General features: G+C 53.0%; 5 protein-coding genes and 1 long non-coding RNA gene across 26 annotated transcripts; 3 read left to right on the top strand and 3 right to left on the bottom strand.

Annotated features, from left to right (window-relative positions):
• Positions 1–17,546: 17,546 nt before the first annotated feature.
• Positions 17,547–56,030, bottom strand: DRAXIN (dorsal inhibitory axon guidance protein). The gene is made up of 9 exons (XM_058444471.1): positions 55,749–56,030; positions 54,570–54,661; positions 50,131–50,319; positions 30,583–31,043; positions 27,856–28,046; positions 25,369–25,483; positions 24,850–24,939; positions 22,344–22,433; positions 17,547–17,978 (listed from the first exon to the last, which is right to left on the bottom strand). The coding sequence occupies exons 3-9, from the start codon at positions 50,187–50,189 to the stop codon at positions 17,866–17,868; spliced, it is 1,119 nt and encodes a 372-aa protein (XP_058300454.1). The 5' UTR covers positions 50,190–50,319; positions 54,570–54,661; positions 55,749–56,030; the 3' UTR covers positions 17,547–17,865.
• Positions 45,656–62,598, top strand: MAD2L2 (mitotic arrest deficient 2 like 2). Of its 3 annotated transcripts, none has more exons than XM_032758934.2 (9): positions 45,656–45,803; positions 56,473–56,524; positions 56,613–56,731; positions 59,487–59,558; positions 60,153–60,253; positions 60,943–61,037; positions 61,352–61,425; positions 61,906–61,998; positions 62,263–62,598. In XM_032758934.2, exons 2-9 carry the CDS (start codon positions 56,485–56,487, stop codon positions 62,302–62,304), a joined length of 636 nt encoding a protein of 211 aa, XP_032614825.1. In that variant the 5' UTR covers positions 45,656–45,803; positions 56,473–56,484; the 3' UTR covers positions 62,305–62,598. The 3 variants fall into 3 exon arrangements, with proteins under 3 accessions (XP_032614825.1, XP_058300453.1, XP_032614824.1); XM_058444470.1 differs by lacking the exon at positions 45,656–45,803 and adding an exon at positions 55,827–55,850 and having other exon boundaries at positions 62,263–62,592; XM_032758933.2 differs by lacking the exon at positions 45,656–45,803 and adding an exon at positions 55,900–56,045.
• A 451-nt stretch (positions 62,599–63,049) lies between these two features.
• FBXO6 (F-box protein 6) lies at positions 63,050–73,790 on the bottom strand. 8 transcript variants are annotated; one of them, XM_058444468.1, is made up of 7 exons: positions 73,462–73,492; positions 70,681–70,774; positions 69,039–69,327; positions 65,889–66,015; positions 65,260–65,355; positions 63,673–63,808; positions 63,050–63,466 (listed from the first exon to the last, which is right to left on the bottom strand). In XM_058444468.1, the coding sequence occupies exons 3-7, from the start codon at positions 69,322–69,324 to the stop codon at positions 63,230–63,232; spliced, it is 882 nt and encodes a 293-aa protein (XP_058300451.1). In that variant the 5' UTR covers positions 69,325–69,327; positions 70,681–70,774; positions 73,462–73,492; the 3' UTR covers positions 63,050–63,229. The 8 variants fall into 8 exon arrangements, with proteins under 8 accessions (XP_058300451.1, XP_058300448.1, XP_058300452.1 ...); XM_058444465.1 differs by lacking the exons at positions 70,681–70,774; positions 73,462–73,492 and adding exons at positions 70,265–70,366; positions 73,150–73,281; XM_058444469.1 differs by lacking the exon at positions 73,462–73,492 and adding an exon at positions 73,150–73,268.
• LOC131384280 (uncharacterized) lies at positions 73,262–74,251 on the top strand. The gene is made up of 3 exons (XR_009214961.1): positions 73,262–73,405; positions 73,893–73,925; positions 74,063–74,251. It is a non-coding gene; the product is annotated as an uncharacterized LOC131384280 (long non-coding RNA).
• Positions 74,252–74,563: 312 nt separating this feature from the next.
• On the bottom strand, positions 74,564–83,376 carry FBXO44 (F-box protein 44). Of its 10 annotated transcripts, none has more exons than XM_032758923.2 (7): positions 82,907–82,991; positions 82,166–82,537; positions 81,763–82,057; positions 79,484–79,610; positions 79,249–79,344; positions 79,006–79,141; positions 74,564–76,726 (listed from the first exon to the last, which is right to left on the bottom strand). In XM_032758923.2, exons 3-7 carry the CDS (start codon positions 82,025–82,027, stop codon positions 76,583–76,585), a joined length of 768 nt encoding a protein of 255 aa, XP_032614814.1. In that variant the 5' UTR covers positions 82,028–82,057; positions 82,166–82,537; positions 82,907–82,991; the 3' UTR covers positions 74,564–76,582. The 10 variants fall into 10 exon arrangements, with proteins under 10 accessions (XP_032614814.1, XP_032614815.1, XP_032614808.1 ...); XM_032758919.2 differs by lacking the exon at positions 82,907–82,991 and adding an exon at positions 83,278–83,346 and having other exon boundaries at positions 74,926–76,726; positions 79,513–79,610; XM_032758918.2 differs by having other exon boundaries at positions 74,926–76,726; positions 79,513–79,610.
• A 39-nt stretch (positions 83,377–83,415) lies between these two features.
• FBXO2 (F-box protein 2) lies at positions 83,416–122,115 on the top strand. Of its 3 annotated transcripts, XR_009214960.1 has the most exons (7): positions 83,416–83,543; positions 87,074–87,439; positions 87,809–87,938; positions 88,009–88,104; positions 88,653–88,791; positions 111,344–111,467; positions 120,972–122,115. XR_009214960.1 is itself a non-coding variant. In XM_058444464.1 (6 exons), the coding sequence occupies exons 1-6, from the start codon at positions 83,522–83,524 to the stop codon at positions 111,347–111,349; spliced, it is 759 nt and encodes a 252-aa protein (XP_058300447.1). In that variant the 5' UTR covers positions 83,416–83,521; the 3' UTR covers positions 111,350–111,486. The 3 variants fall into 3 exon arrangements, 2 of the variants coding, with proteins under 2 accessions (XP_058300447.1, XP_032614807.1); XM_058444464.1 differs by lacking the exon at positions 120,972–122,115 and having other exon boundaries at positions 111,344–111,486; XM_032758916.2 differs by lacking the exons at positions 111,344–111,467; positions 120,972–122,115 and adding an exon at positions 89,040–89,482.
• Positions 122,116–135,424: the final 13,309 nt, after the last annotated feature.

Raw genomic sequence — 135,424 nt, 5'->3', positions numbered from 1 at the left:
CCTGAACTCAGGAGTTCGAGACCAGCCTGGCCAACATGGTGAAACCCCGTCTCTACTAAAATACGAAAATTAGCAGGGCGTGGTGGTGCGCACCTGTAGTCCCAGCTACTCAGGAGGCTGAGGCACGAGAATTGCTTGAACCAGGGAGGCTGCTGTGAGCCGAGATCACGCCACTGCACTCCAGCCTGGACGACAGAGTGAGACCTTGTCTGGGAAAAACAAACAAACAAAAACAACACCTGAGGAGCCAAATTGGTGGGAGCCCACTTTAATCAGCGTACCAAAAGTTTTAGAAAACTCTAGCTGAAAAACCATAAGAAATTCCTCCCCCAATTGTGCATGAGGAAAGAAATGGCTGTCTCCTGCCTCGCCTGGCACCTCTCTTAAAGATTGTTGACCACCACATCCCCCCCACCTCAACAAGAACATTAATCCGCTCTACCTCCAGGTCCCTTCCTAACATCAACTTTCCTTTAGAGAACACCAGCTTTTGTTTAGTGTCACCTAGGTATGGAAACCTTCAGGGTACACCTGAGCACTTGGTCTTGTTCCTAGGATGGGGGAAACCAGGTGGGAACCTACAAAACTGCCTGGGTGAGTCCTTAGATAATATCAAGACCCATAGTCTCTCCAGATGCAAAGAAAGCGTTTCTCTGGATGGATGAGGAGAGTTTTGCAGGGCTGCAGGGCCCATAGGCCTAACTTAATGCCCTATTAGGAGGCACAGATCCCCCCAGTCTAGGGATAAATTAGAGAACAGCCAAATGGCTACATCCAGTTTGATTTAGGACTGGTTGCTATTATTATTATTAGTCCATTATTGGTAATTAATTATTGTTATTAGTAAAGTACTTAGAAGAAAGTAATTTCTCAGTAAGCAGTCAAGATTAGAATATTATGTTATTATTATTGTCAGGCCTCTGAGCCCAAGCCAAGCCATCGCATCCCCTATGACTTGCACTTTTACATCCAGATGGCCTGAAGTAACTGAAGATCCACAAAAGAAGTAAAAATAGCCTTAACTGATGACATTCCACCATTGTGATTTGTTTCTGCCCCACCCTAACTGATCAATGTACTTTGTAATCTCCCCCACCCTTAAGAAGGTACTTTGTAATCTCCCCGACCCTTGAGAAGGTTCTTTGTAATTCTCCCCACCCTTGACAATGTACTTTGTGAGATCCACTCCTGCCCTCAAAACATTGCTCAACCTACAAAAACTAATGATAATCCACCACCCTTTGCTGACTCTCTTTTCGGACTCAGCCCGCCTGCACCCAGGTGAAATAAACAGCCATGTTGCTCACACAAAGCCTGTTTGGTGGTCTCTTTACACGGATGCGCATGAAAAGTATCTTTTTTTTTGAGTTGGAGTCTGGCTCTGTCACCCAGGCTGGAGTGCAGTGGCGCGATCTCAGCTCACTGCAACCTCGGTCTCCCGTGTTCAAGCAATTCTCCTGCCTCAGCCTCCTGAGTAGCTGAGATTACAGGCGGGTGCCAACATGCCTGGCTGATTTTTGTATTTTTAGTAGCGATGGGGTTTTGCCATGTTGGCCAGGCTGGTCTCAAACTCCTGACCTCAGGTGATCTGCCCGCCTCGGCCTGCCAAAGTGCTGGGATTTCAGGCGTGAGCCATGGTGCGTGGCCTGATCAATTTCCTTCTAAAAAATATTTCCCATACACTCCAGATTCTAGAGGGATTTAATCCAAGCCTTTAGGTATATAATAAAGTTGTGATCACTTTGTGAGGAGAAAATGAAAAACAGGCTGGGCACGGTGGCTCACGCCTGTAATCCTAACACTTTGGGAGGCTGAGGCCGGTGGATCACTTGAGGTCAGGAGTTCGAGATCATTTTGGCCAACATGATGAAACCCCGTCTCTACTAAAAATACAAAAATTAGCCGGGCATGGGGGTGTGCACCTGTCATCCCAGCTACTTGGGAGGCTGAGGCAGGAGAATTGCTTGAACCTGGGAGGTGGAGGTTGGAGTGAGCCGAGATCCTGACACTGCACTCTAGCCTGGGCAACAGAGTGAGATTCCATGTCCAAAAAAAAAAAAGCAAAACAACTCCTAGGATTAGAGCTGACATTTACTAAGTACTGTAGGGGCGGAAGGGTGTGATACCTTTCCTCACCCATCATAAAGGTCACAGCCCACACTCCTGTAAAAAAAGACTGCTTAGCCAGGCGCAGTGGCTCATGCCTGTAATCCCAGCACTTTGGGAGGCCGAGGTGGGCGGATGATGAGGTCAGGAGATCGAGACCATCCTGGCTAACACGGTGAAACCCCATCTCCACTAAAAATACAAAAAATTAGCCGGGCGTGGTGGCGGGCACCTGTAGTCCCAGCTACTCGGGAGGCTGAGGCAGGAGAATGGCATGAACCTGGGAGGTGGAGGTTGCAGTGAGCCAAGATCATGCCACTGCACTCCAGCCTGGGCGACAGAGCGAGACTCTGTCTCAAAAAAAAAAAAAAAAAAAGACTGCTTCACAAGAGAAAAGCGTACCAAGTTTAGTTAAGCAAAGCTTTATGTGACATGGGAGGCTTCAGAGATGAAGACTCAAAGGCCCTGGGAAATCTGTCTGTTTTTGTGCTTAGTTTCAAGGAAGAATGAACAGCCAGCCCTGTAGCAATGCAATTGGATAAAAAGAAAATGAACAAGTCTTGTCCAGATTCTTCTTGGGCTCTCCATGCAGCAGTCCTTCCTCCTGGGTATGGGGTAGATCCCCTCTGTAATGAGGTCTTCAAAGAGAAAAGGGAGAGAGCCATCTTTCTAGGTTTTATGGCTACTTTGGAGACACGAGTTCTAGTTTCTGTGACCCACCTTGGAGAAGGAGGATTTTTTTTTTTTTCTTGAGACAAGGTCTTGCTCTGTTACCCACGCTGGAGTGCAATGGTGTGATCATGGCTCACTGCAGCCTCAACCTCCTGGGCTCAGGTGATCCTCCCACTTCAGCCTCCTGAATAGCTGGGATTAGAGGCACCTACCACCATGACTGGCTAATTTTTGTATTAGGGCTTGCCATGTTGCCCAGGCTGGTCTCAAACTCCTGGGCTCAAGCGATCCACCTGCCTCGGCCTCCCAAAGTACTGGGATTACAGACTTGAGCCACCTCGCCCCCTGTCAAAGGAGGAGTTCTTGTTCTGTGACTGCCTCAGGGGAGAAGGAGGGGCTGGAGACAGGAGGTCAGGAGGGGGTCACAGAGACCTTGCTTTTGAGGCCTCCAGTCTTCTGTAGTTCATAGTACTTAGCATGCCAAAGCACCAGATATTGGGGTCACATTTTCTGAGCCCCAACAGTAGTTGTCTTGTGGCAGTGTGAAAGGGCTTCATAGTGGGCCGGGCATGGTGGCTCACACCTATAATCCCAGCACTTTGGGAGGCCAAGGCAGGTGGAACACCTGAGGTCAGGAGTTTGAGACCAGCCTTGCCAACATGGTGAAACCCTGTCTCCATTAAAAATACAAAAATTAGCTGGGATTATACATGCCTATAATCCTAGCTACTCGGGAGGCTGAGGCATGAGAATCGCTTGAACCCAGGAGGTAGAGATTGCAGTGAGCCGAGATCGCGCCACTGCACTCTAGCTGAGAGACGGAGCGAGACCCTGTCTCAAAAAAAAAAAAAAAAAAGAAAGTTCTTCATAGTAAATGCTCACAACAACACTGTGGCACGCGCTGTTCTTATTCCCGTTTACACTAAGGCAACTGAAATCAACAGAAGTTAAGCAGCTTGCCACAGGCACAGCACTAATTGCTGCTGGAACTGGGATGGGACCCAGGAAGCCTGGCTCCAGGACCCTGACATGTAACCACACAGCAGAAAAATCCAGCCAGGGCTGAAATGAGAAGGATAGAGTGAAGCAAGGAGGGGAAGACAAGGATCGGAAGGCAGCACAAGGCTGGGCCTGTGGAATGAATGTCCCTGTGGCTCAGACACTGACACTGTATTCATCTCGACCAGCTGGGGCCAGAGGCAGAGGGAGGAGGGCACGAGAAGACCCAGCTGGCTGGGCGGGCTTGGCAGGCTGGTGGGGTGGGGGGGATGAGGGGAAGTGGAAAGCACGGAGAAATAAAAGAAAGTGAAACTGTCCGTATCGTCAAAGGAACCGGAGTTCCTGCAACGACCTATTCTTGCCTATGGAAGGACATAATAGACCCCCACGTGGCATTCCACAAGGCTTGGGGTCATGTATTGAGTGAGTACAGACACTCCCCAACTTACAATGGTCTGACATGATTTTTCTACTTTCCAACCGTGTGAAAGCGATCTGTGTTCAGTAGAAACCATATTTCCAGTCCCCAGTATAACCGTTCTGTTTTTCACTTGCAGTATAGTGTTCAATAAATTCCATAGGGTTTTCAGCACTTTATTATGAAATAGGCTTGTTTTTCATGATTTTGCACAACTGTAGGCTAATGTAAGTGTTCTGAGCATGTTTAAAGTAGGCTAGACTAAGCTATGATGTTCAGTAGGTTAGGTGTATTAAATGCATTTTATTTTCTTTTTTTGAGACAGGGTCCTGCTCTGTCACCCAGACTGGAGTACAGTGGTGCAACCTTGGCTCGCTGCAGCCTCCAACTCCTGGGCTCAAGTGATCCTCCCATCTCAGCCTCCCAAGTAGCTGGTATTACAGGCTCACACCACCATGCCCAGCTAATTTCGCTTTTTAAATTTTTTTTTCTTGAGATGAAGTCTCACACTGTTGCCCGGGCTAGTGTGCAGTGGGGCAATCTCGGCTCGCTGCAGCCTCCACCTCCCGGGTTCAAGCAATTCTCCTGCCTCAGCCTCCCAAGTAGCTGGGACTACAGCCGCGTGCCAACACACCCGGCTAATTTTTGTATTTTTAGTAGAGACGGGGTTTTACCATGTTGGCCAGGCTGGTCTCGAACTACTGACCTCGTCATCCGCCCTCCTCGGCCTCCCAAAGTGCTGGGATTACAGGCATAAGCCACCGTGCCCGGCCTAATTTTGCTTTTTTAGAAAGTTTTTCATGGAGATGAGTTCTCACTATGTTGCCCAGGCTGGTCTCAAACATCTGGGCTCAAGCAATACCCCCTCCTCCTCGGCCTCCTAAGGTGCTGGGATTACAGGCATGAGCTACCTCACCTGACCTAAGTGCATTTTGGATTTATGATATTTTCAATTTAGGATGGGTTTATGAGGATGCAACCCCACTGTAAGTTGAGGAGTACCTGTACACTTTTGGAATTCAAGTTTAAATTTTTCATGTCCCTTTGCCAACCTATCTGTCTCAGTCAAGTTTGATATTTGTACCTTCAATAAAGAAACTGACATGTAGGATAGATTCATTCATTCATTCATTCATCCATTCAGCAAATAGTTATTGAACACCTACCTGGGCAAATACCTAGAAGCGAAAAAGCCACACACACCTGCTAGAAAGCAGAGCCCTCAGGCCCGGTGTAGTGGCTCATGCCTATAATCCCAGCACTTTGGGAGGCTGAGGCGGGTGGATCACCTGAGGTCAGGATTTCGAGACTAGCTTGGCCAACATGGTGAAACCCCGTCTCTACTGATAGTACAAAAATCAGCCAGCCGTGGTGGCACACACCTGTAATCCCAGCTACTCCAGAGGCTGAGGCAGGAGTATTGCTTGAACCCGGGAGACGGAGGTTGCAGTGAACCAAGATCGTACCATTGCACTCCAGCTTGGGCAACAAGAGTGAAACTCCATCTCAAAAAATAAATAAATAAAATAAAAAATAAAAATAAGAGAGCAGAGCCCTCTACAAGAAGCACATCAGAGAAAGCCCCTTTAGTGGCACAGGAATTGTCAATGGGATTCTGTCTAGAGCTCCTTCCTGTGATATTTCCGTTCAGCTCGTCACAAACACACTGGCTGTGTGTTTCTGGCCTGAGGTCTGGCAGGACTGGGGAAGGCCTGTGTGTTTTGCTGGGCAGTGTTGTTCTTTGTGTCTGTGGACGTGTTCTCTTGTGCACTGAGGGCCAGCTACCATGAGCAGCAAGGCAGGAGAAAAACCGAGGCAGGGGAAGGGGAAGGAAGCCAGTGGAACACTGTAGGATTGGAGTCGGGTGTCTTGGTGGCCCTGCTGACCTCCCAGACCTCATCTCCTGCCCTTCTGCCCGCTTTCTGGTTGATGCCAAGATTCTCAAAGCATCAAACACCATTATGACTTGTTAGCACCATGGGCCATGTCCACACCCCATTTGCTGACAGCCAGGAGGGAAGCATCCTGGCGGGATGTGGGCACGGAGGGAGGCAGCGTGGTGGGTTCTTTTATTTCCTTCTTCCTGTGTTTTCCAGAGGAGCCTGGACACTGCTGGGAGGTGTGAGAGCCCCCACTTCCCGCTTCAGTGGAGACATTTCTTTCTGTGACTACTTAAAACTAATGAGGGCTGACTCTGAACAATTTGTCCCGATGGCACAGAATTCAATCTTACAGCGGCATCCCTTGCTGACACTTATGGACCCCAGCCAGCCTCCGTAAATACTCCTCCTTGAGCTTTAAAACACAGGAAATCATGCCTAATGTTCCGACTGCTCTGCCATCTCATCAGGGTCCTATGAAAATTACTGCCGGTTAAGAATGATCCCCGCCAGGCCTTCCCAAACATGTGGCAATAGTGCCCTGTCCCTCCAGAGACCTTGTGCTCAGAGAACCCATCAGAATGCCCTATGGAACCCTTGGCGATTGTGGAAAAGGCAGAAAAGGAAATTGCCTGTGCCCTGTTGGAGTCCAGGAAGCTGTGGTTGTGTTAGAAACCACCCAGAACGCAAGCGGAAGTAAGAGGCTATTGCCCAAGAGGAAGGAGAGGGCACTTCAGCTACTCTCGAATTCTCTGACCTAGGGTATTTCCTTCAACCCCTGCTGCATACAGCAGCAATCCTCTTATTTTATTGTGTGTGTGTGTGTGCCCGCACATGTGTGGGTGCGTGTGTGTGTGTGCATGTGTGTAGGTGTGCATGCGCATGTGTGTGGGTGTGCGGGTGTGCGGGCGCACGTGTGTGCGTGTGCGGGTGTGTGTGTGCGTGTGCACGTACGTGTGTGTGTGTGTGTGCGCGCATGTGCATGCTCACGTGCTTTCCTCAACTCTGAGCATCTTGTTCAGAGCTCAACTCCAGCCCCTGGCCCAGGCCCTGCACGGAGCGAGCCTCAATGTGTGCTGCTTGCCTCCCACCTCCCGTGGCCTCTCCTGGTTGTGTCATAACTTCAGGCTGCTTCCTCCTCCTCTCTTCGTTCTCCCATCTTTCCACGTGAATGCTGCTGGAATTCCAAGGGAGGCATTGGAGGGCTCTGGTTGCATCTGAGTGATGGCTCAGATACACACACGAGGCCTGTTGTGGCCGCTGAGCCCGACGGCCTGAGACGCCTATCTGCCGTGGGGTTTATCTTTGGTGTTTGCTTTCACTGCTTTCAGCCTTCACGGGCGGTGGCTTTCACGTCTGACTCTGCTGCAGGCTCTTCGAGGTCTCATCTTCCTCGCAGGGGGCCAGTGGCCACGGGGAGAGAGAAGAGAAGAACGAGGAAGTGGGTGGGGGAGGGGGAGGGTGCTTCCTCTGGCTCTCTGGAAGGAATCCAGCCCTCTTCCTCCCTGGGGGGGCCAGCCTGAAGGTGAATCCAACTTCGGTCCTGGCGGCCCCCTGCCTGACAGCAGCCTCGGTGGGTCCTAAGTGAGTGGCGCAGTGCCTGTGAGGTGGGAGTAGGGGTGAGATCAGTGATCACCTCCTAGTAGGTGCTCAGTAAACTTGAGGTATTTGAGAGGCAACACGGGATCATGGACATGATCAGGTTTTGGAGTCAGGCAGACCTGGGGGAGGGGGCCTCTCCAGCACCACTTTGGGCAAGTGGCCTTAATTCCTTTGTGCTTCCATTTTCATGCTTGGCAAAAGAGGGTCTAACAATTCCCAGTTACACAAGAGGAGGGGTGCCTCACGCCGTCAATGGAGGCCAGGGCTGTGTCTGGAGGAAGGTGTTCCCTCTGTACACAGGTATTCTGCTCTGTGCCAGGCGCTGGCACAGGTCAAGGTCGGGATGCACAGCGCCAATTCAGGACCACAGCATGTAGCGCTGTCCAATGTGCCCTTGCCGCACTGCCTAATCGCCAGCAGGGACAGAGCCCAGGCTCCTGACTGCGGTTCCCCAGTGCAAACGTGTGAGTTTCAGGATATGCCATTGCGTGTTGGGGGAGGTGTGATGAAGGGACGGGGCAGCTCTGTTTAGTCATTTGCTGACCCAGTCAGGCATCCATTCATATTCCTCCTCATCCGATCCTTCCCCACCCCATCCCACCCCAAATTGCAATTTCATGTCCTGACACTGGGTAGACACTGGTCTGGGCCCACCGCAGCATGTGTGTCCATGTTCATGACCAGGGTTGGCCACTGCTACACTGAGGCTCAAGCTGCCAAACAGAGTGAGGAAGCCCAGAGCTTCTTGACCCGCCATTGTCAACTGTGCCGCACGTCCAGTCACAGGGATCCGAGCTGGGGAGCTGAGCTCCAGAAACCTCCATGATGGTCAATTTCGTGTGTCAGCTTGGGCAAGTTCTAGTACCCAAGGTTACAGTCAAAAAAGAATGTAGGTGTGTGTGAGGGCATCTGCAGTCAGTTGGCATGAAGGAAAGGAGGGTACCCCTGAGAATGTGGTGGGCCTCATCCTATCAGTTGAAGGTCTTAAGAACAAAAACTGAGGTCTTGGGAGAAGAAATTCAGCCTCAAGACTGCAGCATTAACTCCTGCCTGAGTTTCTGGCCTGCCTGCCTGTCCTACTAATTACAGACTTGCCAGCCCCTACAATCATGGAAGCCAATTCCATAAAATAAATCTCTTTATATACAGTCATGCATTGCTTAACAGCAGGAATACATTCTGAGAAATGTGTCATTAGACAGTTTCATTGATGGGCAAACATCATAGCGTTACACACTGCAAACATCATAGTGTGTACTCACACAAACCTAGATGGTGAAGTCTCCCACACACCTAGGTTCTCTGAGATGGCCTGTTGCTTCTGGGCCACAAACTTGCACAGTATGTTACTGTACTGAATACTGCAGACAACTGTGACGCAATGATGAGTATTTGTGTATCTAAACATATCTAGACATAGAAAAGGTACAGTAAAAGTATGGTATTAGAATCTTATGAAGGCTGGGTATGGTGGCTCACGTCTGTAATCCCAGCACTTTGGGAGACTGAGGAGAGGATCACTGAGGCCAGGAGTTTGCGACCAGCCTGGGCAACATAGGGAGACCCCGTTTTTATAAAAAATACAATAATTAACCAGGCTAATTACTGTATTTATAATACAATAATTATTATTGTATTAATAACACAAAACTTCGGAGGCTGAGGCAGGAGGATCATTTGAGCCCAGGAGTTTGAGGCTGCAACGAACCATGATTGTGCCACTAGACATTGTGTCATGGTTGTGCACAACCTAGACATAAAGCCAGATTCTGTCTCAAAAACAAAACGAAACAATCTTATGAGACCACTGTTGTATGTGTGGTCTGTCATTGACTGAAATGTTTATATGGCACATGACTGTGTGTATACACACACACACACACAAACACACACATATATATGAGATATATAAATACATAGATATTTTAAGATATATAAATATAAATATCCAATTGTTTCTGTTTCTCTGGAGAAACTTGACTGGTCCTCCCCAGTGCAGCCACCTGCCCTCCACCAAGGGCTGCACCCAGGCTGCTGGCACTGAGAGCTGACATCCTGTGGCCTTGGGCTTGACTGGCCCTAACCCCTTATCTCAGCACTGTTCTGACCTTTATCAGTAGAAATGGGTTCCAGTGGACATCCCAGGACAGAGGGGTTTGGCTTTTAGATGGCCAGCATGCCTTTCTGTAACCTTGGACCCAGGGGTCAGTAGTACAGACTGGGGTCAGCAAGCTACAGCTCCTGGACCAAATCCGGCCCGCTGCCCTTTTGTGTAAATAAAGTTTTGTTGGAACGCTGCTGTGCTCACTCATTTGCATGCATCTGTTTCTGTGTGATCCATGGCTGCTTTCATACCACGATGGCAGAGTTGAGTAGTGGGCAGAGAGTGTATGACTTGCAAAGCCTCTTGGAGGGGGACAGGCCTTCTGGGCTTAGCTCCTCAGAACCATGCCCCGTGGGAGCTCCTCCAGCCACCTGGGGCTGTGTGGGGAGGACTGTGAGTTCTCAGCAGATTTGGTGCAGCAGCTCTCAGACTTGAGTTTCAGTTGTGCAGATTCTCAAGCCCATGCCTGGAATTCTGAGTCAGAGGCCCAGGTGGGACTCAGAAACCTGGGCTTGCTGTCCACAGGATTCTGATGCTGGGAGTCCGAGGACCCATGTTTTAGGAAACCCTGGATTTGGGAAGCCTGGTTTTCCCTGTCCTGGCTAGGCAGAGACATCTCTGAAGGTATGGACACCAGGCTCTCAGGGCGCCCCACCTCTGTGGTCACCACGGCCCCCAGGGGTGTCTGGGCCCCACCTTGGCTTTAGGATCAAGGTCACGGGGAGACATAACAGCCTGCCCGAAGAAGCCCTGGTCAGCAGAGCTGGGCAGCATTGGCTGGAACTGCCACCACGATAAGAGATGTCCTTCCTGGTGCCAAGCCAGGCCACCCCCTCACCAGTTCACCCCCTCTCCCAGGATGGCAACTGTCCCTGCCCCAGCCCTGGCTTCCGTTGAGCTGCCTTGTCCTTTCTTATCTTGCAGGAGTCCCGCATCTGCTCTTCTCTGCACTCAGCCACCTTGGCTCTGAAGGAAGCTGCTGGGGATCAGCCTGCTGCAACCCCCCTCAGAATCTCTTTGGGACCTCAGCTGCCCCAACCCTAAAATGGGTAGGGAGATAAAAATCTGGGACTCCAGCCAGGTGCGGTGGCTCACACCTATAATCCCAGCACTTTGGGAGGCCGAGGTGGGTGGATCACTTGAGGCCAGGAGTTTGAGACCAGCCTGGCCAACATGGTGAAATCCCATCTCTACTAAAAATACAAAAAGCAGCCTGGCGTGGTGGCACACGTTTGTAATCCCAGCTACTCGCGAGGCTGAGGCACGAGAATTGCTTGAACCTCGGGGGCAGAGGTTGCAGTGAGCCGAGACCGTGCCACTGCACTCCAGCGTGGGTGACAGAGCAAGACTCTGTCTAAAAAAAAAAAAATCTGAGACTCGCAGTCAAGAGGTCTGGCTGAGGGATTATGATGAGGACCAGGCGAGGGCAGGAGCCCTGTCTGCCTTGTTTGCTGCTAAGCTCAGGGCAAATGCTCAATCCAGTGTTGAGAAGTCACAGGTGGAACACCAGGCTTAGGATCCCCTCCAAATGCCTCTGTAGAGCTCACTACCAGCACAGACAGACCATCTCCTGGAGGAACAAATACAGACACCAGGTGGGCTTTTTAACCATCGTCTCTTTATTTACAGCTCGAGAGCACATGCAACATGACATCATGAAACTACAAGGGCGTGGCACTTCCCCCTCCCCCTGCCGCTCCCCAACTTTAAAGAGGAACTACAGCACCCTAGGAAATTGCCTAAGAGTCAGAAAACCCTACACTGAGGGTCCCAGGCTGAGGTGCTCCATTCATTTCCTCCAAAAATAAAGACCAGTTGCAGCCCAGGAGGCTGGGCCTCAGAGCCTGGGAGTTTGTCATTGCTGGTAATTAGCTAGGCAAAACGGGTCTCGGATTTGCCAACTCACACCTGAATACAAATACCCCGAATTATCCGAATGTCCCTGACCACCCCACATTTCTGTTTTCCCTGTCGTATCTTAGACGTGTGATTCTCAAATTTGATCGTGCCCAAGAATGACCTGGAGAACTTGTGAAAAACCAAATGGCTGGGCCCCACCCCCAGAGATTCTGGCTCAGTAAGCGTGGGGTGGTGGGGCCCAAGATTCTGCATTTCTTTTTGTTTTTTGTCTTTTTTTGAGATAGAGTCTTGCTCTATTGCCCAAGCTGGAGTGCAGTGGTGCAGTCATGGCTCACTGCAGCCTCGACCTCTTGGGCTCAAGCGATCCTCCCACCTCAGCCTGGAGAATAGCTGAGACTATAGGTGTGCACCACCATGCCCAGCTAATTTTGTTACTTTTTGCAGAGACGCGGTTTCCCTATGTTGCCCAGGCTAAGATTCTGCGTTTCTACCAAGCTCCCAGGTGCTGTTACTGGCCCGTGACCGTAATCTGAGTGTCTAAGGTCTAGAAAGCCTCTTGCACCCAGAAGTGACCTGGCCATGGATCCTGTATCAGACCGCTTGTTCTGACTTAGAATTCAGAAAATTCTGCACTCCCTGCAATATAAACCCCTGGTTTTGCAAGCCGCCCTTCCCAGGAAAGGCGACCTTCCCTGCCGACCTCCTCCCCAGGAAACACACACGGTCACCATTGCCTGTCAGAGTGAAGACTATCACAGAGGTGACGGGACTCAGTCCAACCCCATGAAACCCCCGGTGAGGAGGCACAGTGGTTTGCTCCTCTGGCCTCTCCACTGTCTGTCCTAGCACCATTTTCCTGGCTGTTCTGTTGTTTTATAAACCTGTTCCTTGCAGGTTTCAAGTATGCTGTCTCTCCAGCTGCAGAGTGAACCCCACCGCAGGGGCCGTGTGCCCACCACCTCAATGTTAGGTTTTGTTGGGTGGGTTGAATGTGGCTTGAAATAAGGACCCACCTCCAGCGGCTCAGTGGTAGAAGGGGTTGTGGCTTTAGGATTTACTTTGTGGCTTGGTCACTCCTCAAGGGGCTGTGAAGCTGTCGTTTTCCCACAAGCCTTGGCCCTCATGTCATTGCATGCTCAGCCTATTCCCAGCAGGCATGGAAACCACTCTTGGTGTCTCCAGATAAACCACGGGAAGGCAGCCCTGTGGGAACAGCAGGTATTCCTGGGATCCGCGGTGAGACTCCAGCTGGAGGAGTGCAGGAGGGCTCAGGCCACGGGCCCAGCAGCTACTGGTTGCCACCTGGCCTCCTGCTCAGCTCCCCCACTCCACCCAGGATGTCTTTTTAGACTGCAGCACCCATTTTATTGCAAAGCCACTTACTCCTCCGGCCCTGCCTCGGTGCCTGGAATCTGCACATGCTGCCAAGGGCTGAGGCCAGAACAGTTTTCCAAACCTCTTTGACCACGGGAACTGTACCCTGACCCTTTTAATGGAGCATCTCATGGTCGCAGTGTTCTATGGAACACACTTTGGGGAAGGAGCTTGAATAGTGACTTAGAAATGATCTCAGAGTATGTGATGGGTCATTGTCAAAGAACTGACATCTCCTATAATTCTCCTAGAATAACGAATTAGCTAACACTGGAGGTTTAGTAGGTGCTAGGCACTGTTCTAAACACCTTATAAGAATTCTGCATTCACAGGCCAGGCACGCTGGCTCACGCCTGTAATCCCAGCACTTTGGGAGGCTGAGACAAGTGGATCACCTGAGGTCAGGAGTTTGAGACCAGCCTGGCCAACATGGTGAAACCCTATCTCTACTAAAAATACAGACAGTAACCGGGCGTGGTGGTGCTTGCCTGTAATCCCAGGTACTCAAGAGGCTGAGGCAGGAGAATCACTTGTACCCAGGAGGCAGAGGTCGCAGTGAGCCGAGATCGTGCCACTGCACTCCAGCCTGGGCAACACGAGTGAAACTCTGTCTCAAAAGAGAAAAAAAAAAAAAAAAAAAAAAAGAAAGAATTATGCATTCACTACTCACAACAGCCCTATGAAGGGAGAGTTATTATCCCCATTTTACAGATGAAAAAATCAAGGCACAGAGACCTTAAGAAACTTTCCTAAGGTTGACAAGGCGGTGAGTGGTGGAATAGGTGGATTTAACACCAGCCGCACTGCTACAGATGGAAGGGGAGAGCAGAGACTCTCAGCCCCAGCTGCACCTGGAGTTACCTGGGGGAATATCTATGAAGCCCAGACCAAACAAAACAGAAGCCTTGTGGGTGGGCCCCAGGCCTGTGAATGTTCCCCGATTATTGCAACGTGCAGCCAAGGTTGACAGTGAGCAGGCTTGAACAGGGGTTGGCAAACTGTGGCCCTTGGGCCAAATCTGCCCCACTGCCTGTTTTTGTGCAGTTAGCAAGCTAAAGAGCAGTTTTTGCACTTTTAAATGGTTTTAGAAAATTAAACTAGTAGGCCGGGCGCGGTGGCTCACGCCTGTAATCCCAGCACTTTGGGAGGCCGAGGCGGGCGGATCACGAGGTCAGGAGATCGAGACCATCCTGGCTAACACGGTGAAACCCCGTCTCTACTAAAAATACAAAAATTAGCCGGGCGTGGTGGCGGGCGCCTGTAGTCCCAGCTACTCGGAGAGGCTGAGGCAGGAGAATGGCGGGAACCCGGGAGGCGGAGCTTGCAGTGAGCCGAGATTGCGCCACCGCACTCCAGCCTGGGTGACAGAGCAAGACTCCGTCTCAAAAAAAAAAAAAAAAGAAAATTAAACTAGTAATATTTTGTGGCCAGGTGCGGTGGCTAACACCTGTAACCCCAGCATTTTGGGAGGCTGAGGCGGGAGGATCACCTGAGGTCAGAAGTTCGAGACCAGCCTGGCCAACATGGTAAAACCTTATCTCTACTAAAAATACAAAAATTAACCAGGTGTGGTGGCGCATGCCTGTAATCATAGCTACTTGGGAGGCTGAGGCAGGAGAACTGCTTGAACCCAGGACGCAGAGGTTGCAGTGAGCCGAGACTGAGCCACTGCATTCCAGCCTGGGCAGCAGAGCAAAACTCCATCTCCAAAAAAAAAAAAAGAGAGAGAATAATATTTTGTGACATGTGAAAAGTATATGGAATTCACATGCGTGTCCATAAATAGTTTTCCTGGAGCATAGCCATGAATTCATTTACACACTGTCTGTGGCTGCTTCGAGCTATGGCAGAGCTGAGTAGCTGGTGGAGATCGGATGGCTTGCAAAGCCTAAAATATTTATTTGGCCCCTCACAGTAAAAGTTTGCTAAACCCTGGATTAGAGGAAATTGGCTTCTGTATGAGCAAAATAAATTTAAGATAGACCTAAGGAAGAACTTCCTGGCAGAAAGGTTGGTTAGACACTTGAGAGGGCTTTGGGATTCCCAGCTCTGGAGTTAAGAGGTTCCATCCACCCATCCCTCTTTGGAAATGTCAAATAGAGATAGCTAGGGCAAAGAGATGGGCCTTGAATTTCCAACCATGGAACTACCCTGGCAACCAGTGGCAGTTCTATGGGCCTTTTAGCTTTGTCCTGACCCTCTGTGTTCTCCATGGCTGATGTCCTAGGACCATCTAACAGCTGTCCCCCAGCCATAGTAATGCTAGGCTTTCTTCCTGCGGTACTCCTTAGGGTTCTAGCCCCATAGAGCCAGCACAGTCCCAAGTCACCACTTAATGTGAGGCACACAGAGCATGTGGGTTGTCTGGTCTCAAGTACGAAGCTGCTGGCAGATCTGCCGTTTTAAATTTTTAAGTGTTTTATATTTTTGGAGTCTCACTCTGTCACCCAGGCTGGAGTGCAATGGCGTGATCTCAGCTCACCGTAACTTCCGCCTCCTGGGTTCCAGTAATTCTCCTGCCTGAGCCTCCTGAGTAGCTGGGATTACAGGCACCTGCCACCATGCCTGGCTAATTTTTGTATTTTTAGTAGAGATGGGGTTTCACCATGTTGGTCAGGCTGGTCTCGAACTCCTTACTTCAAGTGATCTGCCTACCTTGGCCTCCCAGAGTGCTGGGATGTCAGGCATGAGCCCTCGTGCCCAGCCTTAATTTTTGTATTTTTGGTAGAGACAGGGTTTTGCCATGTTGGCCAGGTTGGTCTCGAGCTCCTGACCTGAAGTGGCCCGCCCACCTCGGCCTCCCAAAGTGCTGGGATTACAGGCATGAGCCATTGCGTCTAGCCATATCTGCCTTTCAGCTAGCCTGCTTTGATCTCCCAGTTCCCCTGCCCCCCCACTCCCTCCCCACAAGGTTCCCATGCCCATCAAACTTGGATAGGGAGAGAACAAGCATATTTAGTTTCTTCTAGATCTGCCTGCTTTCCTTGGTGCCTGACCCCTGACCCCGACTGATTTTTCCAATGCAGTAAACATCTCTGGCATCTTATGGGCGTGATCCAGGCCAGTGAGGAATTTGGCCAGGAAAGTCTTTTGTCATTCGCAACCTGGTTCGCCCTGGAACAGAGGGTTGGCCAGGAGTGAGATGCCAAGTGGGGGGATTTAAATAGTTCTCCTGAAGTGACCCCTGAAGCCAGCTCTGCTGGGACAGATGTTCTGGGTGGGCATTGTGAGTTGGCCTGTTAGGGGCAGTTAGCTTCAGATAGCACCTCAATTTCAGGCGAGCCTCAACTTCCCAGTGGGCTCTGCTGCAAAAATGTGGGGTGGGGTCCAGGGATGGTTTTGTGGTCCTGGAAATCACTAAACAGTATGCAAAGTGGGTAAACATGGGCAATATGTGTGGGGTTTTTTTGGATTCCATGCTTGCATCAGAACCCCTGGGGTGGAAGCTCTCCAGAAAACTGTAAAGTGCCTGTCCAGGACTGGGTGAGCAGGACCACAGGGACATAAAGGCCAACATGATTCTTTTCCCCAAACACTTCTTATCCCAGGATATCAGCTACCAGACCACAGGGATCAACCTGCCCAACTTATTCCTGCAAGCAAGTATGTGCTTAAGTTGTATTTTGTTTTGTTTTTAAATATAATACACCTTTGTCCAGGGAAGGCGGAGAACAGTCAAGTTATTGCAGCCACAGAGGAAGGGAATACCAGGGTGCGAGCCTCTCTTGCCAAAAGCCTTGGGGAATCTGGAAGAAATTCTTGGCTGTGGAGCAGCAAGAATGTGAGCCTTGGAGCTGGACAGCCTTGGCCCAGGTTCATGTCCTTGCTCTGCCATGTACTTCCCAGGACTTCTCAGTGGGTCCCTGGGCCAGCAGCCTCGTGTTCCCTGGGAGCTTGTTAGAGCACAGAGCCCACTGAGTCAGATGTGCTTTTTTCTTTTTTTTTTTTTTCTGAGATGGAGTTTCACTCTTGTCCCCCAGGCTGGAGTGCAGTGGCATGATCTCTGCTCACTGTAACCTCTGACTCCCAAGTTCAAGCGATTCTGGTGCCTCAGCCTCTGAGTAGCTGGGATTACAGGTGTGTACCACCACGCCTGGCCTAATTTTTGTATTTTTAATAGAGACGGGGTTTCCCCACGTTGGCCAGGCTGGTCTCGAACTCCTGACCTCAGGTGAGCCACCCGCCTTGGCCTCCCAAAATGTTGGGATTACAAGCGTGAGCCGCTGAGCCCGACCAGATGCACATTTTTAACTGGACCTCCAGGTGACTCTTAGCATGTTCAGGTTTGAGGAGCATTGACCTGGGACCCTGGGCAAGTCAAGTCAAATAACTCCAGTGTGCCACACGGTCCTCAACCTTTCGCATGGTGATAATGCCTATTTGAAAAGGTCGTTGTGATAATTCAATGAGATAATGTATTCCAGCACTTAGCACAGTGCCTGGTACATAGGAGATGTTCCATATTCATCTCCTGCTGGTGGACCTTCTTTCGGGAAGTTTAAATTTCTTTTCCACTCTCAAAAACGCCTCTTGGTTTTGAACTTGAAGCTGTTGCAGTGCTGGAGTCGGACAGTAGAGGGCACTCTCGGCATTGCCATCGCGGAGAGCAAGACACGCGGGATGGAAGCTGCGTGGGTCCGGACTTCGGGTGTGCAGGTGCTGCGGGCCGGCTCCTGGGCACCCACCCAGCTCATTCGCCGAGCGGCTCTCCTCCTGGGGTTGAGTGTCCTGGGCCTGAGTCTGCAGCCTCAGCCATCTGTTCCCCGACTTGATTTCCCACTTCTAGTTATAAACAAATCGCCCGGCTTGTGCAAACCTCCCGGGCTCAGTCCCCAGTCCCGCCGGGGACACTAGACGTTGATGAAGGATCCCTGGTCGCCGTTGGCCGTCTCGGGCTCCACACAGCGCCCTTTCCTCCGTGTAACCCTGCGGTTCCGGTGGAATTTGGCATAGCAGCGCAGCCCTGGGCGAGTGGAGGCAAGGGGGTCAGAGGTGCGAAGGCCCGTGCCCTCCCCTTCCTTCCCCTGCACACTCGGGGTCAGCCAGCTCTCTCCTGCCTTCTTTATTCTGCCCTGCAACCCAGCCTCCTCACGGCAGCCCCAATGAGCTTAAAACACACGAATCCGGGAGAGGGGAGGAATGAACACAGAAGGAGCACTGAGAAGACTCAGGGCGGTGAAAATATTCTGTGTGACACGTAATGGTGGGACAGGGCATGTATTTGTCAAAATCCACAGAATGCACCGCAGAGTGAAGTATAACTTACACTATGACTTCAATTCGTAATAATAATACATCACTATTGGTTCGTCAAGCAACAAATGTACCACGGGAGGCCGGGCACGGTGGCTCAGGCCTATAATCCCAGCGCTTTGGAAGGCCAAGGTGGGTGGATCACTTGAGGTCAGGAGTTCAAGACCAGCCTGGCCAACGTGGTGAAACCCCGTCTCTACTTAAAAAAAAATACAAAAACTACCCGGGCGTGGTGGTGGGTGACCGTAATCCCCACTACTTGGGAGGCTGAGGCAGGAGAATCACGTGAACCCCGGAGGCGGAGCTTGCAGTGAGCCAAGATCATGCCACTGCACTCCAGCTGGGGCGACAGAGCCAGATTCCCTCTCAGAAAACAAACAAACAAATCTACCACATGATTGCAAGATGTTATTAATAGGAGAAACTGCATGCAGGGGCAAAGGAGGTATATGAGAAACACATTCTGTGCAATTTTTCTAGAAAACTGCTCTAAAAATAAAGTCCACAGGGTACGGTGGCTCACACCCGTAATCCCAGCACTTTGGGAGGCTGAAGTGGGAGGATCGCTTGAGCCCAGTAGTTCCAGACCAGCCTAAGCAACATAGGGAGACCCTATCTCTACAAAAAATGTAAAAATTAGCCAGGCATTGTGGCATACACCTGTAGTCCCAACTACAGGAGGGGCTAACATGGGAGGATCCCTTGAGCCCAGGAGTTCCAGGCTGCAGTGAGCCTTGATTGCGCCACTGTACTTCAGCCTGGGTAACAGAGTGAGACTCTGCCTCAAAAAAATTAAAAAATAAAATACACAGATAGATTCAATTAAAAAGTCTATAATCTTGAAAATTAGAAAGGAAAAAGGTTATTAATTTTTTTAAGTGGCTCAAATTCTGCCTTTCCCTGTGAAACACCCTATGGCTCTCCATTGCTTTTTTTGTTTTTTTTTTTGAAATGGAGTTTTGCTCTTGTTGCCCAGGCTGGAGTGCAGTGGCACGATCTTGGCTCATGCAACCTCCGCCTCCTGGGTTCAAGTGATTCTCCTGCCTCAGCCTCCCGAGTAGCTGGGATTACAGGCACGCGCCACCACACCCAGCTAATTTGTTTTTTTTTTTTTTTTTTTTAGCAGAGATGGTGTTTCACCATGTTGGCCAGGCTGGTCTTGAACTCCTGGCCTCAAGTGATCTGCTCATCTCGGCCTCCCAAAGTGACGGGATCACAGGCATGAGCCGCTGCACCGGGCCTCCATTTCTTTTTCTTTTCTTTTTTTTTTTTTTTTTTTGAGACAGGTTCTTGCTCTGTCACCTGGACTGGAGTGCAGTGGCAAGATCTCGACTCACTGCAATCTCTGCCTCCTGGGCTCAAGTGATCCTCCCCGCTTCAGCCTCCCAAGTAGCTGGTACTATGGGTGTGCACCACCACACCCGGCTAATTTTTTTTTTTTTTTTTGTATTTTTGGTAGAGACAGTGTCTCTCTACCTTGCCAAGGCTGGCCTCCAACTCCTGGGCTCAAGGATCCACCTGCCTTGACCTCCCAAAATGCTGGGATTACAGGCATGAACCACCCCGCCTGGCCTCCAATGCCCACTTCTGTCTACCCTTTCTAAAACAACTGTAGGACTCATTATCATATTATTATCTTTATAGCCCTTATTACTTACTTTTTTTTTTTTCTTTTTGAGACAGAGTCTCACTCAGTCACCCAGGCTGGAGTGCAATGGCACGATCTCGGCTCACTGCAATCTCCGCCTCCCGGGTTCAAGTGACTCTCATGCCTCAGCCTCCCAAGTAGCTGGAATTACAGGCAAGTACCACCATGCCCATCTAATTTTTGTATTTTTAGTAGAGACAGGGTTTCACCATGTAGGCCAGGCTGGTCTCACTCCTGACCTCAAGTGATCCTCCTGCCTCGGCCTCCCAAAGTGCTAGGATTACAGGCATGAGCCACCATGCTCGGCCATAGCCCTTATTATTTTCTAGACATACTGTCTATGTATTTGATTGTTGTCTGCTCACATCACTAGAATGTAATTCACGGGCACAGAACTTGCTGGTTCTTTTCACTACTGAACCCCCCAGTGTCCAGAGCAATGTCTGATACACAGTAGGCGCTCCCTAAATATTTAACTGATTAGATGAGTGGATAATCAGAAGTACATAGCTTTATTGCTGAGGCGGGAGGATCCCTTGAGCCCAGTAGTTAAAGCTACAGTGAGCCGGGATTGCGCCACTGCACTCCAGCCTGGGTGACAGAGCGAAACCCTGTCTCGAAAAAATAATTAAATTAAATTTAAAAGTCTACAATTTTAAAGATTGGGAAGAAAAAGATTTATTATTATCATTTTTAAGACAGGGTCTCGCTCCATCATCCAGGCTGGAGTGCAGTGGCACGATCACAGTAGATAATCTGTGAGGCTAATGTGAGGAAAACAGGGCATGTATCTCAGGTTCATAGAGGGGCTGAGTCCCAATTCCCCCATCCAGGAGATGTGAATGCTGATTTGATATTGGATGGAACTGATTAATTATCGTTCATGTTTGGCATTTTGTTTTTATTTATTTCTTTATTTATTTTATTTTATTTATTTATTTTTTTTGAGACAGAGTCTCGCTCTGTCGCCCAGGCTGGAGTGCAGTGGCGCAATCTCGGCTCACTGCAAGCTCCGCCTCCCGGGTTCATGCCATTCTCCTGCCTCAGCCTCTCCGAGTAGCTGGGACTACAGGCACCCGCCACCACGCCCGGCTAATCTTTTTTGTATTTTTAGTAGAGACGGGGTTTCACCGTGGTCTCGATCTCCTGACCTCATGATCCGTCCCCCTCGGCCTCCCAAAGTTCTGGGATTACAAGCGTGAGCCACCGCACCTGGCCTGGCATTTTGTTTTTAAAAGAGTACTTGTCTTTCAGAGGTACACACTAAAATATCCACAGATGAAATACCTGTACGCTCCCAGGAGTTGCTTAGAAATCACGTCAGAATAAGGAAAGCGTGTGAGAGATGACAGACACAGAGTGGCCGTGAGTTGGTATTTACTGAAGCAGAGTGATGAGAAATGGGCGCTCATTAGACTATTCTAACTACTTTAGTATATATTTGAAACTTTGAAGAATACAAAATTGAAACTGGCTGGGTGTGGTGGCTCATGCCTGTAATCCCAGAACTTTGGGAGGCCAAGGTGGATCGCTTGAGGTCGGGAGTTTGAGACCAGCCTAGGGAACATGGCAAAACTCTGCCTCTACCAGAAATACAAAAGTTAGCTGGGCTGGTGGCATGCACCTGTAGTCAGAGCTACCTGCGGGGCTGGGATGGGAAGATCACCTAAGCCTGGGAAGCAGAGGTTGCAGTGAGCCAAAATTGCACCGCTGCACTCCAGCCTGGGTGACAGAGTAAAACCCTGTCTCAAAACAAAACAAGAACCTGAAACTATTCCCCCCACTTTCCTGGCTGTGTAAGTTTGGGCATCATTAAGCTTTCTGTGCCCCAGTTTGCTTATTCATACAGTGGGGATCATAGCCCCTTTCTAGGGGTGGTCATGGGGATTTCAGTAGAAAAGTGCTCAGCACAGAGCCCAGCACACCTAGGCAAGGTGGGGGCACGGAGGAGTTAAAGAGGCAGCTGGTCCAGTGCATCCTTCCCTGGGACATGCTGGGAAACCCACCCCCACCCCATTATCACACTTCAATGCCTCCGCTGGGATAGAATTCTGGTGTGAAAGCGGCAGCCTTCTGAGGCTGGATCTAATTTAAAGAGATGTGATCCTGTCTCCTCCCTTCTACCTCCTCCAGATAGTGGGAGATTGCGCCAGCTTGTATTTCAAAAGTTGAGAAAAGCAAATCTGAGAAATGATGCCAAGAATCAGGACTAAATGAGTTCACAGATTGGGAAGGCACTGATAAAGCTGTTCTTGCTCACGTCTGTGGCTCCCGAGGGATTCTCCCACCTACTCCCCCGCCGCAGGCCCTGATCCACCCTCTGCCGGGAAAGCTTGTCCCCCACTCAGTGCAGAACCAGCTTCAAGAAAGGGAGGCTTTGTGGTTCTCAGAGCATGGGGAGCCCCCCGCAAAGGAGTCTGGACCCACCTTCCACACACATGCAGTCATCGAAGCATTTGTTGTTGAGGCCTCGGTTGTGGGGTGTGCAGAGATGCTCCCGCAGGTCGCAGCAAGTCCCTGCCAACACAGAGAGCACACGCAGTCAACCAAGCTGAGCCACCCCTCCCTGCAGCCCTGCACTCGGTCCCACTGGACAAGAGATCCATCATCTCTGTGGCAGGCCGTGCCCTGGCGGGGTGGGCCATCTGGTGTGCAAGGCTCCTGGGTGGAACCACAGAGGGATGTCAGGGCCGAGGCCCCCAAGGGTCGGCGGCAGAGACCCCAGCTGCCTCAGATAGCAACTGATTGATCATGGGAAGAGCGAAGGGTGTGTGAGGTCTCCTCCTAGACAGAGCCAGTAGAACAGCTGGGGGCTGCCAGGTGTGGAGTCAGCTCAGAGCTGGGAGGGGCCTCAGGATCCCCAACACTGATGTCCTCTTTTGACAGATGGGGAAACTGAAGCCCTGGGCACCTGCCATGGAGCCGACTCCCAGAGCGACTGTCCAGTCGGCCCAAACGCGGGCCTTTTCTTTGCGCCCAGGGTGAAAACAATGGTTTGGGAATGAAGCAGCCTGTCAGGGAGCTGGCGGTTTGCCTTATACAATGCTAATTGCTGGTTTGGTTGCTTTTTTTGTAGAATATTCTGGTCACTGATCTAACCATCGTGGTGCTGTGGAGGTGTGCCACTTGGATCTCTCCTGGGGAAAGCGCTTGCTGGCGGCCTCCAGCTGGTACAGCTTCAGGGCCACCTTGGCCCATGGCAGGCTGTTCCCAGCAGCCCCTGCCAATGACAGGCATGGGGGTTCTGGGGCCCAGCCATTTCTGCTCAGCGTGGGCCTCGTCTAACAGGCCACCTCTGCACCGGAGCGCCCATCTGGTGCATGATGTCCGAAGCTTCCTCCATGCAATCCGGCTTCCTCCCCCTTTCATCATTCACAAGTGTTTCCCACCCCTAGCCCACCCCAGAATAAATCTGTTGCACTTTTTGTTTTGTTTTGTTGAGACAGGGTCTTGCTCTGTCACCCAAGCTGGAGTACAGTGGTGCGATCATATCTCCTCGCTGCAGCCTTGACCCCCGAGGCTCAAGTGATCCTCCTGCCTTAGCCTCCTGAATAGCTGGAACCACGGGCACACACCACCAAGCCTGGCTGGTTAATTTTTTATTTTTGTATTTTTTTTTTATTTTGAGACAGAGTCTCACTCTGTCAGAGTGCAGTGGTGAGATTTCGGGTCACTGCAACCTCCGCCTCCCAGGTTCAAGCAATTCTTTGCCTCAGCCTCCTGAGTAGCCGGGATTACAGGCAGCTGCCACCACGCCCGGCTAATTTTTGTATTTTTAGTAGAGACAGGGTTTCACTTTCTTGGCCAGGCTGATCTTGAACTCCTAACCTTGTGATCCATCCGCCTCGGCCTCCCAAAGGGCTGGGATTACAGGCGTGAGCCACTGCACCCAGCCAAGCCTGGTTATTTTTTTAAATTATTACTATTTTTGGAGATGGGGTCTTCCCGTGTTGCCCAGGCTGGTCCTGAACTCCTGGGCTCACGGGATCCTCTCGCCTCCGCCTCCCGTAGTGCTGGGATTACAGGCGTGAGCCACTGGGCCTGGCCTCACACTTCTAACTTACCTCAGTATCTGCTTCCTGGAAGGCCCAACAGACCCCCAAGGGCCCCCAGGGTTTAGGACATTAGTTACAATATCCGGCTTCTTGTTTTTAGACTGTCTCCATGGGGACGGCTGCTGAACAGTGAGGATGTCACCAAAAGCATTCCAGAATGCCCGGCAGTATTTGATGGGACAAGGACAGCATTAAGCCCTGCCTAGTGTCAGAAGGAAGAGGGCAAGAGAGGATCATCCCGATTCAAGGCAGCTTGGGGCTGTGGTGAAGAGGCTTTGCAGCCAGGCCAGGTTGGAGCCACTTCTTAACTGTGTGACCTTGGGCAAGACAGCCTCTCTGGGGCTCAATCACCTGGCTTGAAAACTGTGCTGTTGTGAGTAACATATTTTAATGTATATATATTTTTTGAGATGGAGTTTCCCTCTTGTCACCCAGGCTGGAGTGCAGTGGCGTGATCCCAGCTCACTGCAACCTCTGCCTCGCAGGTTCAAGCGATTGATTCTCCTGCCTCATCCTCCCAAGTAGCTGGGATTACAGGCATGTGCCACCATGCCTGGATAATTTTTATATTTTTAGTAGCGATGGGGTTTCTCCATGTTGGCCAGGATGGTCTCAAACTCCTGACCTCAGGTGGTCCACCTGCCTCCGCCTCCCGTAGTGCTGGGATTACAGGTGTGAGCCACCGTGCCTGGCCGTGAATAATGTATTAAATGAATGGATGTTTGACAGCAACTCTCAGGAAAGTGGCAGCTGTTATTATTTATCATCCATGAAGGGTCAAGGATTCTCATGTCCTGCACACGTGGGAACCCCCACTCCCACCCAGGTTCCCTCCCAGCACCCAGCCTGGCGCCTTGAATGTGGGTGCTGGCTGGTACCTGGCAGGCAGTCTTGGTGATGGTCGCATGGTTCCCCTTCGGCTGGTGATGTTTCGTTACCATCACTGGAGAGTTTACCGCGGTGTTTCTCTGGGGATAAGAAGATCTGTCGTCAGAAGCTGGGGCCCAGCAGAGCAGAGGTTAAGCACAGGGACTCAGGCGTTGGAGTGCCCATACCACCACCCTACAGCGTGGCTTGGACAAGGCACTGTACCCCTCTGTCTCTGCCTCAGTTTTCTCTTCTCCAAAATGGGATCAACAGTACTACGGACCTCACAGGTATTTTCCCTCAGGGTCACATGAGTGGAAACATGGAAGCGTGTGGCACGTGATAAGCATTTGACAGCATTCTCCATTCCAAGTGGTGTTTCCGGGTTAGGCTCCATGCTCCGCCTCTCCCCACATCCCACCTTTGGACATCTGAAGATCAGACAGGGCTCACTGGGGCCCCCACGTCAACAGATGGTGCAGGAGGGCAGGGCGCCCAGGCATGGAAGGTGGTGGGGTAGGTGGGCATACCTTTCTTCTTTGCAGAGGGCCAACCATCAGGTTTTAAGTCTTCATAATCGGTCCAGTCAAACAAGGCCATGTCCAGGGTGGGCATCACCTCCCCATCAGACCTGGGCTGTGCCTGCTGGAGACAGTGGAGAAGGGGGATGTTGGAACCTTCAAATCCATGGAAGCAGGAGTGTGGAGTCCCAAGGCCAGAGGGAAAAAAAGAGGCTTCTCAGAGGCCACCTCATCCTCTGCTGGGCAGCCTGGAGTCTCAGCCTGAGGACATAAAGATGGCTGCCGGAGGCTCCTGTTCCAGTGGCCACTAGGTAATTTCCTTCCTGTGCAGCCATTACTCAAGAAGGACCATGCAGACACACACAGGTGAGTTACCCACCAGGCCCTCTGAGGAGGGGCAGAGACCACCCGCAGGCTGGGAAGGCAATCTTGCTCGCCCGGGGTCTTTAAGCCCACGAGGAGGGAGTTGGAAGTAGCCTAGCCACTCAGTGGACTTTCCCATCCCTTCCTCTCTCTGCAGAGGTTACCAGCTCTCCACGGCACCACTGAGGCCACACCAGAACTCAGTCCCACTCACAGCCCGGGCCAGTGGCCCCAGGAATGCAGAGGGCTAGAGGTCCTCAGCAATAGCTGGATCTACGCACGGGCCTGTGCACGCACTAGGGCATGGGCAGGAACTGCACCTTCTAGGCTGGGCTGCAGGGGACCTTGGATGATGAGACGGATAACCATGTATTCCTGGGAAACGGTCCGCAGCTTTCATCACAATCTCAAGGGGGTGCAAGACCCCAAAAAAGGATAAGAAAGATCTGCTGCTAAAAAAGCTTTATTTCTTTAGTATTTTTGTGGAGATGGGGGTTCACCATGTTGGCCAGGCTGGTCTCGAACTCCTGACCTCAAGTGATCCACCCGCCTCAGTCTCCCAAAGTGCTGGGATTACAGGCGTGAGCCACCCACTGCACCTGGCCTATTTCTTTTTTATACATATATATTATTGATCCTTTTAAATAATTTTAGTTTGAAAACCTTTTTTTTTTTTGAGATGGAGTCTCGCTCTGTCGCCCAGGCTGGAGTGCAGTGGTGTGATCGTGGATCGTGGCTCACTGCAAGCTCTGCCTCCCGGGTTCAAGCAATTCTCTGCCTCAGCCTCCCAAGTAGCTGGAACTACAGGTGCCTGCCACTATGCCCAGCTAATTTTTTATATTTTTTTTAATTTTTAGTAGGGATGGGGTTTCACCGTGTTAGCCAGGATGGTCTCGATCTCCTGACCTCGTGATCTGCCCGCCTTGGCCTCCCAAAGTGCTGGGATTACAGGCATGAGCCACCGTGCCTGGCCTGAAAACCTTTAAAAACCACAGAAGAGGTGCAAGAGTGATGCGGTCAGCTCCTATATACCCCTCTTCTAGAATCACCAGTGGGTAGTGTTTTTGCCACATTTGCTCGCTTACTTTCTCTCCACATTTTTTTCCTTGAGACAGGGTCTCACTCTGTCTCCCAGGCTGGAGTGCAGTGGTGCAATCATGGCTCACTGCAGCCCTGACCTCCTGGGTTCAAGGGATCCTCCCACCTCAGCCTCCTGAGTAGCTGGGACCACAGGCATATGACCTCATGTCTGTCTAATTTTTAAAAAAAGTTTTGTAGACACAGGGTCTCACTATGTTGCCCAGGATAATCTCAAACTCCTGGGCTCAAGTGACCCTTGTACCTTGGCCTTCTAAAGTGTTGGAATGACAGGCGTGAGCCAATGCCCACCCCACATATCTTTTATTTATTTTTTTTTTGAGACAAAGTCTCACATTGTCGCCCGGGCTGGTGTGCAGTGGGGCAATCTTGGCTCGCTACAGCCTCCGCCTCCCAGGTTCAAGCGATTTTCCTGCCTCAGCCTCTCGAGTATCTGGGACTACAGGCGTGCGCCAGCACGCTCAGCTAATTTTTGTATTTTTAGTAGAGATGGGGTTTCACTATGTTGGCCAGGCTGGTCTCGAACTCCTGACCTCGTGATCTGCCCACCTCCGCCTCCCTAAGTGCTGGGATTACAGGCGTGAGCCACTGCGCCCAGCCCACATATCTTTTTTAAAGATCTGATGCAGATGGGTCCAAGTATTAGCTAATGCTTATTAATTCTGGGTCTTGACGACATAGTTTTAAAAATCACCATTATTATCCTTCATGCTCCTCTGTACACAGAAAGCTCCTCCCCAGGCCTTGCTGCTCTCCATGCAGACACCAGCGTGCTGAGCTGCCGCTTGCCTCCTTGGCTGTGCCCAGAGTGGGCCCCTGGGAGCACCCTGCCCTGGACAGTGGCAGCCCCTTGTCAGGATGGAGCACCCACCAGGGCTGGAGCTAGACTGGATGGGCAGCAGGAGCTCTGGTTTCAATCTAAGCTCTGTGGTCTCCTGCCCCCGTGCCTCAGTCTCCCTACATGTATTAAGAGGGCTTTCCATGACATGGGCTCAAGGACCCTTCCAGATCCGAGGCTGTTTGGGGACCCCTTACCTGGGGCCGCAGGGAGGTGACAGGCAGGATCAGGGACTCTTCTGTGGCAGGTGCTGCCTCAAAGGTGGTGAGGAAGAACATGGTGGGGGCCAGGCTGGTGGAGGATTCCTCCATGGCTGCATCCAGCACCTGGGCTTCGGAAAGCTCCGCCTTCTTCATCAGGGAGCTGGGACCTCGGACCAAGGCTCGGCCTGAGACACAGAGTGGGGAGCACAGGGGCTATATCTGCTTGCCACCCACATTTTATGCTGCAGGAGGCAGCAGGGACCGTGTGACAAGCCCTTGGTTCAGCCCCTATTCCTGCTTCCTACCCTTCTTGGGAGGTAGTGGGAGGGGAACTCGGAGGAAAATGCCTTGGAAGAACTTGCCTTGTCACTGGGGAGACAGTCCAAGGATTCTACCTGTAAAGCAACATTCCAGCAAGTCCAAGTCCAGGTTGGCTGGGCGCAGCCAGATATGTAAGTGTAACAAATAGGAACTAGTAGGATTAACCATGGAAGGCTTCCTGGAGGAGGTGAAGTTTGAGTAGGGAGAAATGTCATGAGGCTGAGAATCATTGCAGTGGCCTTTGAGGAAGCTGGGAGGTGGGAATCACTGCTTATCACACACAAATGAGTGCATCCTGTGTGGTGACAATTAGTCCTCACCCCATTAATGGGGCACCTACTGTGTGCTGGGTCCCAGATGAGATGCGTCACAAGCATTATTTCATCTAACTACTGCAAGAACTCTGGGAAGTGGGTGCTCCTTCAGTCTCATCTACAGGGAAGGAAACTGAAGCACAGAGAGGTTAGGTGACTCGCCCAAGGATGCACAGCTCATGAGTAGCAGGGCCTGGATTCAGCTCCGGCAGGGCTGGAGTGCAGGGGCTCAATCTTGGCTCACTGCAACCTCTGCCTCCAGGGTTCAAGTGATTCTCCCACCTCAGCCTCCTGAGTAACTGGGATTACAGGCATGCACCACCACACTTGGCTAATTTTTGTATTTTTGGTAGAGATGGGGTTTCTCCATGTTGCCCAGGTTGGTCTCGAACTCCTGATCTCAAGTGATCTGACTGCCTAGCCTTCCAAAGTGCTGGGATTACAGGTGTGAGCCACCACACCCAGCCTGGCCTGAGGTTTCACAGCCAGTCATTAGCAGAGCAGGGCCTAGCCCGCAAACCTTCTCCGTTCCCCACCTCCTCCTCACCATATCAACTCTCCCAGGAGGCCTGGCTGCAGCCCTGGAGCTGGGGGAGCGGGAGCCCAGCAGGACGGGTCCACACCCCATGCGTGCCCTCTAGCTGTCCTCAAAGGTGCCAGCATCCTCCCCTGAAAGCTGACACAGGTGACCCCGGGAGTGGGAGGCTGAAAGTCAAAGCCGGGGGACCCTGACTGGCCTCTGCCCACGTAGGGGGTTCTCAGGCCTCTCAGGGAAGCCAGCCTCAGCTGTTTGCACGAGAAGGGGCGTTGAGGCTCCATTGCCTTCCTGCCAAAGAACCCCGCTGTCACCACTGCGTTTGTGGCACTCGGCATGTCCCTAGAGGCAGTTGGGTCACATGGAGAGCTTAGAAGCCAAGTTCCCTGGCTTAGGGCCAGGCAGGGCTGGGAGGAGCCACCTGACTGGAGCTGAGGGGACATGTCTGCACCGAGACTGAATGGGCACGGGGAGAGGGAAGCCTGGGACAGCAGGGGGCTAGCTAGCTCCCAGGGGATGTGGGGGAAACATTAAGGAAGGTGTGAAGGGCTAGGGGAACACGGAGGCAAACAGGGCAGAGGCAGGAGCGGTAGGCAAGCGATGCCTCTCCTGGAGTCACCTGTGTCCAGGTTGGTGGACACTGATTTGGCCTCAGCAGGGGGCTGAGATTAACCAGAACAATGACTGCTCGTGGCCCTGCCAGCTGAGCTCCAAGCGCCCCACTAACCAAGTCTCTGCAACGACACTGAGGGTAGATGGGATGGGACCAGTCTCCTTGCTTTACAGAGGGGAAAACCGAGGCACAGAAAGAGAACTTGCCCAGGGCCACACCCGAGTGGTGGAGGCAGGACCCGATCTCAGGCAGACCTGGCTTCGGAGTCTAGGCTCTTAGCCCCTACCCGATGCATCAGAGTCGAGTAAGAAATGTGCTTGGAGGGCCCTGTACTGTTCCATTTCTACTCAGAACTTAAAGTAGGAGAAATTTAGGTCGGATACAAGATAGAACTTCCTGATTCAGGAGGATGATCTGTTGATAAGACAGATTATTATTATTATTTTTGAGACAGAGTCTCGCTCTGTCGCCCAGGCTGGAGTGCGGTGGCGCGATCTCAGCTCACTGCAAGCTCCACCTCCTGGGTTCACGCCATTCTCCCGCCTCAGCCTCCCAAGTAGCTGGAACTACAGGCGCCCACCACCGCGCTCGGCTAATTTTTTGTATTTTTAGTAGAGACGGGGTTTCACTGTGGTCTCAATCTCCTGATCTCGTGATCTGCCCGCCTCGGCCTCCCAAAGTGCTGGGATTACAAGCGTGAGCCACCGTACCCGGCCGCGATAAGACAGATTCTATTGCAACACATCCCTCTCCTCTTCCCATGCCCCAACCCCAGGCCTCTCCCAGCCTCCTCCCCTTACCAGGTCCCTCTGGCTTCAGTGAGACCTCTCCTCTCCTCTGGACCTCATGCCCCTGACCCTTCCCTGCATCCTCTCCTGCTCCCCTCAGTCCATGGCAGGAATCACCCCCATCCCCACCCCTCGCAGCCCTCCAGCTACCTCGGTGCAGCCTCAACCTGTCCCTGCGTCTCTTGTGCTCCCTGCTGCGTTTCCTGGTCCTCTCCCAACCTGAAGGTCGGTTCTCCTTCTCGGGGTAGGGCAATGCCAGCCCCAGGAGCAGGTCCTTGTCCTGAAGCAGGCCTGCAGGACTCTGCTCAGGCAGCAGCCCTTCAGCCTCTGGCAGCCTGGAGGCCTGCCTGGTGGCGGTGACCACAGCCCCATCCTGGGCCTGGCTGGGCAGGCCTGGGCCCCATTCCTTCTTGCCCAGGCCCCGCCGGCGGTGGTGGCTGGCCTGAGGCGTCCACAGCGCTGGGCCTGGGAGGTCGATGTGATTCTCAGGGAGGTTCCGGGCAGGGGTCCCAGGTGCAAGGGCACCTGCTAGGCTCAGCTCCAGGGGCAGCAGGAGGACGAGGAACAGCATGGGGGCGGTGTGGATGGCAGGCCCAGCCATTGGCTCCTCCCTGCAAGAAAAGCAACGCCATGAATGCACAGCCCCAGGCCTCTCTCTGCTGCCTCTCACTCAAATGATTAAAGCCCAGTTTTTCTCAACAGCCATAGAGGGGGATTTTGCTCCCGGTGACATTTGGCAATGCCTGAAGACATATTTTAGTTGTCAAAACTGGGGAGTGCTACTGGCAGGTAGAGGTTGGAGCCCGGGGGTGCTGCTAAACGCCCGACAATGCACAGGACAGGCCCCCAAACCAAGAATCATCCGGCCCAGAAAAACAGCAGTGCCGAGGCTGAGAACCCCCAGCTTAAATCATTTCAGCAGCATCCAAGTTCCAGATTAGTCCAGAATTCCTTTCTCTGCACAAACCTCTGCCCCTTACCAAGTCCCCTAGAAGGGAACTGAGTCCCTCAGAGCTCAGAAATATGCCTCTGGCCCCTGAGACTTGACTCAGAGCCTAATTCCATACAAATGGAATAATAGCGTTTGAGCGCACGCTGTAGGCAGGACCCACGTTAAGTGCTTTGTGTGAATTCATGTCACTTCGCCCTTTCAACAGCTCTCTGAAATGGCTCCTGTTATTTTCCCCATTTTTCTGAAGTGGCAATTAAGGCTCAGACAGGTTAAGTCACACCTACTAAGTGGCACTGTGTCATTCCTGTCCCTCACCCCTGAACCCCATGTGGCTGCCCCAGGATGGCCCAGCTCTGCCTTTTTCTTCTCCTCTCACAATGAGCTCTGAGGCTCCAGAATGTTCTGACACTGTCCCTTCCCCTGGCGGAGGGGCTGTGGGAACAGCTTTGCAGACTTGGCTCTGACCCCTGCAGGGTAGACTGAGCCAACCCGCCCTAGCCTCAGGACAGCCCCCTCAGGGGACCCAGTGCCCTCCCTCCACACTGGAGGGAGAAGCTGCAGCTCAGGGGATGGTGGGGGCGTCTGTCCGACTCTGGAAACCTCCTGCTCCCGTGCACCACCCACAGCTGCTCCTCCACACAACCCCCTCCATTGCACCAACCTCACTGTATCCTGGAGCTGGGCACTAGGTTAGCCAGGCTAATTGAATTTTTATGGCCTCCAGAGTATTCCACTAGGCTGGCAAGGGTGCTTACGCCACCATTTCTTTGTGATTTGTGGCCATATAATTGCCCAGGGCTGAGAAAAGGTTGGCGGGCCTGTGATGTTTCCCTGCTTCCCGGCGCCTCTCCCTGCGGCCCCCATGCTGGCTGGCCCACCCCAGTGTCACCTTAGCCGACCCCGAGCGAGGGTGGTAGGGCAGGGAAACTGCTGTGCCCTCGAAGCCCTGACCACCCACTCGGGGAGGGGAGTGGGGAAACACCTTCTCCAGCCTCGCAGGGTCTGCGGTGGATTCACCCAGTTCTGCCTCCATCCCAGCCTGGCATGTCCTGGCCCCCTGGGATCCTGGGCCCTGGCCTCCACTGCCCACTGCTCGGCTCTTCCTAGAACTGTGGGTGGAGACAAGGAGGTGGCCATCACTTTCCATCTTGTCCCCTCTCCCGGGGATCCGGCTGAAGATTCTAGGTGAGCCTTGGTGACGTGCGTGGGACGCTGGGACAGGCTTGTTGTGACAACCCTGTCTCCCGTCACACCTGCATCCATTCCTAAGGCCACAGACCCTGCATCACAGTCCCTGCTACTGTCCTGGTCACCTCACCAGCAACGGAAGGCTCTGTCCCACTGGCCTTGCCTCCAGCCCTTCCCTAACAAGTGCTCTTGAGGCCAGAGCTCAGCAAGTGGGACCTGTGTCCCTGGTTCCTGAGGCGGCCCAGGGGGAGGAGGGGCCCATTTTAAAGGCCTGTCACTCAAGCATTGTTAGGCGCAGAGGGAACCTCAATCCTGCTTCGGGGCCAGTGGATCGGGGCTGCTCTCTGGGCTGGCGTTTAGCCTGACCACTGCCAGACTTCGCCCCCTGCTCTCCTTGTGACTGGAAAGGCCAAGCGCATATGGGATCTCGTCCATGTCTGAGACCCAGCCCTGCCTTTCTGTCCTGCAGGGACATGACAGCCTGGGAGAAGCCCAAAGAGCATCCCAGGGACAGGGAAGCTTTGGGACGTTGGCCAACGAAAGGAATCCCTGCCTCCTCCTTGTCCTGGGGGTTGAGGGGAATGAGGTAGAAAACCCAGACATTGCAGGCAAGAGAGCAGAGGAGGCTTGGCAGAGAGGTGGGCAGCTTCTCAGCTAGCCTGCTGTCCCCGGGGACACACAAGGCTGTCAGTAAACCTCAGAGCCAGCCTCTCAGCCTGGTGACCAGCCTAGGTGCTGGTCTTGGAGGACAGCTCCTCCCCTGCACAGCCAGGAGATGAACTCCCACTCCTGCCCCACTCCAACACCCCCAAGCAGCGTGGTCCCACCCAGACTGCCACCTTCCCAAGCTCCGTTGCCAAGACCCTACTTGGCTGTGAGTCCATTCACGGTACCCATCCTGCTTCAGGGCCAGTGGAACCCCAGTCTGAATGCCATCTTTGTTCCCTCCCACCCTTCAAGCACCACATATCACCCACGCAGCCAGCCTGGGACAGAGGAAGTGGGATTTCAGTGCACAGTGCCAGAGCACCCATGGGGGTGCACCCAAGGGGGCTCCATCCTCTCCCCAGACCCAGCATATACTGGTGGTATGGCTACTCGGGTTGTGACCCTTATCTGCTCAAAACTGTCTATTGCTCCCTATTGCCTTCCCACGTAACCACAGACTCCTTACTTTGGCACTGAAGACCTTGTGTAATGTGGCCCCAACTAAGCTTTGCAGCTCCAACTTCTACTTTCTCCCCTTCACAGGCAACAGAGACTGCTCCCTGGGCCCCAAACACACCCCCGCTTTCTGGCTCTCCATTCTCACTTCACCTGTCCCCTCTGCCTGGAACCTCTCCCCTCCTCCCTCATCTCTCTCCGTCCATGTCCTGCCCATCCTTTGGGACTCAACCCAAATGTCCCTTCCTCCAGGAAGCCTTGTTCAGTTCCCTGACTCCATGTGCTCTCCGCTTGGTGCTCCCACATGCCTTTGTCCTGCTCTTGAAGACCTCGTGTGTCATTTTGTGCTGGGATCGTCAGGTTTTTTAAAGCCCCTGGCTAGACTGGAAGCTCATAAAGGACTCTGCCCAGTCTCCCTTCTGCTCTGCGACACCTCCAGGGCCCTGCACATAATAGGCGCCAGTAGCCATGGATCAGAACAGAAGTGGATTGAGCACAATCCAATTTATGTATCAGGCTGGGCACAGTTGCTCATGCCTGTAATCCCAGCACTTTGGAGGCCGAGGTGGGCGGATCACCTGAGGTCAGGAGTTCGAGGCCAGCCTGGCCAACATGGTGAAACCCCGCCTCTACTAAAAATACAAAAATTAGACGTGCATGATGGCATGCGCCTGTAATCCCAGCTACTCAGGAGGCTGAGGCAGGAGAATTGCTTGAAACCTGGAGGCGGAAGTTGCAGTGAGCCAAGATTGTGCCTCTGCACTCCAACCTGGGCGACAGAGAGAGACTCAAAAGAAAAAAAAAAAATTCATGCCTTGGCAGAAGATCATAAATAAATCCCCAGGATGTGTGAGTGTGTGTGTGTGTGTGTGAGCATCTGGCATGTATGTGTGAGCATGATGTGTGTGTGGAGCATGTGTGAGCATGTGTGTGTGTACTATGATCATGTGAATATGTATGGGTGTGTAGGTGTGTATGTGTGTTGTGAGTGTGTGGGAGTGTTAGCATGTGTGTGTGAACATGTGTGAGAATGTGTGTGTGTGGAGCATGTGTGAGCATATGTGTGTATACTATGATCATGTGTGAGCATGAATATGTGTGGGTGTGTAGGTGTGTGTGTTGTGAGTGTGTAGGAGTGTTAGCATGTGTGTGAACATGTGTGAGTGTGTGTTGTGATCATGTGTAAGCGTGAATGTGTGGGTGTGTAGGTGTGTGTGTTGTGAGTGTATGTGTGGGAGTGTTAGCATGTGTGTGTGTGCTGTGAGCATGTGAGTGTGAATATGTGTGGGTGTGTATGTGCATGTGTGTGAGTGTGTGAGCATGTGAGTGTGTGTGTTGTCAGCATGTGTGAGCGTGAACGTGTGGGCATGTACGTATGTGTGAGTGTGAGCATGTGTGTGAGCTCGTGTGTGTGTGACAGCATGTGTGTTGTGAGCATGGATGTGGAGTGTGTGCAAGAGTGTGTGTCAGCTGGAGGGGCTGGGGGAAGACTGCACGGGCCCCTCTCTCCAACCCCAAGGATTTGTACGCAGCTCTTGGCACAGCCCAGCAACCGAGATGCCAGCCTGGCAGGGAGCCCCCGAGGAAATGTGGACTGCTACAGAAGTCGTGCCAAGGATCCACAGCGACCAAGGGCTCCAATCCATTTCTGTCACTCTGAAAGCCAGTTGGAGGCTGTGTCACAAAGCACCAGGCAACCAGGCGGAAGGAGGAGGCAGCCCCCCTCCGCCACCCCGCAGCCCGGGGCGGTTCTGCCCGGGCCCGGGTTGCTCACAAAGCCTGCGCTTCTGGCCCTCGGTCTGCTCCTCCCAGCCGGGCACAGTCAGCAGGCCGGAGTAGCCCTGGACCAGAGTTGCTGAGGGATGGCAGGAACATCCACAACCCAGAGCCGGCCCCTTTCACAACTGAGGTCTGATAGCGAATCATTAAAAACAAAACAAATTAAAACAAAAGCAATCGTAATTGTAGAAGCTGCTGTCCCCGAGCAGCTGTGAAGCCCAGGCCTTTCCGCGTTTCTTTCTTTCATGCACATCTCATTTTTCCTCTTAACTGCACTGTCCATCAAGGAGACTTTCCCATCCATGGTTTTAAAATGATGAAACCGAGACTCTGGGGGTGAGGGGGTTGTAAGCCACAAATCCAAGATGGCACAACTGGTAAGTGGCAAAGCCCATCTCAAGGCCGGGGTTCTCCTGGCACCCGGCACACACAGGACATGGTTCTTGTCCCCATTGCCCGTGGGGCCACCTGCCTCCCCCACGCAGCCGCTCATCCTCGAGGTAAGAAGCATCTTCGTCCTTGAGTGTAGTCAGGGCCCAGGAGCCACCAGCAGCTGAGAAACAGACACTAACCAGGGAGGGGAAGGGGCTTATCTCAAGCCCCCATCCTGTCCCCCATCCTAGGGGAGAGTTGGAGAGCTGTCAGCACTGTTGTATGCAAACGAAGGCAACAAATCGAGCCTGGAGTCAGCTTTGATTCCTGAGCCCCTCCCCGACAACAGCCTCGCATTTGGGGGCCAGGAGACTCGGGGGATCCTGCCCCGCCTGCCTGAGGGACAACTGTGGAGTTCGGCCACCAGGCTTCTCGGGACAGCTGTCGGACCAGCATTCCTGCGGCGCTGATCGGCCTTCCTGTTGCAGAGTGGGTTGGGGGGAGCAAGTCATGGCTGGCCAAGGCGGGTCCCATGGGAATCCTGGGTCAGGGATATCAGTGATGCTCAGATGGTGCAGAAGGATTATGGTGTGAAGCAGGCAACCCCCCACTGGGAGAACCTGAGCCCATCAGCCTCCCTCCCTTACCCGGAATCTACTCCTCATGTGCCAAAGCGACAAATTCGTGCGACTGTATTTGGCAGGAATGTTTCAGGGGTTCTGTAAGCATCTGATTCTAGCTTCACTTTAAAAATATATTTTTAAAATTATTTTGAAAACTGTAGTAAAAATAACAGACACTCTCGAATACATTCTCTACCCAATTTGAACATGGGCACGGCCCCATCATAACTTGGGCTTCTGGTTCACTGAAGAGTATTCCAGGGATATAAGGTGAGCAGTTTCAAAGACTCGCTGCCATTTGCAGCTACTTAATTGCATGCTCCAGGATTTTCTGAACATGAACAATCAAAGCCAGTCAGAAGCGCAGCCTCATATCCATGAGTGTAACAGATATCCATTACATTATTTTATATCATGGAGAACAACTTCTTTTTTTTCTCATTGGTTTACTTTATTTATATTTATTTATTTATTTTGAAACAGAGTCTCACTCTGTCACCCAGGCTGGAGTGCAGTGGCACAATCTCAGCTCACTGCAACCTCCGTCTCCCGGGTTCAAGCAATTCTCCTGCCTCAGTCTCCTGAGGGATTACAGGCACTGCCACCACGCCCAACTAATTTTTGTGTTTTTAGTAGAGATAGGATTTCACCACGTTGGCCAGGCTGGTCTTGAACTCCTGACCTCGTGATCCACCCGCCTTGGCCTCCCAAAGTGCTGGGATTACAGGTGTGAGCCACCACACCTGGATTTACTTTATTTATTTATTTACTTATTGAGAGTGAGTCTTGCTGTGTCACCTGGGCTGGAGTGCAGTGGCGCCATCTCGGCTCACTTCAATCTCCATCTTCTAGGTTCAAACGATTCTCCTGCCTCAGCCTCCCGAGTAGCTGGGATTACAGGCACGCACCACCAGGCCCAGCTAATTCTTGTATTTTTAGTAGAGATGGGGTTTCACTATGTTGGCCAGGCTGGTCTCGAACTCCTGACCTCAGATGATCCACCCACCTTGACCTCCCAAAGTGCTGGGATTACAGGTGTGAGCACCATGCCTGGCTTGAGCCACTGCGCCCGGCGGTTTACTTTAAAATAAGTAAATATTAGTTCTGACTACTTGGGAGGCTGAGGCAGGAGGATCCCTTGAGCCCAGGAGTTTGAATTCAGTCTGGACAACATAGTAAGTCCCCGTCTCTAAAAAAAAAATTTTTTTAACAAAAATTAAAATAAGTAATTATTATAAACTGGGGCAAAGCAGTGGTCGCACAGAATCTAGGTGGGAGAGGCCAAAGAGAGTTAGTCTGATTGCAAGTAGGGCTTAAAGTTTTGTTGTGTCTGCATAAAATAGAGACATTTTTGATTTGGGGAAAGGAATTCTTGGTGGTGGTGGGGTGCTACACTGCTTATAAAACACCGTTTTGTTGATTTTATGTATTGGGATTATGGGTTGAATTTCATTTGGGAAAAGATTTGCACTACTCAAAACATTTCTTTCTGGCAGGGAGTAGGGGAGGAAGACCACTGGGCCATTGGATTAGGTGGTCTCAAAGGCCCTGTCTGCCAAGGGAGCCTGAGAATTTATGATCCATGACGACAAGACTCCTCCATCTGTCTGTCTGTTCAACTGCCAGACCCCTATGGGGAGGGGTGACAGACAATATCCAGTAGGGTGTGGACTGAGCCTCCAGGAGCTAGGGACAAAATATTCTTCCCTTCTGGATACTCCCAACCTAGGAGCTCTGTGGGGAGGAATTGTATCCCCAGATTCAGGAGATTTTGTTGAATGCAGGAATCACCTCAGGTTTTATGTCTCTGTAGTTCCAGGAAGATTTTAAGATTGCTTTTTTGTTTGTAGACAGAGTCTTGCTCTGCCCTACAGGCTGGAGTACAGTTGTACCATCATAGCTCACTGTAGCCTCAACCTCTCTGGCTCCAGCGATCTTCCTGCCTCAGCCTCCTAAGTAGCTGGGACGACAGCCACAAACCATCATGCCAGGCTAATTTTTTCTTATTTTTAGTTGAGATGAGGTCTCTCCCTATGTTGCCCAGGTTGATCTCGAACTTCTGGCCTCAAGTGATCCTCCCATCTTGGCCTCCCAAAGTTGTGGCATTACAGGCGTGAGCCCCGGGCCCAGCAATGGCTTTAATTTGAGATTGATCTGCCCAACTTTTCCCTCTGGCTACTCCTCATCACTCACATGGACACTTCCTGAAATGTCAGGAATTGGAGATGGGCAGTGCAGTCCCCAAGCCTCATCTGCTCTTAGCAGAGTGTGGCCACTCTGCAGTCAGCCCCAGCTCCAATTAGGGCATCCTGGAGTCTCTGGCCCCCTAGGAGCAGAATTCTGCCTTCTTTAGGTGGAGCTGACACCCCCAGGGCTGGAAAGTGGGTAATTTTCTTGTTCAGTCAAAACAGTCATATCCTACATGAGAGTCAGGGATCAACTGTGTGGATTCTAAATTCATTCCTGGGCTGGGCTCTTCCCAAGGTCATTTGGGACAAGAGTGTTCTAACCCCCCTCCTGATCCCTCCCAACATCTCCTCCCTTCATGAGTCTATTCCCTTGTCTGTGAAATGGTACTATTAGGCTGCCGTGAGATTTGACTACTTAGGTGGTCAGTGCTTCTGTGTGGTTTGTGTGTGGGTGGATGGTGGTGGTATTCTGGGTATGGATAGAGCCCGGCAGTGCAGGTGGAGTAGAGGACGGGGCGGGTGAGACTCACAGCAGCTGCCATGCTGGGAGTTCACTGGCATACTGGTGCCTTGATCACCCTGGGCTAGTCCCTACCCATCTCCCTGCCTTCCTGTGGCTCTCTATCCCCCAAAGTGCCACCTGGCCAATAGGAAGGGGCCTCTCAGCAACCCCTAGGCCTCAGAGCAGCCAGAGCCCCATCTACCCCTCCACAGGTCTTTCTCAGGCACAGAGCTCTGCCTCTTGCTCTGCTGGGGACTGCTGCCTCCTTGCAATGGAGATTGCAGGGGAGAGTGAAACCTGGTGGTCAGCCACTAGCTGAGCTGAGCCCCTCTGTGTGCAGAACCAGGATGCCAGACAAGGACACCTGCTCCAGTCTGAAGGGAGAGACCTGGCTTCTGCTCCTGGAAACCACCAGTCTGAGGGGGGACACATAGTCCTGGCTCATTGGGATAGGAGAGAGCCAGGTCATGCCTTAGAGGACTCTATGACAATTAGGGGACCCAGCCCATGCCCGCAGAGTGTTTTCAATCTAAGCCAGAAGCAGCCCCTGCCCTGGGGAAGCCTCGCATCTAGCAGGGGAGATATAGTTGCTGTCCTCAGGAATTTGACAATCTGATAGGAGAGGCACAGCTCTTGCCCTTGGCACAGCTCCCAGAACATGGAGCTGCTGATCTGCCAGCAAAGACACAGTCCTTGCCTCCAGGTGTCCCCACTGACAAGGGAGACACAGTCCTGGTGAGAGGCCACAGGTCTAATGAGAGGTGGAGGCCCAGACATCACTACTACCAATTCCAGCTCACAGATATCACCCCAAACGCTCTAAGCTGACCCATGGGAGGGCCCTCACTGAGCAAAGCAGAAGGAGCTAGACAACCTGGGCAAGTTTCTTAACCTCTCTGGGCCCCAGTTTCCTCTCTTGTAAAATGTTAGCTGTCATGAGGATTGGGGAGTAAAAGTTGTTTTTTTTTTTTTTTAAATTATTGAGACGGAATATCGTTCTGTTGCCCAGGCTGGAGTGCAATGGCATGATCTCGGCTCACTGCAACCTCTGCCTCCCGGGCTCAAGTGACTCTTGTGCCTCAGCCTCCCAAGCAGCTGGGATTACAGGCATGCACCACCATGCCTGGCTATTTTGACTTGTTTTGTTTTTGTTTTTTGAGATGGAGTCTCGCTCTGTCGCCAGGCTGGAATGCAGTGGCGCTATCTCGGCTCACTGAAACCTCTGCCTCCTGGGTTCAAGCGATTCTCCTGCCTCAGCCTCCCGAGTAGCTGGGACTACAGGTGCACACCACCATACCCAGCTAATTTTTGTATTTTTAGTAGAGACGGAGTTTCACCATGTTGACTAGGATGTTCTCGATCTCTTGACCTTGTGACCCGCTCGCCTTGGCCTCCCAAAGTGTTTTTTGTTTTTGTTTTTTTTGAGACGGAGTTTTGCTCTTGTTGCCCAGGCTGGAGTGCGATGGCGTGATCTCAGCTAACTGCAACCTCCGCCTCCCAGGTTCAAGCGATGCTCCTGCCTCAGCCTTCCGAGAAGTAACTGGGATTACAGGCTCCGGCCACCATGCCTGGCTAATTTTTGTATTTTTAGTAGAGATGGGGTTTCACCATCTTGGCCAGGCTGGTCTTGAACTCCTGACCTCATGATCCGCCCGCCTCTGTCTCCCAAAGCGCTGGGATTACAGGCGTGAGCCACCGCACCCAGCTGGAGAGTAAAGGTTTATAAAGTAAATGGGACACAGAGAGGGTGAAATAAACTGTAGTTGTTACTATGGGAAGGGGAGACAGAAGGAGTAAGGTGGCGGGAGTGGGTGTGGTGGGGGCAGGGGAGTTTCCTGGAAGCATTTGTGCATCTGTGCCTGGGTGTGCAAAGGGGCAGGCGCAGGTGGCTGCGTCCTCTGTCCTCGGTGGGGTGATCGATGGCAGGGCAGGACTGTCCTAGGCCAGCCTGGAAGGGACTATTGTCTTGGCAAATGAGGTTTGGCTTCCCCGCAGGGGCGGCTCCATCTGCTTTTATTGTTTCCGACAGGAGCCTTGGGATTTTCAACCCACCCCAGGCCTCACACCTTAAAAAACCTGTATAGGGGCTTTGGGGGAGTCCGTCAGAGGCCCTACCCATCCAAAGGCCTCCAGCTTTCTGCTTCCCTCACCCAGTATTCCCTGCTCACCTCCAGAACTCGAGTTCTACCTCCTGCTAGATTATAGGTACCTGTGGCCCCTCTTCCTCCTCTCCTAGGCAATTTGTGGGTGGGGGGGAAGCAAGCCTCAACCTCCATATTCCTCAAACTTCATTATCTTGGTACCTAGACCATTTAGCTCTGCATGTTTGTTTGGGTATCATCTACTGTTCTAGGCCCAGAGCTTTATAGGCATTATTTAACCTGACCCTTTGAAGTATATATATATATATATATTTTTTTTGAGACAGAGTCTCACTCTGTTGCCCAGGCTGGAGTGCAGTGGTGGAATCTTGGCTCACTGCAGCCTCTGCTCGCTGCAACCTGTGCCTCCTGGGTTCAAGCGATTCTCCTACCTCAGCCTCCCAAGTAGCTGGGATTATAGGCGTGCATCACACTTCCCAGCTAATTTTTGTATTTTTTTTTTTTTTTTAGTAGAGATGGGGGTTTCACCATGTTGGCCAGGCTAGTCTCGAACCCCTGGCCTCAAGTGAGCTAACTGCCTCGGCCTCCCAAAGTGCTGGGATTATAGGCATGAGCCACTGCACCTGGCCTGAAGTGGATAATATTTTTCAGATGGTAATAGCAACAATGGCTGTGCAGGAACATTAAGACAATGACCCAAGGGACTTGCCCAAGGTTGCCTAGTAGAGCAAGTGATAGAGCTGGGATTCGAACCCACAGCTGTCTGACTCCTCAGACTCATCATCCCTGCCCCATCATATTCCTGGCTGAGACTGCTCCTCATGCTGCCATTCAGTAACCAACACCGGTGCAGCTGCTGTGAGTCCCAGGGAAGGTGGCATGAGCTGGGGCCTGACCCAGAGCCTGGTACACCTGAAAACCATTAAGTCCTGCAATGAGCTCCTTCCAGTTGCTCTGGGTTCTAGCAGGAGCCTCATCCCTCATAACCACCCCTTCAACCCCATCCCATCAAGGGAAGTCTTGGTGTTGGGGTATGGGGGGGTCATGGTGTTGGGGCATGGGGCGTTGCCAAGCTGGAACCTGGGGTGGCAGAGCCTCTACTGGCAAAGATTCAGCCATCCTCCCACAGCCTACTTCTTGGGGGCCATTGGCCACAGCGACTCACACCCGAGAGGGAAGGCTGGAGTAGGGCAAGCAGAGAGGGCCAGCGGAGCAAGAGAGAGGCAGCTCCAACCCACTGGGCCAGAACAGGGGTGCTCTTATGACCTGCACCCCAGGAACATGCCCATGTCTGTGAGGGAAGTTCGGGGAGGCCGGGATGCAAGTCCCCGCTCCATCACATTCCTGGCTGACACACGTGAAGGAACTCCCTCCGGGTCCCATAGCTGCTCAGTGATCAGCTGGGCTTCAAACCCAATCTGCACGGCTGGGGTGAGCCACTTCCTTCTCTGGTCTGTTTCTACCCCTATAATCAGGCACAGCGACCACCCTCATTTTCCAGAGTGATGCAGGGCCTCAGTATCACAGGGGTTTCTGGGCAGCTTGCTCCCCCTCCAACCTCCCCAGCCAGAGGGCCAGCTCCGCCCTGGCCCCGCCAGCAGGACCCAACAGAACTCAGCAAGACACTGGGGCTTGCAGTTTTCAGCTCATTCCTGTGCCTTTGACCAGGAATCACATTCAATATAACAGGTGTGCACAGAGGCCCTACTGCATGCCAGGCACTGGGACCACAAGCAGAAGACCCAGCCCCCACCCAGGGAGGAGCAGACCCCTCCCAGATAGGGATTATGCTGTGCAGTTCACAAGAGACAGGGAGGCAAGGGAGTGCCGAGGTGCTTCCCACAGGAGAGGGCATCAGACCTCCTTGGTCAGCAAAGACGGAGGGCTGAGATCAAACACAGGGCAGGGCAGAAAGAGCCCTAGCAAAAGCCTGGAGGAGGGCAGGCTGTGGAGATGGTCAGCTCTCCATCGTGGCTGCAACCTGGGACACAGAGGGGACAACAACGCTGGGAGGCAGGCAGGACAGGGCTAGGCTGGGCTGAGGTCTCTAGTTAACTGAGTGGCCACAGGGAGCCACTGAGGACTATGGATTGGGGAGGGTAATGAATTGAATAGTGGGGAGGAAGGCAGCGGAGGGGGCAGAGAGGGGCTGAGCAAGGTTCCCGAGCCTCTGAGCTGGCTTTGCTGCAGAAGGCAGAGGGTAGAGATGGTATGAAGAGCCGGGTTCACCAAAGTAGGGCCTGTCTGCCAGGTAGGATTTCGAGCAGGAGCCTGGATGGGGGATGTCGCGGGGATATCCAGCCGTTCTTGCCTCTAAAGAGAAAGGTTCCAGTTGCCAGCCCTGGCTGTGGCTGAAACAAGAACTCAGCCAGGGGAGACTGGAACCTGCCAGCTGGGAGGTTTCCCTCTTCTGAAGTTGCCCTCATTAAGACACTCAGGCCACGTCACTGCCAGACTCCTGGAGTGGTGTGTCATCTGTTATGACAACCTAGACAGCGGTCGGGGGCTTGGGCAAGCACACAGCAGGTCCAGGAGCCAGCAAGACAATCCCCTCAGAGGAAAGGAAGTGACCTGTGAGCTGGTGCCGCTATAAAAGACATCAAGCCAAGACCGAGGTTCAGAATTGGAGGTGAGTCACTGGACGCCTTCTGATGGGTGACCAGCTGTTGGCAACACCAGCACAGCCACACTGATCTCATTTTGAAAAAAAGTGACCCATTGGCCTTGACTGTTTTAGCTGATTTTAGGACAAGCAAAGAGGAGGAGAGAGAAAGAGTGCTTGCAGGGGTGTGGACGCCTGTATGGGCACGAGGAGGTGAAGGTGACAGGAAGTGCGATGGGGGAAGAGGCTGTGGTGGGGGGTTACTCAGAAGTGTCTCTAAGCCTTGACTTTGAGATCCATTTCTGTGGAGCCCCCTGTCCCCACCCCATCCCAGGTCTGTAGACTCCCCTCCCCTCCCCTCCCTTCCTCCACAGGGTGTGTGAACCAGCACCAAGCGGCACCCCACAATTTCCACACACATCCCTATAGGTAGGGACTAGCACCATCCCTGTTTTGTGACAGGAACACTGAGGCTCAGAGAGGTGCGTTCCTTTGTCCAAGATCACTCCCAGAGCCCCAGTGTGCCCGACCCCAGATGCATGGTACTGAACTGGTTCCAGACACCGGTGTGCCACTGCGCTGGGAGGTGGGCAGCGTGGAGGGAGCATATAGGCAGGGTAGACCACCGGGCAGAGAGGATGGCCCAGGGAGCACCCAGCTGAGGAAAGCAAGACTTGGCGGGAAACCCCAGCTCTCTCTCATCTCATACCCCGGCCCCGAAGGCGGCTGAGACCCTTGGCGAGCGGACGGAGAAAAGCCAAAAGCCGGCGGTGGGGAGCAGGAGGGACAGAGCGGGAGACCACAGGCGGGAGACCACAGGCGAAAGACCAGCGCCGTCGGGGGAGGCAGGCTGAGTACCGTCCTGGGCACAGATGGGACGGCACGGGGCCACCGGCGGTGCTGGTTCCGGGCGCACTCAGCGACCCCGGCCACACACCCCAACCTCCTGGGCGGCCTCGAAAGGGGCGGGAGGGCACGCCCGCCAGCTCTGCCCGGGGCTCAGGGCGTCTTCCAAGGCTTCTTCCAACGGTGGCGGGCTGGGGCCCCCCGCCTGAGAGACCACCCGGAGGCTCAGAGACAGAGAGACAAAGGGAGACTGGGTCCAGGAGAGAGAAGGCTAGTGCCGAGGAGAGTAGGCGCGAGCCGGGATCCCAGAGGGCGGCGAGGGCGCGCGAGGCCGAGTGTCAGAGCGTGGAAAAGTGGGCGTCCAGCGGCAGGTGGACGGATGGGGAGCCCGGGAGCAGTCAGGGGCCGTGGGGAGACGCGGCGAGGAGAGGAGGCGGCGGAAGGACTGGCGGATAGACGGGTCCGAGGGCTGGGAGGGAGGCAGCATCTTCACTTCCAGCCTCGGGACCCCGCGCACCCCGCCCCTGGGCGCGCCAGGTAGCCCACCTTTGTCCGGGCTCGCAGCCAGGTACGGCGGGAGGGGCGGAGCCAGGGGCGGGCCGAGGCCGTGCCTTACCTGTCCGGCCGGCGGGGAGGGGGCGGAGGGGCTCGGGGCCGAGAGCCCGCGGGAGCCGAGCGCAGCCGAGGGCGAGCCGCGGAACTGGGACGACGTGGAGAGGTGCGCGGGCAGCCGGAGGATGTTCCCAGGCTGAGCGGGACTGGAAGGAAGGGGGAGTGGGCGGGCAGGAGGGAAGGGGGCGGGAGCGCGGGGAGGGGACAGAGGAGGGGCGGCGGGTGGCGGGCTCGACTGCCCCCAGCCAAGGGGCAGCCCCGGGGCCGGGCGCGCTCCCGGCCAGCGCGCCCTCGCCAGCTGCACTTCGAGTTCTGGGCCAGCTCCCCAGAGGCCTAGGCGCCGCCGCCGCGAGGGCGCGGGGCAGACAAAGGAGGCAGACAAAGGCGGGCGCAGCCCAGCAGCCGTGCGGGCACCGGGCGAGGCAGGCCCACTCCTCCTGGTGCGTAAGAGCCGCCTCGCCGCGGCCCAGGGCGCGTGGGACGGGAGGGGCTCCGGCAGCGGTGGCGCATCTGGAGCGGCCCCGCGGAGGGCGGGCGACAAAGGGCCGCGGCGGGGGGTCCTCGGTGAACCCCAACAATGGAGCGAGGCTGCGCGCTCAGCTGCGGCGGCGTCTGGCCGGGCAGGGGCCCGGGGCCGCAAAAGGATTATTCCGCCTAGACTGTCAAAAGGGACGGAAGAAATGCCCAGGGCGGGGGAGGCGGGACGGGGAACGGCGGGGCCTTTGTAGCCGCAGAAAGTGCGCAGAGTGGGCGGGCGGGGTTCTCCGAGAGGTCGCTCCTGGATGTGGGGGTACAAAGGGTCTTCAAAGTGCTACCAGCTCACCTGGGGCGCTGACGGCGCACCTGTGCCCTCTTTCCCGGTAGGGAAGGGAGAAAGACAACCGCCCCAATACACACACACACACACACACACACACACACACACACACACACACACGCGGCGCGGCTCTCGCCACGCCCCGTCCAAAGCCGGCCTGAAGCTTCTCAGTCCGGCCCAACCCGGACAAAGCCAGCGCTGGGGCCGGCTCATCCATCACCGCGCGGGGCGCCGTGTCCTGACGACCCTGGGAGTCCGGGAATGCTGGGTTATGGGTCCCGTGGCTCCCATAACTCACGACGGGGTCGGTGGGGCCACGGACGCTGCAAAGATCAAAGAGCGATGGGGCCGGACTCCCATTTGTGGGAAGCAGCGCTTCCACCTGGCGCCCTGAGCTCGCCAGGTGGCTTCCATTTCGACTGTTTTCTTTCTCCAGCGTATGGCAAATTATGAATGAATCTGAGGTTTTAGAACACAGTTCTGCCGTCAGGCTAAATGTCTGTGTTCCTTTTCTGATGCCGTCCCCTATGACCTCGGGCAAGTCGCCTGACCTCTGAGCTCATGATTATACCTAAATCTCAGTGTTCCAGGCTTGAATGCAGTGCCCTGTGTAAGGAGATAACGTTTCTAAGGTCTGGCCCATAGGAAATGCTCCTGAAAAATTAGCTGCCATTGTTACTGTGATATTATTAGCTTGGTGGGCACCAGGATAGACTGATGAGAACACTGGACTGTTTATTCACCGAAAGGTTTGAGTCATCCATCCCATAAATACCTATTGAACACCTACTATGTGCCGGCACTGGAGGTACAGTAGTAAACAACATGGACAAGAATCCCTGCCCCCATGGAGCTCAGATTCTAGTGAAGGAGACAGAAGATAAGTGAACAAATAAATATAAATGATGTCAGGTGGTGATTAGTGCTATGAAGAAAAGTAAAGCACATTACAGACAAAGCATGAAGGGACAAGGTGTTGTTTTACATAAAGTTGTTAGGAAAGGCCTCTTGGCTGGGGCAGTCCTTTCTGCAAAGAAAAGGAGGTAATGAGCCACGTGGTTGTGGGCAGAAGACTTGCAAGCAGAAGAGCCAGTGCAAAGGTCCTGGAGCAGGAGTGTGCTTGGTGTGTTTGGGGGAGAAGAGTCAGGCTGGAACAGAGCGAGGTGACATCAGACAGGGAGCTGGGGTAGGACCATGTTGTTACAGGAAAGGGGTCTCGACCCAGACCTCAGGAGAGGGTTCCTGGATCTCGCACAAGAAATAATTCAGGGCGAGTCCATAGAGTAGAAAGTTTATTGAGACAGTAGAGGAATAAAAAGAATGACTACTCCATAGACAGCACAGCACCAAGGGCTGCTGGTTGCCCATTTTTATGGTTATTTCTTGATGATATGCTAAACAAAGGTGGATTATTCATGCTTCCCCTGCCCCCCCCCCCCCCCCTTTTTTTTTTTTGAGACAGAGTCTCACTTTGTTGCCCAGGCTGGTATAGTGGTGCAATCTTGGCTCAGTGCAACCTCTGCCTCCCAGGTTCAAGCGATTCTCATGCCTCAGCCTCCCAGTTAGCTGAGGTTACAGGCACACACCACCATGCCCAGCTAATTTTTTGTATTTTTAGTAGAGACAGGGTTTCGCCATGTTGCCCAGGCTGGTCTTGAACTCCTGACCTCAGGCAATCTGCCTGCCTCGGCCTCCCAAAGTGCTAGGGTTACAGGAGTGAGCCGCTGTGCCTGGCCTTTGCTTCCCCTTTTTAGACCATATAGGGTAACATCCTGATATTGCCATAGCATTTGCAAACTGTCATGGCACTGGTGGGAGTGGAGCAGTGAGGACGACCAGAGGTTGCTCTCATGGCCATCTTGGTTTTGGTGGGTTTTGACAGCCTTCCTTCCTGCAAACTGTTTTATCAGCAAGGTCTTTATGACCTGTATCTTGTGCTGATCTCCTGTCTCATGCTGTGACTTAGAATGCCTTAGCCATCTGGGAATATGGCCCAGTAAGTCTCAACCTCATTTTACCCAGCCCCTACTCAAGATGGGGTTGCTCTGGTTCAGACACCTCTAACAATGTGAGCCTGCAAAGGCCACGGGGAGGACTTGGGCTGTTTAGAGGGACCGTGAGCAGAGCAGAGACATGATCTGACTTAGGTTTTTAGCAGGTTTGCTAATTCCTTTTTCTTTTCCTTTTTTTTTTTTTTTTTTTTTGAGATGGAGTCTTGCTCTGTTGTCTAGGCTGGAGTGCAGTGGTGTGATTGTGGCTCACTGCAACCTCTGCCTCCCGGGTTCAAGTGATTCGCCTGCCTCAGTTTCCCAAGTAGCAGTAACAACAGGTGCATGCCACCACGCCTGGCTAATTGTTTGTATTTTTAGTAGAGACAGGGTTTCCCCATGTTAGCCAGGATGATCTCGATTTCCTGACCTTAGGTGATTCGCCAGCCTTGGCCTCCCAAAGTGCTGGGATTACACCACGTTTGCTGATTCCTAAGGTTGGGAGTAGTTTGCAGTGGGACAAGGGTGAAAGCAAGAGACCAGCTAAGGACTGTGGCAGAGAAGAGATGATGATCACCTGGGCCTGGGAGAGGGGGCAGTGTGCAGCGGGCATGATTTGCGTCGCCAAGGATAGAGCTGTGGCCCAGCATTCATGAGCCAGGAGAAAAACCTTGGAGTCTCTGGTTCAAATGTTGCTGCTGTGGCTGTGCCCTGGCTGGGTGATCTTCCGATGTCCTTGGAGCTGGAGTTACACAATATGAAAAGGTGGATGTTAGGAGAGGCCTGGACTCCTATCCCATCCAGGTTATGATGACTTTAGGGCCTCAGTTTCCTTGTCTGTAAAATGAGGTACTTGAGGCACCAAAGTAGGCTCCAATATTCATCAGCTGATGACTGGATAAGCAGATGTGGTCTATCCATACACGGGAGTATTTTGGTTCTACGAAGGAATGAAGTATCAATATATGATTCGACCTGGATGAATCTTGAAAACATTATGCTAAGTGGAACAAGCCAGACATAAAAGACCATATTTTGTACAATTACATTTATATGAAATGTTCCGTATTGGCAAGTCCAGGTCAGGCGCAGTGGCTCATGCCTGTAATTCTAGCACTTTGAGAGGGTGAGGCAGGAGGACCTCTTGAAGCCAGGAGTTGGAGACCAGCCTGGCAACATAGTGAGACCCCTTCTCTACAGAAAATTTTAAAAATTAGTCTGGGCGTGGTGGCTCATGCCTGTCATCCCAACACTTTGGGAGGCCAAGGTGGGTGGGTCACCTGAGGTCAGGAGTTCGAGACCAGTCTGGCCAATATGGCAAAACCTCATCTCTACTAAAAATTTAAAAATTAGCCAAGCATGATGGAGGGCGCCTGTAGTCCCAGCTACTCAGGAGGCTCAGGCAGGAGAATTGCTTGAACCGGGGAGGCGAAGATTTCATTGAGCTAAGATTGCACCACTGCACTCCAGCCTGGGTGGCAGAGAGAGACTCCGTCAAAAAATAAATAAATAAAATAAAAATTAGCTGGGTGTGATGGTGCACACCTGCAGCCCCAGCTATTGGAGAGGCTGAGGTGGGAGGATCGCTTGAGCCCAGGAGGTTGAGACTTCAGTGAGCTGCGATTGCATCACTGCACTCCAGCCTAGGTGACAGAGTGAGACCCTGTCTCCAAAAAATAAAATAAAAAAATTGGACAGTCCATAGAACAGAAAGTAGATGAGTGGTTTCGGAATTGATGTACCTGGCAGCACACTTTGGGCATGAACAACCCTTCTCAAGACATCAGGAGTGATGAAAATGTTCCGAATTAGAGAGTAGCAATGTACAACATTGGGACTATACTAAAAACCACTGAATTGCACCCAGTGAAAAGGTGAACTTTATGGTTTGTGAATTATATCTCCACAGAGAAGTTTTTGTTTTTTTTAAAGTGGCAGTTGAGCTGGATCAAAAGTTCTTACCTTGTGGCCCAGGATGGCTTCAGAATATATCTGGACACTCCTGATGTTGTGTAAGACATTTAGTGTCTCTGGGTCGGGTGTAGTGGCTGAAGCCTGTAATCCCAACACTTTGGCAGGCGGAGGCGGGCACATCACTTGGGGTCAGGAGTTCGAGGCCAGCCTGGCCAACATGGCGAAACCCCATCTGTACTAAAAGTACAAAAAATTTAGCTAGGCGTGGTGGCGCATGCCTGTAGTCCCAGCTACTCGGGAGGCCGAGGCAGGAGAATCGCTTGAACCAAGGAGGTGGAGGTTGCAGTGAGCCGAGATCATGCCAATGCACTCCAGCCTGGGCGACAAGAGTGAGACTCTATCTCAAAAAAAAAAAAAAAGAAAAAGACATTTTGTGTCTCTGGGTAGAAGCCCAAAGTTTAAGAACATATGACTAGGCTAGGCGCGGTGGCTCATGCCAGTAATCCCAGAGCTTTGGGAGGCTGAGGCAGGAATTCTGGAGGCCAAGTGTTGAAGACCAGCCTGGGTAACACAGCGAGACCCTGTCTCTATGAAAAAAGAGCAGATGATCAGTAAGGTCCCCCGACCACTGAGGGGTCAGCAACACTGGGAATCAGTAGAACCCCACAGAGGGAATGGTGGGTGAGGGCTTTGCTCTGGCTGAAGTGTTGGAATCCATCTCAGGTCAGCAGTGAACCCCGGGATCTGGGACAGCTGTCCAGGTCAGGCCTCACACCAGAAGGCAGATGAGAGCGGAGAGGAGCTGTCAGCAGGAAGTCCTTGTCTTTAGGCATCTTGTTCCATGATGATGCGTGTCGTCCCTAGGGCACCTTGGGAGTTGCCTGCTGCCTTGGGAAATAGAAATGGAGCTATAGGGATGCCGCTAAGGATGATTTGGATGGGGTTTTGAAAAGTGTGACAGCTTGTCCAGAGTGTTTGTTCTGGGGGCTTAAATAGTGTATATAGACCTTAATATCATTGTCATGACAGTCATTAATTGAGCATTTATGTGCCAGGCCTTGTGCACTTTGTTTATTTTTTGAGACAGGGTCTCACTTTATCACCCAGGTTGGAGTGCAGTGGCACAAACATGGCCCACTGCAGCCTTGATTTCCTGGGCTCAAGTGATCCTCCCACCTCAGCCCCCTAAGTAGCTGGGACTACAGGTGCACGCCACCATGCTCAGCTAATTTTTATATTTTTTGTAGAGTTTTTGCCACATTGCCCAGGCTGGTCTCGAACTCCTGAGCTCAAGTGGTCTGTCCACCTTGGCCTTCCAAAAAGCTGAGATTATAGGCGTGAGCCACCATGCCTGGCATTGTGCGCTTTATATTCTTTATAAACATGAACATGGACATAAACATTTGCTCTTTGCTCAATCCTATGAAATTGGAACTACCATTGTGCCATTTTACGGATGAGCAAACTGAGATTCAGAGAAAGAAGGGCCTCACACCTGGTTAATGGGCAGTGTTTGGGAGAGTAGCAGCAGGTTGGACACATGAGCAGGCCCAGTGGGTGCTGGGGACACCACTGGGAACATGCCACAGCCCTTGCTTTTGTTTTTGAAAATAGCTTTTCTCTGCATAGCGTCACCCATAGCCCAGGCACTGAAGTCGATGTGTTTTGCTCCTCATCCAGACTCAGTTGGGATTCAAGTCAGGCAAATGGTAATGAGCCACTGTCCACCATCATTTCATTCCTCTGTCATTCATTCTTTCATTCACTCATTTGACACACGTTCTCTGAGAACCTGAATTCGGGCTGGGCATGGTGGCTCAAGCCTGTAATCTCAGCATTTTGGGAGGCTGAGGCAGGAGGATCACTTGAGCCCAGGAGTTCGAGACCAGCCTAGGCAACATGGTGAGACCCTGCCTCTGCAAAAAAATTGAAAAATCAGCCAGGTATGGTGGTGCACACCTGTAATCCTAGCTACTCAGGAGGCTGAGGTAGGAGGATCCCTTGAGCCCAGGAGTTTCAGGCTGTAGTGAGCTATGATTGCTCCACTGCACTCTAGCCTGGGTGACAAGGAGAGACCCTGTCTATGGAAAAAAAAAAAGAGAGAGGGAATCTGAATTTGGCCGGGCACTGTACTGAAATAATGAATGAGGCTGGGTCCCTGCCCAGGAGCATTGCAATTGGATGGGCCCCTGAGCAACAGGATATCAGGAGATTGTCACTAGGCTATGTGTGGCTCACTCTGTATGTCCCTCATACCCCATGTGATTGGTGTCCTGGGAGCCTTAAGCAGGGTGGGAGAGATGATTCATTCTGCCATCAGCCTGGTGGGGATGGAAGGGGGTCTTGGAATCATCTTAGGAGTCTGGAAATCTCACTGCTTGGTTCACTCACTGTGTGTTTGTTCCATAAACCCCAGCAGTCCTCCTCTACCGGTGCAGGTCTTCCTCTTTGCTGGGCTGGTGCTCACAGCTCACCTTCTCAGTTTCCATTTCAATGTCTCTTGGGAGTGATTTTCCCTCCGTCCCCATCACAGATCCTCAGGGACCTGCTCTAGTTGGCAAATAAGTTCTTGCTCCCCCTAAACACCCATCCTTCCTTCCCAGCCGTCCTCCTACATATTGTCATTATGGTGAAAAATATGCAAATAACTTTGAACAATAGTCTCCCAGCAGACGGATGTTCAAAAATGTAATAAATTAACCCCATAATGTAATCTGGATCCCGCGACCATCCATCATGCTGATGCGATTAAGATATGCAAAACCAGATGCTGAAGAGTGCATGGATGGAGTGTTGGCAGAGCTCTCCGGATGGGCCCATGCTAATTCGGCCCCCTGCCCTCGCCCCCGCCCCCATGGAACCTGAGGCCATCAAAGGTTTAGGGAACATCTGTCTGACCTGTTCATTTCACTAATGAGACTGAAGCCTTTTGGGGGTTTGGGGTCAGATCGGTTTGAATCCCTCCCCATCTGCTTCCTAACCCACCTTCCTTCTGTTTGTGATTGGATCTGAACCCAAGGCCCCAAACCCAGACTTTTTTTTTTTTTTTTTGAGATGAAGTTTTCGCTCTTGTTGCCCAGGCTGGAGTGCAATGGTGCGATCTCAGCTCACCACAACCTCCGCCTCCCAGGTTCAAGCGATTGTCCTACCTCAGCCTCCGAGTAGCTGGGATTACAGGCATGCGCCCCCACGCCTGGCTAATTTTGTATTTTTAGTAGAGATGGGGTTTCTCCATGTTGGTCAGGTTGATCTCCAACTCCTGACCTCAGGTGATCCACCAGCCTCAGCCTCCCAAAGTGCTGGGATTACAGGTGTGAGCCACCCACCGCGCCCAGCTGACATTTTTTTTTTAATTGCAATAATTTTTGGTTACATGGGTAAGTTGTTTAGTGGTGACTGCTGAGATTTTGGTGCACCCGTCACCTGAGCAGTGTACACTGTACCCAGTATGTAGTCTTTTGTCCCTCACCTTCTCACCCTTCCCCCAGAGTCCCCAAAGTCCAATATATCATTCCTATGCCTTTGCATCGTCATAGGTTAACTCCCACTTACAAGTGAGAACATCCGATATTTGCAAACCCAGATGTTTTTATCCACAGGTTTCTAGTTGACAGGGTGGGTACTCCAGTGTCAAAAGCTGTTGGGACCTCAGTTTCCCCAAGGAAAAATGAGGGTTGAGTTTATGTCCTCCAAGATTTTTCTGACGTTCTTAGCTCTGTGTCAGGAGTTCTATGGGTGGCTTGTATTGTGTCTTCTCAGGGCAGAGGGCTGGGGCTGGGAGCCCATGGAGGGAGGGCTTGACTTGAGCCCCAATGCCCCTCACACTGTGTCCTGAAGGCCATCCCATAGGAGTCACTTGGCTCTCAGTTTCCCCACCCCAGGCCCCAGTCCGAAGGGCTCCTTTGCAAGGAGTTGCCCCCTATGACTGCCACTGCCTGTCACCAATGCAAAAGCGGCTTAAGCAGCCTCTAGAGAGGGAAAGGAAAGACCCTTGCTTTTCCCAAGTTCTGCAATGAGTCAGTCTCAAGGAGCCACGGGACTCTGTCTATAAGCCAGTGAGCTGCTTGGCCAGCTCTGTGTGGAAATGGCATGATGTGGGCAGGATCCCCACGTCCTGAGAAGGGTTGCTGTGCTCAGAATGTGCTGCCAAGTGCACCAGTTCCTAAAACAAAATCATCCATCCCTTTGGATGGATGATTTTACATCACAATTTTACAAAATGCATCGCATTTTTACAAAATGCAGATATTCTCTCTCTGGGAACAGTCCAAACCTCTGTGGTGATTCCCACACTTTGCTGGGCATCCGGGCCCCTGGGGAGCTTGTTAAAGGGCCAGTGCCCTGCTGTGCACCCCACCTTGATCGGGTTGCTCTGGGCAGCAGGGCAGTTGTGATTAATGGGCTCCTGGGGGATTCTGATGCAGATTTCCTAGGACTGCATTTGAAGAAATGTTTTGCTGACATTCCTAGCTTAATGGGTTACTTACAGGTTACTTTTTCTCTCCCCATTAGAAGTCTAGAAATGCAGGTTTGAAGGCATCAGGGGGCGGGGGGAGGGATCCAGGTCTTCTATAATGAGCTGTAAACGATAAACGAGTCTGGCTAGATCTGTGTCCAAACAGATGGATGAGACTAACAAGCTCTTACGTCCCTGGAGGTCACAGACAAAGTCCTCTTGGCTTCTGGTCCTGACTTGTTGCCCACTAACTCCGTAGCTGCTTCTCAGATCTTAGTTTTCTCACTTGTAAAATAAGGGGGCTGTAAATAAGTGGAAGCCCTGGTGTCAGAAGAGGCATCAGAGCTGGGTTTGTATTCCCACTGTGTGATTTTGGCGAATTAGAGAACGTTTCTGGGCCTGTTTAACCATCTGTAAAGTGGGGCTATAAAATGGAGACTTAGCTGCTAGGGTTAATGAGGGAATTAACGGAATCAGTGTTTGACACATAAGAAGTGCTCGATGTTAGTCATTATTTTTTATTATTTTAATAATATCATCTCTGAGGGCCCTTTCAGGACTTCCAGACCGAGTCCACGCCCCTGGGGGACTTCGGAGCAGTAAAATGTAGTGGCAAGAGGCACCTCGGCCATCGGCCACCCCACCAGCTGGGAGACGCGGGCAGGTTATTCACCCTTCTGCACCTCGTTTGACTTATCTGTATAAAGGGAACAGTCACAGTAACTGCCTCATGGAGTTACTCCGAGGACTTAGATAATCCACGGACACACTTAGCCCAGTGCCCAGCACTCGGCTGGAGCTCCATAAAGGTCAGCTATTGTTATGAAGCGTAGGGCGGGGAGGGTTCATCCTCTTGGGCGGTCGGGCCGGGCTGCATTTACGTACCCGGTGGGGGCGGAGCAGGGGCGACGCCGGTGCACGCCCTCTTTTTTTTATTTTTAAAATTTCACCCGGGACTTGACAACCAGTACAACCCTGTCCTCCCCTGTTCCCGCCCCCGAGCCAGAGGATTCGCTTTTGGGTGGGCAGCTGCAGGGATGTGACTCGGGCTAGCTCAGATGTGGCTGCCGTTAGTCCCCAGCCGCGCCCTCCCCTGGCCCTCCCCAGCCCTCTTCCGGCGCCTGCTAAAGCGAGAGAAATGCCCTCGGGGGAAGATATGTAGCGATCCAATGGAACGTGGAGATCAACGTTGTGTTTTCTTCGCGCTCACCCAAAGTTGAAGGGAGGTGGCGGCGCGGGTCTCAGCCCCTCGCCGACGCCGAGGCTCGGCCCTTGCCTCCCCGGAGCCCGGCCCCCGCAGCGGAACCGCCCTGTGCGAGGCCGGATTTGGGCGGTGCGGGAATGGGCGTGGCCTGGGCGGGGCGGGCGCTAGGACCCGCCGGAGCGCCGTGAACGTCACCGAGCGGCGCCGAGGCCCCGGGTTGAGCGGGAGGCGCGATCGGTCCGGTCGGTGGCTCCCCGCGGCGGGGCCGGGCCCGATCTCCGGCGGGAACCGAGCCCAGAGGCGGTACTGGGGGAGGGGAGAGGGGGCGGGATTCCCGCTGGGAGGGATCCGGCTGAGCAGGGGGCGGAGTCTTATTCCAACCCAGCTTCGCTTTCCGCATGTCCCGCTCTGCGCTCCCGGCCCTGCGCATCCAGCTGTTTCCCTCTGCGTCCGCGGCCCTGCCCTTTTCCGGGGCACAGCTGTGGTCTTTACACCTCCCCCCGAGACAGCAGGGCGAGGGGGCGCGGGCGGTCAGTGGATAGAGGCTGATGCCCCCAAGCACAGACGCCAGCGTGGGGGTGGAGGTTCTTCCCAGCTGCCCTGAGCCTGTGCTAAGCGGGAGGTCCTGCCCGAGTTCCCGCAGACTGGGGAGGGAAGAGACGGTGGAAGCGAGCGGGTTCTGGGCTTCTGGGTCTCTGAAACTATCCTCTGCCCTTGCCCCAACACTCAGGTAGCGGGAAGGATGACCACGCTCACACGACAAGACCTCAACTTTGGCCAAGGTAGGGAGGCTGGACCTGCGGGCCCGGGGGCGGGGGCGTCTGGGCCGGCGGGCTTCCTCGAGCGCCACCGGCTTTTGCCCCCCTGCAGTGGTGGCCGATGTGCTCTGCGAGTTCCTGGAGGTGGCTGTGCATCTCATCCTCTATGTGCGCGAGGTCTACCCCGTGGGCATCTTCCAGAAACGCAAGAAGTACAACGTGCCGGTCCAGGTGAGGCATGTCCCAGAACCACAGAGTGGGTACAGGGTGGACTTTTAAAAACTCTTTGGTAGGGCGCGGTGGCTCACGCCTGTAATCCTAGCACTTTGGGAGGCCGAGGCGGGCGGATCACCTGAGGTCAGGAGTTCGAGACCAGCCTGACAACATGGTGAAACCCCGTCTCTACTAAAAATACAAAAATTAGCCGGGCATCGTGGCCAATGCCTGCAATCCAGCTACTCAGGAGGCTGAGGCAGGAGAATCTCTTGAATCCGGGAGGCGGAGATTGCAGTGAGCCGAGATCCTGCCACTGCACTCCAGCCTGGGTGACAAGAGCGAAACTCCGTCTCAAAAAAAAAAAAAAACCTCTTCCACTTCAGGCCAAGCCACTTCATTCCGCAGGGCCCTGCCCTTGCCTTCCGGTTCCAAAGTGATGTTGCCTACCCACCCCTCAGAAGGGAGTTCCCCTTGCCAGAAATTAGGGACCAAGCCTGATAAGAGTTATCCTGGGGGTCTCCGGGCGTGGTGGCTCACACCTGTAATCCGAGCACTTTGGTAGGCTGAGGCGGCCGAATTACTAGGTCAGGAGTTCAAGAAACCAGCCTGACCAGCATGGTGAAATCCTGTCTCTACTAAAAATACAAACATTAGCCGAGTGTGGTGGTACGCACCTGTAATCCCAGTTACTCAGGAGGCCGAGGCAGGAGAATCGCTTGAACCCGGGAGGCGGAGGTTGCAATGAGCCCAGATTGTGCCACTGCACTCCAGCCTGGGTGACAGAGCGAGACTACGTCTCAAAAAAAAAAAAAAAAAAAAAAGAGTTACCCTGGGGACGTGGTGGCACTTTGAAGGAGCTCCTGAAGCTGGTGAACCTTGGTGTGAGGAGGGTATTTCCTAAAACCTCCAACCCTTCTCCCTACCATTTATCATAAACTCAATGGGTTAAGGCTAAAAGGCAGACAAAGCAGTGTGCATCGCACTGTAGCTCCAGTCCCTAGGAGTGCCTGTCTCTGGAAGGCACTCAGGAAACACGAGAATAAGTGGTAGAAGCTTAAAGGACATCCAGGTGGTCCCCGCTTCAAGTCTCCATACCACCATTGTTTTCTCACTTCCAGTATGGTATTCAAGACATTACATGAGGTAGTCAGCACTTTATTTTTTTATTTTATATTTTATTTTTTGAGACTGAGTCTCGCTCTGTCGCCCTGGCTGGAGTGCAGTGGCGTGATCTTGGCTCACTGCAACCTCCACCTCCCGGGGTTCAAGTGATTCTCCTGCCTCAGCCTCCCGAGTAGCTGGGATTACAGGCGTTTGCCACCACATCTGGCTAATTTTTGTATTTTTAGTAGAGACAAGGTTTCACCGTGTTGGCCAGGCTGGTCTGGAACTCCTGACCTCCAGTGATCCGCCTGCCTTGGCCTCCCAAAGTGCTGGGATTACAGGTGTGAGCACTTTATTATGAAATAGGTTTTGTGTTGGATAATGTTGCCCAACTGTGGGCTAATGTAAGTGTTTTGAGTGTGTTTAGGTAGGCCTGGCTAAGCTATGATGTTCTGTATGTTACGTGTATTAATTGCATTTTCCACTGGCGATATTTGATGGGTTTATCCAAACACAAACCCATAGTAAGTTGAAGGTCGCCTTTAGAGGGAAAAGGAAAAAAAACAATTGACATTTACTCACTTTTTCTTTATGATGAAGTGATTGAAGCTCAGAGAAGTTAAGGAATTTGCCTGAGGCCACACAGTTCCTTAGTTCTTAACTTTTGAAATCTGATTACATTTTCCTGGATCCTTTTTCTGGAAAAATGCGCAAGTGCACAAAGATACAACTTTAGGGACTTCTCAGACTCTGGAGGAGTCCATGGACCCCACATTAAGAACCCCTAATAGTATATTAAATGCTCATATTGGGATTGAGTTCTTATCTTTTTTTTTCGTTTGAGATGGAGTCTCGCTTCATTGCCCAGGCTGGAGTGCAGTGGCTTGATCTCAGCTCACTGCAACCTCCGTTTCCCAGGTTCAAGTGATTCTCCTGCCTCAGCCTCCCAAGTAGCTGGGATTACAGGTGCCACCTCACCTGGCCAATTTTTGTATTTTTAGTAGAGACGGGGTTTTGCCATTTTGGCCAGGCTGGTCTCAAACTCTTGACCTCAAGTGAACCACCCACCTCATCCTCTCAAAGTGCCGGGATTAGAGGAGTGAGCCACTGCGCCCAGCCTGAGTTCTTATCTTCTAACTTCTTTCTCTGTGGATAAATTCACAGTTCTTAGCCTCTTCTTTTTCTTGAGACCGGAGTTTCGCTCTGTTGCCCATGCTGGAGTGCGGTGGCGTGATCTCGGCTCACTGCAACCTCTACCTCCTGGGTTCAAGCGATTCTCCTGCCTCAGCCTCCCAAGTAGCTGGGACTAAGGTGCCCGCCACCATGCCGGGCTAATTTTTGTATTTTTAGTAGAGATGGGGTTTCACCATATTGGCCAGGCTGGTCTCAAGGGGTTTTGCCATATCGGCCAGGCTGGTCTGGAACACCTGACCTTGTGATCCACCCGCTTCGGCCTCCCTCCCAAAGTGCTGAGATTACAGGCGTGAGCCACTGTGCCCGGCCAGTTCTTAGCCTCTTGAGGGAAAGTGGGGTCTCCTGGGTAGGGAGCCCTGGCGAGCTGCTGGGCCTCTGACCGAAGGCAGACGCGGCCTTGGGCTCCTGGTCGTGTTGGGTGGTTTCCCTATCTGTGCTTTGGGCCTCACCAGCTACATGGTATTGTGTGCAGATGTCCTGCCACCCGGAGCTGAATCAGTATATCCAGGACACGCTGCACTGCGTCAAGCCACTCCTGGAGAAGGTGAGGGTGCACTGGGCTCCCCAGCCACCTCACCCCATGCTCACCCCTGTCCCTCTATGCTCACAGTCCAACTCTGGGATGGGGTGATGGCTAGGACTCTTTGGGGTCTTCATGGCTCCAATACCCAGAAGCCTGTTGCCTGCACTCTGGAGACCATTCCAACCCAGGGGTAGGCCCCAAGGCGTGTGGGCCACGTTCAGGGTGCTTTGGGCCTGGGACCCTGGGTTGGAGCTGGCTCTGAGTAGGGGCTGCCCTGGAGGGTTCGGGGTTCTTTTCACATCCATCCCCTGTTCTCCACGCTAAACGTTCTGTCTGAGCTGAGCCCCTCAGGGTTTCTTCCCCATCTAGTCCTGATCTCAGACTTCCTGGGACCTTCCCTATGGGGCCTGGGCATTCTCTCAGCCTACACCACTCATGCTGGAGGGTGCCAGCTTCTCAAACCCGCTATCTGGCCTCTTGGGGACCCCCAGCCTAGCAGCTGAGCAGGGCTGTGAGTGGGCCGTTTCCCCTCCCTCCTTGGGCAAGGGGGTGGAGGCGGGTGGTGGAGTCGGGGTGGGGTGCCTGGCTCTGCAGTGGGGGTTCCTCTCTTTGCAGAATGATGTGGAGAAAGTGGTGGTGGTGATTTTGGATAAAGAGCACCGTCCAGTGGAGAAATTCGTCTTTGAGATCACCCAGCCTCCACTGCTGTCCATCAGGTGGGCTGCCCCTGCCCCTCGCCCACTAGCTGGCATCAAGTCTGTCTCTGGCAACACACCCACCCCTTTAAGGTGGCCCTTGAATACCTTGGTAAAGGCCTGGGAGGAGAAAGGGCAAGATGCGTGAGCCTGACGAGGGGACAGCCTGTGAGCAGCTGAGATGGGTCCAGAGAGATGACATGAGCTACCCAGGGTCACCTGGGTGGGGGCAGAGCCCAGGACACAGAACCAGTTTTCTGACTCCCCAGGCAAGTGTCCAGTCAACTCGAAGTTGACCTCGGGCACATGTGTTGGTCAGCTGCATGCTTCCAATGGTGAGGTCAGGGCACTGGAATCTGGCACCAACCTGTCCCCATGGGCTGTGTGGCCTTAGGCAAGCCCTTTCCCCTCCTGGCTTGGTGTCCTGGTTCTTGGGCCTGGCTGCACATTAAAACCACCTAGGGAGGCCTCCTCAGGCCACCCCTACCTCCCCTGTGCCCCGCTCCCCCGCCAAATTCTGACTTTGTCTGGGGTGGGGCTGGGCATTTCTTTTAAACTCCCTTGCTGGTTTGCATTGTGTGGACCAGACAGGGAGCTGGGTCCTAGGCATGCAGCACTCTCACAGGCACTGGAGGGGATTCTTCCAGGCTTGATGCCTGTGGTGGAGGGGAGGGCGCCAGTGTGACGGGAAGACCTCCTCTCACTCCCAGCTCAGACTCCCTGTTGTCTCATGTGGAGCAACTGCTCCGGGCCTTCATCCTGAAGATCAGCGTGTGCGATGCCGTCCTGGACCACAACCCCCCAGGTGTGTCCACTCTCCACCCTCTCTTCCCTTGGCGTTTCCATGGTTATCTCGGGTTGGTCTGTGTTCCCAGGTCCATGTTTGGCTGTTCTGAGACTCATCTCTTCCTAACCCTGAGAGTCCACCTCCTTTGGGAAGCTTCCCTGATTGATTCTACCTGGCTTCCATCTCCCTATTGACTGGGGCTTTTCTTAGCATTTGCTTTGCCATCTGCTCTGGGGGTGCTGCCGAGCCAGCAAGGGAAGTGGGAAGAGGCTGGGCCCAGTCACTGGCACCAGGGCGGCAGGGGAGCCTCCACCAACCTCTTGCCTCTCCAGGCTGTACCTTCACAGTCCTGGTGCACACGAGAGAAGCCGCCACTCGCAACATGGAGAAGATCCAGGTCATCAAGGTGAGATGAGACGGGTCTGGGTCTGGGCGCAGGCTCTAGAAACATGATGTCGCAGTTCCAGGCAGGCAGGGGCATTGCCTGTGGTCAGCCACCCATTACATTGGTGTGGCAGCGCCTGGCACCCAGCAGCTCCTCAGGCCTGGCCACTGCTCCATCTGGGCACTTGGGGCAGTGAGGAGCCCAGGTGGAGCCACCTACTGGGGCCCCTGGCTCATCCTGGCTCTTCTGAAGTGGGGGCTCTCCAGGGAGGGGTCCTAGCCCACCAGGTTCGGCGTTGGTGCCTGGGGCTTGTTCGTCACTTGGGTTCTATGGACTTGGCCTCTGTGGGGGATGGGGGGTCCTGGGTTCTGCATCACCAAAAGCTTCCTAGTGATTCTGAGGCTCAGGTTGGAGGCCCCTGGTCTGGAGTGGGAGGGACAGCAAAGTGAGGGCAGGCCAGGGCCCAGCCCCGTCACCCCCCGACCTTTGTATCCTCCCTAGGATTTCCCCTGGATCCTGGCAGATGAGCAGGATGTCCACATGCATGACCCTCGGCTGATACCACTAAAAACCATGACGTCGGACATTTTAAAGGTGAGCTTCGTGGGGACTTGGGAAGCTTTATTTAGGGGCTGCTTACGAAGTGAGGCCCGGCGCTGAGGTCTTACTAGAGGGCTTGCGGGAGAGAACGAGGGAATGCCTGGTGGAAGGCTCCTCCCATCTCTACTCTTCTCCACCTCGGCTATGGCCATGAGGCCCCACCCTTGGTGGAGATCTGCCCATCAGGGGCTTCTGTGTCCTCCAGCAGGGATGCCCTGGCTGTCTTGCTGACTGTGGCTGTTTGCTTGTGTCCATCAGATGCAGCTTTACGTGGAAGAGCGCGCTCATAAAGGCAGCTGAGGGGGCACCTGCCACCCCACTGATGCCCGAACTGTCAGACTTTGGGGGATCCCCGCCTAGGCAGTGCTGCATGGCTGCCCTGATTCCAAGTGCTCTTATTGCCTCTGTGTGTGGATCGCCCGCCCCAGCCCGGGGCCGCTCAGGTCTGCTTGGAGGATGCCTCCCCCAGGAGGGCAGTGAAGGATGCCGCAACCTCGACTTCTCAGCCTCCTGGGGTTCCGCCGGCCAACACTGTCTGTCTCAAATACTGTGCTGTGAGTTGTTTCAATAAAGGGGCCCCAAGGGCTGGGCTGAGCTGAGCCGTCATTAATTGGAGTGGGAGGGACAGGTTTGGCCAGGGTAACGTGGGGGAGGGGCTGCTTCTCCACCAAAATGCCAGGGACCCCCTCTCCCCACTCCTAAAACCAACCCCAGGCTGGTTTTACTGAAAGCATTTATTATTTATTTATTTATTATTATTATTATTATTTTATGAGACAGAGTCTTACTCTGTTGCCCAGGCTGGAGTGCAGTGGCGTGATCTTGGCTCACTGCAAGCTCCGCCTCCCGGGTTCACGCCATTCTCCTGCCTCAGCCTCCCGAATAGCTGGGACTACAGGCGCCCGCCACCATGCCTGGCTAATTTTTTGTATTTTAAGTAGAGACGGGGTTTCACCGTGTTGGCCAGGATGGTCTCTGTCTCCTGACCTCATGATCCACCTGCCTCGGTCTCCCAAAGTGCTGGGATTACAGGCGTGAGCCACCGTGCCTGGCCTGAAAACATTTATTACAACAAAACGTCAGAGCTATGTGACAGTAAGTTTCCGCAAGCTGGTAGGGTTGAACCGGGGCAGGAGTCACTGGTACAGGGACTTCACTGCCCACCCCATGCTCAGCTCCTGCCTGGAGGAACCTCTGGCTGACCCGGACACAGGATGGACAGCTGTCAGAAAATCTGGAGAACAGCTCGGTAGGGCGATTGGGCAGCCTCCTCCTGTCCATGCTTCTGCCCAGGCTGAGCCTCGGAGGAGGCCTGGTTCCTGGTCATCTTGGGGCTGACGACGATGCTGCTGTTGGTGACTCGGGGCCCATACCAGCCTGCCCAGTACTGGGTGTCCCTGCCCCCATGCTGGAAGAGGATGTAGCGGACACCCCGGGGGTAGTCTGAGAAGGTGTAGGAGACCTGTCGGGAGGAAGGGAGAGGAAGTGACCACCGGGATGGGGGAGGGGAAGGCAGGAGCCAGGTCCTCTAAGAGAGCTGCCCAGGCTGGAAGGCAACAGCTCCAGGCCAGAGAGCAGGGGCACCCTGGGCCCTGAGGCTGTCCTTTGCTTCCTGCCATCCTGGCCCTGGGAGGAGTGGGTAGAGACAGCAAGTGGGTGAGGCCTCACCTCTGTCCACGTGGCATTGTTCCACTGTTGGATGGTCACAGGTGGGGGCTCGAAGGAGGCCAACACGAAGTAGTCAGCCGAGGCCAGCTGCACCTTGAGTTGGTAGGTGCAGCCACAGTCGGCTCTGGCAGCAAACCTGGTGGAGGGGTTGAGAGCCCTGTGTCCAAGCCACTGAGGGCTGGCCCCAGGGGTGGGGGCAGGTGGGACCTACACATTGGAGCTCGGAGCTTCATTTCCCATCAGCTGACACTGCTCTGCCTGCAAGGCCCAGCTGGCTTCAGCACTCCCTATGCCCCACTGTGGCCCGGAGGTAAGCTGTCTGTCCACGCTGGCCTCCGTTACCCCATCTGAGAAAAGGGACCCTTTTGGGCATCCTACTAAATATGTGACCTCAAAAATCAAAAGACCCCTCCAGAGAGGCCTGGTCTGTCCAAGCCATGTCACCCGTACTTACAATGGACCAGGCTGTGGATTCAGTGGGAGAGTCAAGGGGGTGGCCTGTGTAATGGGGCTGGCACAGAGCTCACCCTCTGCTCAGCCCAGCCACCTCTCCCCACTGCAGCTCGGCATACCCCTCCATCCTCGCCCCTTTATCCTCAGACTGGCAGCCCTGGGGCCTGCCTAGAACTGGGGTCCTGCTTCTGCCACCGGCTAAGCCAGAGCCTGGCACAGTTCTGTGCACAGAGTAGGAGCTCCAAAAAGAGTCATGGGATGAATAGGGAAAGGGGCAGGGGAGGCAGGTAGGTCAGGGGACTGGTCCACCAGCTGGGACTTGAGGCACATTCTGGGGAGCAGAGTTGGGGGCTTGCGTACCTGGGTGTGCTCTGCATGGCCCCCACTCACCCAGGCCTTTGCAGCCCCTGTGAGCCCAGTGAGGTGGTTTGGGGACCTAGGGTATCCCTTGGCCGCTGCAGGACAGGCATTGGCTGGGGCTGACTCTGGCTCCTCCTCCAGTGCAGGAGGGAGTTCCCACCCAGTCCAGAGAGGGCTGAGGTCCTCTGTTGCCCCAGTGCCTGTCAGTGTCGGCTGGGCACAGTGGCTCACACCTATAATCCCAGCACTTTGGGAGGCCGAGGTGGGTGGATCACTTGAGGTCAGGAGTTTGAAACCAGCCTGACCAGCATGGTGAAACGCCATCTGTATTTAAAATATAAAAAAAATAGCCGGGTGTGGCGGTGGGCACCTGTAATCCCAGCTACTCAGGATGCTGAGGCAGGAGAATCGCTTGAACGCGGGAGGTGGAGGTTGCAGTGAGCCAAGATCATGCCACTGCACTCCAGCCTGGGTGAGAGCGAGACTCTCTCTCAAAAAAAAAAAAAAAAGTGACTGTCCATGACAACACACCTGGGGGCCTCAGCCTCCTCATCTGCACACTGGGGTTACTGTGTCCTGCTGACTACATCACAGGGTGGTGGGGAGGCCAGGAGGTGCCGCAGGGTCTGGGTGCAGAGCAGGGGCAGAGGCCGGGGCTACCTGGCTCTAGGACATTGCTGTGCAGAGCGGGCACTTGCTATGGGTCGTTTCACTCGGCAGCGCAGTAAGAGGAGCATGTAGAGTGTAGGGACACAGGCCATGGACCCTACTCACCAGTCCTTAACCACGATGTCCGGCCGGAATGTGTCTAGTAGCTCCTCCCAGTAGCCCTCGGCTACAAGGTTCACCAGCTGGGACTTGAGGCACATTCTGGGGAGCAGAGTTGGGGGCTTGCGTACCTGGGTGTGCTCTGCATGGCCCCCACTCACATAGGCCTTGGCAGCCCCTGTGAGCCCAGGGAGGTGGTTTGGGGACCTAGGGTATCCCTTGGCCGCTGCAGGACAGGCAGTGGCTGGGGCTGACTCTGGCTCCTCCTCCAGTGCAGGAGGGAGTTTGACCCACTTGTGCCTGGGCGGCATTTGATCCCAGTCCAAAGGCCCATTGTTCCAGGGCACTCTTGTAAACTCAAGTTCCTAGCTTCGGGACGGATGCCTGTAGATAGCTCTGGCTTATCTTAACCGCCCAATGGACTCCTGGCCTGCTTCAGTGATCCCCACCCCCACTGTCCATGAACACAGCACTGAGTGATTCCAGGAAGCAGTGACTCTGGGCAAGTTTTGGGGCCACCTCCCCCGAGCCTCGCAGAGAGGACTTCCCTTAGGAAGACTTTGCCTGAGACTTGGCAAAGGTGTCCTGACCCTCTGTCCCCTCCACGTAAGCCTGGTAGGTTCAGTTTGCCTTACTCGTAGGATGTGACAAAATACTTCTTGACTTTGGGGTCAGGAAAATCTGTCCCGTGGGCTCCAGGGAGGCTCTCCACCTTCCAGCGGTCCCCACCATTGAAATCGATTTGCCACGCAAACATATCCTCTAGGAAGAACAGAAGCCGAGGTGAGACCCCCTGTGTAAATCCAAAGTCCAGCCCTCCCCACCTCGTCCCGGGAGGGCGGGAGGGAGGGTGGTTGGTGTTAGTGACCCTCTTGGGAGGCAGGACTTGCTCATGCTCAGGTCTGTGGGACTGTGGACACCAAAGGGTTAACCAGCTTGTTTCTTCTCAAGGGCATTGTGTGGCCAAGGTACCCCACCAGCCCAAATGTACCCCAACTGCACCTTGGAGCACCCCTACAAAGCACCCCTCCAACACATTCCCACCTGTCCTCACCATATCAGCTCTGATCTGACTCTGTCCCTCCCACTCAGTCCCAAACTGGCCTCACTCCCAACACGCAGCTGGAGAAAAGAAGGCGTGTTACCGGAAATTCTAAACCAACCCCTTCCTCACTTCCATGTTGCAGTGGAACTCTGGGAAATACCCAAGTATCAGTTCTCAAAAAATTACATTACGAGAGGCCTGTGAGAGTACTGTCCTCAAAGACTAATGTGAGGCCGGGCACGGTGGCTCGCGCCTGTAATCCCAGCACTTTGGGAGGCTGAGGCAGGTGGATTGCTTGAACCCAGGAGTTCAAGACCAGCCTAGGGAACACAGCGACACCCCCCCTTTTTTTTAAGTAAAATAATTTTTTAAAAAAGGCTAACGTGTTCATCCCAACACAGACTGCTTACTTGACCCAGATGGCACCCTAGATGTCCAGGAGGGAGAGGCCCTTGGTTAACTACATAACCCAGGTTGGAGGCCCTAGAGGATGGGTTTGTGGGTTTGTTGGTGGGTCATGGGAACCAAGGTTCCACCACAGGGCTCAGGTGGCCTCTGCCCAGGGCAAGAGTGCTAAGTAGAGGAACAGGTACCCTTTGGGCTGAGCGCTGTGGTAACATGGGTGGACCTCCATTAGGTGGGCCTGGTGGGTTCAGGGGGGCGATCACCCTCTTCACACTGAACTTAGAGGACCTTAGAAAACAATGGCGCTTCTCTACTGGCGCTGCCCAGGCAATCACCAGGGCACTTTTTTTTTTTTTTGAGGTGGAGTCTTGCTCTGTCGCCCAGGCTGGAGTGCAGTGGCGCAGTCTCGGCTCACTGCAAGCCCCGCCTCCCAGGTTCACGCCATTCTCCTGCCTCAGCCTCCCAAGTAGCTGGGACTACAGGCGCCTGCCACCACGCCCGGCTAATTTTTTTACATTTTTAGTAGAGACGGGGTTTCACCGTGTTGGCCAGGATGGTCTTGATCTCCTGACCTCGTCATCTGCCCGCCTCAGCCTCCCAAAGTGCTGGGATTACAGGCGTGAGCCACCGTGCCCGGCCAATCTCCCAGGATCCTAATGAGGATGAAGAGAGTACAGAGATAGCAAGGGGATTTTAAGTACACACACCAGGTCTCAAAATCAGTTGCTGCTAGAGCCCCAACAAGTAGTATGGTGTGTCCGGGGTGGATGGTGGTTCATGCCTATAATCCCAGCACTTTGAATGGCTGAGGCGGACGGATCATTTGTGCTCAGGAGATCAAGACCAGTCTGGGCAACATGGTGAGACCCTGTCTCTAATTTAAAAAAAAAAAAATATATATATATATATATAAACACACACACACACACACACACACACGTATATATATGTATATATATGTGTGTGTATATATATATGTGTGTATATATATGTATATATATATGTGTGTGTATATATATGTGTGTATATATATGTATATATATATGTGTATATATATATAGGAGATGGAGGTTGCAGTGAGCCAAGATTGTGCCATTGCACTCCAGCTTGGGGAACAGAGTGAGACCCTGTCTCTGAAAAAATAATTTAAAAATAAAACAAATAGGCCAGGTGCGGTGGCTCATGCCTGTAATCCCAGCACTTTGGGAGGCCCAGGCAGGCAGATCACCTGAGGTCAGGAGTTCGAGACCAGCCTGGCCAACATGGCAAAACCTCATCTCTACTAAAAATACAAAAATTAGCTGGGCATGGTGGTAGGCGCCTGTAATCCCAACTACGTGTCTCTGTGTGTGTGTGTGTGTGTGTGTCTGTATGAAGCATGGTGCCTGGTACATAGCAGGTACCAAATGAAGGAAGGGAAAAGGGAAAAAACCCTGGGAAATACAAGAGAATGTAGCAGGCTAGGTGGGGACCTTCAACTATGATCACAGGCCCCTCTGGATCCTCATTTTGTTTGTCTGTATAATGGGGCTAACAGGAGGATGGATAAGTACATTTGTAAAGACCTCCCACGAATGCCTGGCACAGAGGGGGCCCTTGGTCAACATGAGGCAGCTTGGGCTGAGTTCTGGGGGACAGGCGGGTCTGCAGTGTTCTTGTGCGTTCAATGAGCGTTTCTTGGGCACCTGCTATGTGAAAGTGTCACTGTGGATGCTATAGCGTGGCAAACAAGGTCCATTTGGCCCCTGGAACTTGAAGTTTGTGGCAGAAAAAAAATAAGGAAATTCTGAAAAAAAAATTTTTTTTTTTTTTTGAGACTAAAAGTTTCACTCTTGTCACCCAGGCTGGAGTGCAATGGAGCCATCTCGGCTCACTGCAATCTCTGCCTCCCAGGTTCAAGTGATTCTCCTGCCTCAGCCTCCCAAGTAGCTGGGAATTGTAGGTGTGGGCCAGCATGCCCAACTTTGTGTGTTTTTAGTAGAGACAGGGCTTTGCCATTTGGACCAGGCTGGTCTCCCAACTCCTGACCTCAGGTAATCTGCCCATCTCGGCCTCCCAAAGTGCTGGGATTACAGGCGTGAGCCACCGCGCCTTGTGAAAAATGTTACAGTGCATGAAGTGGGGTGCTATGCTAGAGGTGGAGAGTGCTGTTTTTAGATTGGGAGCACAGGGCAGGTCTCTGAACTGAGACCTGAAGAATGAGAAGCAATCAAGGGAGTGAGGTGGGAGTTTAGGGTTAGAGAACATTCCAGGTAGTGTGGGAATTGCAAGTGCCAAGGCCCAAGGATGGGAAGGAATGAGCCCAGTGGCAGCTTCCACCCTGCCCCCATGCCACCTTCAGCACACGGGTTGCGCAGGAGGTTCCTATGCAGGCTCCGTAGGAAGTAGAAGATTTTCCAATCGGCCACAGGCTGGTCCCAGTCCTCGGTGATGAAGCCCTCTCGCAGGCACTTGCGCTTCCAGAGGGTCATGAGGTCGATGAGGTCCCGCCAGAGGCTGCAGACCAGGCGGCAGTTCAGCAGCAGCTGGCGGGCGGGCACGTGCGTGAACAGCTCCAGCAGGATGTTCTCGGGCAGCTCGTTAATGCTGTCCAGGGCTGCCTTGGGGTGGGGAGCATCCATGGCCTGTGGGGGCAACAGTGGTTATGAGCCTGACCAGGGAGGTGGGCCCTCAGGTCCCCAGGGAACCAGGCCAGGGACTCCTCTCCAACCCTGCATTAGCCAGGTGTGGTGGCACACGCCTGGAGTCCCAGGTACTTGAGAGGCTAAGGCAGAGGATCCCTTGAGCCTGGGAGTTCAAGGCTACAGTGACCTATGATCGCGCCACGCACCCCTGCCCTGGCAACCAAGCAAGACTCCAGCTTAAAAAAAAAAAAAAAAAAAAAACCCACAAAAGAGCATTTCTGAGGCTGAGGGTCCTTCCAGTAAACAGTAGCCCCTCACTGGAAAGAGTAGTCATGGGACACACATTCAGAAGAGTGCAATACAAATAGTAAAGTCTTTAGAGACACATTTTTTAAAAGGCCCCTCCCCAATTTAAAAAAAATTGCTTAATTTTAAAGCCAGTGGGTTGGGTGGACTGTAAGATTTTGTGGAGGACACACTTGGTCTGCAAAGTTCTGTGATGGTTTTGGTGACTGTTATTTTAATGCTCTGGATTCACTGTTAGAATATAATTTTTTTTTTTTTTGAGAGTCTTGCTCTGTTACCCAGGCTGGAGTGCAGTGGTGCAATCTCAGCCCACTGCAACCTCCGCCTCCTGGGTTCAAGTGATTCTCCTGCCTCAGCCTTCTGAGTAGCTGGGACTATAGGCGCATGCCACCACGCCCAGCTAATTTTTTGTATTTTTAGTAGAGATAGGGTTTCACCATGTTAATCAGGATGGTCTCAATCTCCTGGCCCCGTGACCCACCCGCCTAGGCCTCCCAAAGTGCTGGGATTACAGGCATGAGCCACCACACCCGGCCAGAATATAAAATCAGTTTTACATCCCAGACTTATTAATGTTCATTTAGTGGTGGGCTAGCGCTGAGAAACCACCCTCCTATCTCCAGAAACTCACTTTGGCCTGGAAGTCATATGTGATAAAACAACCCCATGGGAAGCCCCCACAGCACCCGGCTGGGCTGCCTTTGGTGTCAGGCCAGAATCCACTTGGAGATTGCTGGAAAACAAAAATCAGATGGAGGGTGGCTGAGAAGACTGCCTGGGTTTGAATCCTGGTCTGCAGTGACTAGTTGGGAAGCTGTGAAAAGGAGGGGGTAACTGTCCCGACCCTGGAAGGGCCAGGAGGACCAAGTGAAGCACAGAGCTTCAGTCAGCATTGCTGTCAGCACAAACCTGCTCTCAACACTGTCCTTCCTGTACCTCTGCACTGCACACAGGTTCTGGAAAACTTCAAGCAGTGCCACAGCCCTGGCCTGAATCTGTTACCTGGGGGCACCTGGTTAGTCCTCTAAGGGGATCCCAGGTACTTGCCCCAGGTAGGTGAGGGTTGGCCGGCAGCCAGGGCTCTGCACTGTCACTCAGGTGGGCCTCATCTGCTTACACATGAGGAGAGAATGTTCTCCACCTACAAGCAGGGAAACAGAACCTTGCTGGCCTCTTTTATTTTTTCTTACTTCCCACCCCGAGACAGTTTCGCTCTTGTTGCCCAGGCTGGAGTGCAATGGCATGATCTCGGCTCACTGCAGTCTCCGCCTCCTGGGTTCAAGCAATTCTCCAGCCTCAGCCTCCCAAGTAACTGTGATTACAGGCGCCTGCCATCACACCCAGCTAATTTTTGTATTTTTAGTAGAGATGGGGTTTCACCATGTTGGCCAGGCTGGTTTTGAACTCCTGACCTCAGGTGATCCACCCGCCTTGGCCTCCCAAGGTGCTGGGATTACAGGCGTGAGCCACTGCATCCAGCCTTTTGCTATGGCCTCTTCTGATTTTCCATAGAGGCTTGGCCAAAGCAGCAGTTCATAGTCTTCTGAAAGCTCCCATCTCAGAAAACAGGAGGGTGGGTGCATGCTGGCTCCTGCCCAGGGAGGAACACTTTACATGGCAGAGAAAACAGGTGAGGTACTTGTGCCTCATGAAAAATGCTTTGCAGGCCAGGCGGGGTGCCTCAAGCCTGTAACCCCAGCCCTTTGGGAGGCTGAGGTGGGCGGATCACGAGGTCAGAAGTTCAAGACCAGCCTGGTCAACACAGTGAAACCCCGTCTCTACTAAAAATACAAAAAAATTAGCCGGGTGTGGTGGTGTGCACCTGTAATCCCAGCTACTCAGGAAGCTGAGGCAGAATGGTGTGAACCTGGGAGGCGGAGGTTGCGGTGAGCCGAGATTGCGCCATTGCACTCCAGCCTGGGTGACAGTGCAAGACACTGTCTCGAAAAAAATAAATAAATAAAATAAAAAATGCTTTGCAACCTTGGCAACACAGGGAGACCCTTTCTCTATAAATAGTGAAAAAATTCGCCAGGCATAGTGGCGAGTGCCGGTGGTCCTAGCTACTTGGGAGGCTATGGCGTCAGGATCTCCTGAGCCTAGGAGATCAACGCTGCAGCAGCTCACAGGCGTGAGCCCCGGAACCCAGCCCCTCAGAGATTTTCTACTTTAGAGTCCATGAGGCCTGCCGAGGTCACACTCTAGGGAAAGAAAGAGCCTGCTGGAGCACAGTGAGCCATGATTGCTCCATGGCACTCCAACCTGGGCAACAGAGCAAAACTGTCTCAAAAAAAAAAGAAAAAACAAAAATGCTTTGATGGAAACAAAAAACAACCCAATGTGGCTAAGTCTTCTAAGTTCTGAGAAGCAACTTAAGCATTTGGAAAAAAATATAAAACTTGTCAATTAAAAATGCCTGTAGTCTGGGCAACATAGTGAGACTCTGTCTCTAGAAAAAAAGAAATTAGGTCCGGCGCGTGGACTCAGGCCTGTATTCCCGGCACTTTGGTAGGCCGAGGCAGGCGGATCACAAGGCCAGGAGTTTGAGACCAGGCTGGCCAATATGGTGAAACCCTGTCTCTACTAAAAATACAAAAATTAGCTGGGTATGGTGGGGGACGCCTGTAGTCCCAGCTACTCGGGAGGGTGAGGCAGGAGAATCGCTTGAACCCGGGAAGCGGAGGTTGCAATGAGCCGAGATCGCGCCACTGCACTCCAGCCTGGGCGACAGAGCAAGACTCTGTCTCAAAAAAAAAAAAAGGCTGGGTGCGGTGGCTCACGCCTGTAATCCTAGCACTTTGGGAGGCCGAGGTGGGCGGATCATGAGGTCAGGAGATCGAGACCGTCCTGGCTAACACAGTTAAACTCCGTCTCTACTAAAAATACAAAAAATTAGCCGGGCGTAGTTGCAGGCGCCTGTAGTCCCAGCTACTCCAGAGGCTGAGGCAGGAGAATGGCTTGAACCCGGGAGGCGGAGCTTGCAGTGAGCCGAAATCGCGCCAAAGACTCCGTGTCCAAAAAAAAAAAAAAAAAAAAAGAAAGAAATTAGCTAGGCCTGGTGGCCCGTGCCTGTAGTCCCAGCTACGCAGGAGGCTGAGGCAGGAGGATCGCTTGAGCCCAGGAAGTCGAGGCTGCAGTGAGCCATGATCGTGCCACTGCACTCCAGCCTGGTGACAGAGCAAGACTCTGCCATAAATAAATAAATAAATGCTGGCAACTTCTAAAGGCACTGTCTAGACTCTAGACCAAATAAAAGTCACTGGGCTCCAAGCTAGAGGCATCTAGGCACCAATAGCTTCCTACCGTGGTGACCGAAGTCTGGTCTCTGGCCCAGTCCGCATTTTCTTGCGCCCCTTCCCCGCCCCCGCCCGGGGCATTTTGTGGTGGGGAAGTTCATGCCAGCCCTAGGAAGCCCTCTCACACCGATCGGGGTCCCCAACTGCCCGGCCCGGCGTCTCGTGCTCGCCTTCTCCGCACCCATCCTCCCAGCAAGCTCTCGGGGCATTGTTACTTCACCGGTTTCTCGGAAACAGAAACTGTGGCTGGGGAAAGGCAGGCGCCGGATCTCGCAGGCGTGTGGGGGCCTGGAGGTCCCCTGACAGTTCTCCGAACCCGGCGCCGGCCTCGAGATGTGGCCGGGGTGGCGGCTGCCGCAGAGCCTCCGCCTGGGTGGCCCCGGGGCCAGGCCCCCAGTCGAAGTCCGGGCCCAGCCGCCCGCGCCCCCTACCCCTGGCCGCTTGGAGCAGCGCCCGCAGGCTCCGTGAACGCCCAGGTGCCGGAGACCCCGGCTCCCCACACGCCCGCCGCCCGTCCCCCCGGGGCCGCGACCTGGGCGCAGCGGCGGAGCTCCGGGTCGGCCCGAGCCTACGGCCTCGGCGTCGTCGTCGCTGGGCCCCTTCCGGCCCCGCCGCCGCGTCACGCTCTGCGCTCGGTCCCCACCCCCGTCCCGGACCCCGCTGCCGTCCCTCTCGGCCCGGCCCCTAACCCTTGCCGCGGGAAGACGAACCTGGGGTCCCCGGGGCCCGGGTCCTCGCTGCGGCCTGCGTGTCCTGAAGCTCAGTCTCCCCCTCCAGGCGGCGGGCGGCTCAGCACCCACACCTGCACCCGCCTCCTCCGCAGGGCAAAAGCCCCCGAACGCGCGGCAGTTCCCCAGACCTCAGCCCTAGTTCCTTCCTTATGGAGCCCAGGCTCCACCCTTGACCCGCGGTCCCCTCCCTAGAGGCAGGAGCTGACACCCAGCGGGTTCCTTCTTTCCCTAGGGCGTGAACTCCGCAGCCTTCATAGACTCAAAGGTAAAAAACCTGAGGGGCCGGGAGGTGGCTAACGCCTGTGATCCCAGCACTTTGGGAAGCCGAGGTGGGGAGGATCGCTTGAGGTCAGGAGTTCCAGACCAGCCTGGCCAACGTGGCAAAAACCCTGTCTCTACTAGAAATACAAAAATTAGCCGGCATGGTGGCACACGTCTGTAATCCCAGCTCCTCCGGAGGCTGAGATGGGAGAATCGCTTGAACCTGGGAGGCTGCAGTGAGCCGAGACTGCACCACTGCACTGCAGCCTGGGCGACAGAGCCAGACCTTGTCTCAAAAAATAAACCTCTGAGGTTTTTTGTCAGGATTAAGTTCATGAATTTCTTCCATCAGTCAACAAATATTTAGCAAGCACGTTGTTCAGGCAACCACCAAGGGTTGTGCAGGCTGTGCACTGCACAAGGGGACTGGCCCAGGACACATTAATTGCAGTCAGGGCTACATCTTCTCCGTGGAAGGCCGTCCTTTTGCAGTTTGCCATGGGCTGGTGGGTGGTGATCCTGCCCTGGCCAAAGCCCTTATCTAGCTCACCCTTGATTGAGATAGCTAAATGTAAGGAGTACTTATTGAGCACTGTATTAGTCCATGTTCACACTGCTATAAAGAAATACCCGAGACTGGGTAATTTATAAAGGAAAGAGGTTTAATTGACTTATAGTTCCATATGGCTGGGGAAGCCTCAAGAAACTCACAATCGCCGGGTGCGGTGGCTCACGCCTGTAATCTCAGCACTTTGGGAGGTTGAGGCGGGCGGATCACGAGGTCAGCAGATTGAGACCACCCTGGCCAACACGGTGAAACCCTGTCTCTACTAAAAATACAAAAAAATTAGCCGGGCATGGTGGCGGGTGCCTGTAGTCCCAGCTACTCGGGAGGCTGAGGCAGGAGAATGGCATGAACCCGGGAGGCGGAGCTTGCAGTGAGCCGAGATTGCGCCACTGCACTCCAGCCTGGGCAACAGAGCGAGACTCCGTCTCAAAAAAAAAAAAAAAAAAAAGAAACTTATGATCATGGTGGAAGGTGAAGGGGAAGCAAGGACCTTCTTCACATGGCGGCAGGAGGGAGCTGGGGAAACCGTCACTTGTAAAACCATCAGATCTCGTGAGAACTCACTATGATGAGAACAGCATGGGGAAAACCACCCCCATAATCCAATCACTTCCCACCAGGTCTCTCCCTAAACACCCGGGATTACCATTCAGGATGAGATGTGGGTGGGGACACAAAGCTTAACCATATCAAGCACCAACTGTGTGCCAGGCACCATTCTAAATGCTTCGGCTTCATCCAATGTCAGTAAAGCTCTTGGCAAAGAGTAATATCAGGAGGCAGAGCCTGGGTGGCACTGTTGATCTGGCACAAGGTGGACTCAAGGGCTGCTCAGAGATGTCCACACACCCCAACCTCAGCCTCTGGCTGGGCCTCCAGAGGAAGCCAGTAGTACTGGACGGCTGCCAGGTGAGATACCTGCAGCTCACTGAGGGGTCTGCCCATGAACCTGTTTCTGTGATGGCCTGGTTCCTGAAATGCCAACCCCTCTGTACCTTAGAAGCCATGCCATTGTACCATCTGCAGGCCCGGGCAGGACCACCTAAAGTCTGCCTTTCCTTCCAGAAACCACAGGGCACAGGTTAGGCTGGGCACACCTTTTATTTGGCTGCATGCGGTAGGGCGAGGTCAGGAGAACACTGCTGTCCTTCCAGCAGGACAAGAGGCAAGTTCCAAGGGTGGCTGGGTGGGAGACAGAGGTCCTGGAAATGGCAGTTCTAGGGGTGGGATGGGGGCTTGGAATGCTCTCCAAGCCAGAGAGGGCCTGGCCTGGATTTGGGAGGTGGACAGGGGATCCTTCAAACCCCTACCACACTCATCCAGGGCTCACGTGTCCAGCTGTCAAAGCAGGTCCCAATCCTGCTCCCCACCTACCCTGGGACATCCTGTGCAGGATTCCCTCAGTCCTCTGGGAACCTGACCCCACCTGGTACCCATCTAGCTTCTGGGGCTCCACTGATAGTGAGGACAGTCCACACCCGACCTGGACCCCACCCCGCCATGGGTCTGCCCATCTCAGTCCCGGCCTGAGCCTCTGGGCCAAAGCCACCTCTTCTGAGCAGGCAGGCAGAGCGAGAGACTGGGAGCAGCAGACGGGGCAGAGCACGGCCCACGAGCCCACCCTCCCAGATTGGTCTGAGTTACATGGTCACCTCCCTGCACCTGCACCATCAAGGCAGCTGCAAGCTTGCCAGTTGTCTTGCCTGTCCCTGCTCCGAGGGTCAAAGAACACAGGTAGAATGGTCCCAGGAGGGGAAGGGAGAGAGAGATCCAAGCTGGCCTCCAAGCTCGACTTTCTGAGGGGCCCAGGGGAACACGCTGCACCTCCCACATCTCAGGTGCTCCGTCTCTGAAAGGAGCCCGTGCAAGCTTCCCCGGCCATCATTCAGGTCAAGACCTTTCGGGGAGAGCTGGCCCCCACCCCAGCATGTGAGGGCTGCCCACACTGAGAGGCTCCACAAAGAAGAGGTGGCTAGGGGCAAGGGTTAGAGGTCTGGGGACGCCTGGCCTCCACCTCCCCTTCCCAAGCCCAGCCCTTTTCTGACAGCAGTTGTTTACCAGTCAGGGTTCAGCAGATGGGGGCTCAGGGGGTGTCAGGGCAGCGGGGGCCCGATGGTGATGCTGCTGTTGGTGACCCTCGGGCCGTACCAGCCGGCCCAGTAATGAGTGTCCACGCCGCCGTGCTGAAACCAGATGTAGCGGACGCCGGGCGGGTAGTTGGAGAATGTGTGGGAGACCTGGTGGGGCAGGTAGAGCGGGGAGAAAGGTCAAGGCAGCTGACTCAGGCTGGGTGTGGTGGCTCACACTGGGAATCCCAGTACTTTGGGAGGCCAAGGTGGGAGGGTTGTTTGAGCCCAGGAGTTTGCAACCAGTCTGGTCGCAAACCAGAGATAGTGAGATACAATCTCTACAAGAAAAAAAAAAAAATTAGCCAGGCACAGTGATGTGTGCCTGTAGTTCTAGGCAGGCTGAGGCAGGAGTACAGGCTAAGGTAGGAATTCAAGACTGCAGTGAGCTGTGATCACGCCACTGCACTCCAGCCTGGGCAACAGAGTGAGACCCTGTCTCTAAAAAACAAAAGAAATAAAAGAAAATGAGCCTTAAAAAAATAAAGGGTGGGAGCAGACTCCGAGTGTGGCACTGCCTGAGGCGGGCAGGGGAACAAGGAAGGGGCTGAGTTCTTGGTGCCAGACTAGAAATCAGTGGAGTTCCAGTTTGAGCTCTGTGATTTGGAACAGACCAATTCCTTTCTCTGTGCCTCAGTTTCCTCATCTATAAAATGGAGCAAAATCCTGCTGGTCTACTCCACAGGATTATCATTCAGCCCAAAGGAATGGGAAGAAACTGCAAGCTGCCAAAGGATGTCCAATACACTCATCACGGGGCACATGTATTATTTAAGTTAAAATTAAGTAAAAGTGCCCGGGGCAGTGGCTCACGCCTGTAATCCCAGAACTTTGGGAGGCCGAGGCGGGTGGATCACCTGAGGTCAGGAGTTCGAGACCAACCCAACCAACATGGAGAAACCCCGTCTCTACTAAAAATACACAATTAGCTGGGCGTGGTAGCGCATGCCCGTAATCCCAGCTACTCAGGAGGCTGAGGCAGGAGAATCGTTTGAACCTGGGAGGCAGAGGTTATGGTGAGCTGAGATCGCGTCACTGCACTCCAACCTGGGTGACAAAAGGGAGACTCCATCTCAAAAAGAAAAAAAAATTAAGTAAAATTAGATGAAATAAGAAATTCAGGTACTCAGTTGTACTAGGAACTGGCTCTCACTAACTGTTCAGTGGTCACATGTAGCCACTGGCTACCTTATGGATAGCGTAGACACAGACCATTTCTATTACTACAGAAAGTTCTATTGGACAGGGCTGGGGTTGGCAAACGATGGCCCGAAGGCCCACCGCCTGTTTTTATAAATAATGTTTTACTGGAACATAGCCATGTCCATTCGTTTACATATTGTCTAGAGCTGTTTTCACACAACAACAGCAGAGTTGGAGAGTTGAGTAATTGTGACAGAGACAATGTGACCTGCAAAGCCTAAAAATATTCATATCTGCCATTTTAAGAAAACATTTGCTAGGGCTGGGCACAGTGGCTCATGCCTGTAGTTCCAGTACTTTGGGAGGCTGAGGCAGGAGGATGACTTGAGGCCAGGAGTGCAAGACCAGCCTGGGCAACAAAGCAAAACTCCATCTCTACAAAAAAAAATTTTTTTTAATTAGTAGTGGTGCGCACCTGTACTCCCAGCTACTCAGGATGCTGAGGCAGGAGGATGGCTTGAGCCTAAGAGTTTGAGTCTGCAGTGAGCTATGAATGCGCCAGCCTGGGTGACAGACTCTGTCCCTAAAAATATGTAAGTAAATTAAAACAAACAAACAAACAAGCAAACAAGCAAATATTTGCTGACCCCAGTCTAGAAAACAGTAATAATCAATACTAGTAATTAGTAACAGTCAAACAGTCAACTTTTGGAATTTTTTTTTCTTTTTTCCTTTTTTTTTGAGATGGAGTTTCACTCTTGTTGTCCAGGCTGGAGTGCAATGGTGTGATCTCGGCTCACTGAACCTCCGCCTCCTGGATTCAAGCGATTCTTCTGTCTCAGCCTCCCGAGTAGCTGGCATGCACCACCACGCCCAGGTAATTTTGTATTTTTAGTAAAGACGGGGTTTCTCCATGTTGGTCAGGCTGGTCTCGAACTCCCAACCTCAGGTGATCTGCCTACCTGGGCCTCCCAAAGTGCTGGGATTACAGGTGTGAGCCACCGTGCCCTGCCAACATTTTGGAATATTTTTTGGCCCTGGCTTTGCCAGCATCATTTCACTGATTTCTTTCAGAGCTCTATGAGGGAAACACTACATACCCATTTTACAGAAACAGTGAGTAAAGCTCAGAGCATTGGAAGCACAGGTGAGAAGGTGCAGAGCTTGGATCTGAACCTAGGCCCCGTCTGACCACAGCCTCAGTCTTGGACAATCTGCCTCTGCCCCCGCCCCCCAGGCCCACGCACCTCCCTCCACTTGGCATCGCTCTTCTGCTGGATGGTCGCCGGGTCTGGCTGGAAGGTCCCCAGAGGCGCGTGCGCGGACGACAGGAGCTGAACGCACAGCTGGTACTTGGACCCGCAATCTGGCCTGGCTGCGAACCTGCAGGGAGAGGGAGGGCCCATCAGGGCCTCGGAGATTGGGGGCAGGGCGGGGGTGGGGCACCTGATTGGCATGCCCCACCCCAGACCCTCGCCCCAGGCACTCACCAGTCCTTGACCTCGATGTCCGGCCGTGTGGTATCCATCAGCTCCTCCCAATACCCTTCGGCCTTGAGGTCCACCACCTGGGACTTGAGGCAGGTGCTGGGGGCAGGCAGAGGGGTGGGAGGGGCTGGGCTCACCACTAGGGCAGTGAGGGGCTAGGACTGCCCCTTCCAGGGTGGGAGAGACCCCAGGGTAAATTGATTTGGGCTTTCCCCTACCCCAAGACCCCGGATCTTACTAATATGAAGTAACGAAGTATTTCTTGACCTGGTCATTGGGGAATTCCTTCCTCTGGTCTCGAGAGAGATCCTCCACCTTCCACTCATCGCCTCCATTCACATCCAGGCTCCAGAACTCAAACCCCTCTGATGGAAAAGCAGAGTTCACACTGAAGGGAAGCCCCTCAGTGGCCACCTTCTCCCAAGTGCCCCTTCCTCCCTACTCCTCTGCCCGCATCTTGGCGGCTGCCCTCAAGCCCTGTGCTGTGGGAACGCTACAGATCACAGTGCCCACCGCATATTAGGTGCTTCCTGTGTTGCAGGCACAGGGAGGTGACTTCCCTGGGGGCCCTGAGACACATGGTGATAGGAATGACCAGACCTCTTCTGTGATGGAGAACGCTCTGATGTGGGCCAGACAGACCTGGGTCTACTCCCAGCTCTGCCAGTACTCGGTTGTCTGACCTTGGGCCAGTTGCTTTTCCTCTCTGACCCTTGGTTGTCTCCTCTGTAAACTGGAGTAAGAATAGGGGCTGAGAAGCATTTTTGGCAAACTGCCAAAATGTTTTAGGACTTGTGGCCCACATACTATCTCTATTGTATAGTTTTTTGTTATTGTTGTTTCTTTTCCTATAACCCTTTAAAAACACAAAAACTTTTTTTTGTTTTTTGAGACAGGGTTTCGCTCGTCACCCAGGCTGGAGTGCAATGGCTCGATCTCAGCTCACTGTAACCTCTGCCTCCTGGGTTCCAGTGATTCTCCTGCTTCAGCTTCCCGAGTAGCTGGGATTACAGGTGCATGCCACCACGCCTGGTTAATTTTTGTATTTTTTTGTAGAGATGGGGTTTTGCCATGTTGGCCAAGCTGATCTCGATCTCCTGACCTCAGATGATCCACCCACCTTGGCCTCCCAAAGTGCTGGGATTACAGGTGTGAGCCACTGCACCCAGCCCAGATGCCTTCTGTGATGGAGAACGCTCTGATGTGGGCCAGACAGACCTGGGTCTAGTCCCAGCTCTACCAGTACTCAGCTGTGTGACCTCGGGCCAGTTGCTTTTCCTCTCTGAGCCTCAGTTGCCTCCTCTGTAAACTGGAGTAAGAATAGGGGCTGGGAAGCTTTTCTGGCAAAGTGCGAAAATATTTTAGGACTTGTGGGCCATCAACTATCTCTATTGTATAGTTTTTTTGTTGTTTCTTTTTCTTTTTATAACCCTTTAAAAATGTAAAAACAATTATTAAAACAATTATTAATGCCTCAGCCAGATTTGGCTCATGGACAGCTTGGAGGAGTTGTTTTATTATCATTTTGCTCCAGAATTTGGTCAAGTTGTGGAAAATGAGGTTCCCATGCCATCCCAGTGTCAACCCAACGACACAGCAAGCAAGGATCAGTAGAAGCCTTGCTTTACCTGTTGTTGTAACATACTGAGAAGAAGACTGGATCTCCCATTCTTCCACAAGCAGAACCCCTTTGGCCCTCTGGGACCATGTCAGTAGGCCCGACCCTGGAGCCTAGAAACTAGGCCAACAAAATATGGCTCTGACTTCCTGGCCTTGTGTCTTGAGCAGAATTAGTCTCAGTTGGCCAACATTCCCTTTCCTAGGAAAGGTCACTGGGGAAATAATCTTAAGAGCAGAATAAGAGGCCGGGTGTGGTGGCTCATGTGTGTAATCCCAGCACTTTGGGAAGCCAAGGCGGGCGGATCACTTGAGGCCAGGAGTTTGAGACCAGCCTGGCCAACATGGTGAAACTGTGTCTCCATTAAAAATACAAAAAATTAGCTGGGCGTGGTGGCGGACACCTGTAATCCCAGCTACTCGGGAGGCTGAGGCAGGAGAATCGCTTGAACCCAGGAGGTGGAGGTTGCAGTGAGATTAGATCGCACCATTGCACTCCAGCTTGGGCAAGGAGCGAGACTCCGTCTAAAAAAAAAAAAAAAAATTAGCCAGGTGTGGGGGCACATGCCTGTAATCCCAGCTACTTGGGAGGCTGAACTTGGGAGGTGGAGGTTATAGTGAGCCAAGATTGTGTCACTGTACTCCAGCCTGGGTGACAGAGTGAAACTTTGTCTCAAAAAAAAAAAAAAAAGAATAAGAATAAGAAACACCACTCTTGGCCTCAGTTTGCCCATCTGAAAAATGTGTGCGCTATCAGTAGCTATCTCTTTGGGTTACGTGAGAGGAGTAAAGGTGTTAAACCATCCAAAGTACCCGGCTCATACTAAGTGCTCAATACATGTTCCTGGTGTCATGACAGTGTGTGTACTGGAGGCATGTCAGACCCAGCCTGTACCCCACCTTCAGCGCACGGGTTGTGCAGGAGGTTCCTGTGCAGGCTCCGTAAGAAGTAGAAGATCTTCCAGTCAGCCACGGGCTGGTCCCAGTCCTCGGTGATGAAGCCCTCTCGCAGGCACTTGCGTTTCCAGAGGGTCACGAGGTCGATGAGGTCCCGCCAGAGGCTGCAGACCAGGCGGCAGTTCAGCAGCAGCTGGCGGGCGGGCACGTGCGTGAACAGCTCCAGCAGGATGTTCTCGGGCAGCTCGTTGATGTTCCCCACAGCCATGGCTTGTGGCTTCTGGACACCCTCCTGTAGCTGTTGAAAAGCTATGCTGCAGGCCTCATCCCTGCTCTGCCATTTATCTCCGGAGAGCATGGTGCCTCTCCCAGCCTCAGTTTCCTTCTCTGTAAATGGATGCCTTACCTCCAGGGGTCACTGGGGCGGTCCAAGGAGCTTGGGACACATCAGGTACTTTAATAAAAGGTGAGCTCTGATTTTTTTCTCTGGCCTCTCACAACAGAGGTGGAAGGCACTGCCCAAGGTCAAAAATAAGGGCAGAGGGGGAAGGAGCCCGGATCTTCTTTGATTCCAGGGCCAGCCTTTTTCAGTAGGCCAGTCTTTAACGGGGATATAATGCGCAGCCGGGCAGAGCACCCCAGGCCTCCGGTGCCGTCACCATCCTCTCTCCCATCCTCAGAACATGGTGGGAGGAGGAGGCCAATTATCACTGCCTCCCGCGGAGGTCCAAAGGGCTCCAGCCACCTTCTCAAGATCTCAGAGGACATGATCTCCTGCCTAGGTGGGAGTAGCAAGAGGGTGGGCGACAGGGAAGGGCCCTTCCTATCTCCCCACCCCCACCCCCAGCCCCGCGGCTGGGCTCCGTCAGCCCCAAGTCCGCCAGCGCGCCTGCAGCCTCCCCTTCCCACGCTGTGCCTTAAAATGCCCCCCAAAGTCTGGGCTCGGACCCCTGCACATCGATGGCGACCCCAGCCTCCGTTCGCAGCCGCGCAGCGCAGCCCGGGCAAGCTCAGCGGCCTGGGCCTGGTCGGTGCCAGGCCTCCCTCGGCAACTACGGCGCGACCCGGAACCCAGGAGCCTTCCCGGCAACCCCCGCCCAGCCGCGCCCCCTCCCCAGAGCCCCCCGCGCCCCATCATGCCGGTCACCTGCGCTCGGCCGCCGCGGCACGATCCGCTGGGCCGCCCAAGCTGCACTGCCTGAACCTGCGCTTGCCTGGGAAATGAGGCCCCGCCCCGGCCCGCCAGGCCCCGCCCCCGCGCCCCGCGCCCCGCCCCGCGCAGCGCTGGGCCAGGGACGCACCCCCACCGCGTCGTAGGAAAATTACCTGGTGTGGGGGGTGGGGCGGAAGGCACCTCCTATACCCCGACTCCGCCTGGGCCACCCGCCCCGCACCCTCGGCCTGACCCAGCCTCTCCCTGCCTCCCCTAGCCGCCTCCTCCCAGCAGTCCCCCAGGAGCGAGCTGCGAGATGCCCCAAATCGGACCCCTCCCCAATTAGAAAAAAAACAACTCCTGACCTTTCCCAGCCTTCTCGGTCCGCTAAGGAACCCGCAGCCCCGGGCCTAGAGCCGACTGCTGGGACTGCGGGGCGGCCGGGCGCGGGGCCAGAGGCGGGGCGGGGCGGGTCGGGTTGGGGGCCTTTAAGAGGCGCGGTCGCCGGGACCGACACAGACGCGGACAGCGCCGGGACTCGCCGCCCCGGGACTCGCGCAGCCCGCAGCGCTCCGGCTCCTCCTCCTCTCGCGACCGCCCTCCGCAGCGATGGACGGAGACGGTGACCCAGGTAGCCGCCGCCTGGACCGCTCGCTGCGGCGGGGAGGGGAGATGGGGTCGGCGTGCTAGCGCTGCACAGAGGGGCGTCAGAGAGCGAGGGGACCCGGAGACCTGGCGCGGCAAACTTTCACGCCAGCGAAGTCCTAGAGGCGGTCTCCAAAGAGCACATCTCTCTGCTATCTTGGTCTGGCGGGAGGTCTTGAGAGGCGACCGGCAGGGAGAGAGGACTCCTGGGTCCCATTTAGCCAGGAAGTAGCACCACAGGACCCCCACATTCCCGCCTCCCAGCTTCCTGAGGGTCTGTCTGGCGGGGGCCTGGGATGCATCTGGGAGGGAGGCTGCGAGCCTTTTCTTTCATCAGCTCTTCCAGCTCTGGGCCTTGGGCCGTCTGGATCCCCGTGGGTTCCTTGGGGTCCCTGGCCTGGCCTCACCTCTTCCTGCCTTCCTCCTGAGCTCCCTTGTCTGGAGGGGCTGCCCCTCCCCGGGGTGGTGAGATGCCCAGTGGGGACTCGACTAGCGGTGAGGGAGCGTTGGGGGCAGCTTTGGCTGGTGCTCAGGGCCTTCCCAGGCTGCCCAGTCATCCTCTCTGGCACCCAAGACCCCTCACCCCCATCCCTCCAACTCCCTGCGGGGCCTGCAGGGGTTGCCTGCTGAGTCAGGATGGAAACAAGACCTGCCTGCAGACAGCCCTCACTCTTTCCTCATCAGGTCCAGCTGGGGGTGGGCATTGCTTGGGGTAGGCGGTGGCAAACAGACTGATGAAAGCTCAGCCCCCCCACCCCATTCCCCCGCTTCCAGCCCTGAAAATTCCAGCTCCTGCAGCCCTTGCTCCCAATCCACGGCCTTCTGGCCACACCCTCTGTAGGGCTCCAGAACTGGCTCCTGCTTTTTCCCAGGGCTCAGCTATTCCCTGGACTCTGGGGCCCACTCCAGGTGAGTGAATCAGCCTCGCAGGCAGGCAGCTTCCAGGGGCCAGATAACTTTCCGCAGGCAACAATGTGGGGAGTTGTGTGTGTAAGAGAGAGGGTGGGGGGAGCTGTAATTGGATCTGGGGCCTCGAGTGCCAGGCCCCGGGGCCAGAAGAGGGGACTGGGTGAGGTGCACCTTTCGGGGAGCATCAGGTGTCCGATGGGGCCAGGGCCGGAGGGAGGGCTGGAGAGGTGAGGACACTGGGCCTAGCTCCCCAGAGAGCTGTGGGCATCCGCCTGGGCAGGCAATGTGACTTCAGGGCCTGGCATTTTCCTCTGTCTTCCTGCTGTTCTGCGATGTGGTCTGGGAGAAGCCGTTAAGCCCTTTTTGGCCTCAGTTTCCTCTTTGCCAAAGGGGCCGGTGTAAATCCCCATGTCATAAAGATGTGGCCAAAAAAATGTTAATAAGGAAGGAGAAGTGCTGTGTTCAATGAGGTTCACTCAGTAAGACTGACTGAGGACTCACTGTGTGCTCTGGGCTCTGTGAAAGCTCTCAAGGGCCTGACTGTGTGTTGGGCAGGGAGGAGATGCTACATGTGAGGAGGTTAGGGGCTGGTGGGCCTGGAGACTTGGGTCTGGGTCCTGCCACCTGTCCCCTTCCCCAGTGCCTGGCCTGTTCCCACCACCGCCTTGGCTCTCCAGGGCCTAGCCCACGGGAACTCCCCGTCTGTAGATCTGAGAGCTGTAGTCTTCCTGATCACCCAGAGTGGGCCCCATCTCCTCCTCACTGGCTCTCCCTCATCCAGGCATCTGAGGCACTCGGTGTCCGCTTACTCAAGGCTGTGACGGCCCAGCTGAAGCCGACTGGGATCCAAGAGACAGTCTGGCTGCCGTGGTGACATCTGGCTGCCTCCTTACAATTCAGAATGCCCTTGTCCCCCTCCTCAGGGGATTTGGACATCTGTCCTGTTTGTATGGCCTGGCACAATGATTACCCCCATTTTATAGATGAGAGAACTGAGGGCCAAGGATGGGAAAAGGAGGTGGAGAAAGTTTCCTTCCCCAAGCCCCTAAGTCATCTCCTTGCTTGATACAGTTTCTTTTAATAAGTCCCTCCTCATCCCCAAGTTACACAATAGCTGGGGACAGCTGGGTCTCCAGGCTCTGTTCTCCAGCCCCTGAAGGTCCCAGGTCCCATGTCCCCTTCCCTAAATACTGGCAGTGTGTCCTTCAACAAGTCACTTCATCCCTGAGCCTGAGTATTTGCACCTGCAAAGTCAAAATCCTGGCCTGGGTGTAGTGGAGCATGACTGTAATCCCAGAACTTTAGGAGGCCGAGGCAGGAGGATTGCTTGAGTCCAGGAGTTGGAGGCCAGCCTGAGCAACAGAGTGAGACCCTATCTTTAAAAAGAAAAGTCAGCCGGGCGTGGTGGCTGACGCCTTTAATCCCAGCGCTTTGGGAGGCCAAGGCGAGTGGATCACCTGAGGTCAGGAGTTTGAGACCAGCCAGGCCAACATGGTGAAACCCCATCTCTACTAAAAATACAAAAATTAGCCAGGCGTGGTGGCACATGCCTGTAATCCCAGCTACTTGGGAGGCTGAGGCAGAAGAATAGCTTCTCAGCTTCCAGCTACCCGGGAGGCAGAGGTTGCGGTGAGCCGAGATCGCGCCACTGCACTCCAGCCTGGAGTGCAGTGACAGAGCGAGCGAGACTCCATCTCAAAAAAAAAAAAAAAAAAAAAAAGTCAAAATCCTAACACTGCCTACTAATTCAGTGAATTATTTTGTGGAGGCTGTGGTGGTTTAAGATGGCTCTGGAGCCAGGCTGTCTGGGTTCGAATCCAGGCTCCAACCACTGATTAGCTGTGTGATCCTGGGCCGTTTCACCTCTCTGTGCGTCAGTTTCCTCATCAATGAAATAAGGACAGCAATAAGAGCAACCTCAAAGAAATGGTATGAGGATTTAAAGAGTAAATGAAGTTGAAATGCTTTGGACGGTGCCTAACACTTGCTGAGTGCCCCCCCCCCCCCAAAAAAAAAAAAACATGAGTTCCTGACAACAGACCAGGAAAGTGCCAGATGCCAGGCACGGGGCATGAAGCTGTGTGTTTTCCAGACCATGTTCTGCCCCTTATGAGGCTCGATATGGCCCAGAGACAGGCGTTTATCACAGGATCACACCCCAGGACAAAAGCTAGGAAGGGCTGTGAAAGGGTGTCATAGGGGGAAGTCCCGGAAGGCTTCCTGAGGAGGTGAGGGGAGCAGGGATCTCAGAGGGTGGTTGGGAGGATGAAAGAAGTTCCTGTGTGAAGCATTGTACAGTGCTGTAGATGGATGTCATTAATAACAATAATATGATCCTTGCTGCCATCTGCCCAGACCTAGGGTTTACTGGTCCGGCAGAGGAAACAGGCCTCTGAGGCACCTCTTTGGACTTAAGGGCTGATCCGAGGTTGGTCTGTGGCCTTGTGGCCCTCCTCCTTGGGCACCAGTATGAAGTCACAGAATCTCCGGCCCCAGCTGTGGATTGTCCCACGGTGGGTTGGGGAGGATACGGGCACATTGCAGTCCGGGGACCTGGAGGGTTACAGGGTGGAGGAATCACAGTCCCCCACCCACCCCTGCCTGCAGAGAGCGTGGGCCAGCCCGAGGAGGCAAGCCCGGAGGAGCAGCCGGAGGAGGCGAGCGCTGAGGAGGAGCGGCCGGAGGACCAGGAGGAGGAGGAGGCGGCGGCCGCCGCGTACCTGGACGAGCTGCCTGAGCCGCTGCTGCTGCGCGTGCTGGCCGCACTGCCGGCCGCCGAGCTGGTGCAGGCCTGCCGCCTGGTGTGCCTGCGCTGGAAGGAGCTGGTGGACGGCGCCCCGCTGTGGCTGCTCAAGTGCCAGCAGGAGGGGCTGGTGCCCGAGGGCGGCGCGGAGGAGGAGCGCGACCACTGGCAGCAGTTCTACTTCCTGAGCAAGCGGCGCCGCAATCTTCTGCGCAACCCGTGTGGGGAAGGTGAGAGGCCCTCGCCGGGCGAGCTCAGCTTCCCCCGCTGCGAAATGGGCCGAAACGGCGCCGGCTGGCTTTGACGGAGAAATGGGAGAAAGCGCCTGGCTCAGTGCCAGCACTGGGTAGCAGCCCCAAGGCTATTACTGTAGCTCTCTGGCCACCTGCACCCTGGGGTCTCCCGGGTCCTCCCACCCTCAGCCAGCTGGGGCAGGGCGGCGGGATGGCCCACTGGTCCACCCTTTCATTCATCATCTGCCCACCCAGACACCAAGTGCCACCTTTGCCCTGCCCCCCGCCACATAGTGGCAAGAGCCAGCCCCGCCACAGCCTTAGCAGGGACTGAATGACCAGGGTGGGGCTGTCGCGTCCCTACAGAGGACTTGGAAGGCTGGTGTGACGTGGAGCATGGTGGGGACGGCTGGAGGGTGGAGGAGCTGCCTGGAGACAGTGGGGTGGAGTTCACCCACGATGAGAACGTCAAGAAGTACTTCGCCTCCTCCTTTGAGTAAGGAGAAGGGGGTGGAGGAGGTGGGAAGGGGGGAGCGTTCGCTCTGTCCTAACTCCGCTTCTCCCAGGTGGTGTCGCAAAGCGCAGGTCATTGACCTGCAGGCTGAGGGCTACTGGGAGGAGCTGCTGGACACGACTCAGCCGGCCATCGTGGTGAAGGACTGGTGAGTGGGCCTTGGGGTGGCATGGGGCTGGGAAGAGCGGGGTCAGGCAGAGGGGCGAGCCAGCTGGGGAACCCCCCGCCCGGGGGTGCTGCCTCCCCACTGCAGGGGTTGAGGCCACGTGGGCCACGGGTCTGCAAAGGTTGACACCTTCTGAGTTTGCAGGAGAACCTGGAAACCCATCTCCCCTCCTGAGTTTTAAATGTTGGCAAATATATGCACATATATATATTTGTATATATGTAATGTATATATTTCAAAATCAGTCTGCGCTGCAAACCAAAGGCCACTCTGCACTGGCTTTGGCCCCAAGCTGGGGTCTGGCCAACCTGGAATGTAGTCCTTGTGTTTCTCTCTTGGGCTGTCACTTTCTCTTGCTGGCCTCGTTTCCCTTATCTGTAAACTGGGAACACAGGCAGTGCTGGCCGACAGGGATGTTGGGCGCACAGGAGGTCTTTTGTGGAACTCCGCATCCCCAGGAAGTGTTCAGCAGGGCTGAGGCCACGCCCCACCACCCCCCGCCCTCCACCTCGCTCCCTCCCTCTGAGCAGGTACTCGGGCCGCAGCGACGCTGGTTGCCTCTACGAGCTCACCGTTAAGCTACTGTCCGAGCACGAGGACGTGCTGGCTGAGTTCAGCAGCGGGCAGGTGGCAGTGCCCCAAGACAGTGACGGCGGGGGCTGGTTGGAGGTGAGCCTGGGGGACCCAGAGCGGAGGGGTGGGGCCCGGACGTGAGGGGCGTGGCTCGAGGAGACCCCGCCCACGGCGCTCCTGGGCTGGGCTGGGCTGGGCTGAGATAGTCACCGGGTGGTGGAGAGAGCTCTGAATACCGCGAAGAAACCGAGTGGGGGAGCTGCAGGTCGGTCGGTGTACCGGGGTGGGGCGGCAGGAGAGGCCTCAGGACCTCCGAGGCTGACTCTTGCTACCTCCGCCCCCAGATCTCCCACACCTTCACCGACTACGGGCCGGGCGTCCGCTTCGTCCGCTTCGAGCACGGGGGGCAGGACTCCGTCTACTGGAAGGGCTGGTTCGGGGCCCGGGTGACCAACAGCAGCGTGTGGGTAGAACCCTGAGCGGCCCTGCCTCCACTCTCCCCCAGCTGCCTGGAGGGGCAAAGGTCGGGGGTAGATAGGCCTTAACTTAGTCCATAGCGTCCTCACCTTCCCCAAGCCACACATCCTTCTCCCGTCCCTTGCTCCGAGCCCAGCCCCTGAGCGGGGAGAGAGAAGTTTTGTTGGCATAGATTTGCTTAGGTAGTCGGCTTCTAGAATGTAGATCCGTGAGGGCTTGGGCTTGGACTGGACCCACTGCTGAATCCCCTGCACCTAGCACAGTGTCTGCTACAAAGTGGGCTCTCAATAAATATTATTTGTCCAAGGAAGGAATGAATGAACAAATGGATAAACACTGCTCCCTTCCCATCCTTTTCTGTCTCCTGAGGGCCCCCGGCATAGCCTGGAAAAATACTTGGTGGGGCTCCAGCTGCTCTGGTTTCCAGCGGACCTTGGGCCAGTATGGAGTCAGCTGTGCCCGGCCCTGCCAGGCAGGACAAAGCTGGGATTGTGAGACCAAGGAAGGGTGAGCTGAGCCTGGCACCTGGCTGCCCAGAGGCCAGAATAGGGCATGTGGCGGCGGGGGGCGGGGGGTCTGCCCTCCAGGCCTCTCTTGGTCCAGTGATTATCCTAGGCCTTGCTACGACCCACCATCCTTTACTAAAGGCAGAGTGGGGTTGGGGGTGTACCAGTTCTCAGGGCCCAGGTGACCAACAGCAGCATGTGGGTAGAGCCTTGAGTGGCCCTGCTTCCACCCTCCCCCAGCTGCTTGGAAGGGTAGAGGCTGGGAGTAGATAGGCCTTAACTTAGTCCATAGCGTCCTCACCTTGCCCAAGCCTCCGCAACCCTTCATCAAGCTGGGCCCCTAGGGCAAGGTGTCAGTTCCTTTGTCTGATTGGCAACTGGGGTGGGTGTGGACTGTGCTAGGATACCAGTTCTCTTGGGCCCAGGGATGGAGGTGAGGGGCCTGGGGTAGGGGATGGGAGGTGGGGATGGGGAAGCACAAAAAGGATTGGTCTGGGATTTCTCTTAGTTCATGCCCACCCCCTGGAGTCATTAGCATCTGGTCTCATTGGCCCTTTTCCAAACCTGGCCCAGAGGTTGGCGCAGGCATTGGCCTGGGGGAGGGGAGGTGGGGAGGGCATTGTGCCTGACTCTGTGCTCCGGCACGCTCCTTCCAGCCAACCCAGCCCCTTCCAAAGACTGTCAGCTGCTGGTCCTGGGGGCGGGCATTTGAAGGTCCTGGAACCCTCTGCCCTCCTCTCCTGAAATGGAGACCAGTAAAATCACTGAGAGCCTCCAGCTTTGCTTTGGTTCTGAACTCTGATGCTACCTGCTGTTCTGGAGGGATTGCAGGGTTCAAGCTGGGGCCTGCCTGCAATTGTTTATTCATTCACTCGTTCATTTATTTACAATTCCCAGAGCCCCAACCCCAGGCCAGGTCATGTGTGGGGGCCCTGAAGTTACAGCGGGGAATAAGAGACTCCTTCCCAGGAAGAATCAGCAGCCTGGCCGCAAGAAGGGTGGGACACCGGGGGAGGGGGAGCCATTGTCCTGGGCCCTCCAGTGCAGTGGTGGAGATGCAGTCCCTGCTCTGGGGGCATCCTCAGTCTGACAAGGGAGACAAAACCTTGACTTCAGAAAACTCTCAGTTTCAAGGGAGAGGCATAGCCTCTTCCACAAGGATGCCCTCCGTCCTGTCTAGGGGATTTCAGTCTGGTGGGGAAGGCACAGTCCATGTTCACCGGAGCTGCCAATCAGACAAAGGAACTGATGCCTTGCCCTCAGGGTCCAGCTTGATGAAGGGCTATGGTGGAACAGGCTCACCCCTTGAGCTCCCATGCTTAGGGGTGAGAGACTAAGGGTGGACGTGTGGGGAGCCAGGTTAAGAGGAGATGGGGTGAGTGGAGAAAGGACCGGAGCCTGCACTGGGCAATGGGAGGAAACTGAAGATGGAGACAGGTTGTGGGCGTGAGGGGCCAGGAGGCCAGGTAGGGCCTGGCCCTTTGAGGACTGGAGGTCAGCGTAGGAATGTAGGGGGTGTGGAAGGTGCTGCAGGTGGAGGGGAGTGTCCCTGAGTTTCAGGCGCCCATGGGACATTCGGGAAAGAGGCCCATACAGAGTGTGGGGCCCTGGGCTGCTGATGCAGGTATAGGAGTTGCAGTGTCTGTGGCCAGCAACCAAAGCCAAGGGCGGGAACAGGTGTGGAGTGAGGCAGGAGAGGCCTCTGAGCTCACGACAGACCGGACTGGCCAGGGACAGGGGAAGCAGGGCAGCCAGGAAGGCAGGGAGATGGGTGGGAGGCAGGTGCAAGACCAGAAGGCCACCTGCAGCCAAGAGCCTGAGGAAGGAGCCAGAAGCCCTGCCCAGAAGCCCAGAGGCTCTGAGCCTACTGTGGTCTCTCCCCAGAGCATGGGGCCCTCAGAGGAGACCAGAGGGGCTGCAGGCTCACTCTCCCTGTCACTAGAGGGACATCGGATACACCAGTGGTGTTTAGGTCAGGAAGATAAGACAACGGCTTCTCAGCCTTCAAAGGGCTGTGTGAGGTGGGCCAGAAGGCTCACTGGGCATAGGGCACTTCCTATCACACCACCCTACAGTCCAGTCAGAGGTGGGACAGGGGAGAGGGCATGGCCATCCCTTTTACGGTTTCCTGGCAAGTGACACAGAGTAACTGGGGAAGCAGAAGCTCCCATCCAGGCACATCTGGCTCTTAAGTGAGTGCTCTTAACTCCTCTCAGCATTACTGTCCCCTACCCTGGAGGACAGAGCTGGACCCACGTGTAAACGTTATAGGATGGCATATACCAGCTGCCTGTAAGGAAAAACCTGTGTGGCGTCCAGCAGGGGGCACCCCGGGGCTGTCTCTGGGACAGCGGGGACAGTTGAAGCCAGAGACAGCAGATAGGGCTTTCATGTCTCCTACGATTCTATTTTTTATTTAAAAATTAAAAAAAAAAATTTTAGAGACAAGGTCTCACTCTGTCACCCAGGCTGGAGTGCAGTGGTGTGATCATGGCTCACTGCAGCCTCAATTTTCTGGGCTCAAGTGATCCTCCACCTCAGCCTCCTGAGTAGCTGGGATTGCCGGCACGTGCCACCACACCAGGCTAATTTTTATTTTTTGTAGAGACGGGGTCTTGCCATGTTGGTCAGGCAGGTCACAAACTCCTGACCTCAAGCAATCCTCCTGCCTCGGCTTCCCAAAGTGCTGGGATTATAGACGTGAGCCACCGTGCCTGGCCAGTTTTTCCTAATCATTTGATATTTATTGAGCACCTACTACGTGTAAGGTAGGGACAAAACAAAGTCTCTGGTCTCTTGGAATATACAGTCTAGATGGAGAAACATAACACAAGCAACTAAATGAGTGAACGTGATAATTACCCACATGAGATAGCACTTCATCAATAAGCCAGGCACTACTCTAAAAGCTTTATATATATTAATTTGTCATAATAACCTCATGAAGTGGAAACTGTGATTACTTCCATTTTACAGATGAGAAAATTGGGCCGGGCGCGGTGGTTCACGCCTGTAATCCCAGCACTTTGGGAGGCTGAGGTGGGTGGATCACTGGAGGTCAAGAGTTCAAGACCAGCCTGACCATGAACATGGTGAAACCCCATCTCTAATAAAAATACACAAAAATTAGCCTGGGCAAGAAGAGCCAAACTCAGTCTCAAAAAAAAAAAAGAAAGAAAGAAAGAAAGAAAAATAAAATTGAAGCACAGAGAGATTAAGCAACTTGCCTTAGGCCATACTTCTAAGAAGTGATGGAACTGGAATTCTTTTTTTTTTTTTTTTTTGATACGGAGTCTCGCTTTGTCGCCCAGGCTGGAGTGCAGAGGCATGATCTCGGCTCACTGCAACCTCTGCCTCCTTGGTTCAAGCGATTCTCCTGCCTCAGCCTCCCGAATAGCTGGGATTACAGGCGCCCACCACCATGCCTGGCTAACTTTTTTTTGTATTTTTAGTAGAAATGGGGTTTTACCATGTTGGTCTGACTGGTTTTGAACTTGGCTCCCACAGCGCTAGGATTACAGGCATGAGCCACCACGCCAGGCCAGAACTGGAATTCTACTCAGCCACTTAGGCACTTGACCTCTGTAGTGTCGAGAGTGAGGGCAGGAGTGCTACTTTGGTTGGGGTGATCAGGGAGGACCTCTCTGAGAAAGCGACTTTTTTTTTTTTTTTTTTTTTTTGAGATGGAGTCTCACTCTGTTGCCCAGGCTGGAGTGCAGTGGCGCTATCTCAGCTTACTGCAACCTCCACTTTCCAGATTCAAGCAATTCTTGTGTCTCGGCCTCCTGAGTAGCTGGGATTACAGGTGTGCACCACCATGCCCAGCTAATTTTTTTTTTTTTTTTAATAGAGACAAGGTCTCACCATGTTGGCCAGGCTGGTCTTGAACTCTTGGCCTCAAGTGATCCACCTGCCTTGGCCTCCTGAAGTGTTGGGATTGCAGGTGTGAGCCACGGCGCCTGGCTGGAAGTGACACTTGAATCACATGATGATGAGAAACCAGCCATACAGCTCTTGGGAAAGAGCACTGCAGAGGCAGCCAAAGGCTTTGAGGTGGGAATGAGCTTATTCACAGGTCAGAAAGGCAGCCACTATGGCTGGAGCAGTGAGCAAGTGAGGAGGTGATCTGACGTGAGCTTGGAGATGTAGGTAGGTGACCCAGAGAGTTTCCTGAGGACCTACTATGTGCTCTGCCCTATAGGATATAAATGCTTTAGGAAGCAGATATGATATCATTTCCGTTAAGGAAAAACCTTTGCTCTGTTCAGCAGGAGCTAGGGATGGGGGTTTAGACATCAGCTGCTGACAATCTTGTTGATGAAAACAAATTTCCCAAGAGTAGCAGGATGATCAGGATGATGACGATGGTGATGATGCTGATGGCAGCAGTGATGGCGATGACAGGCATTTGCTGAGGACCTAGAGCACCAGTTCATGTGCTAAGTGCGCAGGCTCATTTAATCTGTGCAGTGGCCCCCTTAGATAAAAGAGCTAAGACTCAGAGACATAGGGTAGCTTGCCAGGGTCATGCAATGAATGAGTTGAAGCTGGCTTTCCAGCTTAAGTCTTTTTTCTTCAAATTGACATTTTATGTGTGTATATGGACTTTTTAATTATTTTCACAGAGCCAAGCAAACATTTTCAGTCAGCAGGAAGGAAAGAGGGGAGTTGTGGGTTGTGTTTTTGTTTTTTTTTTGAGATAGAGTCTCACTCTGTCGTCCAGGCTGGAGTGCAGTGGCGCAATCTCAGTTCACTGAAACCTCCGCCTCCCAGGTTCAAGCGGTTCTTCTGCCTCACCAGCTTAAGTTTTAATGACTTTGCTGGGGTACAGAGTCAGAAGGGGCCACACGCTGGGGGACAGAGCAAGGACAGAAGCTGGGGGCTCCCAGGTGAGGAAGAGCAGAAAGAGTTGGAGATGACGAGGACACTGGACCCCGGAGTGTCTGTGCGTACCACTACCCCAGGCAGCAGGGGGGATGCTAGGTGTTTGGGGGCTATTTTGGCTAAGGGGTCAGGGAAGGTAAAATGAATTTCCTCTTAGATTTCTCAGCAGAAACTTCTGTTTAACAATTTTGTAATGGAAAAGTCCCTCTTCCCCTTTCTGATTTCTTTTTCTTTTTTTGAGATGGAATCTCACTCTGTTGCCAGGCTGAAGTGCAGTGGCACGATCTCGGCTCACTGCACCTCTACCTCCCGGGTTCAAACCATTCTCCTGCCTTAGCCTCCCGAATAGCTGGGACTACAGGCGTGCACCACCACGCCCAGCTAATTTTTGTATTTTTGGTAGATACAGGGTTTCACTGTGTTGGTCAGGCTGGTCTCGAACTCTTGACCTTGTGGTCCGCCCACCTCGGCCTCCCAAAGTGTTGGGATTACAGGCGTGAGCCACTGCGCCTGGCATCTGATTTCTTTACCTTAAAAATCTGGATTTTTGTGTACACGGTGTATTCAGTTGTGGACGTGGTATATTCAGTTGTGCACATAGAGGAAGGGAAGGGCCAGTTCCTCCAAGGACCACTAGGTGTCAGCAATGTCAAGGCTGTCCCCAAGCTGTGTCTGTCCTGCCCATTTTTCTGCGGAGGAAAAGTCAAATTTGAATCCAAATCCTGGTCTCTTCCCATTGCCTGGGGCTGAGCCTGGGTCCTCAGGGGCTGGGATTTGGCGCTGCTCTGACCCCAGAGGCTCTATGAGAAACATTTAGGAGGCTAGGTCTCCAAGGCCTGGGAGGCCCCTGGGTCTCACCCCAGGCCACATAGCAAGGGCTTTGGATGGCTGGAATCCCCTTCAGAGCTCAGCCCCTCCCAACTAGGGAGGGCCGGTGGTATCCTGGGATCTAGCTCCAAGTAGATCTGGGAGTCTAGAGCCCCCCCCAAGTCCATCCCCACCTCGGCAGAGCCCTGGGCCTTGCTCGATGGTGCCAGGCCTGCAGTGAACACAGAACACCCAGACAGATCCAATCCTGAGCCCCTGGTGCATAATGACTTTGCTGTTTCCCCCCACCATAAATTAAACCTAATCTTGTGTTGACTCTGCTGAACAAGGAGAATAATAAAGAAGATTAAGATGAGATGGTATTCATTCTCTTCCAACAAAAGCCAATTAATCGTCAGTAGGATTACCGACAGAGCCAGGAGCTGCTTGCTAGGAGCTCTGCAGACAGGATGGAACAGGCCTGGGGGCCATTCGCTAGGGCTGCCACTGGGGTCTGCTGGTCATGCAGCAGGAAATATTGCAGGTAGATGTTAGGGAGAACTGCCCGGATGAAGGAGGGGGCTGGCACCAAGGAGGAGGGTGCGAAGAGCTTGGAATCACCCACAGAGGTGATGTTTCTAGGTCATGGAGGGGAACGCTGTGGAAGTTCCTGACCACCTGACCATGTCCATCCGAGGCCACCTAGGACCTTCCCCTGCCTTTCTGCGGTCACCTTTGATGAATGAAGCTGCCTTCGGGGGTCTCTGGCTTCCTCCCCACTCTGCTTTTTTCCCCCGCTTCCTCTCCTAGGAATCAGGGAGGCCATTTGTCCAGTGTTAACACCTTGGGTTTAGAGACAGAAACATGGCCAGGCGCGGTGGCTCACACCTGTAATCCCAGCACTTTGGGAGGCTGAGGCGGGTGGATGGCTTGAGGCCAGGAGTTCCAGACCAGCCTGGGCAACATGGTGAAACCCCGTCTCTACCAAAAATACAAAACAATTAGCTGGGCCTGGTGGCACAAGCCTGTAGTCCCAGCTACTTGGGAGGCTGAGGCATGAGATCTGGGAGATGGAGGTTGCAGTGAGCAGAGATCGCACCACTGCACTCCAGCCTGGGTGGCAGTGAGATTTTCTCTAAAAAAACATAAAAATAAAAATAATTAGAGACAGAAACACTCGGGCTTCACCTGGCTTTGCCCCTTGTCCTCAACCACACAAATAGAACCTATGATCCTCACCTGCCAACCTGGTTTGATGCTCCCAGGCACTAATGTGCCTCCAGTTCCTGCACCCACTAGATTCTTGGAACAAGACAGTGAAGCTGAATGGAGCGGCCTGACTGCTCTGGGCCATTGCTGAAAGGTGAGGGAACTGACATTTGTTGGTCTGCTGCTGCTGTATTTCATCGACTGCCTACGGCAGCCTCCTTGGGAGGCTTTATTTTGTCATCACAAAATTTATTGAAGAGGAAGCCGAGGCTCAGAGAGGTGGGGCCCTTGGTCGAGGTCACCAAGCTGTAGGCTGCTGAGTTGGCTGGGACGGGGCTTCTGTCGCTGTGGCCCCCAAAGCTTGAGCCCTTTCCCCATCTGCACATTCCTTCGTGCACATGGAAGGCATTCGGTGTGTGCTGGCCGGATGAATGAAACGCTCATCAAATGCTATTTCTGGTCCAGTAAGTTCCGTTTCAGACTCTCCCACATCCTGATAACTCCCAGAAGTAAATGGATTGTGTGTGAATTGTGAAATTCTTCTTGGTAATTCTTGGCAACTCACCCACCTTACTACTACTATGAAGAAAACTCTACCCTCCCATCCAGATCTAAGTTTGCTTCGTTTATTCGGATTGATGAGGTTTTTTTTTTAATTTATTTTTTATTTTGTTTATTTTCTGAGCATGGCAAAAGTATCCTCAAAGTCCAGTTTTACAATCTATGCTGTCTCAATACATGTTGAGCACTCAACATGTGATAGATGTGTTCAAAACATCACTTGTGTATGGTTTTATTTAATCCTCCAAGCACATCTATGTGCTATTATTCCCATTTCAGAGGCTGAGATGAAACCGAGACCCAGGGACGTGCATTCTCGCCCCAGGTCACACAGCAAAGGCTTTGCATGGCTAGAATCCTCCAGGCTTTCCTGGGTGAAGTGATTCTTGTGGAGGGATTCTAGTCCTCTGTGGCAGACAGGAATCACGGTGAAGGCCATGGGCTTCCGGATTCAGTTGGAACTGGTGGAGTTTTCTGTGTCCCACAAATAACACACTTAGACTCAGCCTCAGGAATTGATTTTTGGTTCATATGTGAAAGGATTTATCACTTAAGCTTTTTTTTTTTTTTTTTTTTTGAGACAAAATCTCGCTCTGTCACCCAGGCTGGAGTGCAGTGGCATGATCTTGGCTCACTGCAACCTCCACCTCCCAGATTCAGGTGACTCACCTGCCTCAGTCTCCAAGTAGCTGGGATTACAGGCATGCACCAGCACACCTGGCTGTTTTTTGTATTTTTAGTAGAGACAGGGTTTCACCATGTTGGTCAGGCAGGTCTCGAACTCCTGGCCTCAAGTGATCCGCCTGCCTCGACCTCCCAAAGTGTTGGGATTACAGGCGTGAGCCACTGTGCCCGGTCACTTAAGCATTTATTCAGCACCTTCTGCATGTCAGCACCTTGTTATGCTTTGAGGATACAACAGTGAACCAATGAGGTCCTTGTCCTCTAGGAGCTCACAGACTAGAGACAGAGGAGGATCTGGGTTCCCAGTTCTGACCCTCCCCAGGTGTGTGACCAGTTAGTGCCTCAGTTTCCACATCTGTAAAATGGGGATGATTTTATTACTTACCTGATAGGATTGTTATGAGAATCAAATGAATTAATATAGGTAAGACACTTAGATCAAGGCCTGCACATAAAAGGTGCTACATACAAGTTTGTTAAATAAAATGGACAAGTCTGGCAACTATAGTCTAATAATAGTAAAAGGGCGGTGAGGGGAAGCCTACTGAATTTTAGAGGCGGGACATCTAACATAGACCTTGATCAGAGAAGGTTTCCTGGAGGAGGCCGTCCATGGACTCTTGACCAAGTGATGGTAGGAGGGTGAATTACTTCCCTAGCCAGCTTGTAGCTTCCTGGGCTGTCACTGGGAGCTGCAGTACTAACTGGCCTTTTCCTGGGGCTTATTGTCATAATTTATCAATGTGCTAGGCACTGTAGTGGCATCTGGATTCGAATAGAAATCTCTGTGCTCAGGGACCCATGATTGAGAGGGGTGGGAGGAAAGCGTCCTGAATATGTTCTAGGACAGAAGTACAGGTCCCCAGATGCTGTGGGCTGTGTGTGGGGAGGTCTCCAGTAGGGTAGGGTGTAGAGAGGCCCTCAAAGCTGCAGAAAGATAATGATATCTTTGAAAAAAAGAAAACTAAAAAAAAAAAAAAAAAAAGGAAGGGGGAAGCCGGCAGGGAAAATGATTTTCTCGGCTGGCATTTCTCGGGGAATTAAATCTTGTTTTTCGTCACCACCAAGTGGAATAATCCAATATATTAAAGCAGAAGTCCCCGCTCCTATTTATTGCCGCGACTTTGACCTAACAGTTTCGGGTCTGCATTTGGAATCAGACCGTCCTAGGGAGGGAGAGCAGGAGGGAGGAGGCATCAACCCCTTGGATCAATTACTTTCCTCTCCGACACAGGAAAAATGAATTATTCCCCAAAAAGCAGGCACCTTACCCGATGAATTCTGCACTGCAGAGCTGGCGGAGTTCTACCAAATTGAATTTGGTCTTTGAGAGACATTTAAAACCAAGTGGAGTGCGTGTGCTGGTGGGGTGTGTCTGACAGCCACTGGGGCTTCTGTTAGTTGGGGCTGAGGAAGCCTCCCACTTACAGTTCTCTGGGTTCAGGGGGCAAGAGGTAGCCATGCTTCCTGCCCCAGGGACCCCCAGCACTCTGCAGAAGCGAGATGTTTTTGTTCCCAGCCTGAGGCTCAGAGAAGTGAGGTTGCTTGTCTGAGGCCACACAGTGAGCTGGTAACCATAGCAACCTGTTACCTTTATGTCCCTGTCCTCTGGGTCCTGCTGAAAATGTCCCCCGCCCTCCCAGGGAACCCCAGGTTGAGCTAGTTGGAGTTGGGAGCTTTCCTGTCTGGAGCACTAGTTCTTCATGTCCATAGCAGTATGACCTGGGGCAAGTAGCTTCCCCTCTCTAGGCCTCCGTTTCCTGACCCAGAAAACAGCGTTAACCACAGTCCTTGTAGTGTTTGCTACTCTATCAGATACAAAGGGCAGAAACGCAATTCTAAGTGTTTTAATCCAAAAGCAAAGGTTTTGGCCCACATGAATGAGAAGCTCTGTGTGGATTTCTGGCAGTGTCCTTTCAGGTACAGCTGGATCCATAGGCCCCAACAGTGTATTCAGAACTCGGCTTTTCTCTGTCTCTCAGCTCTGTGTGGCTTCATCCCAGGCAGGCTCACTCCAGAAGGGGTCAGCTGCCCCCCAGGCCAGCCCCCCAGCTGGGACTTGATCCTTCCAGCATCAAGTTTAATGGGTTCACGCACCCACCTCTGAGCTAGTTGCTGTGGCTAGAGGGCTGGTGCCCTGGTGGGCAAGGCTTGGGGTGGAGTCACCCAGTGAGAACCACGTGGCTGACAGAAGAGTGCAGGGGGTGCTGGGTCAAAAACCTAACACAGAGCCCCATCCCTCACAGATCTCGACATGGAAGAATTCACCATGGTGCTTGCCACAGGGCAAGTGCTCAGCCAGCCACAGCTCTGCTGACAGTGACTCCTTCTGTTTCCACTAAGGGGGCTGCCACGTCCTCCTGGGCAGGGTGTGAGGGGCCCTCCCTGGACTTCCTCTGCCTCCCTTATGGCCTCTCACTGCCTCTACTCCCATCTCCAGGCCAGGTACCAGGCATCAGCCCTCTGCCTGGCCAGGAGTCCCCAGGGAAGGGGGGGCATTCCTCACTCCACACATCCTGGGAGCTGCAGAGGCTGCAATTTCACTAATGATGGGAAGAGAGGAAAAGACTAGCCCAAGAGGGAGATATTTTAGCTGAAAAACCTCCCCCTGGATTTGGGCAGGTTTTTCAGGGCTAATGAGCTGGGGCCAAGGGAGTTTCCAGAGAGGGAGGTGGCTGTGTCTGGTCCAGGCTCTGGTTCTAGAGGGGCTGGAGGTCTGGCCAGTGAGAGAGGAGCTGGGGGCTGGGGAGGGTGCAATGGGGGGCTCTGTGCCCCAAGCTGAGAAGCGCTCACTGGCTCACCCCACAGATGCACTGCTCAGTCTGTGTTACCCCCGTTCTCCTCATGTAGGAAAGATCCCCAATGGCCAAGATGATCTTGCCAAGCTGTATTATCTCTATAGCCCCTACTGTGAGAACACTGCATATCTGTTTTATTTTCCCCGATATAAAGTCATGTCATGATATTGCAATTGCCTTTTTTTTTCTTTTAGACAGTGTCTTGCTCTGTCACCCAGGCTGGAGTGCAGTGGTGCTATCTCTGCTCACTGCAACCTCCGCCTCCCAGGTTCAAGCGATTCTCCTGCCTCAGCCTCCTGAGTAGCTGAGACTATAGGCGCGCACCACTGCAAACTTACAGACTGGGAGATACTGTTTTCACCAGATTCTGGGCTGCAGCCTGACCCCATTCCTCCATTTCTAATGTCTTTGGGAGAACATTTACCCAGTCAGTTAGCTTTGAGGGTAGACTGGAGCTCTAGGCCTGACCTCACCCCCTGGGTGGATTGCTGGTTTTCTCTGGGCCTTGGTAAGCTAGACTATAATGTGGAGGTGATAATCCCTGTCTTCTCCCCCATCAGTGCTAATTCCACCTGAGAAAATGTTGGTCTGGCTGTGAAGGGACAGGCAGTCCATGCAAATACACATTACGCAGCCATATGAGGTTTCTCCAAAGCCAGCATCTCCCTCAAATACTGCAAGTCAGCACACACAGTGGCCAGAGAAGACAGCCCATCCATACCCTGTCCAAACCTCAAAAGAAGAGCAGGGATCTACCTGGCACAACAGACAGAGCAGACAAAACTTGCCAGAGTCCAGCAGCTGCACTTTTGCTTAGCTGAAGGGGGGGGGTTTCCTATGTCCACAGGGGCTGGTGGTTGGGGACCAGTGATGCTTTTCCTTTGAGTGACTTTGCGCCCCAGCCCTGGGTTTTAGTCACTTTGGGATGTGAGGAAGCAGACCTTTAGGGAAAGATTTGGTCCTGTGCCATTCAGATCACCTGCAGCGGCTGCCTTAGAGTGGGGAGAATTTTCACAGCACGCCAACCAGGCTAGAGGGTGGAAGGGAAACCATGTGGAACCCGGACCGAGAGAGAGGAGCTTCAGCACCGCGGACAGCGCCCCGCCAGCCTCTGAGACCCAGAGACCCGAGCTGTGAGGAGTGGGGATCCTGAATGAAAGCGCCCCGGCCGGCCGGGCGCGGTGGCTCACGCCGGTAATCCCAGCACTTTGGGAGGCCAAGGCGGGCGGATCACGAGGGAAGGAGATTGAGACCATCCTGGCTAACACAGTGAAACCCTGTCTCTACTAAAAATACAACAAAATTAGCCAGGCGTGGTGGTGGGCGCCTGTAGTCCCAGCTACAGGCTGAGGCAGGAGAATGGCGTGAACCCGGGAGGCGGAGCTTGCAGTGAGCCAAGATCGCGCCATTGCACTCCAGCCGGGGCGACAGAGCGAGACTCCGTCTCAAAAAAAAAAAAAGCCCCAAGTGGACAGGGCGACCCAGTCCCTGCCCTCAGGGAAGGAGAGAGGGGAGGCACAAGGATTATTAGCCCTTCTATCAGCCAGCACTGGTGATGGACACTTTAATACATTAGCTCACCTTGACATCCTCTTTATTTTATTTTATTTTATTTTTTTGAGACGGAGTCTCGCTCTGTCGTCCAGGCTGGAGTGCAGTGGTGCGATCTCGGCTCACTGCAAGCTCCGCCTCCCGGGTTCACGCCATTCTCCTGCCTCAGCCTCCCGAGTAGCTGGGACTACAGGCGCCCACCACCAAGCCCAGCTAATTTTTTGTATTTTTAGTAGAAACGGGGTTTCACCGTGGTCTTGATCTCCTGACCTCGTGATCCGCCTGCCTCGGCCTCCCAAAGTGCTGGGATTACAGATGTGAGCCCCCGCGCCTGGCCGGCCTCCTCTTTATTCTTATTTTACGGGGGAGAGAACAGAAGCTCAGCAAGGCTGAATAGGCTGCCCAGGTCACACAGCTAGTTAGCAGTAGAGCATGGACTTCTGTCCAAGTTCATCTGGGTCCAGCATCTCCATCTTACAGTCTCTCTAATCAGATGGGAGAGGCACAGCCTTCAAACACTTGTGGCAACCGTGGCCCCAGAGCTGCTGGCATTTGTGGCTGGAAGGCTGGATTTGCATTTGTGTGGTTTTGTGAGTGCTTCTGGGTGTGCACGAGGGTGAATTCAGTGGAGTGTGACTGTTTACGGGAGGCTGTGTGAGACCCCGTGGGAGCTGGAAGATGAGAGGTGGTGTCATATCTCAAAGACTCTCCCTCCTCCCTCCTCCTGGAAGGAGACCTAGAATTCACTGGCCTTTTTTTTTTTTTAAGCACTTAAAGAACAGAGCAGAACTGATAGCTAAATTAAACCTGCTGAGAGTGCCTGTTTAATTGAAAATGCCATCTGTAATTTAAATGTCAGAATCGGGATGGTTATTACAGGCGCTTTGAAGACTGGGGCTCATTTCACAGTTTCAAAACAGACCGGGAAAAGCAGCAAATGGACCATGGCCTGCAATGTCGTGAAGCGATTAATAACTTCTCTGGTCCTGCTGAGCTCCGGCTCCCACCACTGCCCTCACAGAGGGAGTATGGCTGGGAGCTGGGAGTTAGGGGCTTGGGCTTTGGGACTCTGCCTCCTGCCTTACCCCCTCCATGCCTCTGTGCCATCCTCCCCTCAGCTTCAGGGCAACCATCCCAAAGGGTGAAGCTTATCCTGTCTCACTTCAGGGTCTCCCTGGCACTTCTGGAATGAAATCCTAATCTCTTAGTCTGGCATTCAAGGCCTTTGGAAGGCAAGGCCCTGCCTCCCTCTCCAGGTTTGGTGCCTGCCACTGGCTGCTGCAGACATCCTGAATGCCTCCAGGCCTTTGCACAAGCTGAGCCCTCTGCCTGGACAGCCATTGCTTTTCTTATCCACCCGGTGAGCACAGTGTATCATTCATGATTCAGCCCTCATGTCACCACTTCCAGGAAGCCTTCCTTGAGTACCCTATGCCTCCCCAAAGCACTGATCCAGGCCAGGTTAAGTTTCCTTTTCTCCCATGGCCCCTTGCTCACCTTCATAGCTGACTTAACATGGGGTTGTCTATCCGCCAGTCTGTGTATGCTGTGAGCCCCTTAAGGACAGTGATAGTGCCTTATTCCGAGACCCAGTGCTCTGCCCTGAACAATGACAATAGCTAACATTTATTGAGCACCTGCTATGTAGCAGGCACTATCATTAGTCCCATCAAAATATTTTTTTCATGAACCATACATGGGACTTAATATTAGTCCCCCCCCTTTTTTTTTTAAATGGAGTCTTGGCTGGGCATGGTGACTCATGCCTGTAATCTCAGCACTTTGGGAGGCCGAGGTGGGTGGATCACTTGAGGTCAGGAGTTCAAGACCAGCCTGGTCAACATGGTGAAACCCCATCTCTACTAAAAATACAAAAATTATTTTGTATTTGGGCTTGGTGACATGTGCCTGTAATCTCAGCTACTTGGGAGGCTGAGGCAGGAAGATCACTTGAACTCAGGAGGTGGAGGTTGCAGTGAGCCGGGATAGTGCCACTGCACTCCAGCCTGGGCAACAGAGCGAGACTTTGTCTCAAAAAGTAAAAAAAAAAAATGGAGTCTCACTCTGTCACCTAGGCTGGAGAGCAACGGCGTGATCTTGGCTCACTGCAACCTCCACCTCCTGGGTTCAAGAGATTCTCCTGCCTCAGCCTCCTGAGTAGCTGGGATTACAGGCATGCACCACCATGCCCGGTTATAATTTTTGTATTTTTAGTAGAGATGGGGTTTCGCCATGTTGGCCAGGCTGGTCTCGAACTCCTGACCTCAAGTGATCCGCCCGCCTCAGCCTCCCAAAATGCTGGGATTACAAGCATGAGCCACCACAACCAGCCTAGTCCCATTTTTGAGATGAGAAAACTGAGGCATGGAGGGTGACTTGTGACAAGCCAAATGGCTACCAGTGGCAGAGCTGGGAGTGGACAGAGGCAGCCTGTCTCCAGATTCCAGCTTCTTAACCACTATGATATAATGCCATATTCAGGGCCCTCTGCTTGGAGAATATTTGTTCATTGAACACATAAAGGGCTCATCAGGTGTGTTCTATCCCTACCCAGGAAGGAGATGCCATAACAAAGTGATCCAAAGGGAGCTAAGCTAACCCCCACCCAGATGAACTTCCTGTTCCTGGACCTCAAGCCCTGGTGCTTCTTTCGTGCACTAGAGGCTTTCAAGAGGGGGGATCCTTTTGCGAAGGCCCCCACAGATTAAAGGGGGGTCTTTATCCCCTCTCCCCCTCTCTACCATAGACAACTCCCTGCTGACTCTGTGCTCTGTCTGTAATCCCCCAATTGCACTTAATGGGGCAGTGAGGTGCAGTTGGATACCATGGTTGGTGCCCCAGCTTTGCTACTTACAGCCTATGTAACTAGCAGACATTTTACCTCCTGACCTCACTGTCTTCATCTCTGAAATGGGGTCCTAATCATATCTAACTCAGAGTGTTGAGGATTAAATGAGATCATGGAGGTGCAGTGCTTAGTAGAGGCACACAGCAAAGGCCCAGCATATGATAGCTATAACTTCCTTTCCTTCCTTCCTTCCTTCCTTCCTTCGTTCTCCCACCTCAGCCTCCAAATGTTTGGTTACAGGTGTGACCACCACATTGGCCTATTTTTCTTTCCCTTCTTCTTCCTTCCTTCCTTCCTTCCTTCCTTCCTTCCTTCCTTCCTTCTTCCCTCCCTCCTTCCCTTCCTCCCCTCCCTCTCCCCTTCCCTTCCCCTTCCTCCCTTTCTCTTTCTTTCTTTCTATTTTTTCTTTCTTGCTTGCTTGCTTGCTTTCTTCCTTTCTTTCTTGCTTGCTTGCTTGCTTGCTTGCTTTCTCTCTCTCTCTCTTTCTTTCTCTTTCCTTCCTTCCTTTCTTCCTTTCTTTCCTTCTTTCTCTCTCCTTCCTTCCTTCCTTCCCTCCTTCCCTCCCTCCCTCCTTTTCTTCCTTCCTTCCTTCCTTCGTTCTTTCCTTCCTTCCTTCCACTTTCTCTCTCTCTCTGAGCCCATGTCCTGGGTAACAGTCTGTGCCTACTCAGTGTTATTGGGCCCCCAACTTCCAGCTGCCAAGATTACATTTTTGCTCTGCATCTGATGCTGCACCCAGCACGCTGTCAGCATTGCCCCAATCTCCCAGCCCCCTGCCCACAGCCCATCTTCATGTTCTTTCCACTCTCTGTCCTGCTCCATCCTTGACCTGGTCTTCTCTGGGGTTGTCGTGCAGCCATTTATTCCCTCAACCAAAAGAAAAACACGGAAACTTGCTCCTAATTAGATGGTTTCTGTCTCCCCAGGTCTTCACTTCTTGCATGTTCTCAACTTGTTAGAGGAAATCGTATACCGACATTGGTATTGATTTGCATAATTCAGATATAATTAGGAGAAAGACTTGCTGGAGTGGCAGGCAGCAGGATTGGTGCTGCTGTATCCTGCTGACCTTGGAGAGAGCTTAGAACTGGGCCCTTAACTCTTACCAAGTTCATGTTTACTTTCTCTGCAAAGCCCTGTAGGCACCAATCCCCTGAGCTTCGCTCTTCCATGAGGTTTTAAGGCAACAGAGAAGGCTCCCTTGCCCCCAGAGTGTCCCCTTGCCCACCCCAGCATCTGGAATTCTGACCATGAGGGCTGTCCTGTGGGGCCTGCTGGGGATGCAGAAAGACTTTCCACTGTCCTGGAGGTCAGCAGGCACAGAGGTCAGCTTGCATGTGACGCCCACCATCTGGAGCTAGCAAGAGGATTTCAGGGTAGTGTCATCTTGACAGTTGGAGGAAGAAAAAATCCCAAGCCCAAGCAGTGCCTGAAGCAAGAGATTAGAAATTAGTGTGACCCAGTGAATTCTATTGCTGCCGTAATGAAAAGTGCTGGTGCATCCTTGGAAAGATTAGGAACATAACGAGCCAGAGAAACAGATGAAAAATTCACACCCGTGCCTGTTCTGTTTGTAGCCATTTCTTCATGCCTTTATTTATTCATCTATTCATTCAGCAAGTATTTATTGAGGGGCTAATATGTGCCAGGCACATAAAAGAATTAGGAGGCCGAGCATGGTGGCTCATGCCTGTAATCCTAGCACTTTGGGAGGCCAAGGGGGGATGATACTTGAGCACAGGAGTTTGAGACTAGCCTGGGGAACATGGTTCAACCCCATCTCTACAAAAAAAAAAAAAAAAAAAAAGCTGAGCACGGAGGTACACGCCTGTGGTCCTAGCTACTTGGGAAGCTGAGGTGGGAGGATTGCTCGAGCCCAGAGGTTGAGGCGGCAGTGAGCCGAGTTTGTGCTGCTGCACTCCAGCCTATGACAGAGGGAGACCCTGTCTAAAGACAAACAGGCAAACAAAAGAATTAGGTGCTCACCTTGGGAATGGGGATGTGATCTCAGAAAACTGTTGTTGGTGAATTTGGTTCCCATCCACCCCAGCCTACGTGGGTGGATTTGGGTCCAGGATTTAGGGCCTGGGAGGCAGGCTCTGGAGGACTCAGGCCCAGAAAACCATACAATGCCCGTTTTGAATTGTGCCTCTGTCTGTTTCACCTGTGAGCTGGCACTGTCCCAGGAAGGCCCCTGACAGCACAGGGCTGGGGTGGAAGCAAGGGACATTCCTATTCACAATGACCACCCTGGGGTGGGGTGAGGGGCACTCCCCATCAGGTGAACTTCACAGGAAGCAGGACGATGGGCAGGGAGTCTCTCTCTACATGCACCCTTGCCCCTATTCCTGCCCCAGTGTGACCCCTCCTCCTCCCATACAGCCCCTGCGAAGTGGCCATAACCAGAAGCCACAGCCAATTTCCCCAGGGAGCAATCTCCAGGGCACTGATTTACACGTTAGCTGTCACCACGGGCCCCAAATAATCAGGTCTCTTTCCTCAGAAAGGATATTAGAGGCTGAGATGGGAAGGGCTAGGGCAGCGTGATATTTATTTCCCAGGCATTTGCTGCTATGAATCACAGGGCTGTCTCTAACCTGCTCTCACACAGCACCGCAGGCCTGTCCGCAGGCCTGTCCGCAGGCCCGGAGAGACTTTCCAGGGTCCCAGGGGGCAGCTTGCCTGGAAATCCATTCCAGAGCCCAGCTCACGATTCAGGCTGCCTGTCAGGGTGCTGCGCTGGGGAAGCTGAGAGAGGGGAGGAGGCAGTCACTCTCTATTTGGGGAGAACTCCATGATTCATTCATTCCTTCATTCATCTGGGAAACATTTATTGAACATCTGCTGCTTCTTGCTGCGCACTGGGCTGGGGGCTGGGCACACAGGGACGAACCAGCCAAGCCGGGTCCTGTCCTTGGGAGCATAAGTGGTGTTTCCTTTTCCATTTTTCTGCTCCCACCCAGGAGACAAGACTGTTCTGAGCTCTGGCTGGGGGCGGGAATAGATCTCTATATTCCCTGTCCTGCCCTCTCTTCCACCCCCGTCCCCACGCCATCCCACATTGGCCCAGATGGTTGAGCAAGGTAACTCAGTCCCTTAATGCTGCAGTGATATTTCCCAAAGTTGTCCCAGGACTCCTCTGCTTTCCCTGGGCGGGAGAAGGAAACTCTTACTTTTTCAACCCCCAACTCTTGTCAGGCCCTTCCCCATGGCTACTTACATTATCCCATTTAACCCCCATTGTACAGAGGAGGAGATGTGCCCGGGGTCACACTGCAAGCAGCGGCGTGCTGCAGTGGGCTATAGCAGTATGCCTCTCTTCCCAACTTGGCCTTTGATGACACCACCTTTGGTGGTGTGAAATTGACTGCAGTGGGAGTATTTACACCATGGGAATGGGCAGGTGCTGTCAATCAGGGCGTTTCCTCTTTGCAGGGCTATCTCAGCATGGACCAGTGTACCAATGCACCCAGATGCTTTGACTGATGCTCTTCTCTGGAGCAGCAGCAGAGGATGGCTGTGACATTGGAGCAGCAGATGTCTCTGCTGCTGGGAAGCGGTTGCTTGTTGTGGAAGAACTGAGGAACAGTAACATGAATTCCCATTGGAGAGTTAGGAGTTTTCAACCCCTGCGTGGCCACTTTTTAACATCACAGGTTGCTTTAACAGTCGGGTGTGGTGCCCTGCCACCCTTCTCTCCCATACCCAGGTTGATGATGGAGCTAAGGCCTTGCTGCTAATTGAGGTCTCACTCAAGGTTAATAGGTGCTTTTATTGGTGTGAGTGATAGCTTTTTGCTGGACTCTGAGAACATGGCAGGAATCTGGCCAGGGGGCAGTGCACTGAGCACCGCCCCCCGCAAGAGATAAACACATATGTGTCCTCTAGGATACATTTTTTTCTATGCTGGTGTCTTTTTTTTTCTTTGCTCATCCTTCTGATCTCAGTTTAAACATCATCCCCTCAAGGAGATCCTGACCAGCCTATCTACAGTATGTTTCTCTGCCCCGCAGTTCTCTTTTAGTTTATTTTCTGTTGACTTACCTCTTTGTCTATTTCTTTCACTAGACTACAACGTGCATGGGTGGAAAACTGAGGCAAGAGAGGCTAGTTCTTTTTTTTTTTTTGTAACGGAGTCTCACTGTGTCACCCAGGCTGGCATGCAGTGGCGTGATCTCAGCTCACCACAACCTCCACCTTCTGGGTTCAAGTGATTCTTGTGCTTCAGCCTCCTGAGTAGCTGGGATTACAGCTGTGTGCCACCATGCCTGGCTAATTTTTGTATTTGTAGTAGAGATGTGGTTTTGTCATGTTGCCCAGGCTAGTCTTGAACTCCTGACCTCAGGTGATCTGCCTACTTTGGCCTCCCAAAGAGCTGGGATTATAGGCAATTTGCAACTTCTGATGCTTCTTGTTCATCCTCTCCTCCCTGTGGCTTTCTGGTGCTTGATCTGGGAAGACTTTACCCCTGGCTGATTTCTCCCTAATACACCTGCCTATCAGATGCCAGACGAGGGGGTCTGAGGCCAGGGTTAGGTCTCTGAACTTGGAGTCAGAGCCCTGATTCTGCACGCTGGTTTTGGTGCTTACTGGCCATGGGGCCACAGGGAGAGGACAGAAAGGACAGCCTGGAACAGAAGCTGCAGAAGGAAATGGCATCCACTCCCCACTGGGCCCTACCCCAGCCCTCTGTAGCTCCATTCTCCCAGGGACAATTTCACAGCCACTCTAAAGCTTTCCTGCCTTTAAAAAAACTTACTTTTCATGTTATAAAAATAATGCTTTCCGGCCAGGTAAGGTGGCTCATGTCTGTAATCCCAGCACTTTGGGAGGCCGAGGCAGGTGGATCACCTGAGGTCAGGAGTTCAAGACCAGCCTGACCAATATAGCGAAACCCTGTCTCTCTTAAAAATACAAAAATTAGCCGGGTGTGGTGGCAAATGCCTGTAATCCCAGCTACTCATGAGGCTGAGGCAGGAGAAATCGCTTGAACCCGGGGGGGTGGAGGCTGCAGTGAGCCGAGATCGCTCCATTTCACTCTAGCCTGGGCGTAAGAGCGACACTCTGTCTCAAAAAAAAAAAAAAAAAAAAAAAAAAAATGCTATCCATTGCAGAAAACATAGAAAATACAGAACAATAGTAAGGCAAAATAAAAGACATCTTTTAGATGAGGAAGAACCATGTGGACTTTCCTCCTTTCTTGTCCTGGATTAGCCCCGCCCACCTAAGCCCAAGACTCTGCCTCCTCTGGTAATTACAAGTAGCATTAAAACTGCCTCCTGGACCAAGTTATTACTTCCAAGAATAATAGTCTCTGTTACTACAAGAAACTAATTAACAGCATGCAATGAGGGGGAAAAATTCAATTAATTAGTGGCTTAATAAGTGCTCACAACGACTCTGGGCTTGGCTTGGGCGTTGGGATGGGAGAGATGGAGACCCCCAGAGGGCTAGGCATGGGGGACTGCAGAGGTGGGGGAGAGCACAGGGCTTGGGAATGGGTGGGGTCCTGTAGGAACCTCAGAAGCCCAGAGAGCCTAGTCAAAGAGGAAAGAACCCTGTTTGTTTCTGTTTCTGTCTGTTTTTTGCAGACCCCCTCCTCAGCTGAGGCTCTTAGCCTTACTGGTAACACTGGGTGGGGAGGGGTCCTTGGTCTGGTGTTGTCCCAACGTAGTGGTTTGGCAGGTGCAGGAAAGTGAGGAAAGACTTGCTTTTTTCTGTCCTGCAGGCTGGAGGTGTGAAGGGGAAGTGAGCACATGGGTGCCCTCTTCTCTGTCACAGCCCCCGCCCACCCCACCCCTTGGGATCTTCCCAACTCTCAGCCAGAGTCTTGGAGTCAGCTCTGACATTGCTCCTTCCCAAGCCCATCTCCCACCTGGCAGAAACTCTTGGGGCTGCTCCCTGCTAAGCGGTTCCCCTGCTTCCCTTCCTCACCCTCACCCCCACCCCATGATCTCCTCCACCACATCCTGGAGGGGACTCCTGCAGTGATCTGCCCGGTGCCCACCCCTTTTCCTCCAGCCCATCTACCACCCGGCAGTCACTGGGGTCTGATGCCAGCACCACTGGGGAATAGGACGAGGTCAGGCCCGTGCTTTGAGCCACGAAGCCCTGGCTGGACTGGCACCAGCTCCTTTTCCAGGCTCTCTGTGGCCCCAACACCACATCTGCTTTGAGTTATTTGAATGAGACAAATGCGGAGTTGCCAAACACTGATGGCTCTCAGGGCTTGGGGGCCTTCTATTGTACAGATCCCTTCAGAGGCCCTGAGAGGGGCCCTAGCATCATGTCCACACGCTTGTGTGTGTTTGTAAAATTTGCAGATGTAGATGATGTGAACTGCAGTCCATGAAGACCGACCATACCATTGTCTCTGTCCACTCAGACCTCCCGCCTCCGCAGAGTGATCAGATGAAACGAGATTGATCGGAATGCCTGCATTTGAAGGTGCGTTCGTTTCTGACAGCCTCTGTAACAAACGACCACAAACGCAGTGGCTTCAGCAACACAAATGGATTAGTTTACAGCTCTGCAGGTCAGAAGTCCAAAGTGGGTCTCCCTGGGCCAAAATCAAGGTGTCAGCCTGGCTGCATTCCCTTCTGGAGGCTTTAAAGGGAAATTCACGTCCATGCCTTTTCCAGCTTCCAGAGGCCTCCTGCATTCCTTGGTGTGTGGCCCTGACCCTCATCTGTGTTGAACAGGGTCCTTCTCACACTGCTCTGTCTCTGATTCTCCCTCTTCTCTCTCCCTCTTCCACTTTTTGTTTGTTTGTTTTTTGGAGATAGAGTCTCGCTCTGTTGCCCAGGCTGGAGTGCAGTGGCGTGATCTCGGCTCACTGCATCCTCCACCCCCCAGGTTCAAGCGGTTCTTATGCCTCAGCCTCCTGAGTAGCTGGGATTACAGGTGTGAGCCACCATGCCCAGCTAATTTTTGTATTTTTAGTAGAGATGGGGTTTTGCTATGTTGGCCAGGCTCGAACTCCTGGCCTTAAGTGATCCACCTGCCTTGGCCTCCCAAAGTGCTGGGATTACAGGCATGAGCCACCGCACCTGGCCAGCCTCTTCCACTTTTAAGGACTCTTATGATGACTTTGGGCCCACCTGGCTCATCCAGGATAATCTCCCTATTTTAAAGTCAGCCGATGAGCAGCTTCAACTCCCTTTGCCATGTAACTTAATATAGTCACAGGCTCTGGGGATTGGGGCATAGAGAGTTTTGGGGGGCTATTATTCTGCCAGCCACAGTAAGGCACAAACCTGTCACAGCTCTACAGACAATAAATGTGTGCGTGCTGTGTGTGTGAGTGTGTGTGAAGACACATGTTTTGTGCATCCTACATAGCAAAATACATTTATTATATATGTATGTATATACACACGTATGTGTCTGTGTATATGAATGTATGTATATATATTTTTTCTGTTTTTGAGACAGGATCTCTCTTTGTTGCCCAGGCTGGAGGGCAGTGGCACAGTCACGGCTCACTGCAGCCTTGATCTCTCATGCCCAAATGATCTTCCCACCTCAGCCTTCCAAGTATAATATTAATAGCTGGGATCACAGGAGTGTGCCATCACACCCGGCTAATTTGTATATGTATATTTCACTCAGCCATGCTGGAGGAATTATCTATCTTCTCTCTAGAAAATGATATTACAAAATCTTGACAGTTGAAGGGGGAATCCAAAAAGAATATGCAGCCAAAAATGTAAGAAAAAAATGTGTGTTGAGCAGTTCATGAAAATATATTTTAAAATGTATTTTAAATGTAATTTGTAACACTTTTTCCTTCTAAATAAGCATGAACTTTCATGCCTAATTTTACATTTTTTTAAAAAAAGTCCAGTGGGGCATGGTGGCTCATGCCTATAATCCCAGCACTTTGGGAGGCCAAGGCAAGAGGGTCGCTTGAGCTCAGGAGCCCAAGACCAGCCTGGACAATATAGTGAGACCCCAATCTACAAAAAATTAAAAAAAAATTTAGCCAGATGTGGCAGTGCACGCTTGTAGTCCCAGCTACTCAGGAGGCTGAGGTGGGAGGATCTCTTGAGCCTGGGAGGTCGAGGCTGCAGTGAGCTGTGATCGTGCCGCTGCACTTCAGCCTGGGTAGAGTGAGACCTCCTCTCAAAAAACCCACAAACCACAACCTAGGATCCTCTGCTGCTCCCACCCCAGGGCCTTTGCACATGCTCTCATCTGTGTTGAGAGTGCTCCATGTCTCCTCCATTCTCTTCTCTTGGCTTAACCCTCAGACTTCAGCTCAAGCTTTAGTGCTCCACAAAAATCTCTCCAGTCGGGCACGGTGGTTCACGCCTACAATCCCAGTACTTTGGGAGGCCCAGGTGGGCAGATCACATGAGGTCAGGAGTTTGAGACCAGCCTGGTCAACATGGGGAAACCCTATCTCTACCAAAAATACAAAAATTAGCTGGGCGTGGTGCTGGGTGCCTGTAATCCCAGCTACTCAGGAGACTGAGGCAGGAGAATCACTTGAACCCGGGAGGCGGAGGTGGCAGTGAGTCGAGATCACGTCACTCACTCCAGCCTAGGTGACAAGAGTGAAACTCCATCTCAAAAAAAAGAAAAAAGAAATATTCTCCCTTCATGTTCCCCCTTCCCCATGTTTGGTCTCCTGGACTTCTGCTTTGTGGCCCCTCTGCAATGATAACTCATGATTCGTGAACTTGCCTGTTGCTGTGTCCCCTGTTGGAATGCTAGCCCCATGACCTTGCCTGTCTTGCTGCTGTTTTCCCCACTGATTGGCACAGAGTCCAGCACACAGTAGGTGCTCAGTAAATTACAGGCAAAATGAGAGGATGAGTACAAGGGTGGGTGAATAGTATTCTCAGGGTGGGAGGCGGGGAGTACCCCTGAATGCACGTACCCATCCCAGGTCTCACTGCTTGCATGTACTGGAGCTGGGATTCAAACTCAGAACCTTCCCATGTCAAATGCGTCCCTTCCACCTTCCTGTACATTTGAGGCCAATGGCCATTTAATGGATGCCCAAATGATGAGTGGCAGAGGCATGTGTCAGTAAATCCTAAGGCAGGAAGTTGGTGAACAGCTAAGCTGGATTAAATGGTGGGGTGATAGGGAGCCATGGCGGGTTCTGGAGCACCACCAGTGGTCATGGCCTGCCCTTGGGGGAGTCTGCTCTGGAGAAGGGTCCCCGACCTGGCCCCAGTCAGCTGGGACCAGCAGCTGAAACTGCAGCCTGCCTGTCTGCACTGACCTGTCTTCCCACAGCCCCTCCGTTATGCCTACCAAAGCCAGCTGCTGTGGGCTGGCCATTTCCAGAGGGAGCTGAGAAGGCGTTTATTGAATTTATGATTTTAATTTGTTACAATTCTAATCCCATTATGGGTTCCCTTTTGTCTGCAGCCTGCACAGCAGTGGAGTTTAATTATGACCAAGCAAGATTTCCCCTACTCAGGGGACCTTTCCTGCCAGTCCTGGTGGCCACCTGATTGCTTGAGAGGTGGTGGTGGGAGGGTAGGGAGGTGCAGAGTGGAGAAGGAGAGGCTCACTGGTGCCCGGGAGTGGCAGGCTGCTGCAACCCTTCCTGCAGGTGGCAGCTGTACTGTGCAGGACGTGTGGAGATGCCTAGTGAGTGACCATTAGGACTGCAGCGTGTGGCTGTGCTGGGCGACCAGTGTGCAACATGCATAGCTGTACAGACAGTCTTGGGTTATCCAGAGATAGGCAGGTCCTGGAAGTAGGAGGGAGGGGACCCTAAGGGACCTGCCAGGGTGTGTGTATCAAAGGTTCCACAAAAATGACTGTCTGGGGTGGGTCTAAGACTCTACTGCCCACTCAGAAGAAGAAATGTCTCCCAGGTGGTCAGGGTACCCAGAGGGAGGCCCGAGCAGAGAGAATGGGTCACAGAGTGGAGAGAAAATATGGTAAGAGAGGGGTTGGGGTCAGGTGCTGCCGCCAGCTTTGCCAGGAGTCCCTGTGTGGCCTTAGGTCACATTCAGCCTCTCTGCGATGCTCTTTCTTCCATTGGGAAATGAGCAGAATCCAGGCCCCACCTACACCTGGAAGGACAGTGTAGCTGGTCCAGATGTGAAATGGAGGAGGTCAAACGAAGGGCCGGAATATCGGGCAAGGAGGCTTAGGCGCAGCACAAAGCTAGGGCTCCTTGAGGCCCTGTGCCCAGGCAAAGGTGAGGGGCCCAGACCTGGTTCTAGAGCTCAGGGACTGATGGAAGCTTCAGGAATACTGGGAGGGCCAAACAGCCTTGGCCCGTGGTCAGGGAGCCCTCGGAAGTGAGAGCAGCCTCAGACATTGCAAAGAGAGACCCAGCATCTTGCCTCAGTTCCTTCATCCATAAAACAGGCATGAGAACAACCCCAGCCCTACCTCCCCGAAAGGTAGGAAGGGGCATGCTGACGTTGTTGGCGGACAGGGCTTGATGACCGTTAGGTGTGGGACCAGGCAGACAGCAGCATTCCTAGTTCTCTGGGCCTCAGTATCCTCATCTGTAACTGATGGGTTAGAACCAAATGACCTCAAATAATCCTTTCAGCTTAGACATTTGCAGCATTGATGATTAAGCAGGGAAGGCTTCCTGGAAGAGTCAGTCTGTAGGAAAGGGAAGGGTCGAGCTTTCTGCAGATTTTCAGGCCCCAAATCCTGATTCCTGAAGAAGCAGATGAGAGTGAAGGAAGCACGAGGGAGGAGGCAGCATAGTGTAGAGGTTGACAACTCAGACACCCATAGGTGCAGAGCAAGTGACTTAAATGAGTGAGGCAGACAGGGTGTAATATAACAGGGACTGGTGGGGACTGTGGCAAATTGGAACAGCACATCCCACCTAAAGGGGCAGCCATTTCTCTGCTCCACTGATCATTGCCATGTAAGGGTGCTGATCGTGGGTTGTCAGATGGACTCAGTCTTTGCAGGTGTCCCCACCTGTAAAATGGGCACAGTATTAATAATTGTCTTATTGACTTGGTGTGAGGACTAAATGAGCTAAGAAATGCAAAGTGCCTATTAATAGAACAATGGCTGACATATAGTGAGTGGCAATGACTTTGTACTGACGATTACTATGATTATTGTTATTCTCTAACTGCACAAAAGACCAGATGTCTTCCTTCCCCGTCCCCAACACACTCCTGGCAGGAAGATGGGGAGCATCTAATCATTGCAGTGCAGTTGTTTGGGGTCTCCAGGGCCGTGGGCTTCCCTGGCTGCCTGTGGGCTTGGCTTGAATGGCTCCAGCAGATGAGAAATGTTTGTGATCCAGAGAGAAAGCAGATGCCGGAAATGCTGCTGCCAGCAGAACGCTTTGAGTCACCTGGACTCACTTCATGGGGGTTTTATTTTCTTTTGGTAGGTTATTCTGAGCCCAAGACATGCACATTTGCAGGAAGGATTTGTCGGGCTTCGTTGGGCTGAGAGAGCGGCCACTGAAAAGCTTGCGGAGAGGCGGAGTCATGTGGTGAGGCGTGGAAACAAAGCCAGTTGAAGGGGCCCAATTATGAGCCTTAAAGAGATTCCCAGTTGTGTCCAAGGACGAGGAGGGATAAATTAGGAGCGAGAGTGACAGGAAAATTGTCTAGCCAGTCCTCTACAGCACATGCATTCTTAATTCAGCCAGGGCTGGCAGAAAGAGACAGTGTGCATGAGCGTGTGTGCATACATGGTGTGCCTGTGTGTGGCATGCGCCTGTCTATCCCCTCCAAGACACACTCCTTGGTTAACCCCAGCTGGCCTGGATTATACCTTCTCCTGTCTTGACTTCCAGTTCTGGATCTTTGGAAAACCGGCTGCATGTCTTAGGGCAAGGCATTTACCTTGCTGTTCCTCAGTTTACCCATCTGAAGAGTAGGATGATAATTCCAGTTCTACCTGCTCCAAAGGCAATCTAATTGTAGTGTTCTGGAAGGACTGTCTTTGGGTTTGAATACACCCTCTCATCTGCGGAGCCCTCTGTAACTTTAAGCCTTTTTACACAATCACGTCTGATTCCAGATATGGTGAGGTCAACAGATTAGGAGACAACTGCCGTTGAAAAGACAGCTTGTGGCTGGGCACAGTGGCTCACGCCTCTAATCCCAGCACTTTGGGAGGCCGACGCAGGCAGATCACGTGAGGTCAGGAGTTCGAGACTAGCCTAGCCAACATGGTGAAACCCCGTCCCTACTAAAAATACAAAAATTAGCTGGGCATGGTGGCGGGCTCCTGTAATCCCAGCTACTTGGGGGGCTGGGGCAGGAGAATTGCTTGAACCTGGGAGGCGGAGGTTGCAGTGAGCCAAGATCACGCCATTGCACTCCAGCCTGGGCGACAGGAGCGAAACTCCGCCTCAAAAAAAAAAAAAAAAAAAAGCTTGTTACACTCACAGATCCCAAGAGGAGTGGGCTTTTCCAGCCACAAGGGGGCACATAGGGGCAGTCAGGAGGTAGAGGGAGGGGGAAATCGTGGGCAAGAACATTTATTGTGGTTTCCATGAGAAGGAACGAATCAGGCAGAGCAAGCCGGCTTAGGGTTGGCTAGTTTGAATGATTTCAGTGCATTCTGGGCCACAAAGGCTGCCCCTAGTTGTCTGGTAGATGACCCTGGAGTGATCAGGGCAGGTGGATAGTGGTCCAAAGTGTGAGAGCCAATAAAAGAGGTAGTTGCAGGTATAGACTCTGGATTGATTGGTTTGCATTTTCAAAGCAAATGGGCTTATGGGCAAGTTGGTTGCTATCTCTAATAATTTACCAACTCTTAACCCTCCAGGGTCACAAAGCCCCAGATGTCAAAGTATCAGAACACAGAAAATAAAAGGCATGGTTAACAAAGAGGGGTTGGTTGACTGGTCGAAGGTCACACAGCTTGAGAGTGAAAGAGCCCAGGTGTTCTGACTCTCAGTCCAGGACATGCCCCTGTGATCTTCACGTGGCTTCTCCCGAGATGCCATGCCTTCCTTATGGACAAGGTCCTCCCCTAGACAGTCACAGGGGCTGAGGGCAATGAAATGTTCTGCCTCCCACTTTCTGCCCCCAAACAGGTGTGTCCCAGGACCCTAGTCAGCACTCTTTTAGTTGCAAGTGACAAAAACCCCACCTTAAACAAGCTTAAGTCAAAAAGTGAGTTTATTGGCTCATGTAACTGGGTGCTCAGGGTTTCCCAGTTTCAGGAAAGGCTAGATCCAGGAGCCCAAATGCTATTGTCAGGACATCATCTGTTTTGCATATCTGGAGTCTGTATCCCTTCAGGTGTTCTCACAAAGCCTTTCTCCATGTGTTAGGGAAGAAGGCCAATGGTAGCCCCAAACCCCTATAACTCATTACCCAAAAGGAAGAGAGATCTTCCTTGCTGGGTTCAGGTGTCAAATCTCTGATTGATCTTCTTGGGTCAGGTTTTTTTTTTTTTTTTTTTGAAACAGAGTCTTGCTCTGTCGCCCAGGGTGGATTGCAGTGGCATGATCTCAGCTCACTGCAACCTCTGCCTCCCAGGTTCAAGCGATTCTCCTGCCTCAGCCTCCTGAGCAGCTGGGATTACAGCCGCGTGCTACCATGCCAAGCTAATTTTTGTATTTTTAGTAGAGACGGGGTTTCACCATATTGGCCAGGCTGGTCTCAAACTTCCAAACTCAGATGATCCATCTGTCTCGGCCTCCCAAAGTTTTGGGATTACAGGCGTGAGCCACCACGCCCAACCCATGGTGTTCATTCTTGAGCCAATCAGTGTGATCAGGGGGATTAGAATTCTGGGCAGCCTGGCCTGATCTCACACCCACGAAGTTGTGTGTGTGTGTGCGCGCGTGCGCACATGAGTGTGTATGTCTGTGTGTGCCTGTATGTGCATGAGTGTGTGTGTGTTCCTGTGACTATGTTTTGTAGAGCATTGTGACTAAGCCCTACCAGGACCTCATGGAATGGGGGAGAGACAGGCAGAAACAGGCAGTATCTGCCCCCAATTCAATGTTCTTCATTCTCATCCACCAATTTTCCACAAAGGTCTTGCTCTGTGCCAAGCACGACTTCCTGCCCTGAGCTGGAAGGACTTTCTTGCCATCTTCCCAAAATGTCTTAATAGAAGGGCAAGGAGTTGGGACACTGGGGTTTGGTCTAGGAGTTGGGACACTGGGGTTTGGGTGATAGCACTGTCACTGAGTCACTCTGTGACCCAGGACAAGCCCCCTAAGCCTCAGTGTTCCTGTCTGGACAATGGGTGGGTTAGACTAGAAGGTCTTTAAACTGCCTCCAAGTTTGACCCTCTGTGGGTAAAGTGCTTGTTCTGAGCAAAGAGAGTTTCCGAAGCCTGCTTGCCAGGATGACGTGGGTGGGAACAGGGCTGTTAAAATACAGATTAGTGGGCCCTCCCCAGGACCAACTGGATCACACTCTCTTGGGAGCAGGACCCAGGAAGCTATTATTTTTGAGAAGTGATTCCGTTGTAGCTGGTTCACAACCTGGTGCTTGGGAACCACCGCCCAAGTAATCTGGTCCCTTGAAAGGGACAATGAACGAATTGGCTCTTTGAGGCATCTGGGCTTGTTGGCTCTGCTAGCCTAAAGCTAACAGGGTGTGTCCTGCATACAGCTGGCAAGAGACAGTAGCTGCTGAACCAGACTGGCCCAAGAGCCTCCTGGTGGTGACTGCCCCGTGTCCTCACGTAGCAGGTGGCCTCTATGGGGACCTGGCCCTGCCAGCTGGCAGAGCAGCTCAGAGCCGAGAGCTCTTCCTGGGACATTGGCAGGAGGTCTCACTCTATGTCGTTGTTGGGGATGAGATTTGGGGAAGAGATGTGGGTGCTGGCTTGGGATGGGGACCGGAGGCTGTGGGGCAGGCTGCTTGAGTCTAGCGGGGAGGGGAGGAGGGTGTGGCCTTGGGCAAGTCAGGTCATCCTCTTTGGGGCATCTGTCTTCCCACCTGTCCAGTGGGTTTGTAGCTTGGACCTTCTGAGTCTGCTTAGTCCGTCGAGAGGGCTCCGCCGGAGAGGGGGCCACACAGAGGGGCGCTGTGAGGGTGGAGGAGAAGGCAGCTTTGATGGAGGAGGGACTCAGCTTGCAGGAGCCAGAGGACAGGCTGGATGAGTAGCAAACCAAGAGCTCAGGAAGGGAGGGGAGAATGGGGCAGAAACGCTTCTGCTGGACAGCTGGAGAGAACCACAGGATGCCCTGGGGCACACCCCGTGCCACTGCGTGAGCAGAGGCGGCTCAAAGCATGGTCCCAGGGCTGCCCTTTCTGGATTCAAATCCCAGCTCTGCCCTCAACGGTGTGACCCTGGGCAAGCCACTCCCCTCTGTGCCCCAGTTTTCTCTCCTATCAAGTGGGGGATGCTAACAGCCCCTCCCTCAGGGGGTCCTCAGTGTGCACTTAGCAATTGTTGTTGCTGTTAGTATTAGCGAGGACTGTACCCGCTTGGGGTTATGGGCAGGCCGTGGAGGCTGAGCTGCTGACCAAACATGTGACCTTGTTGCCTGACCTCCCTGTGCCTCAGTTTTCTCTCTTCTAAAAGGAGGAGAAAAGCATCTACTTCATTCCAGTGAGTCTGCTGGGTTACTCCAGGTGAAGGCTTAGCATGGTGCCCCGCCCATGGGAAGCACTCTACAAAGGACAGCTATTGTTGGTGTTATTATTTATAGAGTTGAACTGGGTTAGGTATGTCACACTTTCCGGGGTGGGTTGGAGGTGAGTTCTGAACCTTCCAGGCGGCTGTGGGTGACAGACAGGGGATCCTTGGGGTCTGGCAGGCAACCGCTGGATCAGGCGACCTGCAAGTCCCCAGGCCCAGACGCCTCCTCCTGGGGATCAGCAGAATTTGGTGTTTTGGGTGAACCATCAGCTTTCCTGATATTTGTGCCTTAGAGTGAGGCAAGCTCTGGCCTTTGGTCTCAAGGCTTGTGTTTGAGTTCCAGTCCTTGGCCTTGGCCAGGACTTGCCTTTGGCTAGTCTGAGCTTCAGCTTCCAAATCTGTGGTGTGTGATTGTGATGTCTACTTCACCAGGATGCTGAGCGAGCAGAGGGCAGTGGGGAGAACAAGCACAGCAGAATCTGCCATGCAAACGAAAAAGGTTGGTGGCCAAGGTGCTCTGCCTGGCACGCAGTCAAAGAAACATGACTTTGCTTCCCAGCTCTGTCACTCACTGGCTGGGCAACCCCAGGGCAAGTTCATCAACCCCTCTGAGCATTATCTTCTCACCTTTACTAAAATACGGATGATGATGATGGTTATTATTATTATTATTTTGAGACAGGGGTCTCACTGTATTGCCCAGGCTTAAGTACAGTGGCGCAGTCTCGGCTCACTATAACCTCCACCTCCCAGGTTCAAGCAATCCTCCCTCCTCAGCCTCCCAAGTAGCTGGGACTATAAATTAGTCACGCACCATCATGCCTGACTAACTTTTTGTATTTTTAGTAGAGATGGGGTTTCGCCATGTTGCCCAGGCTGGTCTCGAACTCCTGGGCTCAAGCGATCCCCCGGCCTCAGCCTCCCAAAGTGTTGGGGTGACAAGCGTGAGCCACTGTGCCTGGCTGAAATATGGATCATTTTGTGAGGCTTGCAGGTTGTTACTGTGAGGCTAAAAATGAGATCCTATATGCCAAGTGTCTGGTGGCTAGAGGAGGGTGGGGCCAGGCTGGGCCACAGGGCTGGGCCATCATCATGGGAGAAAACGCACCATTCTTTCCTCTTCCTCCCCTCCTGCCTCAAATCCCCTCTCTTCCTCCCTGAGCCTCTAATGTCGCCTCTGCTTCTCCATTCACTATCTCTGCTCTCTCCCTTCCGGCTTCCCTTGTAGTTTAAGATTAGACGTTATCGCTTCTATCTTGAGGACACGGATATGACACGCTGGTATCTCTGCATATTCCTCCCCTGCCAGCCTTAGCCCCAACGTGATTGCGAGCGCTGGATTCCATGCACAGCTGCTGGGTCCTGTTCCTCTCGTGGCCGCGTGGACCTGCAGCTACATGGGGGGATGTTTTTGCTTTTGATTTGTGCTTTTTGCCTTCTCATCCCCGGTGCTAGATATGGGCTCCCCTCTTTTCCTGTGATGTTCAAGATTCTAATTAAGTGGAAGAGAGTTTTACTCCTTACAATTCTCCAGTTATGAATAATGATACTGGCTCATAAATGAGAATTGCTTTTCTATTTAAATTCTGTGTGGTTTTTTTTTTTGTTGTTTAAAAAAAGAAGGTATGAAGCCAGGGCTCTTGGGTCATTTGCAAGTTATTAATTTCAAGCGGAGCTCTTAGCTAGCTTATTAACGGTAAGAGTATTATAGTCCAGTTAAATGGAGGGGATATTAATTACATTGCAGGCTTTTACGCATGGAGAAATGGCTTGTTTCCATGTTGATGGGTGGTCTAGGTGGGGAAACACAACTCCCCTTCTGGGAGGCATAGGAAGAAGAGGGTCCTGGTGAGATGCTCTGTTGATAGATGCTGGGTCGCAAGAACTAGTGCCAGACCCTTTCCTAGGACTACAGGGTTCTGGGGCAAGGTGGCTGGGCACACCATGGTGCCTCAGGTGTCTCAAAGCTAGTAAGGCACTTCTTCCCAACACATAAGACCCCCTCCACTGACGACAGGTCAAGCGGAATTGGGCACTGGGCTGACATGGTAGCAGGAGACATTTGCATCAGTCCAGCATTCCTAAAACCCTCAGTCATTTCATCTCTGTTTTGGCCATATCGACATACTGCCTGTTCTATTATTTACTTACAATTTTTATTTTCATTGACTCACTTTTAAAAAACTGAAATTTCATTTAAAGGGAAACTTTATATCACCACCATAAATAGGAAACCAGCATCCCCAGTCATAAATTCAGAGCAACATAAAAATGAATACATGACTATTAAAATAAAAAATGTCCATACGTGCACCACCTGAAAGCGACACCCACGTGGGCAGTGGTGCATCGACACTGTGGAGAACCCGAATCAGGTCGAAGAAAGGGCTTCCTGCCCTGGTGGCCCTTGCAGTCTCAGGGCCAGCGTCAGGAGAGGGCAGGGGGCAGGTGATCCACCCAGAGAACCGGTGCCCTCTGGGGTCCTTCTAAACAGATCCAGCTGAAACCAGGAGGCCATAAGAAAAGAAGCAGAACTGGGGAATTTCTGTATATTTTGAACTTTAGGGAACAACGTGGAAATAATATGCAAATTGCATGCCAACCTGAATTTGTTCTCTCAGGCCAATGACTCAGGCCTGTCGCCTGTGGCTCCTGTTCTGGTCTGTCTCCTCTGGTCCCTGGGTTTCCACGAGCCATACAGGAGAAAGGGGACTGTCCAGAGACCCCTGGCGTGGGAGTCAGGATGGAGGCAGTGAGGCTTTGCTGCTACATTGCCCTGTGACCTTGGACAGACCACTGGGCCTCTCTGGACCTCTGCTTCTTTATCTCTGCATGAGGAGATCGAACAAGATGCATCTGGGGACCCCGTGATGGTTAATTTGATGTGTCAGCCTGACTGGGCCATGGTGCCCAGATATGTGGCCAAACCTTATTCTGGATATTTTTGTGAGGTGTTCTTGGATGAGCTTAACATTCAAATCAGTGGACTTTGAGGAAAGCAGGTGGCCCTCCATAATGTGGGTGGGCCTCATCCAATCAGTTGAAGGCCTGAATAAGACCAAAACCTGACCTCCCTTGAGGAAGGGGTAATTCTGCAGCAGAAACCTTGGGACTCGAGCTGCAGCATCGGCTCCTGTCTGGGTCTCCAACCTGCTGGCCCACTGTATTCATCTGTTCTCACACTACCAATAAAAACATACCCGAGACTGGGTCATTTATAAAGAAAAAGAGGTTTAATGGACTGACAGCTCCACGAGGCTGGGGAGGCCTCACAATCACGGTGGAAGGCGAAGGAGCAAAGGCACGTCTTCCATGGCAGCAGGCAAAAGGGAGCTTGTGCAGGGAACTCCCTTTTATAAAACCACCAGATCTCCTGAGACTTATTCACTATCGTGAGAACAGCATGGGAAAGACCCAGCCCCATGATTCAATTACCTCCCATGGGGTCCCTCCCATGACACATGGGAATTACGGGAGCTACAATTCAAGATGAGATTTGGGTGGGGACACAGCCAAACTGTATCACCCACCCTGCAAATTTTGGACTTGCCAGCCTCTGTAATCACATGAGCCAATTTCTCAAATCTCTGTCTCCCCACTCTCTGTCTCCCTACCTACCTATACCTGCATACACAACCTGTGCGTTCTGTTTCTCTGCAGGGCCTGATCAATACAGGCCCCCTTTAGCCGTTGTCTCCCTTTGGCATGAGGCAGACAGATGTGTGCAGGGAGAGGACAGCAGCTGTTCTCCAGTTCCCTCAGCTTTTCCACTGCCCCTGCAGAAATGTAATAGAAAAACTCAGCTCAAAGTGACTTCAACCACACCAGGGCTTTATCAGCAGATGTCACTGGGAGTGCAGGGCTAAGGCAGCCTCCAGGGTTATTTGACTCAGCAGCTGGTATCAACAAGGCCCAATTATTTTCCCATCTCTCCAGTCTTTTCTATTTCTGATGTTAGTTTTGATTAGAAGAGGGCTTCCCTCATGATGGCAGAAGGGCTGCATGGTTCCAGCCATACCTCCTAGACCAAAAGGAGAGAGATGTCTATGTCCTAGAATCCCAGCAAAAGTCCTCAGCCTGAAGGAAGGCTGACTGGTCCCCCTACTTCAGAGCCAAGGTATATGGCCAGAGGAATGGCACAAACTGATCAGCTCAGACCTGGTTTATCTAAACGAATTGCTGTGGCAAGGGGCATGGGTTACCTCTTGGCAGGAGGGTTTGGGGCTATCGTGGGGTTGGCCTCACACAAACAGGGTGGTTGTTACACAGTGGATGTATGTGTTTTGGGGGCCCGTATAGATGCTTGGCTCAGAGGTTTAGCCCAGGTGGTCCAGGCCCTACCCCTTTCTCTTATTCCCCCTCTACTTCCTTCCCCTGTCTTCTTCTCTCTCCTCTGTGCTCACAGGCTGTGGCCCCACCCTGACTAGCTGCCCAGGCCCTCTGCTGGGAACCCCTGACATAGCCATACCGTTTGTACCTGCCCAGTCTCATTTTTTCCGCTTCTGGTAACAGAACCCCGTCCTCTGGAGAGACATCCCCCCATCACTCCATTTGGCTGTGGGGACCGTTGCATCCCTGCAGCTCTCCCTACTTACACAGCCATGAGATCCAGGCTGGGACAATCAGACTTCTCTGGGATTTTGCTTCTCTCTTTCCTGTGAAGCCATTAGCTGGGATGATGTGAGCGGGAGCTGTCTGTGGCCTCACCCTGCCCCTGCCACGTGGAAGAAGCTGTGTGCAGAAGAGACAGAGACAGAGGGAGAGCACTAACAGGTCAAAGGATATGCTTTAGTCCCTGGATTCAGCTGTGTCTGAAGCCAGTGCTGTCACGTCTGGCCTTTTCCATTACCAGAGCTGCTAGATGCCCTTCTCCTTGAACTAGCTTGGTTGGGCTTTCGTGGTTTGTGACCAAAAGCCCCTGACTGGCATACCAGTGTTCATTTCTTTATTCATTTAATCAACAGTCAACACTTCCTTTGAGCCAGGTAATTCTGGAAGATAGGTACTGTTACTATACTGATTTCATAAGTCGGGAACTGAGGCGTAGAGCATTTAAGCAACTTCCCCAAGGTCATTTAATTAGTAATAGTGGCTCTAGGATTGAACCTGTCTCTGTCTGTTTCCAAACAGTCAGCTTGCTCTAGCCAGGAGCTGCTATGAAGTTATCCAGGCAGAGTCTGGTGAGAGGAGAGGCCAGCTTCTTTTAGACAGTAATAATAATTATAATAACAACAGCAACAACGACATGCAATGGAGACTCATGATGTGCCAGGCAGTATTCCAAACACTTGACATGGATTCTCCTCTTCAGGTGCTTATATGTATTTTTTTTAATCCCCATTTTTTAGATAGAAACACTGAGCTTCAGAAATATGAAGTAATTTCCCCAGCATCTTGCAGCTAGGAAGTGATGGGCTGAGATTTTCTCTTGGCAACAATTTCCACTGGAGGGTCAGAGCCCAGGGCTAGGATTGGGTCTCTTCTGTTCCTCAGGAAGGCAGAGCCTCCCAGGCCATCCCTGTGCCAAGCACTGGTGTTAAATGCCCAATGACCGGCCAGGTGCCTCTTCCCTCCCTGGTCTTCAGAGCTGCTGGGTCAGGGACCTGGCTGATTTCCCAAAAGTAGAGCCTCAAGGGTGGGTCATGAGAGGGTATAAGTCACACACAGTGTGATTCTCAAAGTGGCTTTGCACTTTGAGCAGAGCACAAAACTTGTTTGCACAAGTTTATTCAAGGCAGTTTGCTTTGTGCAAACCTATTCAACTAGGTAGAGGGCTCTGGTCAGTTGTTAACCTCAGAGCCTGCCTGGCAGAGGAAGGCAGTCCCTGTCACCTTTACCCAGTCAAGATACTTGGAGGGGAGCGCACACCCGTCTGCTGAGGATTCTCCCCGAGCAAACCCAGAACACTTACGCTGCAGGTGCAAACGCTTTCCTGGCAGGCTTGTCTTGACCGGGCTATTGAGTCCACAGCTGTGCAGCATTGCCCTGCCCAGACCTGCAGCTGTCAGCTGTCGGCTGCGTGGGGGAAATACTGCAGCTTTTCCCCGTTTCTTTTCCCCATTCCTCTCTATTGAAGTGAAAAATGGAGGTCATAAATGTGGCAGGTTCATTAACTAGGAAATATACTCCAAACCACACAAATGAAATTCAACCGACTGGCAAAATAACATTTTTTTTTGCTTTGCTCTTGATGGGTGAGAGGAAGGTTTTTGTTTCCATCTTCGTGTGGTTCTGAGCCTCTCTCCATTGTGGGCATTGCTGGCAGCTTCTGTTGGCCTTGGCCTTGGAATGACCAAGTGTGGTTCTGAAGAGTCCTTCCTGGGGCTGGAGAGCAGGACAGGGAAGCTGAGGCCCAGAGAAGTTCCTTATTCCAGGTCACTCTAGGACTTTGGGTGTATGAGCTTTTAAAGATCCTGCAAAAATATCTGAGACCTTAAAATATTTATTGGCTACCAAATGGGAAAGGAAAACTGTGAAATCGAAATTAATAAATGTTAAATGTCAACAAAATGTAACATTAGGTCAACTGCATTAATTATCACATTAGGTATTCATAAATGTGTCATTATGCATGAAAGCAATTTGTCAGCTACATTTTCTCACTTGGTAAGAATTCCCAAGTAGACAAGAGAATGGATGAGAAAGCATAGCCAACTGCCAATTAAATCAGTGCCTGGTAGCCAGGCAATTCCAAAAGCAAAATCATAAAAACCTCTTTAAAAATTGTTGGCAAATAATGTTCTATTGAGTGTGGGCTGTTACTGGACATTGTTTGCTTTGATACTGGGGAGGGCTTTAAAAGTCCTTTTGTGTTGGGCCTGGCCCAGGTCTAGGGCCTGCTGTTGGCCTTTGTGAAGTCTCGGTCAAAGCCTTTCTGGCACCTTCACTATCCCTGGCAGGAACCCCTCACCATGGCTGAGAGAGAGGCTCAGAGGAGGAGCCAGGAAGAAGCCGAGAAGGAGCCGGTGGCAGCTCCTCCTGCCCCTTTGATTCAGTCATCGTGGTCCCTCTGCCATCTCCTCATTAAAAAAAAAAAAACTCCTTGGAACCAAGCTGCAAGCCCACAGCATAGACAATGTTGGGATTAAAGCCATGGGGCTTGAGTAGGGGAAAGTGAGGTCTTGGGAGAGTCTCAAAGGCTGGGTTTGGCCCGGCTCAGCTGGGCAGAGATGTCTTGGCACTAGCCCATGAAAGGACGCCTATGACTGGACTGGTGGGCCATCTCCAGTCCAGCGTCAGATCTTTGTCTGGTTCTTCCATGAAGAGCTGTGTGACCCTGGGTGAGACCCTGCCCTTCTCTGAGCCTCAATTCCTTCACGTGACATCTGAGAGGATTGGATCACCTCTTTGAAGTCTGAGAGCAAGAAAGGGCAGCTTGAAGATGGAAACCTCTTCATTTTACAGCTGAAAAGAATGAGGCCCAGAGCGAGGAAGGGATCTGTCCAAGGTCACACAGGGAGCTAGGATCAAAGCAAGGCCAGAACCCCATCCTGATCCCCTGGTTCCCACCATGTCATCTCACCTCCCACATCTGTTCCCACTTCCCACTGCAGGGCCTTCCACTGGGGAGACCAAGGGACCCAGCCCCTGTGGTGGCCAAAAAGCAGGTGACCTCTAATCATTTCCCCAAGAGACTGTCTCTCCATCACTTCCCCTACCCCTGAGAGAGGTCTGGACTTGGAGCCAGAAACCTGGGCTTCAGACCCTTCCTTCCACACTTAACGAATGTGTGACCTTGGGCAAGGCATTCAACCTCTCTGAGTCTGTTTTCTCATTTGCAAAATGGAGCAGTGGTGCGCTGTACCCACACTGAGGGGTGGCAGCAGCTCCCTGGCTTCCATTTCCTGGGACCTGGACCTTCTCTGCAGGAGGCACCCACCTGCCCATCTAGGAGAAATGCAATTCCGTCTGCGATTTGTCACACAGGAACCACTCCATCTGGAGAGAGAGCAAACAAGAGCATGTAGCTCCCGGTGCAAGCAGTTACAAATACCACCCTCCGGGACCCCTCCCTCTCCCAGGATCCTGGGAGTCCCTGGAAGCCCAGGCTTGCAGTGGCACCTGCTGCTGCTGGTAACTGGCTCAGCTCTGGTTCCATGTCGCCCCCATGCCCACCCTCAGTCCCCTCCCGACTCTGATCAAAGAGTGGAGCCGGGGGACCCAGAGTCCCTGAATGTTGCCAGGAGTCTCCTGATTGGCTCCTTTGCTGGGTGAAGGCCCTGCTCCCTGGGGTGGGGTTGCCAAGGGGTGGGGCTTCCAGGATGGGGGGCCTGGGCACCTGGGTGCCTGATCATACCTTTTCTGGGTGAGGGGTTGCAGGGAGCAGCAATGTGTTTTCGCTTTGACCAGCTGACATCGAAGAACATTCTAGAAAATGCTGAGCACAGTCTCCCCTGAGTCAATCTGGAAGGAAATGAAAGTGGATGGAGATTATTCACCAAGGAAACGTGTGGCCCTCTGCCTCATTCCGAAATGAATTCAAAGATGAAATCAAACAAATACCGAGATTTCTTGAGCACTTACTAGATGCCAGGCACTGTGCCGAGCATTTGACCTGCACCATCTTATTTAACCCTCACCACAGCCCTCTGAGGATAGGTACTGTTATTGTCCCCATTTTATAGGTGAGAAAGCTGAGGCTCAGGCCACTGGCCTAAGGCCATGCAGCTTGAAAGTAGCAGACCAGGGATTTGAAGGCAGGCCAGGGTCTCCAGGGCCCGAGCCCCCAACCACTAGGTGATGCTGCCCCTGCTGAAACTTTGGCCTTCAACACCGTGGGACCCCAGAATCCTCCTGAGACTCCATCCGTGGACGGCCACCCTTCCCCTCTGGGCCCCCTGGTTTCCCGGAACTGGGCCTGATCCTGGCGGAGAGGGCTCAGCTGCCTCCCCCGGGGCTGTTTCCTGCAGGACTATCAGCCCCTGGAGGCCTCCATGCCCGGCCCTGACACCGGCTCAGTGCGCTCACCAGTTCCACTCTTGCAAGCAGGTAGCTGGGGACAAGGAGGGATGAAAAGTCAGAGGCCTGTGGGTGGAGGCCACTTGGAGAGGCTCCAGGAGAGGCCCATCGGGTTAATGAAAATCTGTCCCTGCAATGTTGGCAGCAACAAGACTGTGATTATTTCTCCGCCTTAGACCCCTGGCCCTGCCCTATTGACAGGATTCAGTGTCATTGATTGGCAGGGGCTGTTGGAAGAGCCAGAGGGGCAGGCAGGTCGATGGCCCAGGGCTTGGCAGGGCTGTCCCTGTGGAGCAGTCAGGCAGAGACAGTGGCTTGGGCTCGGGCCCCAGCTGTGGTCCTGGGTGGCATTTCAGACCTGTCTGAAGAAGGGAAAGGGATGCACTCCCAGGAGGCCGTGTGATGGGGGTCCTGTTTCTGTGGCTCCCTCCCCATCTCCCTCTGCAAGGACCATCTGGGTAGGTTCCCCAAGGCACAGGGTCTGCTCCCCTTGGCCTATCTGACCCGCCCTTTCTCTCTCTCTCTCTCTCTTTCTTTCTTTCTCTTTTTTTGAGATGAAGTCTCTCTCTTTTTTGCCCAGGCTGGTCTTGAACTCCTGGCCTCAAGCGATCCTCCTGCCTCAGCCGGTGTGCCTGGCCACAGCCCTTCTCTTTAGGCCTCCCCGCTGCTTGCTCAGGACCTGCTGAAGCTGCCGGCTCCTCTTGTGTGAATCTACTTCCTCTTCTCATTCTTCAGCCCCTTCTCAGGGAGCGCATTAAGATTCCCACATCTGGCTGGGTGTGATGGTTCATGCCTGTAATCCCAGCATTTTGGGAGGTGAGGCAGGCAGATCACTTGAGGTCAGGAATTTGAGACCAGCCTGGCCAACGTGGCAAAACCCCATCTCTACTAAAAAATACAAAAATTAGTCTGGCGTGGTGGCACATGCCTGTAATCCCAGCTACTCAGGAGGCTGAGGCAGGAGAATCGATTGAACCCAGCAGGTGGAGGTTGCAGTGAGCTCAGATCACACCACCGCACTCCAGCCTGGGCAATAGCATTGAGACTCCATCTCAAAAAAAAAAAAGAAAGAAAGAAAGAAAGAAAGAAAAAGAATAGATTCCCACATCCAACTCCCAACACCCTCCTGAGTCCCAAGCCCTTTGGGCATCCCCACCTGGCCAACCCCAGGGCCCTCAGACTCAACACAGCCCAGCAGGACCCACCGTCTTCCTTCTGCAGACCTCCCTGCCACATGGCTTGCTCTGCCCCGAGTTTCTCTGCCAAGTGAATGGCAGAGACACACACTTTCTAGACACACAGGTGACCTGAGGTCTCAGTGGTGTCCAGTTAGCATGAAGTGGTCAGTACTGGGATGGAAGTGGCTGGGAGTGGGGTGAGAGGGGTCCAGTGGTCAAGGGAACCCTCTCTAAGAAAAGGGTATTTGTTCTGAGAGCTGAATGATGAGACAGAGCTGGCTTTTCAAGGAGCTGGAGAAAGTTTTCTGAACGGGAGAACTAGCAAGTGTAAAGGCCCCGAGGTAGAGGCAGCAAAGCTGGCGTGTTTAGGAAGTGACAGGACAGCCAGTGCGAGGTGAGGGTGGTGGCTGAGGAACGATGCCTGGGGTGACGTCAGAGAAATCAGCAGGCAGAGCTCGAATTTTCTGCAGAGTTCAGCGGGAGGTGTTGGAAGCAAAGGTAACATCATCTGATTTATATTTTAAAAGGATTCTGGCCGGTGTGGTGGCTCAGCCCTATGATCCTAGCACTTTGGGAGGCCGAGGCGGGTGGATCACCTGAGGTCAGGAGTTCACAACCAGCCTGGCCAACATGGAGAAACCCTGTCTCAACTAAAAATACAAAAATTAGCCAGGCATGGTGGCACATGCCTGTAATCTCAGCTACTTGGGAAGCTGGGGCAGGAGAATCACTTGAGCCCGGGAGGCGGAGGTTGCAGTGAGTTGAGATCACGCCACTGTACTCCAGCCTGGGCAACAGAGCAAGACTCCATCTCAAAAATAAAATAAAATAAAATAAAATAAAATAAAATAAAATAAAATAAAATAAAATAAAATAAAATAAAAGGATCCTGGCCATGCACAGTGGCTAATCTCAGCACTTTGGGAGGTTGAGGCAGGAGCATAGCTTGAGCCCAGGAGTTTGAGACTAGTATGGGCAACATAGCAAGACCACACCTCTACGAAATTTTTAAAATTAGCCGGACGCAGTGGCGCACACCTGTAGTCCTAGCTACTTGGGAGGATGAGGTGGGAGGATCACTTGAGCCTGGGAGGTTGGGGCTGCAGTGAGCTGTGATTGAGTCACTGTACTCCAGCCTGGGTGGCAATATCAATATTTAATTTATCAATAAATCAATCAATGAAGTAATAGAAGGATCCCTCTGGCTGCTGGTGGGCGGTAGAGCTGGAAGCATTTAGGGAGTTGACTTGGAGAAGGAATGGTGGGTCAAGGTGAGTTGGGAAACAGTGAGAACTGGGACGTATTATGGAAATGGAGCTAATGGAATTTGCCAGTTGGACACAGAGGGTGGGACAAACAGGATGATGCCTGAGCAGCTGAGACGGGGAACAGGAAGGGAGGGGTGGGTGCAGAAGGAAATCGAAATTCCTGTTTTGAATTCCCGTTGTAGGGAGCATTTCAAGCAGGCATCTGCATATCTGAGCCTGGAGCTGAAGAGAGATGGCAAGGCTGGAGGTGTGAGCATCGCTGGACACACAGAGCCTCACCGCCTGGTGTCATGCTCGTGCTCCCCTGCTCACTCCTGTGCTTCCCGTTGGACTGTAAGCTCCCTGAGGGCAGGATGGGGGCTTATGATTGTTATACCCCCTGGGCTCTGGCGCAGAAGCCACTCAATAAATAGTTGAGGAATGAATCAAGGCATAAATATTGATTTCACTTGTCCATTTAAAAGTGTTTGCTGAGCACTTATTCTGTGCCTGGTTCTGTTCTAGGGGCTGGAAATATGGCTGTAAGTGAGGCGATGTTCCTGCAACTTAGATTTCAGTGGGTGAGGCAGGCCAGAACCAAGCCAACAAATATGGAACAAAAATTAAGCAAGATAAGGAGATAAAGAGGCCTAGGGATGCTCCTTGGAGGGAGGTTAGAGGAGCCTCCTTAAGAAGAGGACATTTGAGGCCAGGTGCGGTGGCTCACGCCTGTAATCCCAGCACTTTGGGAGGCCAAGGCGGGCAGATCATGAGGTCAGGAGATCAAGACTATCCTGGCTAACACAGTGAAACCCCATCTCTACTAAAAATACAAAAAATTAGCCGGGCGTGGTGGGGGCGCCTGTAGTCCCAGCTACTCGGGAGGCTGAGGCAGGAGAATGGTGTGAACCCAGGGGGTGGAGCTTGCAGTGAGCCGAGATCGCACCACTGCACTCCAGCCTGGGTGACAGAGTGAGACTCTGTCTCAAAAAAAAAAAAGAGGACATTTGAATGGAGACTTGCGTGAGGGTCAGCGCTGTGGTTATCTTGGCAACAGGAACAGCATGTGCAAAGGCCCTGGGGCCGGGACAAAGATGTCTATCCGTGTGGTGCTCAGGGCAGACACACATGGGGGCTGATGGGAGTAGGTAAGGGTCTTCCTATTTCTCACTCTCAGGCGAAGTACACTCCCTTGACTAAGCAGCTGGAGATGGAGGTTTGAAAATTCACTAGCAGGAGCATTTTTTCTTTTTCCATAATTTCTAGGTTCAAGAAGAGCCACTGAGTAAAGAGGTCAAGAGCCTCTTGTAGGGAAAGAGAACAGGAGAGGCAGGCAGGACTCAGCCTCCCCAGGGCCCGTCCTGCCATTGGGGGTGGGGCGCGAGTTAAGCTCAGAGACACAAAGTTCCTTGATGATGGCGCTGAGTAATAGTGCGCCCATCTTGATGGGACTGTTATCCACAATCACGGGAGGCATCTCCGACTACACTGCCTGAGTGCTGAAACGCCTCTACTCTAGAAAGCTTTTGCCCTGATTATGTTATTTTAGCTTCATGACATTCCCGCCTAGAGGGGGCGGGGCACAGGAGCAGCATCCCGAGTTTCGCAATGTTGACTTCAGAGGTTGGAGGCAGATCTAAAGTCAGAAGCTTCGCACTCCCCACTCTTGGCTCCTCCCCCTTCCCCAGCAACCACCGAGGGGAATTTTCGGGAAACTGAGGCTGCCGTCGGCTCTGTGTCTCAGTGGAGAAGCCTGCAGGGCAGCAGGAGGGCCAAGGCAGAGGCCTGGTTCCCCACTCCCAGCCTGTTTTCCAAAGCTGGATTTGGCTGGAGGGATTTGGATCAGATGTTGGGCCAGAAGGGACACAGGGAGGGATGCTTGTGGAAGGGGTGGGGGACAGGGGCCTCCCAACTTCCCAGAAGAAACGGTTATTTTGTTTCCTGGTAACTGTGACCCTTTGAAAATGTTGTGCAAACTCACGTCTCCATTTCCTCCTGGCCACACCTGTCCAGGTGCCTCCGTCCTCTGGCTCTCCCTCTGCAGTTGGCCTCCCCTCCATCCTGCCCAGGCCAGAAATCCTGGGGGAAGCTGGACACAAGTCACTGCAGTCGCTGGCTTGGGAGAGACAGCCGTTCTGAGTGACGAGAGTCACAACCAGAGACAGAGCCACCTTCCCTTTAGAAGAACTAAGCTAACAGTGGAAACTGAGGCTTGCAGAGGTTGGTGGCATTCCCAAGGTCACACATTTAGGAAGGGTCAGAGGTGGGATTTGAACCCTCACCTGGCTGACCACCCTGCTTGTTCTGCCTGTGACTGAGCTCAGAGCCCTATCACTCACCGGGGGGCCTTGACCACTGCCTCTCCTTGGGCCGCCTCTGGAGGTGGCTGTTGCTTTCAGGGCCCCCTGGTGCTGGAAAACCTCTCACTCTCCTGCAAAACCCCTGCTCTGGAAGCCCAGAGCTGGCGAGGCTCATTCTGCTTGCGGAAGTGTGGGGCAAGAAAAGGTTTTGGAATTTTAGATGCCTGTGGGAGTCCAGGGAGCCCCCAGGGACTCTGCCTTCTGCCCCTTTCCTGTTTCTGCCACCACCTGCCCCTCCCTCTCGCCTCCTCAGACTCTTAAGTTGCTTAGCCTTAACCCAGGAGGCTAGGAGGCCAGGAGCAGAGCCTCCTGCTGCTGTGACTCTCCCCAGTTTGTAGTTCTCAGCACTTTCTCACACCCTAGGAGGGAGGCCGGTGGTGACACTCACGACCCACCTGGGAAGGGTCTGAGGCTCAGACAGGTAAGGCACCCAGGATGGCACAGCCTGGCAGGAGAGAGCCAGGACTGGCAGCCTGGTCTTTGAATGTTGGAAAGGAAGTGCTGGTAACGGATTCCACCTGTGGCTTCCGCCACGACCAGCTGATCCTGCCTGTGCTGAGACCACGTTCCCCTGGGAACAAATGGAAACTACCTGACATTTGTTGAATAATTGCTAACGGGCCAATTCCAAGAGCCTTGCGGGTACTATAAATTCATTTCATTCCACCACAACCTGCGCGATAGGCACTGATCATCTCCATTGTACAGATGGGGAAACTGAGGCACAGGGAGGTTAACATCACACAGCTAGTGAGTAGCACGGCCAGGATTCAAATGCAGCCTATCTCCAGAGAACTGCTAGGCCGGAGGCTACAGTATTTGATACTGATTTACGGAAAATATTTTAAGTGTAAAGTTAAATAAGTTTAAAATTTAAAATTGCCTTTATTGAAAAGAATGCAATGGTATGAAATCGGGAAAGTCTCGGAGAATCCGCTCTGTTTTTTTTTTTATTTATTATTTTTTTTTAACCTGTACTGGGGGTTAGGTGGGGCAGCTGCCAAGGAGCAGTCTCTGGAGTCAAGTCAGGAGGTCCTGGATTTGGGTCCTGCGTTCCCCCTCATCGGCAGTGGGCAGATTACAGAATTTACGGCCTGTTTCCTCCTCTGTAAGGTAAGGATGATAATACCTTCTACCTCATG

This window comes from Hylobates moloch, unplaced genomic scaffold (assembly GCF_009828535.3).
Source record: "Hylobates moloch isolate HMO894 unplaced genomic scaffold, HMol_V3 SCAFFOLD_9, whole genome shotgun sequence".
Classification (NCBI taxonomy): Eukaryota; Metazoa; Chordata; class Mammalia; order Primates; family Hylobatidae; genus Hylobates; species Hylobates moloch.
The sequence above is the reverse complement of the archived record's forward strand: the minus strand, read 5'-3'. Positions and strand labels throughout refer to the sequence as shown.

Coding starts and splice junctions, on each gene's coding strand:
- DRAXIN (XM_058444471.1), bottom strand. CDS start 50,189: ATGTCTTACACAACATCAGGAGTGTCCAGATATATTCTGAAGCCATCC. Junction 31,044..50,130: donor AAGCCATCCTGGGCCACAAG/GTAAGAACTTTT, acceptor CTTTTCTTGCAG/GGAGGAGCCAATGGCTGGGC. Junction 28,047..30,582: donor CAGGTTGAGGCTGCACCGAG/GTAGCTGGAGGG, acceptor TCTGTGTCTCAG/GCCGAGCCTTGGTCCGAGGT.
- MAD2L2 (XM_032758934.2), top strand. CDS start 56,485: ATGACCACGCTCACACGACAAGACCTCAACTTTGGCCAAG. Junction 60,254..60,942: donor CCTCCACTGCTGTCCATCAG/GTGGGCTGCCCC, acceptor TCTCACTCCCAG/CTCAGACTCCCTGTTGTCTC. Junction 61,038..61,351: donor CCTGGACCACAACCCCCCAG/GTGTGTCCACTC, acceptor TTGCCTCTCCAG/GCTGTACCTTCACAGTCCTG.
- FBXO6 (XM_032758928.2), bottom strand. CDS start 69,324: ATGGATGCTCCCCACCCCAAGGCAGCCCTGGACAGCATTAACGAGCTG. Junction 65,356..65,888: donor TATTTTGTCACATCCTACGA/GTAAGGCAAACT, acceptor TCTGCTCCCCAG/AATGTGCCTCAAGTCCCAGC. Junction 63,467..63,672: donor ACAATGCCACGTGGACAGAG/GTGAGGCCTCAC, acceptor TCCTCCCGACAG/GTCTCCTACACCTTCTCAGA.
- FBXO44 (XM_032758921.2), bottom strand. CDS start 82,027: ATGGCTGTGGGGAACATCAACGAGCTGCCCGAGAACATCCTGCTGGAG. Junction 79,345..79,512: donor AGGAATTCCCCAATGACCAG/GTCAAGAAATAC, acceptor GCCTGCCCCCAG/CACCTGCCTCAAGTCCCAGG. Junction 79,142..79,248: donor GACATCGAGGTCAAGGACTG/GTGAGTGCCTGG, acceptor CTCTCCCTGCAG/GTTCGCAGCCAGGCCAGATT.
- FBXO2 (XM_032758916.2), top strand. CDS start 83,522: ATGGACGGAGACGGTGACCCAG. Junction 87,939..88,008: donor TACTTCGCCTCCTCCTTTGA/GTAAGGAGAAGG, acceptor CGCTTCTCCCAG/GTGGTGTCGCAAAGCGCAGG. Junction 88,792..89,039: donor ACGGCGGGGGCTGGTTGGAG/GTGAGCCTGGGG, acceptor CTCCGCCCCCAG/ATCTCCCACACCTTCACCGA.